Below are 143197 nucleotides of genomic sequence, written 5' to 3'. Positions count from 1 at the left end.
TGCAAGAATTACAATCAGAGTCAGCACACAATAAACAGCGCCCTATAGATGTATTAACAGCCAGGGAAAAGACGTTCACGAAAGCCTGTGAATTAGTAGTTGTAATTTGGATTTGGTAAGTTCAGCTCTCCACTTTGTAGCAATTCTTTAACAACCAGCTTTTGGGACTCTAATGCTCTACCTGTAGATACGGGCAAATTTAGGTTAATGGCTGTTTTCTTCTCTCCATGTTCTCATTTGTAAAGAAAGTAAAACAGGGTGTTTTTATTTTTTGTCTTTTTAAGTTTGACGACTGGCTGGAGGAATTATTAGCCTGCACTTCGTGGCATATTTATAGCTCAAGAAAACAAAAAGTCATGGCTTATTCAATTATCTTTAAAGAACCTTCAGTTTAATATGTTTTTTGAAACATTATGATGCCAATAGTGCAGCATAACTTGTTTTATAAAAACTGTGATTTTTTTTCTAAACTTGGATGAATGTATGCAAATTAAAACACTGATTTAAGCTTTTTTCTTCACCAGAAGTACTAAGAAAATGACTATCAGATACAAAAATTGAACACACAAACCTTTTTTTCTTTCAGGTAATAACCAATTGCATAGTTTCTATCTCCAGTCTCTCTCTCTGACTGGAAACTGTAAGAATACAAAGGTATGAAAAACTGCATTTGATTAAAAACATCAGAACAACCAGTTTTTTTTTTTTTTTTTTCCTTACGTAGCATTGCTGAATCCCACATACTCTGTACCAGCCATACTTTTCAAGAACTGCATCACCTGTGGAAACACATTTAGAACGCGCTCAGTCGGAAACCCAATTCAGAAAGATGAGTTTGAAAGAGCTGAAGCTGAAAAGCATTTACTCACATAGTCAAACCTCTCCGCTTTATTTGAATGCGTCTAAAAAAAAAAGAGAGAGAGAAGAAAGAAAATATTTCACTAGGAACATGTTTACAGCGCTTCACCAGGATCCTACAGATGGCAGTGTTTCAGTGCTGCAGCTCATTTTGCACAGCATGCCTGGTTGGATGTTGTGCAACGGGTAAATGTCGCTGGTGAGTGTGTCACTCCATGTGGCAACGTGCTCAGTTTGGCCTGGCGGCTGTTTTATGGCTGTTCTTGAATTTCACACACCACTAAAGGATCAGTAGCAGGTGAAGGAGTTGTCAAGAAGGAGCAGCAGTCATATATACTCATATTTAGAGACTCAAATAATCATAAAGGAGTTAAAAAAAAGGGAGCATTTATCAGTTTTGTCCTTTGACCCCATTAGTTTTTGTGGTTGTAGGTATAGAGGCACTTGACCCAGTAAAGACTCAAAAAACACAGATAAAACCATGTTTGCTTAAACAGTTTTACGCACATGGTAACGCACCCTCTGCCTCGGCAGCTGTGATTGGTCAAAGGCACGCACTCCCCTGTTGTTAGACGTAAACCAGGTTTCTCCCTCAAAATGACCTTCGCATAAGTCAGCTGGAAAACTTTGAAACATCTCCAGAGAAGAAACGGGACCACATGTGGCTAAAATACCCCAACGCATGTTCACATCGGGTGCCATGACCATCATGCAGCTGCCACGGAGACGGCTTAGGTTTCAGTCTCTGAACGGACACAAAGTGATTTTGATTCTTAAGCCACACTGAAATTTAATTTCAGTAAATAACAAAAGAAAAAAAAAAACTAACAAGGAAATTTTTATTAAATTTCTTAAAACAAATTGACACCTTTCAGAACAATGTGATTATATAGACCTGTAAGCACAAAGCTCTAGAAAGCTCATAAATATCAGCAGGAGTATAACTGTGTGAGAGAATAAGGTGTGCTGCTGCTAACAGCCTGAGGCCTGAGTTTAATCTCATGATGTCAGACATAACCAGCTGCTTCCTGCAAGTTCTCGCTTTGCTTCCCTCTGACATCCTCATTGCTGCTAGTCAATTGTTTCATATTATATTGTAAAGTGTCAGCATCTGCATACACACAATACCTATTAGATCAGAGCTGATTCTAAGAATATAGACGGCTCACTAATGGCTCTTGACTCTTGTTTATGTTTAAAATGAGAACAGCCTGATATTGTGAGCTTCAAACTGGTGTTATAAGGCATTTGATCAAGGCTTCAAGAGTCCAAATCTCCAAACTTTTCCTCACATATCTGAATCCAGTTTATTACTTTTAGCCTAATCCTCTCCCTTCTCTCTATTCTTGTTTTATATGCTATTATCTAGTTTTATTTATTTATTTCATTTATTCATTCAAAAAAAGAGTTATTTTCCTAAGCTTGCTATTAAGTTCTTGTGGCAAACAAAAGAAAAAAAGTAGACAATTTGATGCACTTTCACTGTATTAATACTGTATATCTTTGATAAATTTTTGAAAAAATAGAAATAGTAAGGTGTTACCTTGATCAAAGAACTAATGACGATAGCTCCAGCGTTCACCATGGGGTTGTGTGGTTTATCTGCAAAGAAGCAAAACAAAAGCACTCAGTGAAAACGATTAGGAGGTAAATTTTCTGCAGGGAACTTGCAGGTGCCATTAGGTTATAAACCAAATTTAAAAAAAAAAAGGTTATAAACCAAATTTAAAAAAAAAACTGATGGTTAAAAAAAATGTGATAAAATGGTAAATAATTAGAGTAGAATACCATTTTAACTCTTTTCTACTAATATATAATTTTTTATTTTTATTCCCAATTTGTGGCAGAAAAACATTTAGCTTCTGGCAGATCAGTTCTGGACCTACTTTATAACAAGCAGTTTAAGGATCTATCCAGTTGATCTCTTCTGCCAATCTTACCAATCAATGTCTGCTGTCAGAACTAGTTACTTAGTGTTTGTTTGGTCTCTGTTTGGGTTCATAACTCAGTTTTGTTTGATTTGTGTGACATTTCGGAAGGAGAAATTGTATTGAAAGAGGACTACATGATCACCGCAACAACCCAAACACATTAGAGCTGCTACTCCAGACACAAGGACAAATACAAACAACTGGCAGGACTTTTGTCTGTGGAGACAGACGTTCTGCTGAGTTAATGACAAAGTGGGTTTGAGCACATCCAAAGGCGATGCAACAGTCAGTAAAGATGGTATTGTTTTGCATTGACAAGGCGACTGGAGTTGATTACATAAATTGCTTGCCTTCCTCATTTAGCGACAGTTTGTTGAACTTGAAGCCACTGGGCTCCTTGCCCACAAAGCGGTGAACGTGTTCGGTGCCAAGCTCATGCACAGCGATGGCGTACTCGAGTGGCTTCACACATGACTGCAGGCAGAAGGGAACCTTGGTGTCGCCCACTGAGTATCTGCAAGCAGAAAGGTCACAATGGAGAAACAAAAGAAGTCTTATTAAGGCTGCACACAAAAAGAGCAGAGCACATCCGAGGCCGGTGCTATGTTACCTCTGTCCATCGATGGTGCAAATAGATACGCCCCAAAGATCCGGGCTGAACTTAGCCAACTGAGGAATGTAATCGGCTACCTGAGGAGATGAAACCCCTGAAATCACAGCGACCATCATGACTAAGCAAACGCTGAGCCTGAGCGACTCTTACTTACTTGCCCTCCTACTTGCTGCTGTGCATTCTCAAACATCCTGTTGATCTGGTGGGTGAAATCCTCAAAGTCAGGGATGATGAAGTTTTTTCTGAAAGCCTTCGTCAGCAACATGATGTTGTTGCCGATACACCTGCAGACAGAAGGTGGAGAATTTTAAAAATTTTGAAAAAAAATTAAACCGGATTCTCTTTTTGACTCAATATATAGAAAATGAGGCCGGTGGTTTCTTAGAAATGTGTGAAAAAGTAATGAGATTTTACAAACTTTTTAAATCAACTCATGTAATTTTTAATTTAATAATGAAATATATAAAAAAACAAGACAAATTGTCAAATAAGTTTTGTTTTCCAGTATATATTATCAGATTTTAATTGCTATAATTTCATTACTCCATTTTTTAAAAATTTTTTTTAGTTTGAACAACATTCCCTGTCAAAGGGTGGAGAACGTCATTGGTTCAAGTATAAAAACATACCTATTTAATTATTGGAGGTTGCAACACTATATGTTGCCTAAACTGTAATACCTCTCAAATATGTTTGAAAAGCTTAAAAATAAAAAATAAAATTTATTGAAGCAACTGTATTCAACATCATTGAAAAATATAGCTTTTAATTTAACAATTTCAGTTCATTGGTGGAAGATTATGGACATTTTTTTTTTATTTACTAAAATCGACCAACTTTAGGTAACGGGACAAATGTAAGTCTTCTCTTAAGAAGAGAAAGCGACCCACAGCATCACAGATTCTAGAATGGATGGAAGGACATGAGGGCATAAGGTCAAAAGGAAAAACATAGCATGTCATGCCATATTAACCCAGGAAAACAGGAAGAACCTAGCAAGTATAAATTATATTACTGTCAGTGTCAGACAATACGTTTGGCAGTTGCATGTTCCCCCACTGAGTTTCCAAAATTGTTCAGTGTGAGTTTGTGCTTCTGCAACAAAAGATGAATTCACCTTAGCCTAGTTTCACCAGGAGTAAATCCCTTACTGTTCCAATTGTTTATCTTCATTCATAGGAAACACTTTTACATTAAGTCATACTTAGACATTACCTTAAGTCCCCCTAGTTGGCATTGTATGGAACATGGTGGAGTCTCGAGTCAGAACCGTTGTTATAACTGGTGAGCATCGCGGCATGCTTTCAAGGAATGTTAAGGGTATATTCTCCCTCAGCTGGTATAAACTAAAATATGCAGCCAGGAGCCCTAGGTGATGTTAGCATGAGGCTTTCAAAGTGAAAAGAGAGTGGGCTGCATTTTGCATTATTTATGCCGGCCATTTCCAAAAACCAACAGATGATTTCTCTCTTTATTCCAGCAGAATATTTGTGCTAAAGCTCCCACAGTCTCTTCATTTTAGAAAACAAGCAGAAACATCACGGCTGACTCGTTTAGCCAGACGCAGCAATGTGCCACTGCAGAACAGAAGATGAGAATTATACCTCAGTTAGGGAATTACAGAATTAGGAAAGGAGGGAGTGTGGTGCCTTTGAGCCTGCTAATGTAGCTGGCAGTCTGGAGCTCGACCAGAATGATGCCCTTTCATTAGCAGACTCAGAGACCTCACTACTTCCCTCCGAGCTCCACTGCTTCGGCTGCCATGCATGCATGCACATGAATTTGCTTCATAGCAGCTGTCAGCTATAAAACACCAGTGTCTGTCAGTCTCCAGGACTCAAATAGAGCTGGCCACAAATCACCTTTTTTATGTAACAAAACCACATTAGAGTCCCTCAGTTTAATCTGACCCAACACCTTGTACTCATTTATTATTTTTTCCATGCATTAAGGAGCAGGTGTGTCTGTTTTAACTATTAATTGTGCAGCATTTAATAGTTAAATTCTGTAAATGCATTCTGTGTCCTCTCTGCTTAAAGTCTTGTGAAAGTATTCACACTCCTGGGTTGTTTTTTTTTTTTTGGTCATGTTCCAACTATATTTTTTGAGATGATACATGATACATCATTTGTGAATTGGGAGAAAATTATTCATGTTTTTCTTTTTTTTCCCCACACATAAAGCCCAGAAAATGAGACATGCATCAGTATTCACGCCCCCACTGGGTCAATATTTTGTAAAAATATCATTTGGGAAATACAGCTGCATGTCTAGATGCTGCATCTAAAGACTAAATTTCTTCCCAGTCTGTAAAAAACATAGTGCAAACCCAGTCAGACTGGATGTAGAGCAGCTGTGAACTGCAGTTTTCAAGTGCTGCCAGAGACTCTTAATTTTAATTAAATGTGGACTTTTACTGGGCCATTCTAATACATAAATGTGCTTTGACATAAAACATAAATTATGTGTCCAGCTGTGCGATTAGGATAGTTGTTCTGTTGGACGGATAAAACTTGTTTGTAGCCTTTAATATGTTTTTTTTTTTTTGCAGGATTGACATGTTTTTAGCTCATTCTTTGCATCAACTCTGACTAGCTTCTATGTCCATGTTGAAGAGAAACCACATAGTTTTACTTTTAGGGATTGGATTTTCAAAGCATTGTGCAGTGTTAATTTCCGCCACACATATGCATTTTGATAACAGAGCAACAAGTTCATTTTTCTGCCTCATCTTACCAGAGCATCACCTTCCGTATGTTTGATGTGACCCCTCTATAGCTTGTGGCAAACTGCAAATGGGTTTTCTTCTTGCATCTTTTCCATAAAGGGCAGATTTATTGAGCGCACAGCTAATAGCTTTTCTTGTTGACAGAAATTTCCACCTGATCTCCACTGGGTCTTTTGGCTTATTCTTTAATTAATCCTCTCCTCACTCAGCCAGTCAGAACAGATGGATGGCCTATGGCTTAACACATGCTAAAACTTTTAGATATTGTTTTATAACCTTCAACTTCTCCACAAATTTCTCCCCGACTTTCTTCTAGCTGTGTTTGTTGATGCTTACTAACAAACCTCCAAGACTTTAACAGAACAGCTGGGTTCATACTGAGATCAAATTACTTTAAGCTAATTAGGAGACGACGAGGGGATGGTGGTTTTACTTAGAGGCATCAGAATGAAGGGGGATGAACAGAAATTATGCACTACATTGGGTCGTGCTATCAGATAAAATTATAATAAATACATGGAAGCTTTTGAAAAACACTGTAACTGTCCAGACGTTTTCTCACCTTCTGAAAAGTTTTTTGTCCATCATGACCGGTCCCATGGAGTCAAGCGTAGACTGTCTCATCTGACGGACACAGTCCCGCAGCCGAGGGTCAGACGTTAACAAACCCGTTTTTCTCAAAGCCTGGAGACAATGGAGAGAGGAGTTTGAACTAATTTTTTTCAGAAAGGATAGTAGAAACGCTGATTAATGGTGGCTATTACTGTACGGACTCCGGTGTATTAAGTCGAAAGTCACGGGATTCTCCTGTCAGCTGCAGGAATCTTTGAAATACAGGGTCAGGGGTTTTCAAAGGCACAGGTGTGCCTGCAAGGAAATGAGGAGGGCAGCAGAGCAGATAGCAGCTATCTCACTCCTGCTGCTGGTGTCACTGACAGACACTGCACAAAGCACGTGGGTCTATTTTGGAGATACCATGTGTTTGACCCTCCTGACCAGAGAAGCTTGGCTGTTTTTTTTTTTTTTTTTTTTTTTTTATTTACTCATCACAGTTGACAAGCTCTTCAAAGTGTAAGTAGACCTGACAAATGGCTGTTGCAGTTGCTTGATTTCTGTGAAATTCTTAGCCTCAACGCAGAAATAGTGAAGTTAGAGCTCCGTGCAGGCTGTTCTTATTTTGGAGTTCATTAGCTTGAGCTATCAACTTGAAACAAGATTGAATTGTTCCTATTAGGAGTGGGCAACTTTTTGTAAGACTATTACAAAAAGTAATAGTCATGTGAGACTATTGTGATAACAATAAAAATCTATTTATTACTTCCTTTTTGGTAACTGTATGGCACAATGTGTATTGAAAAGCTTGTCTATTAGAAATAAGCTTCTTCAGAACGCCACTTGCTTAAAGAATTGTGATTTGGGTTTTTTTTTTTTTATTCTCTCGTGTAAAAAACGGGGTTGAAAATAGCAAATATAACATTTTAATTTGTTTTTATTTTTTTTTTACAATACCTAAAGTTTATTGTGGAAACAATAAATCAAAATTCTTAACATGGCAAGAAATTTTTCACGGTGAATGACAAACGATACAATAAATGCCCACCCTTAGTTTCTATCACATACCAATGTGAAAATTCTGGATGATAATGATGTCCAATATTAATATTGCTGTTTTGGCTGATAACCAATATATATCTATATTGTATATATTTCCCGACTTGACACCATGAAAAAACGACCACTGACATTGCCGTGCTGCTTCAGTCAAAAACCCAAAATATTACTCTGCATCACTGTCACTATAAGGTGCCCAAACAAATATCACATGACTAACGCCTCCCTTTACCAAAACACAGAAGGGACAGTAGTTCTTATGCATTTCTAATATTTAAGCAACAGTGTATAATCTGCAAAAAAAATTATTATTTGCTTGAAAAAAAATAACTTAAAAATCTGACAGAGTTGTTAAGCCACATATGTCCAAAGTAATATTTTATAGAAGTCACGAGATTGGCTTTTTGTCCTCTTTTTTCCATTGTTATTGTTAATCCAAAGAGTCTGAGCAGCTCGTTCACCATCCATCTTCTGCCTGAGTCGCCTCTACAAACACCTCCAGTCATCTGTGGCATAACAAGCTGCCACCTGTGTTGACACATGGCTCCTAAACGCATGGCTGTTTTGACAATGACTCAGTTGCCATAGATATCGAGTTCACCAGATGTCTATTTTTTTTATAACATTATTATTATTATTATTATATCGAGTTCACCAGATGTCTATTTTTTTTATAACATTATTATTATTATTATCATCATAGATTCTTATAGAAACTTGTCCATTTCCATCAGTGTAGTTGTTCATCATTTAAATATTTGCTTGGTATTTTGCCTTATGTGCCTTGATTAAAGCCTAGTGGGCTACTTGGATATGGATACAGCATTTTAATTTGTTTGTTATACAGAAAGAATGACTTGAAAAATGTAACAGATAATAGAATTAAAGCCCAGAGATTAAACATTCAGATGTGAAAAGCAGTTAGTTGCTTATGTTAATTCCCTGAATCTGCAGCATCACACCAGGTATATTTAGACCGACTCTGTAAGTTGGTCATAAACACCCTTTAAACCATTCCTTCCAGCCAGCAGGAGACACTTTGGATTCTTCTGGTGGGGTGTAATGTTTCTCACCAAGGTTAATCTAATAAAAGTCAAAGGTGTTCCCAGGAAACATAACAAGTCTGTGGCAGATTGCCTGTATGGACATGCTCACATGCGCGCTTCGGAAATTCAAATCAGCACTTGTTGATGCACTAACTCACAGAGATGAACTGAGAGATGGGGATCATCTCTTTCCCATCGGTGATGGTGTAAAAAAGCAGGTCCTCTATGCTGGACATGAGCCGGCTTCTGTCAAAAAACCCAAAGCACAACAAACACAGTAAGTTGTGATCTTGAAGCTGGATGGATTCCAATGTATTAAGTCAAAACTGTGAGCAGAAGCTCAAAGTTTATGTCAACATCTACACTGGCAGTGAAGGTAATGGCACCTGGCCAGATATTGACTTCACTCCAGGGCTGTGAAAGTGTGTTTATTAATAAAACATAAATGCAATATAGGAAGGAATATAAATCCTATGTCAATGAACTACCATTAAATCACCGATTAATCACAAAATATATGAATGAAGTGAAACATCAGACTTATGTAGCACCTTTCAAGCCTCTAAGGGTTGTCAAAGACATTGAAATATTCCAAATAAGAAGTTTAATGTGTAAACTGCTGTTTTTACCATTTAATATTTGAGCATAAATTTATTTGTTACATTATATCCACTCATTACCCACTGTGCTGAGTATGCTGTCTTTTGTTTATGAAATAAAAAAAACTATTTGAGACTTTTCTAGGGAGACTTAGATTTAAAATTATTATGAACAATAACCATTACCGAACAACAATGAAAGAGAACTTATTGTTTTAAATCAGAAAAAGCCATAAGTGGTTAATCAATCATTGTTATGACTTGTTATTAAAGCATTGGGAAAATAAGTTGTGTTGTTTTACTTCCCTTGAAATTTGTTAGCAGCTTTTAATTAAGAACACTTGCACATTAAGACTTTATTTTCCTTATTACTTGGCCCAACAATTAATAGCCAAATTAATTATCTTTTAATATTATTCACAGTTTCAGTGACTCCCTTTTTAATAGTGAAAGTTTATCGCCATAATTTACTGTTTTTAACAGTTTGATTAACTTCTTTCCACAATGTGCTACTTGTTTTTTGTGGTTCAGAAGTCAGTCTCTGTTCTCTGACTGAACATCCTAACGTGTGTATATCTAGTTGCTCGTCACGATGGCGTACACCGCTCGATGTACGCCTTGGTGACGTGTACCTTGCACCAATCATCTTTCCTGCCCTTAAATCATTTTTTTCACCAAGCCATCCTATCGTTTAGTAAAGATGGTGTTCATTTAATATTCACAAAGTTCTATTTGACAACCTCTTACTGAAATATGCAAGACATTATTTGAAAAAGTAATAACACTGATAGCAACATTGGCAGTTTTAATATCTGTTTATATCATTTGACTTGCACGGTGAATTAAATTATTCACAACATGTTCATGGCAGCAGACCCTTATCCAAATGGATTCTGGCATTTGAGCCCAGTGCTGATAAGCAGAATGAGCCCTCTTCTATTTAGGCTGGAGGACTTGGAGGTAGTGATTAAAATGGATTTTCAAATTTTCACGTGTCAGGCCAGAGGATAATTTTCCTCTTTGCCTTGAATATCTTAAGTGGACTTGGGTTAAGTTGAAGTGGTTGTTTTTCAAGAAGTTCTCCTTGTTCTCATTTCCGTTCCCTTTAGAGTTTTTTGAGTATATTGCGTCTTTTTTCCCTGGATGTTCAGTCTCTTTAACTGAAATTATTCTTTTCAATTTTAATCAATTATTTTTTCTTAAACTATAAAAATAATTATCTGGTTCAATGTTTCACGGAGAGGGAAATCTGCTCTGGTCCATTACTTGGAAAGCTTTAATCATCCAAGGATCATTTTTTTGTTGCTTAAATTCCTGTTATTGACTTGCTCCTCGCGCCACTAAATCTAGGAAAAAAAGAGAACATTACTCCAGTCTTAATGTCCTTACTGGGTCATTGTAGCTCAGAGAATACAATTCAAGAAACTGTCTGGAAATTAATCATAGACTGGCTTAGTACCAAAATACATTTTTAGTAACTTTAAGTCTACTTTGGATCCCCCATGTCAGAACCAAACATGGGGAAGCAGCATTTAGCTTTTGTGCCCCACTAAAATGGAATATCTTCCATAAAACTGTAAAACACAGAGTTCCTTAAATTCAGTGCTAAAATTCCATTTCTTTAGATTTACTTTTTATTAATAATAACTGGAGCACTGATTTTCATTAGCTTTTCAATACTTCTCTTCATTTCATCACTGTAGCCTGTCGTCAAGGTGACGACTAGTAAACATGGCGGACGAAGTCTTCCCTTAAATATAACTATATGCCGCAAGCCAAAATGAACAAAAACCCGGTTGATAAAACATTTTTTATCTACTTGTGTTTTTTATATAAATTTGTGTATCAATTGTCCTTACAACTGATACACAAATTGTGACGTACTGTGTCAGAACAGCCTACTTTTTATACGTTTTAAATAAGTTAGCGCAGGTGCTCATCTTTCACCTCAAACGTGAGCTACACCTTTACAGCTACAGTGTGTAATCTTTATATTACGTAAAAAAATAAATAAATAAATAAATATATATATATATATATATTAAATGTTTGTCTCTTGTATAATATTAAATAGATAATCTGTGAAAGAAATGCAACTCATCAGAGCCAGAAGGAGCTGTTCAATGTGCTAATGGCGGAGAAACAATTTTCCGTTGGAGAGTTGCCTGGCAACCTCTAATCGACGACCGTTAGGTTCTGTCGTGCAAAACAGTTGCGTATTGGTATTTGGCACTTTATTAAATATAATAACTGGCATAAAGTACCAATACTGTTTAAATAAATAAGAGATAAAGTTGCTGCTATCACTACTGCTACAATAATATTAATAATTGAGAGATCCAGTTGAGCTCCAACAGCCTAATTTAAAATGGTACTTTCCGGAAGCAGAACATCAAATTTTGAAACTGATAAATGTAAAGTTTATTGAACGACTGCTGTTGAATACAATAGCTTCAAACTTTTGTGACCTACTTGCTGCGTCCTTGGTCCTCATCAGGGCCTTTTTGATGAGGATGAAAGGCTCTGTGGGAGTGAATTGTTGCTGCCCTGAGAGGAACAGGTTGCTGACTCCTGGAGATGTCAGCTCCAAGTCTGGCGGAGATAACTGCATTTTTAAACAGCTGCAAGATTCCCGCGTTGGTCGTCCGCAGACTTTTCAGGCAATGCATTGTGATAGGTAGGGCTTCAGTTCCTCAACCCGCCTGCTGGTCTTGGTGGATAAATGTGAACGTTGGCCTTTTGGTCCTCGGAGCTTTAATAGCAGCTGCTGTCTCCCTGCGTGGCTCATGTACTGTACAGGCTGTTACTAGGGGCGGGGCCGTGACTCGGGCAGGACTGAGCGGTTCATTAAACTGCACCGAAGTGAAGTTTGATAGGCTTCCAGGTACCGCTGCCACCTGCTTAGCTCAAGTTCCTGATTAGAAAACGGAAAAACAGGCCAACCACATCCTTTATTGTCCTGTCTTAAGTGTCAGTCTTAAAGCTGCAGAAGCGAACTTTAACAAAAAGATATGTTCTTTACATATTTGTTATGTCGTATAATATAAGGCAGATACTATTCCAGGGCTGTCAAACTCAGTTTGTATCAAAAATGTTTTTAAAGGTTGTGCTAGAATGTAGTGATAAAATCAATTAAACTTCTAAAATATCAATAAATAGTTGTTCCTCCAAGGTTTTGTGATTATTTTTTGTGTTTTTTTTTTTTGTTTTTTGTTTTTGCTATCAAAATGACAGATTTTGTGGTGATAATTGGGAAATATTTGTAAGTAATTTTTAAGGTATTTGCGCGAATCTTTGATGTTAAATTATTACTTCAGTTACGGACTATATCTTGACATCAAGTAAGGTTGAGGCAGCAGTCACTTAAACTCAATGTCTTTGACCAATTTTGAAAAAAATTGCAGTAAAATCAGAATTTTTTTTTTGAAGTTTTGTTGATTTTATGTGAATCTTGCAAGATTTGTGGAAAACTGGAAGGACTTATTGATGTAATTTGGAGTCTAGAGGGCCACATATAAAGCTACGGTGGGTCAGATTTGGTGGGCCTAACCAATGACAGCAGCTAAATGGTTTTTGTGTAACAGTAAGTAATTTTCACTTTTATCACATTGAGCAGCATACAGGAGGTTGATTGACAGAGCTTAAAGACCTTTCTCCTGTCACCTATTTGTTGTTTTTGACCATTTTTGTAGACCCCAATAGTAGCACTGTGAGAGGTGGTGTGAGGAGGTGGAGGAGCTTGATTTTTTACAATTATTTGTCTCATAAATATGGGGGGGAAAAAGTCATGTACTGCTGTTTTAACAATCTTCAGTAGGATAAGCCACAAAAGGTCATTAAAGCAGCTGGCTGTTTGCAACTAATTGAAACTAAGTAGAAGGAAGAATTATATATATATATATATATATATATATATATATATATATATATATATATATATATATATATATAAAGGTGTGCAAGCAATAGGAAAAACCTCCACCTTAAGAACTGGAATATTGAACAACACCCATTCAAGAATTAAGAGGACATTCACAAGATGTTGAGTTAGTGCTTTGAGAGCCATGAATTGCAAATGTATACAGAAAATGAGTTACAGTTGTTGCATGAGCATCAACATCAGATGTGTCTTAGCTTTACTGATGGAAGACAAAGGATTGGGCTATTTTTAGATTAATGCAAAATTAAAATTTCATGTCGATATCGTGGAGCCTAGAGGAAGCGTGGGGAAGCACAGAATCCAGGGTGTGTGGGTCCAGTTAACACGGTGATGGGGCTTAGAGAGCCATGTCATCAGCTGATGCTGTTTCACTGTGGTTTGTCAACTCCACACTGAGGACTGGGCACAGGCCCACACTGTCAAAGCCACCACTACCTGCTTTAATTACCACAACCAACAAACCCACAGCACTCAAACCCTGTTGAGAATAGAAGAGGCATAATGAAGAGGAACTTGAAAAATACCAAACACAATAATGAAAATATTCAAACAAGTTGGGCTTTCTTAGCATCTTAGCAGTGTCAAAGATTATGATCCATAACCATCTAAATTAACAGAAATAAACTTTATTAACTAAGATAAACTATATGTAAGAGCTTTGCTTTTATAATTAAATTATTTGCTTCTCAATGATATTCTACTTTACTTAGATGCACATGTATATTAATCATTGGCATACTCAGTCGTTCACACATATCTTTCATAAAAATGTTTGCTAGTTTTCTGAAACTACTCAATTATTCACAACTTTTTCACAACCGTTTTGTGGAGTACATAATAAATGCCATTCACATGTCCACTACAACAATCTTAGCCTGCTTATTGTAATAATAATATCCATGTATATCATAGTTAGAACTAAAACATATCTTTATTTTTGTTTTACACAGAAATAACATTAAGAAGAATGAACACTTTAATATTTAATGTGATTTATTTGGATGTATTTGATCAGTTGTCTTTGAATATAATGATAAAACATAAAATAACGCCAGAAAAGTTTAATCAAGCTTGTGTTTAAGTGAGCAGTCAAGCGCAACCTGTGAAATATTCCTACTGCTTTAAAATGGCGCCACCCCATGGCGGGTTTCTCTCAATGATTTACTGATATCTTTCTGTTTTGTCCTCTAGGTGGCGCACTCTCTCTAGTGTGTGGTCAGTCTCTCTTTCCTAACTTTTCTAGCTTTTCTAAGGACACAAGGATTTATTTAAGAGTCTTCCTCTCTGCTACTTACACAGTGGCTTAACAAATGCATGTTTTTTTTTCCCCTATGGAGTCTATAAAAAATACATCTTAAATAATAAAAGAAGCTATGCTAGTACTTCAGGCATATAAATGAAAGAACAAGAAACTAAGATTTGAAATGTTATATTGTGTCCGTTTCACGCCGAGATATTTGCTTTGTTTTTATTTTCTGTTTTGTCCTTGTGTTCACTGTAATGATGTATTTTTACAATTTGCCGTATTTTCTAAAATGTTCTTGCTGTTTAATCTTCTGAAAATACTGCTTTCTTTTGTTCATTTTGTTTTTGTGTTGCATTTTTGTTCTTTGAGACGTTATTTCTCTCCTTTTTGTTTTCTTTCCAGCAACTTTAGGTTCTTACAAGAGTGACCCACGATAACTTCCAATCTACTCAGTTTCAGAGCATAAACATGCATGCTTTCAAGTCTCGTAGACTTTCCAGTGTTGCATTCCAGACGGACCTTTTAAGGTGACATGATAAATAAACAAGGGTTCTGATTGCCTTGTCTGCTTTGCCACGCATGTGACTTCTCCTATGGGGTGAATGCTAACCCATGGCCTCTCTGCGCTACCGCTGCCGGTTGTAGCTTCTCTGTTTTCAGGAGAAAATGTTTTCCATTCCTTCGCCAATGAATGCCACCTTTGTCCCTTCAGCCTCCATCTTGTGTGAGAAAGCCCCCCCTTGCTGCACTCACCAAGCCTGCACAAACTTAACCTCTTCCCCTGCCACCTAACACAGGAAAGGAAGCATGCTGGTGCTTTCATTCAGACTCCGTAATCTGGAGGTCTGGATAAAACCTTGGCTAAGAAGGCCTGTCCTGAGGTTGTTTAGGACACAATTAGGTCAATCATTCCTGAAATGAATAAAAGAAACCCTTTGGATCATAAACAATGCATAAGTTTCATTACTGTAGTGAGTCAGGCAGGTAGACAATGTGATGCAGTGAACATGGTAGGAAATATCTGTTAGCACTGAGGCATTTAAAGCAATAGCAAACACTTTCATTGTTCTGCGCACAACACTAATTATATTTAAATTTCAAAACGACTTAAGCGTGCTCACTTATTCATATCTCCCATCGCCAAGGGAGCATTCTGTATGGTATGTGGCACCTGGCTGCTTAAAACATCCTAATTTAATCCAATTCTAGCTTCATTTAAACCCCAAACCTTCAACAAACTTGTGTGTCAAAGTCTTACATAATAATAAGAATCCATATAGTGTTTCTTAACAGAGTGACAGAGTTTGACTAGAAACAGATTAAATTGGATAAAAGACTTATCACAAAGAGCAGAGATAGACAAATCAGAGTCAAGCTAAGTAAGAACTCTGCCAAATCTTTTGGAACAAAAGTGTAAACGATCAGTTTATTCTGCGTTTAAACAGCCTTGAACCAATCAGAAGTCGTCCCTCGAATGTTGCTCTGAACGCAAACATCCCACCTCTACTTGTATCTGTTTTTGTAGTAGTTTATGGTTCATGGGAAAAATGAGTCCTGATTTTAAAAGTGCTTACTGAATTCCTTCCTCCAGTTGCCTCAACGACCTCTGACCCTTAAATAAATAATGAACTCTGGACCAAAGCTGCACAGGTGTCACCTGTCAGTGTTACATGCCCTGCATGTTGCACTGCTTACTGAGTATGCTGAGTGCTAACACCAAGCAGTTTCATTTAAGTGCAACCACCTTTCTTATCAGCTGTGAAAAATAAATGTTTGTGTTTCTTATCCAGGTGAAACAACAACAACAAAAAAGCCTCAAGTCTTACACGTTCACCGCTGCACTCCTGCAGGTGAGTGCTCTTGTCACCTGAACACGGTGACTGTGTCCAAACCTGGACACCCTGTAGACCCCTGGAGCCTCTCTGAACCCGTATAGTACAGACATCACACACACACACACACACACACACCTCCTTCCAATCCTAGCCGTCCCTTCATTTCCCCCTTCCTCCCCGCCTCCTCTTTTTCATCCTCCTAGCTTCCACACCCTTCCTCGCCCACCAACCCCCATCCTCACCGTGCAGCTACCCCACTGCCCTGCCATCTCGCAGCATTCCGAGGGCCGTGCACACAGAGGCCTATTGTGTGCACAGCGAGACGGCAGAAGGCGGCATACAGTCAGAGCAACAGGGAAAGCCGATGTGCGGAGATGGAATGGACTCAGTATAACTGACACGGATCTGCAGAGAAGTTGTGCTGAAAGTTACTGGATGCTGTTAATGTGGCACAACTGAGCACTGGTGGAGAAAGTAGTCAAACACTGCACTGACGTAAAAGTACAAATAAATAGACAACAAATATAGTACATTTTTACTTGAGTAAAAGTTCTTAAATTTTGAAAGTAACAGTACTTGTCGAATGTATTTCCTAATGTAATCGTCACTACGCGTGCCTACTATGCATGTTTTCTTTAATACATTAATATTTTTGTGCCATTTTAATCAACAATACTGCAGATTATGTATGTTTTTATTATGGTTACTGTTAAACCGTGCATAAATCCAGAGACAGCATGCAGAGTTAAATGCTGTTAAGCAAAATAAGAAACAGTAGTGATTATACATTTGAATGTTTTTATTTAACACAAAGCAAAACTAATGTGTCATTTGTATTTTAACTGCTGTAAATGTATTCAAATAAAAGTTATCTGCCTGAAAAAAGGGTCATTAGACATTTTAGCTCTAGTTTTTCATCACCTCCACTGTTTAAAAATACTTAAAAGTTTAAAAGTGTTGAACCACATGGAGTCATTTATTGAACCAGATAACGCGAATAAGTCATTGGTTACTTTCAAACTAATAAATAAAAATAACATAATGTTGCATGAATGTAACATGTAACATAGCACATTATAGAAAAGCATTGTTGTAGAAAGTACAGATACTTTATGTAAAATGTAGTGGAGTAAAAAGTCAAGTACAGATACACAAAAAAATGTACTTAAGTACAGAAACAAAGTACTTGTACTTTGCCACTGCTGCACTTGAGTTTGTTGTTCAGGTTGTTACAACCCGTTTCTCACGTAAAAACACGTGTCAGTAACTCTTTAACACATTTATTACATCAGATTTGACACCTGTAAACTAACTCAACCAGATTATGTTGTTGTTCTGATTTTTTATGCAGACCCACGGCAGGTTTTGCTCCAGTCTGATTCCAGTCAGACTTGAATTATTCCTGGTTACCTCCTGAATTAAAAGAGATTCTCACTTAACCACATTTTCCATCACATGACACAACAGCTGTGACCTAAACTTGCAGCTCTGTATGCAAAGTTTGAGCAAGGTGTAACAGTGTGTGTCTGTGCCTGCTTAGCAGCTATTAATCTAGTTGGTTTATTTATTTATTAGTACAATCCTCAAATTTGTTATTCCCTAAATTCATCAGTAAGGTAAGGATTTATTCAAATCAAATTCAAAGAAATATGCAGTGTTTTCCTCAAGCAGCTGCTTTACCTGCTGCATGACAATCTGACGTCTTTATTGCTTGGTAAATTAAAACATGGCCTAAATAGAATCGAAACAATTTGCTTTTTGTTGTTGACAGCGGTGGATATCAAATCACTTTTCTTCTAAGTCTTGTCCCACATGTAATTCCAATCTGTCAGCTTTATCGACTTGCTGGAGGTAAATTCCTAAACTATTCTGTCCCGTGTAAGGAATGAAGATGGCTTACTGGAAGGTCATAACCCAAAAATCGTAGTGCCTCTCATTGGAACAAAGAAGCTCATTCATCTGGGCTTATCTGGTGTAGACGCATTTAATAAAGATCACTCATGTGTTTCATCACACCTCTGGTTCTGCTGCACAATAGAGTTTCCTGGCCTGTGAGAGCAAAATCTAGTGTCGTTAAAGTAAGAAAGTGTTTCAGAGCCACCAAAATGTAACGTCTGAAGGTTTTTTTTGCAGATCACCTGTCTTTGCTTGGTGGCCAAATTTAATTTTACACCGATCGTCGTAAGGTTGTTCTTCAGGTTGGATCTCACAGTTTTGTGTCTTGATTCCAAACAAACTGACCTTTTGGTAGGCTTAACATTACTAAGAATGCAACAAAACAGCCACTTTAATAAGATACCTCAACTTCAAATGTTATGTTACGGCACAATAGAGATAAGATTAAACGAAACAAGCTAACTAAATATAAATTCAAAAATTCTTCACATAAAATAATGCCAAAGGTACATTTGATATGCAATTTTATCAGAACTTTATCTGTTTTCATAAGCAACAGTGTTTTGCACATTTGATTAAAAAAAAACCCACAATAGGAGTTTCATCAAATCTCAGATGTCCAAGCTGTATGCATCCGAATCCGTTTTCTGATGCTGATGGTTGATTGTCTTCTTAATCTGAAAGTGGAGGTGCATCTATTGGCCAGCAGGTCAAGTCATGAAGGAGGGATTTGGTTTAAAAAATAAAAAAACCCTGAGAGCTTAGCTGCTCCCAGATTAAGAGGGGAGGGAAAGGAGGTTCAGGTTACGGCCTGACGGGGGGTCTGGGGGAAGGACTGGCATTTTGGAATATACGAAGATCCATACAAGGCACGGTGGACATAAAACCGCGGTGCTTGCCCTGACGAGCTGGGTGCAGAGTGCCAGCTGGGGCCCCGCTTTGGATTCCACTTACTTTCTGGAAGGTTTGCCTGCATGGTGCCATAAGTCTCTGGGAACCCCTACCTAACACACCACCTGACTGAAAAGCCCGGTCTCCGCCTTCCCTCTCACTTCTCACCCGAGCTCCTGCATGTCTAATATTTAGACATGTTCAGCTTTGTGGACTCAAGGACTGTTCTGCTACTTGTAGCATCTCAAGTTGTTTTACTATCCGTGGTCAGATGTCAGCAAGAAGACGACCGTAAGTCACGTTAAAAAAAAGAAAAGTACTTCTTTTCGCAGAATTTTTACTTTATGAACTGAGGAGAATTTTAATTTTGCATTGGTGTTTTGTTAGGTTATTGCTAAGACAGGCTGTTCATCTGTTTAGATAAAGGTGTCAAGCTTCATCTGTGTCAGATGGAGAAACTGATTTGTTCTCATCTGTCACACCTTCCTGCTGTGCGTGATGCTCTGAGACTCTATAAAAAGTATTTAAATGCTTTTGTAACATTAAATAGAGCTGCAAACATGAAGAGATGAAGTCAGACACAGCTTGACCTCAGACGTCAAGGCTTAAAGTGTTGCAGAAACTGAAGAACGGTGTTTGCAACAAGGGGTCAAAGGCAATAATACGGGATATTCTAGCAAATTAGAGGTGTACTGTGTTTCCTTGCTGTGTAACTGCATTTATTTAAAAGTGTGTCTGTTGCTCAGTTCTGGGTTTTCTTGGCATGTCGTTAAATGTTGTAGATTATACACTCATTCCTGTGGCGCATGCATAAAACAAATCACCTATTCTTACTTTACCGTGTGTGTTTACACTGGCGCTTTACACGGCAACGATACCCAGACGGAGAAATGTAGAAGGAGCCTCTGTTTATTCACAGCACCAGCCTGTCAATTGGGCCCAGTATCCCCATAAGAGAGGTTCATTCATACAGGCAGCGGAGCAGGTTAAATACACTCAGCCTGCTCTGTGAAATACCTCAGCTCACTCTGCAGACACAACCGTTTGCTGTAGTTTGTGTTGACATTCTGTGTTTTGCAGCTGTAAAATTTCTCCTGAGGCGATAACGTGTTGCATATTTCTATCCAATCATCTAAATGAACGTTTGTGACTCTCAGCTAGTTGGAGAATCATCATTTAAAAACGTTCTTCCTCTGTATTTATGCAAATGAACGAATCATGTTTGGTTATGAATGTCTTGTAAAAGTGCTGAGATTTTTATGTTGTGTATTGTTTTGATGCAAAATGACTTCTTTATGCCCCTCCTTTGTGCTCATTAACCCCTCCCACTTCCTCACTTTCCCCCTTTGACCCTTCATCCTCACTTTCTTCTCCTAATCCAACATGATCTTTCTCTACCAACTCATCCCACCGTGTACATCTCTTCTCCTCTCCGTGTGTAACCTTTCGCTGCCGTCCCTCCCCTGACATCCGCCCCCTGCTGGCCACCACAGAGGAGGCAGGCGGCTGCATCCAGGACGCCCGGCTGTATAATGATAAGGATGTGTGGAAGCCAGAGCCGTGCCGCATCTGTGTGTGCGACAGCGGAGCGGTTCTGTGCGATGAGATAATCTGCGAGGAGATCAAAGAGTGTGCCAACCCCATCATCCCATCTGGAGAATGCTGCCCCATCTGCCCCGCTGATGCCACTGCCCCCATTGGTTGTAATTTATTTATTCACACACCTATAAATAAATTACTCTCCTTGCTTGCATTTAAAGCCATCCCAAGCTGAGACTTTTGAATCGGGAGCACACTTTGGAGCCGTTTTCTGATGAGGTCAGAGGAAGTCACTGATTACAGATTTATTTATATTTTTTTGTCACTTTAGCTCCGGCTGCTCCATGTTTTGCTCCCTATTCCAAAGTCAATCTCTGCATGTGATTTATGGAGACAAGATGAGCAACATTGATTTAATCATGTCCTTTAAATAGTGTGATTTAGATTGGAGGATGTGCTGCCTGTTGTCTCCACCTGAATTCTCTCTATTGCTCAGTTTTCCACAAAGCAAAACTCATTTATCTGAAGCAATAATTACTCATTTTACTCCATCAAAGCATTTCCAAAGCTCTGTTCAAAACCAAATTATACATGGAGTTTAGAAATCTCATGATAGATTGTTTCCTTATAAATGCTTTGGCACCACTGAAAATCGACTGATATGTAGCCAAACATGCTTTAAGTTGTTTAAGTTGAAACTGCATTCAGAACTTGCCTCAAAATATATTTAGTAACATGTTCGCAACCGGTTGTGTAAACTTTGTAAAAGCAAGAAACACATTTGGGTTTTGCTCAATTTTCAAAATGTTAGCAATGCCAAATGCACAGGTACACAAAACATGCATTTGCAGTTGTAAACACTTTATTTAGTATCAATTAAACATTACTTATGCTTACAGTTTGCATTAATAGTTAGAATTAACGCTGTGCTTTTCGCTCACTCCTGCTTCTGCTGCTTCCTTCGCCTCTTTGATACGATCTAGAATGGGTTTGGTGAGCGGTATTTGATCTCTGCAGCATGCAGGTCTCCATTTCTCGGGAGTCATAGGCTGGATTCCAAATAAATCCTGTGTCTGAAATGTTTTTGCTTCAAGATGTCACTTTTAATGGTGTTTTTCTTCCTTTTCTGTCATCAATCCACCTGCAGAGGCGTTTGGTGCCAAGGTGAGACAGCGAGCAAAACTAAAATACCGACATTTGAGTAGAAAAAGTTACGACCGGCCTCAGGATTGCTTTTTTTATTTTTTTATTGTGTGTGAGAACTTTGTGCTTTTTGTCCATCAGGGCCAGAAGGGAGAACCAGGAGAGATTGCAGATGTAAGTGAAGCTCCTCATTTTAAACATTACATGATTTTGCCATTGCAGTTACTCTTATTTAACAAATTTATTTAAAGAGTTTTAAGACATTCTCTTGAATTTGTGAACACCTTTTAACATCTAGTGCTCCTTGCTTTCTTTAAATGCTGATTCCTCCTCTGTAATGTCTCCTGCCGTATAAAATAAGGAAAAGCCCAGCATTCCAGCAGCATAATGAACCCTGCAAAATCCTTTTAGTTCTTCCCGGCAGCTTTTCTTCAAGTTCACGTCAGGTGACAAAATTCAGCCCAATTAGAGGTCAAAGAAGGTGATGGTGTAGAGGGGGGAAAATGATCTTGTCAAATAAAATCATTGTCAGATTATGTTTTGGGTCTGGGTTTGTCCACCTCCTGCTAAGCTGGAATGCTCTGTGGTGCAGAGAAATGTCTCTGGATCTGACAGAAGGAAAACATTCACTGAAACCTGACAAAAGATGTTTGTATGTTTGTCCAGGTCGTAGGACCTAGAGGACCACCAGGCCCCATGGTAATTACTTATCCTTCTTTTCACATCATAATGACCATGCAGTACAAGATGATTCATTTTTCTTTGAATTGGAGATTTAGAAATATTAAACATGCTCTTGGTTGTTTTGCAGGGCCCCTCAGGTGAGCAGGGGATGCGTGGAGAAGCTGGCGCAAAGGGTGACAAGGTAAACAAACAAAGATTTATTTAATTTGACCACAAAACAAAGTTATTCTGACTGCAGCAGACTGGCAGCTTTAAGATTTATTTGACTTTTAACCTGGCCATAAATGGGCTGTTGAATACTGACACGTGATTGAAATTAATACATAATCTTAAACTAATTGAACTGAAGCTATTTGGGTTGTAACCAAAATCGCAGTGTAAAGAAAGAAATGAGATATTATAGAAACGATTCCTCGTAAGCTCCTCCAATGAAGTTTACCAAAAGCCTTGGTTAGTCAACAGAAACTTGATGAAAAACATATTTATTTTTCCTCAGGGAAATCCTGGACCAAGAGGAAGAGATGGCGAACCCGGCACACCTGGAAACCCCGGACCACCTGGACCACCCGGCCCACCAGGGCTGGGAGGGGTAAGTATGAGGAAACGAAGCGCCTCATGTCAGATTTCAGCTCAGATAACACAACGCCGCCTCTCCGTCGCACAATTTGGACAACAGACAAACTTTAGTGCTACACTGAGAAACGTCACAGAAGGAACAGAGAGCAAACGAGTAAATAAGTGATTCTTAGCCGTGTTTATTCTTCATCATCTCTCATTTATAGTGAGGCCAGTATGCAGGAAAAACAAAGCATGGAGATTTCTTAAAGTGTTTTCAGGAATGTAGTTGGCTTGACACAGCAGCACAAACTCTAAAACAGCAAAAAGGAAGAACACAGCAGATAAAACAATAGTTTACGTGAAGGTTTTATCAAGCACATCTAAGGTCATTATAATAGACAGACCAGTGAAGTTAAATACATTGTTTTCCATCTTTGTGTTTTCTGTGCTTTTGCAGAACTTTGCTGCTCAGATGTCTCAAGGCTTTGATGAAAAGGCTGGAACTGCTTCAATGGGTGTGATGCAAGGACCAATGGTAAGCAGGAACCGTCATGCAGTTTTAATTTGATCTACATATAAAAAGAAAAACGCAGTAAAAACCAATTGAAGCTCTTCAAAGATGGAGGCAGCACTGCCACCTGGTGGGCAGTTAATTTATCTCCACCGCAGGGAGTCTGTGTTCAACATCTTCACCTTCCTTTAATAGATTAAAGGTTAAAGATTAAATTAATGGACTAAGTCCTCTTTAGCCAGTTTTCTCTCTTTTTTTTTTTTTTTTTTTTGCTTAAATCACATATTTTTGTTGTTGTTGCCAAAATCCCTTTTGACTAAATATAACTGAGGCCATTAGTTTAGGAAGGTGAAGATATAATTTTAGAAATACATTTGTACATGAATTGTGCATAAATACACACTGATAGCCATATCAAGCTTAAAATGAAAAACTCCACATAACTGGATTTTTACAAAAGGCTTTTTAACCTGGAGAGTATTTATTTAAATTTTCTCCATCATATAAAATACTTTATTTTATGCCTTGAATTATCATAAGTTGAATTAGCATTTAAATTAGATGTCAAAATATTTTCATAAAATGCAATGTAGCTTTGATTGTGGCTTCACAGCGTTTGTGTGTTGTGTGTCCACACAGGGCCCCATGGGTCCCCGTGGCCCCCCTGGACCTAGCGGAGCTCCTGTAAGTTTATTCATTCTTTAATCTACTTTATTTTTTTTAACATTAAATGCCATATATGTGGTTGGTAAACACATATGCTGTTTGTTTTGTGTTTACACCAACAGGGGCCTCAGGGTTTCCAAGGAGCACCTGGAGAGACTGGAGAGCCCGGTCCAGCTGTAAGCTCACATTGCTCCCAAAATATAATCTGGATGCCGGAAAAATTGATTTCAGTGATTTGAGGATGAAGATAAACAATTTTCATAAACACATTATAGCTTTAATGTGTTTATGAAATAAAATCCATCTCAAAAGTGTTTTTATTCTCAATCTAAGAATATCTTTTCTTGCTTATTGGGATTTATAAGCCAGAGTTATGTCACAAAATTATGAAATAATGTTAATTTCATTATGTGACACACATACAACATGACAGTAAGTCATCTTAAGTCTTCATTTGTTTTATGACAGGGACCGATTGGACCTCGTGGGCCACCCGGGCCATCTGGAAAACCAGGAAGTGACGTAAGTCTCAACATGTCCTCTATACCTGAAATATGTTGTTCACTGAACTTCTCTCACAAAATCAGGTTAGGCCTATGAGTTATGTAGCCAAATTAAATGCTTACAAAGTTAAACCTTGCTCTTATTTAAAATGCAAACAAAAATTATAACTATCACAGTCCCGTTTCTGACCTAAATGACCTAAAGTGATGTAGAAATTTAGACAGACCTTGTGAATAAACCCTCTCTACCAGCAGAGGGCAGTGTTTCTTTCTGAACAGTACCAGTACAGAGATCGTTAATCACACAACAACCTCCCACTTTGGGGAAATACTGAATGTTACAGCTTTTTCTTGTGCAGCTGCATTTATTTTAGAAAATAATTAACTTATTTCTGCTTTGTTAGGGTGATCCTGGAAAACCTGGCAAACCCGGTGAGCGCGGACCTGCAGGGCCTCAGGTGAGTGAATATCATTCCTAAATGAATGTTTCATTTGTCCCAAAACTAAATTCATCACTAACAAAGAAGAAGAAATTCATGGATAAAATTATTCTTATTTTTTAGGGAGCTCGTGGATTCCCTGGGACACCTGGACTTCCTGGAATCAAAGGACACAGAGTGAGAATTAAAAACCTTCACTGAGTGGTAGAAATGGGTCAGTTCGGCCAGGTTTAGCTCCTGATGCTGTCACGTCCTGCTTCCCTGTAGGGTCACCCAGGTCTGGATGGAGCAAAGGGAGAGACTGGTGCTGCTGGAGCCAAGGTATAATCAATCAAAAAGAAAATACTTTCATTTTTCTTTTTTTTGTTTTTGCCTCTTTTAAATTTTTTTCATCCATATTTTCAGGGTGAGACTGGTGCAGCTGGAGAAAGCGGCAGTAATGGGCCTATGGTGAGCCTTTATAAATCACAGATTTAAATTGTAGTTATGTGAGAAGTAAGAGTTTTAAATAAAATGTCCTGGTCACTTGTCTCGTCTCTTCTGCTTTAGGGCCCTCGGGGTCTACCTGGTGAGAGGGGACGTCCTGGAGCTTCTGGAGCTGCAGTGAGTAACTCACTCTTATTTAAACTGGGCAAAAATCTGACATTTTTTAATCATTTCTAAGAAGAAACCCTTAATTTTGATATTCGACAATGACTCTCCCAACTTTGCTCTCTTCAGGGAGCCCGTGGAAACGATGGCTTGCCTGGTCCAGCTGGTCCCCCGGTGCGTATCGTCTCGTATCTGAATCATCCACTATGTTATCTTAATTACAACAACAAGAAAGTCGAAATATGAAATCTAACGTAAAGATTTTTGTGACTCTGTAGGGCCCAGTTGGTCCTGCTGGAGCTCCAGGTTTCCCAGGATCCCCAGGCTCCAAGGTTTGTCTTGATGACCAGTATTTACCATTTATGAACCAATTTAATTGTTATAAAATGCTGTTTTGTGAAGAACACAGCAGGTTTTGTGTCCAATAGTGTCAGTGGGTGGAGCAAATTTTGCATTAAGTTAAAAAAAGGAGTGAAGAGTGAGTTAGTTTTTCCAATAAAAGTCACAAATCTGTTGTTTCCTGTCAGGGTGAAGCGGGTCCTACAGGCGCCCGTGGAGCTGAAGGAGCACAGGGACCCCGCGGAGAGGCCGGCACGCCAGGATCACCTGGACCAGCTGGGGCGGGGGTTAGTTTGTCAGGACTCTATCATTTCATGGTTCCTTTTTTCAACACCCCATCAGTAGTCATCAGTTGTTGATATGTTATAATTTATTGCTTCTTGTTGGTGTCTGCAGGGTAACCCCGGCACTGATGGTATTCCTGGGGCTAAAGGTTCTGCTGTAAGTCCATTTTCTTACTCAGATATTTAGTAATTACTCCCTAGTAATCGGTTTCAATAATATTTTTTACATTTTGATATCTTACTAAAGGGGGCTCCTGGAATTGCTGGCGCACCTGGCTTCCCCGGCCCCCGAGGCCCACCTGGACCTCAGGGAGCAACTGGACCTCTTGGGCCCAAAGGACAATCTGTAAGCCGCCTACAGAAGACCAGAAACCAAAGGGATATTTTCTGTGGTTTAATTTTTTGTTTCTGTTTGTTTTTTCTATTTAGGGAGATCCGGGTCTTCCAGGACTGAAGGGTGAATCTGGACCAAAAGGAGAGCTGGTAAGTTGCTCCATTTAGACCGTCAAGAGATTCCAGGTGATGTGAGTTGATGAAGGGTGAACTAAACATCCTGGTACTTTAGGGCCCGGCTGGGCCTCAAGGGGCTCCTGGCCCTGCTGGAGAAGAAGGGAAGCGGGGTGCGAGGGGAGAGCCGGGAACTGCTGGACCAAACGGACCTCCAGGAGAAAGAGTAAGAAGCCAATAAGAGGATGTTACTATGAATAGATTACTAGATCATTTTAATACCAATATACCAAGATGCACACAAGCTAATCTAATTTGTGATTCCTTGCAGGGAGCTCCTGGTAACCGTGGTTTCCCAGGTCAGGATGGTCTTGCTGGTGCTAAGGTTGGTCCTACCTAAACAAATTTCAATCAGAATGAATTTAGCCTCTTTGACTGTCAAACCTTGGTATTTCCTCTGCATGATGACTGCAGTAAAGCTGACTGGTGTTAAACTGATTGCTCCGCCTTCAGGGAGCCCCTGGTGACCGTGGCGTCCCTGGTGCTGCTGGGCCTAAAGGTGCCACTGGAGACCCCGGACGTACAGGCGAGGCTGGCCTCCCAGGAGCCAGAGTGAGTTTTACATTGTTAAACATTACCTAACCAGTTAACTTTAATAATAGTTTCATTTGGTTCAATGTTTAACTAGTTTCTTACAGTCTTGAACATTAATGTACTTCTCTTAGGGTCTTACTGGTCGTCCTGGAGATACTGGGCCGCAGGGCAAAGTTGGAGCTTCTGTGAGTAAAATATTTAAAGCATTTTCAAAGATACTCCCTGAGATACAATCTATTTGAGAATGAGCAAATACTAAAAACCCAACATAAAAATCAAAGCCTTTTTGTTTTAAATTTCACAAAGTACAATAACCACAGCAGGTTTGCTGACAAAGAATCTTAATGCGACTTTAAATCAGAATAATGATTTTAAAATAACCTTCACCAAACAATAATAATGTAATATTCCTGCAACAGTCCACTTGTATTCAGACAATGGAATAATGTTTGAGCTGGACAATAAATCAATAACAACAAATATCGCAATTGACATGTGATCGACATATCAATACATTCTATTCAACATGTAGTATATTCACTGACCTCCTATCCAGTACCACACAGCATTCTGGGAAATGTAGGCAGAGGAAAGGCTTTAGCCGTTCTACCTCTCACAGCTAGCTTAGTAATGCTGGTGGAATCTACTCACTCACTCACTCACTCACTCACTTCTGGTTGCCGAGCAACAATCTGTTGGGTAGCAGGCAGTTTCAAGTTCCACCCCCAACTTTGGTTGCCTAGCAACAAGCTGCTGAGTAACTGGTGCAGCAGCAGATTCAGGTTTTGCCTCATAACGGCTTAAAAATAAAAAACGGCGAGGAATGAAAACTGTGGATAAAACAGAAAAGTTCACGCCACTAGTTTGGTAACATTTCAGGTGTTTAAAACAAAAAATTAATCAATAATTATCAGTATTTACCGATATGATATGCGCATATAGCGGTAAGTTTTACAGCCATATTGTAATGTGCAATGTGATGTTGGAGTTGCTGTTCATCTGACCTGTTTCCTGTTGCCGTCAACAGGGCGCTCCAGGTGAGGACGGGCGTCCCGGTCCACCTGGTCCCCTGGGCGCACGCGGACAGCCAGGAGTCATGGGATTCCCCGGACCAAAAGGAGCAAATGTTAAGATCTGATTACAGCACACACAAAGATTTAAATAAGTACAGATGGTGAAACTCTTCCACGTTTGTGTACCATGTAATTAAAGTAATTTTCTCTTTACCAGGGTGAACCTGGAAAACCAGGAGAGAAGGGACTCGTTGGTCGACCTGGTCTGAGAGTGAGTAGTAACCTAAACTACGTTACCCTTTTTACCCAAAATTATAAATAATAAAATTAATCTCTCTGAACAGGGACTACCTGGAAAAGATGGTGAGACTGGTCCTTCTGGACCTCCTGGACCTGCTGTGAGTGTTTCAGTATTTTAACATCATTTTAACATGGACTCTGACATTCAGATTGACTGATTATTATCTTTGAATATATAAATTTAGGGGCCTGCTGGAGAGAGAGGAGAGCAAGGACAGCCTGGACCTCCTGGCTTCCAGGTGGGTTCATATTTCCATAAGCCTGCTTCATCACTACATCTACTGCAAAACATTACCATATAAAAGCCTAATTTTTCTCAATGTAATATAATTTCACTCAATTCTTCTCTTCTTTCGGACAGGGTCTGCCTGGTCCAACTGGTTCCCCAGGAGAGGGTGGAAAACCTGGAGATCAGGTGAGATATAATAATTACATATAATAATTACAGACTGATTTGTTTTGCATCTGTTGGTTTATCTTTTTTCAGTTTTGCCAGCGTTTATCAGAAACGCTGGCAAAAAAGCTTAAAATATAGATGACAAACTAAGCTTTACCTGATTGTAATTACTTTCTACTTTTTTTAAATCATAAAGACATCTATCCTTGATGATACTAAACATAATATTTTGTAGAAATTGCAGATATTTTCCATCACTGATCCAAAATGATAATCATAAAACATTGAAATCACATATTTTCAATCAAATCTTATGATATTGGTCCGTCTATACCAGCAAAAAGAACAGAATAGAATAGAATAGTCCTTTATTAATCCTACAGTAACAAAAATAAATATTTTATTTACTCTGTATAGGGTGAGGATGCTGTTATAATGGTGTAGATAAATCATGAAATCTGAAAAGTTTATGTTTGTAATTCACAGGGTGTTCCTGGAGAGGGTGGAGCTCCTGGCGCTGTTGGACCCAGAGTGAGTGACGAGTTTCTAATCGTCAGGATTGTCAGAGAAAAGCTGCTTTCATACCTGAAGGCGTTTACTTTGTTTAAAATTAGCAGTTTTTGTTTAACTGGTCTTATTGTCCATCTTTAAAAGGGTGAGCGTGGTTTCCCTGGTGAGCGCGGTAGCGCTGGGCCTCAGGGTCTTCAAGGACCGCGCGGACTTCCTGGGACACCAGGAAGTGACGGACCCAAGGTCAGCAGCTGATTCCTACGCGAGCTTAAATATTTGTTTAGTTAAATCTCATACTGGCTGATTCACTAACTGTGGCAATGAAAAGGTGACATCTGAAGTTGTTTAAAATCAAATTTCTTCTAAGCTGCTGCTTCAGTGTGTGCGAACATTTCAGAAAAGATTTCTATTTCTGACCAGAATGTCATAAATCGTCATGTGTTTCTGATCTCTTCTTTTATTTGGGCTGGGGGCAAACACAATCCTGACTGTAGCTCACAAACTAACAGCTCTCTTAAGATAAGTGAATAATTACAAATCTCCAAAAAATATAGTCTACCAATTCAGATTTATAATAAATAAAACCTGTTTGTGGTCGTATCAGTTGAGAAACATTCATTTAGCTTTGGCAGAGCTAAATTAGCATAGCCATGTAGCGACAGTTTGAGTTAATCCAAGCTAACTCACTCATAAATGGCAAATAAAGAGTCCTTTTCCCCCATACAGATCTTAAGCAACACATCATGACTGAGTCTTAAAAAAATGAGAATTTCTATTAGTTGCAAAGGTTACAAAGCAACTTCTAAGACTTTATGAGTCCAGAAAACAACACAAACACTACAGCCCATCACACGTTTGCAAGGTTTGTGTCCATTCCTCCACACGCATGTAAGAGACTGACTGTCAACGTACTTTTTGCCCCCTAATGAATGAAAATGTTCAATCACCTTATCTTTGACATTTAATTGGATGAAAATACTGTCAGTTGTATTAACTCTGAGACAATAGTTCAAGTAAATTTGCCTTCAAAAATTAAGTAACTTCTAGTGTAAAAAAAAATCTAGAGTCAAAAATATTGAAAATTCACAAAATAATCATGAACACAAAAATGATCTCTGGTCAGTCACATAGCCCAATTAGTTGATGTAAAGGCAGTAAGAAGACTGCAGGAGCAACACAACATCTGAGGTGTTGGTGAATTAGGCTAATTTTAAAGAAAGCTAACGTTTTAGCTTAGCTAGTTAGCTTAGCTTTGTTGCAACTTTTTGAGTTAAGCTAAAGGACTCATACTGTTGAAGTGTGGCTGAAGATGACTGAGTTATCCTATTTAATCAAAGAATTGAATTAAACATAAACTTTTGTTCATGTTTATAGTATAAATCTATAAGGACAAGTTTAGTGTCAACAAATATGGTGCACTTCAATATTAAGCGCTTAGGGAAATAATAGTGTAATTAATGCCTGTTCTTGAATGTTTGTAATGGATAAAATGTACGCATAATGTTTTCATCTTAATTGCTGAATTAAAGCAACATCTAAGTTATTGTAAGCTGGAGGGGGAACAGGATCAACTATTTTGAGAATAATTACACCGTATGGTTTATTTCATATTCACCTTGTTTTATCAGGGAGCAATTGGACCAGCTGGAGCTCTTGGAGCTCAAGGGCCCCCGGGCCTGCAGGGTATGCCTGGAGAGAGAGGAGCTGGAGGCATCCCAGGAGCCAAGGGAGACAGAGTAAGAAACAGAAAAAAATGGTGTTTCAAACTTAAACTCAACACATTATTTAACCAGTAAAGGCATAGCATGTGTTTATAATACAATGCAGAAAAGAATAATTTCAGTTTCTGTGTATTTTTTGACAGGGTGATAATGGACAGAAGGGGCCTGAAGGCGCTCCTGGAAAAGACGGTGGTAGAGTGAGTTCTAAATTTATGCTTAAATTCACGATAGTGTTTAAAACCGGCTTTATAGATCGATTTAGCATCTCTTCTTACATCTTCACCCATGGTCTTCTCTGGTGTAGGGTTTGACTGGTCCCATTGGTCCCCCTGGCCCATCTGGACCCAACGGTGCCAAGGTAAGAATTGCAGTAGAATTTAAATGGAAATCAAAATCATATTTAGTTCGTGTTTATTTTTGACTTTACCCATGTTTCCTTCTCGTTTTAGGGTGAGACTGGACCAACTGGTCCTTCTGGTGCTCCTGGGGTTCGTGGTGCTCCTGTAAGTACTTTCATGATAAACAGAAACATAACATGTGGTTCCTCTTTTGCCAGTTGATTGTTGTGTTGTTGGTCAATGTCATCCTGAAATACCCATCCATGACCTATTGTTACTGTTTTAATTAAAACAGTAATAATAGGTTATTGTCCAAGATGTTATGGTCATGCTCACAAAATAGTACCAGAGTGCCATGTTTTCACCTCATTGTTTGATAATCTGGATGATCTTCTCCAGCTCTTACTAAATATTCCCTTCCTGCAAACACTGAAGGTCAAACCGATACCAAAGTCCTCCATTTTGGTCTGATCTGACTACAGCGGGGAAGTCAAACTCATTTTCAATTAAGGCCACATCATCATGGCAGCAGAATCAATTAATAAAAGCAACTAATAACTAAAATATTCCAATTTTCTCTGCATTCAATTTGTCTTTCTAAAAATTAAATAATATCTTATATTGAAGTAATTTGGTAGAAAACAAATAAAAAATAGATTTTATCAGGAAATTCAATCTGGACTGTCATAAAGTCTACAGGGCCACAGAAATAGTCACAGCGGGCCGGATTTGGCCCGCGGGCCTTTAGTTTAACTCATGTAGACTACAGTATCCTCCCCTAAAAGCTTCCTGTAAAGCAGTTTGATGTTCACTGGGAAACTTTAGGTGAGCCATTGATAGCAGAGGGTTGGAAGATTTCAGTCTGTTGCAGCCTAATGCTATGCTAGCCGTTAGCATAGCAGTTTATTACAGCTTAATGCTATGCTAGCAGCTAGTGCTAATGGCGCTCTTGGTGACTGTCATCCCAACTGTACTCTGATTGATTGAATGATTCATTGATTGATTAATTTATTCATTGATTGATCTAAAGGCACATTAATAAACGGTGGGAGATGTATTTCTTGCTTTTTTGTAGAGCAGGGATGTCAAACTCATTTTCATTTTGGGCAAAATCAAAAATCTGAATGTTTTTAAAGGGCCGGTTGTGCAGTTAAACTATCATTAAATAGCTGTTTGTGTCAGCATTCATTAAGTGTTTCTGAAAATTAAATAATATTGATAATCTTTTCAGACTGATCAGTCCATCCTGGATTTCTTGATTGTTTTTGTGTTTTATTTGGTATCAAAATCACAGATTTTGTGGCACTTATGTAGAAATATTTGTAAGGAACTCGTACCATATTCGCGCTGATGTATGACGTCAGATGTGACTTTTTATTAATAGCCGTATCGATCACAGACTATAATTTGACATCAAATAAGGCTGAGGCAGATTCATTTAAACCCAAAGTTTCTGGGTTATTATGAGAGAAATTTGCAGTAAAAATCTGAAAAAAAAATGTTGGAATCTGTCGATTTTGCGGATTTGTGAAAAACCGGAGAGACTTACTGATGTAATGTGGAGTCTAGAGGGCCACATTAAAAGCTACAGTGGGCCAGATTTGGCCCCTGGTCCTTGAGTTTGACACAGGATGAAATATTTCACTCAAAGATATACATATACATTTTTAACTTTTCTGGATTTTTGTTTGTTATTCTGTCCACACTGCATCCAAATATATCAATAAAAACAGAGGCAGTTTGTTTCTTTTTAAGGGTAGAAACTTATGACCTCACCAGGGGAACAAATACTTATTTCCTTCACTGGTCTAAAAAACATAACTTAAAGTTAAATAATACACAGTATATTGTCTTTTTCTGATCTTTTTATGAGTGTTTTCCTCACTGAGAACACCAAGCTTTGTTATTTAATCGCAGGGAAATCCTGATTGACTCGTGTCAGTCTTCCTCTCTGTTTGAACAGTCGGTATCGACAACCTATTGGTTCTCCATTTCTGCAGGGTGACCGCGGTGAGCTTGGTCCTCCTGGGCCTGCGGGCTTCGCTGGACCTCCTGTGAGTAAATAAAAGACGATTGTTTCTGCTAATTAAAATCGTAGCAATGACATTGTGCTAATGGGGCTGCTCTAAATGACATTCAGGGTGCAGATGGTCAGCCAGGTGCTAAGGGAGAGTTAGGTGAGCCCGGACTGAAGGGAGAAGCTGGTGCTTCTGGACCTCAGGGGCCCTCCGGAGCTCCTGGACCTGTGGTGAGTATTTGGCCAAAAATAAAGTCCTGGAACAAGACGCTCTGTATCTTGTACCCGTTTTAAGTCAGGAATGTAAACACAGCAGAATATAGAACAGGTATTTCTGTTTCACAGTCACCAACAACATGAGTGATTGTTGCTGCTGTTTTTTAGGGACCTACTGGCGTATCTGGACCTAAGGGAGCACGCGGTGCCCAGGGAGCGCCTGTGAGTAACTTCTCTTCATGTTATAACTCTGAATCGTCTGATTTTGTCACTTTAGTCTTAGTTTCATAACATCTGATCAGATTGGTAATCTGACTCAGCTCCTATCTTGATCACGTTGTAGGAAACTCCTTCAAGTAACCTTGATGCAGTCAGACTTAGAGATGTTTATGTCAATGCATCTTTAACTTATGCTACAATTCTGAAATTAAAATAAAACATTTAAGGTTAAGGCTGAAAAGTTAGATATATTTTAACTCAATATTTAATGATGGAAATGAACAGCTTTTAAAACCACTTAGGAAGCATTAGGATAATCTGATTATAATTAATACAGATATATATGTGTGCATTTTAGGAACTGTACAAAGATGTCAGAAGATTATAAAGTATGTGTATTCGATATAGATTGTCCTAGAACATTTTGGGAAAGCAACTAAAGCAATAAATCATGCTAGCAACTCAGTTGGCTAACAAATTACCAACAATATTGAGGTTTTTATGGATTATTTTACTGGTTCAGATGTACCGGCTGAGGGAATTAGCAGAAATATAACATTAATCAAATGACAGCGTTGCATAACATTAAATGTCTCACATTGCTTTTGATGCTCACATCAGGCGATGTCGTCTACAGATGGTACATTTGTCTATAAATGGATTCCAGCCTTCATTAATTATAGAAGCAGAACTACGATCAGCTCTGGCAGCATGAAAAGCCTTTTTCACTGTGGACACTTTAACTATTAAAAGAAGAAGAAGAAAAAGCAGTGAAGTCAGCCTTAATAATGCTGCACCAAATGCAGAGCTCTGAATTTCCTAAACTTTGACGTGATCCCACCATTGTTTGGTTTATTTTTCAATTCATTCAGAAAACGGTCAATGTTTTCAGATGTAATCAGGAAGAAAATGTCTATTCTTTTAAATTCTAACATGGTTTGATTGTGTCGGGGTAGTTGTCTGAAAATTACGTAATCAAAACACCAGAAGAAAAGGATTTATAACTGTAGTGACGATTCAACAAATTTAAGTAGTGTCAGTGTGGAAATGTCCTGCACAGTCTGTGTTTGTATTGATGTTTATTGATTGGCTAATCTTATCGGTTTTGGATTTTGGTAATCTAAAGATAATTTACAGGTTTGTCAGTAGGGTAAGGCAAACAAAAGAACATTGGTAAGGAAGCTAGATGATCATAGGGCGCCTTTTACAAGGATATCAAGAAAAGTTGAGTGGAAGGAAAAAGTGTGGCATTAAAACTGTGAAAAACCAACAGGGGTACCAGCCTACTTCTGAGGATTGTGAAACACAGCCAGTTTAAGAGTTTGTGGGACATTCAGACAGAGTTTACTGGTGGTGGAGTCAGACACAGATGTCGGCTGCAACCACTGCTGAACGAGAGATTATCTTACCTGCTCTGAGAAACTGGACTGTCGCTCAGCGGCTCAATGTCTGGAGGAAGAGTGGAGAGAGGAACAGAATCCAAGTTACTTTGTGATGATTTATAGATCTTATAGATGTTATCTGTTGTTGTTGGTCCACTGTGTTTTATCCAAAATCAGTTCAAATGTCAAAAACATGATTTTAGGGCATTTCATCCTTCCTCTTGTCATTCGTTCACCAACCAAGTTTTCAGTGGGTTGAATATTCTGTGTTCAAATATTTATTTTAATTGAGATTATGTAATATTCTAGTTTACAGAGAAACAGAATGTTGAGTTTTCATGACAAGTTTATTAAAGTAAAATGTCATTTTGATAATACTAATAATAGCAAAATGGCTTCTGATCCAGTTTCACACCTTAACCATGTGCTTGTCATTTCTTTAAAATATTTCTGACTTTGTACCTGTAGGTAAAACGTAAAAAGAAAGCAACAAAAGCCTCTTAACCACAAAGTTTTCTTCTCTCTGACAGGGAGCAACAGGTTTCCCTGGTGCTGCTGGCAGAGTTGGACCTCCTGGTCCCAATGTGAGTATTTTAACTTTAGCAAAGAAGAATTAAACAGAAGTTTTAAATATATTTTTAGTAACTTTAGTAAATTTTCTGCCCGTCCATCACAGGGTAACCCTGGCGCTGCCGGTCCTGCTGGTCCCGCTGGTAAGGACGGTCCGAAAGGTGTTCGCGGTGACGCCGGTCCTCCAGGACGGCCAGGAGACGCTGGGCTTCGTGGACCAGCTGGACCTCCAGGAGAGAAGGGAGAGCAAGGACCGACGGGAGAGCCTGTGAGTTAGAGACTTTGGCCCCATCATAACCCAGCATTATCTGTGACTGAGCTCCTGTGAGAGAACAGTCTGTATCAATCACCAGCTGATTTAGTGGCATATTTACCGACTGATTTATCCAGATGTGGCTTGACAAGACCGTTTGATGACAAAGTGGTCTCCGTTTCCTCTGTAGGGAGCTGATGGCCCTTCAGGGCCGCAGGGTTTGGCTGGAGGTCGTGGTATTGTTGGGCTGCCCGGTCAGCGCGGTGAGAGAGGTTTCCCTGGGCTCCCCGGACCTTCTGTAAGTGTTTCTGGGTTTAGAGTTTCAGCCAAATTATTTTTGTTTCCTATCTGTCGATAGGCGATGAAAACTACCGCCTTTGTTTTGGGAGCATGTTCAAGACATGAACAAATTAAACTTGGTCTGATTAGTAGAGAACAGCCACGAACAGCACAACAGTTACCGGAGCTCCGAAAGGGCAGACACTTTCCAGTGGCAAGTTGCTCTCTTTGACAGGTTAATGTGTGATTCGGTTCGGGTTCAGTGGGGAGGTTCTCCATATTACGGTCTGGAGCCTAGCAGCTGCGGTCATTTCTCCGCTGATTTGCAGCGACACACGAGATCCTGGTTGTGTTGGACTAAATGAAGCCAGATATTTTATTTTATCTTATAAAAAATGTGTTCCTGGCCCAAACATAATGATAAAGACTCAGATCATGAACTTTATTTATTTATTTTTTAATACAAACGAAAAATAAAATTCACATCTCACCCAGCCAATATTATGTAGTTCTGGTGTTTTACACTGTCGGCATAGATCTCTGACCAGCTTCTCTGCTTTTCTCGTCTTTGTTTCTGTCAGTTCTTCAGAGAAACGAGCTGCTAGCAGCGCTGCTAACTCGCGGTCATTCCGTCGCTCCCCGTGATTAAACTCACAATTACGATCCTCTGTCTAGCAGACAGTGTGTCCGTGAACAAGTTTAAGTAAATATTGTATTATAACCGAAAAGAGAGATGTCTATCTTGAATGTAGATTAGCAAAAAACCCCTACAAATTACAGTTAAATACTGCTATTTCCGGTGTGCGCCGGAAGTAAGTCCCATAATCGTTTCCCCAGTAAGTCTCTCAGAAATAAGGTGGATGAAGTTTACACAAATAAACCTTTGGTAGTTTAAAACTGGGGTTCTCAAACTTTCCCATAACATGGAAGAACATCAACCTCTGGCATGAAACCCACAGAAAATGCTACAAAATATTGATTTTTATGCACTATTCCATAATTATCACATTCATTTATCATAAAGCTCATGTGTTCTGATTTTACAAGGCCATGAATTCTGTGATGGAAAATTTTTATCAGATGCTATATTATCACTTTATTACCAGATAATACACATTTTCAACACATTCCCCAATTTTGATAAAAATAAAAAAAATATATTTCATATTAATCACATCAGATGTTATTTTATTCCTACAGTTTTTATGCTGTTTTGCCACAGAGTCCTCCACAGCGTTGTTGAACGCTTACTTTAGTCTTTTTCTTGTCAGAAACATTTCCAATCAGAGTAATCATCAGAAGAAAAAAATCATCAGAAAGAACACTTAAATAAATGACCTTAGCTTATATATTAATAAAAATGATTGAAGATCAGAAAACAAAAACTGTAATGAAAAAATAAAAATAAAATATTCATAGGATTCAATTAAATTTTTATTTTTTGTATGTTTCTTCTAATCTTCTCTCTCCCACAGCGCCCCCTAGTGGCCCCCACTTTGAAAAACTGGTCTTAAACATGCTTCTGAACAATTCACTGGAATTCAAATTATTTTTTAAAAGGAGTTGTATTGTATTTCTTAATGAGTGTGTCCTCTGTGTTTAGGGAGAGCCTGGTAAACAGGGAGCATCCGGTGGTGCTGGTGACCGAGGACCGCCTGGACCCGTTGGGCCTCCTGGACTCACTGGACCTGCTGGAGAGCCAGGCAGAGAGGTCAGACCTAAACAACAACAACCAAACAATTATACTTGCAGCTCTGCCACCTATTATTACGGGATTTTCCGTAGCATGAAAAAGATGTCGTTGTTTTCCAGGGCACATCTGGGTCAGATGGACCTCCTGGTAGAGATGGAGCTGCTGGAGTCAAGGTGAGGACCTTTGGCTGCAGGTAGAGTGGGAAAAGAAAGCATTGAATATGTGAACGTGACAGTAAATTCACACCAGGTATTAGTGGAGGCCCATGTAATCCACAACTGGTGGTCTGGTGACCTGTCCAAGATGGAACCCATATCTCACCAGGGTTGAGATAAACACCAGCGTATCTAACTGGGATTTTGTCCTAGTCTTCCTCACAAACTCTTCGGAACTTAAAGTTTCAGTGGATCTCTTCTATGCAATCTGTTGTTCGGTTCTTTCCACAGATTTTGGATTCAGCATAAATAATTGGTTGAAGCATTCAGAAGTCCTTCATGCCTTCGTGTTTGGAACTATTGTCTTGCTGGAAAAAAAAGTCTTATAAAAATGTTTCCATTCATCTTTCCCTCAGTGATAACCAGTACCATTTGATGAAAGAATCCCTTAAATAATAAAGTGTACCTCTCCAAACTTCACCGTTAAGGAGTTATTGAGATGATGTCATTTTTCAGAGCTCATAACGGTCTGACCAGACTGTCGTCTTCAATTGTTTGTTTTGGGCCGTCTAAATGTTCAAGCTTCACCAGGCTTTTTCTTCTGAAGTGGAGTCTTGTGGAGTGAGGATGCATAGAAATAATGGTGGTTGAGTGGATTACTTAATGTTTTCATGAAAAAAAAAAAAACTGTACCTAATAATCCCAGTTTTTTTGTTTGAAACCTCTTGTGAGGATTATCTGGTTTATGGTGAAAGTCCCATTTTCAAGCAACAGTTCTAATAGTGCTTATACTCAATGAAGCATTCAGAAATTTAGAAAAAATGTGAGTAACCAATACCAAGAGAATATTTTGCAGCAATAATTGCATTTTCTTTGTGTGCTACCTTGATAATGAGGTTCTAAAAACTGACAGGTTTCAATGATTATCTTGGCTTTTTTAAACCTTTTAGCTGCTTATATTGTTCAAGTTATCAATACTTATTTCCTCTGACATCCTACTTTATTTTACATATGAACAAATTTCTTTTGGCTTTTTTTCTATTTTTGTTGTTACTGATATCTGGTGAGAATTTCACATCATTATCCATCCATTTGCTGTGAAAACAATTGCTGTGTTCAGTTCTTATTTTCGCTGCTTACAACCTTAAAACTAGCCTGCTAATTTATATTTGACTTATTAGATGTGCAATGTGTTGCATAACTTTTATTCAGCTGCATCATAACCTCGTATCCTCCTCTAGGGAGAGCGAGGTAACACCGGTCCTGCAGGCGCTCCCGGAGCTCCAGGCGCCCCTGGGGCTCCCGGGCCGGTTGGGCCCCTCGGCAAACAGGGAGACAGAGGAGAAGCTGTAAGTAAGGCTGCACTGTTAATGCCACAGAAATATAACCTAGAATAAAATAATATTTAACATGAACATGAGGAAGTATCTTGAATCATTATTTCTAGGGCGCTCAAGGACCTGCAGGACCACCAGGACTGGCTGGCGCTAGAGGAATTGCTGTAAGTATCGCTAACTCTAACTGAGATATCAGTGTTGGTATCATCTTTTATTCATTTTAAAAGGCTGCATGTATAGATTTAAATTTCACCAGTTGGTAAAACTTTACTCCAGGGACCCCAAGGACCACGTGGAGATAAGGGGGAGGCGGGTGAGTCTGGAGAGAGAGGTCAGAAGGGTCACCGCGGCTTCACCGGTCTGCAGGGTCTTCCTGGACCTCCAGTAAGAAATCTAAAAGATTTTCCTTCTAGTGCTAATTTTCATCTGTAATCTCACTTCCTTTGTTAAACTGCGGCTGTCCTCATTCTGACAGGGTCCTGCTGGAGATGCCGGACCTGCTGGACCTGCTGGATCAAGTGGCGCTAAGGTGAGGACACGGAAAATAAGGGTGGAAAAATCAATTAAAACCGTTCTGGGCCGCAGATGTGCAATGGTAGTAAAGTGCGCAGCAGGTCAGTCTTTTTGTAAGTCTCCAATCAAAAGATGAAGACGAAGAGTGGAAAGGCTCCGTTTTTTTAATTACCCATCGCTGCGATAAGATTTGTAGCCGAGACTTTTTATAATTACTGCGTGTAAGAAACGTGGATGACAGGCAGCGAGGATCTTGATTTGTGAAAAAAACTCATTCCAAGATTGGAAAATGGATTTTAATGTCTAACACAGATTAGCTAAGAAGTGCACAATAACGACACACAAATAATCTTGACTGATTTTAGGGAAAGCATGTTAAAGTTAAAAACTATTCTTTTGAAGTTCTTTATCAGATTCAGACTGCAAGGTGGAGCTAAGACACTAAATGAAGTTTAACTCTTTGAAATGAGCCAGTTCCAAGCTAACTTTCACTTTGATTGACACTTGGTCCTGTAGGGACCCCCTGGTCCACTTGGACCTGCTGGCAAAGACGGATCTAATGGACAGCCTGGTCCCATTGGACCCCCCGGACCTCGAGGACGCTCTGGAGAAACTGGTCCTGCTGTATGTAGAAGCAACATTTACAATCCTCATATCTGTGTGTACTGTTCTCTTTCCATAAGGTCACATTTCCTGTTTCTGCCATCTTTCAGGGTCCTCCTGGGAACCCCGGCCCCCCTGGTCCTCCTGGCCCACCAGGTCCAGGCATTGACATCTCCGCCTTCGCTGGCCTGGGCCAGACTGAGAAGTCTCCTGATCCTCTCAGGTACATGAGGGCTGACGAGGCCTCCAGCTCCCTGAGGCAGCATGACATAGAGGTCGATTCCACAATCAAGTCCCTCAACACCCAGATTGAGAACTTGCGCAGCCCTGACGGTACCCAGAAGAACCCGGCTCGCTCTTGCAGTGACCTAAAGCTGTGCCACCCCGAGTGGAAGAGCGGTAAGTGGATCAAACATCAATATCTGACCTGCTGCTGCTTATGAATAACAAATATTTTAGGACGATAAACAGTAAAATTGATATATTTTTACAAAACCTGCACAAAAATAAATTATTACCGTATTTTCCACACTATAAGGCGCACCTAAAAACCTTCAATTTCCTCAAAAGCCAACAGTGGGCCTTATAATTCGGTGTGCCTTATATATGGACCAATATTGAGCCACAACAGGTCTAGCAACTACGGTAAGCAGCCGCTGACTTCATTTTTGCCCATAGAAGAAGAAGCGGGCTCTCCTCACCAGAAGTCGGACTGTTTTGTTGACATTCTCCTTAGTGCAGCTCCATTTAGTGGATGCATAACATAACTCCAGTCTCTACTGTAGCGTCTATTCTATGCGCCTTATAATGCGGTGCGCCTTATATATGAAAAAAGTTTTAAAATGGCCCATTCATTGAAGGTGCGCCTTATAATCCGGTGTGCCATATAGTGCGGAAAATACGGTATACACAATTCTTTCCAAAAGCATTAGTAATCCATGATCTTTTACAACAAGCTGCCATGTATTTTGTGACTTAGAAAGTAAATAACTGGTTTATAAGTATTTTTCTCAGAAATGTGTAGCATTCATTTGTATTAACTTCCTACATGCAGGGCAGTGGTCCCTGAGAACCAGGGTTAATAAACACTTGTGTAGATCAAAGTTCACTCAAGGATTAGTGTGGTCCAGTCAAAGTGGTGTGAATACTTTACCAGTGCCCACACCTAGCCTGGGATACAGGCTAATGCTAAAGGCAGGATTCCCATTGAAAACATTTAACCAAATCTTTCATTTAAACACCAAGCTTTTCCTCCTCTTAAACACACAACTTTATTTTCATCTCCTTAGGTGACTATTGGGTGGATCCTAACCTCGGAAGCACAGCCGACGCAATCAAGGTCTTCTGCAACATGGAGACAGGAGAGACCTGCGTCTACCCAAGCATCGCCAAAGTACCAAAGAAGAACTGGTGGACCAGCAAGAGCAAGGACCGCAAACACATCTGGTTCGGAGAGACAATGAATGGCGGATTCCACGTAAGAACACAAAAGCTGCAATGTTGTCTTCCCCCAGCAGATTCAGAAGATATTGCTAACCTGCTACCTGGTTTTGGTCCACAGTTCAGCTATGCTCAGGAAGGTCCTGCTGCCAGCGCTGCCAACGTCCAGCTGACCTTCTTGAGGCTTCTGTCCACTGAAGCGTCCCAGAACTTCACTTATCACTGCAAGAACAGCATTGCCTACATGGATCAGGCCTCAGGAAACCTGAAGAAGGCGTTGCTACTGCAGGGCTCCAACGACGTGGAGATCCGCGCAGAGGGCAACAGTCGCTTCACGTACAGCGTGTTGGAGGATAGCTGCAAGGTGAGTGCACAACTAAATTTGAGTGAATGGTATTTCTGATGGTACTTTAATTCTAAAGTTGCAAATGTCTCGTTTCTCACTGAACAGAGTCACACAGGCCGGTGGGGCAAGACTGTCTTTGAGTACAAAACACAGAAAACCTCCCGTCTGCCAATCGTAGACATTGCTCCAATGGACATCGGAGGAGCAGATCAAGAATTCGGAGTGGATATAGGCGCCGTCTGCTTCTTGTAAACTGGAGTATCACAATGCCCCCAACCCCAAAAAAATAATTAAAAAAAACCTGACCATGAAAACATTCCACACACTTCCACAATAAAGGAGACTGGAAAATAACAAAAAAAGAAAGAAATGTTATACTTTTTTTTTTCCTCACAACAAAGTGCTCTCCTAGCTGTACTTCCTGGATGTGAGGACTGAAGGGCACCGGCAATATCTGTACAACACAGCAGCATTTTCTGTCAGCCCCACTTCCTGAGATCCAGTCATGTTTCCCATGCCAAGCCGTTGACTGAAATGAGTCTGAGCCAGGAAGAAGTGGGACCAAGAAACCAAAGTATGGAGAACAGAAACATGACTCGATGTCACTTATTTATTGTCTAATCCAAGTGGGCAGAGTTGGGATAGGACGGGACGGGCTCACTTTTGTAAGTAGCAGAAGCCTCCCCGATTTCCACTACAGAACAGCTGCACAACCTCTGTCCCAGTCCTACGCCGCCTCCCTCCTCGTTTCCCTCCCGACACATAAATACGGCATTTTAAATCTATGTAGACCAAGTGCAAATTCGCTTTATTAAATTTTATTCTCAGCAAGTAAAATGTACCCTGCCACTCCAGAGCAGTCCATCGTGAGCAGAAAACTTTACTGTGTATAATAAATATTTGGTTCTAATGTTGTAAAAGTCTGTGTTTATAAACAACCAGATGGTTTTTATAGATATATATATTTCCACGTAACGTGTACATGTGTCTATATGCACACCAACACTTTTTTGGAAAATAAGGTGCCATTCTGGTTGTATGTTTTCATGTCCTGCACCCCTTACCTTCCGGTCAGAAGAAGGTCCCGCTCTCGTCCCAAAAAACAAAAAAGAAAAAGAAAAGATTGGCTTTATAGAACTACAAAGGAAAATACTTCTCAAATTTCTCATGTAGTCGCCCAGATTCTTAAAAGCTACCTCACGGTTTTAAAAAGAAAACAAAATGAAAATGTTGAGTTGCGATCTGAGCTGACCAAAACGGTTAGCTTTCATTTGCGTCCCGACGGCCATCTTTGTTTTGGGTTGCTCTTTTCGCTGAAGGTGCTACGAGTTCCCCGCCGCTCCCTCCAGCCTCTCCCGCCCCCATCCCGTCCACAGACCCGTGTTATTGATTCCCACTAGCCTCACAGCACACACTCACACTCCACCCTGGCTCGGAGGCCTCCCCGTGGGCTCCCACAGGCTAACCTGGGACTCTGAGGACAGTCGCTCACAAACAACCAGGGTGGGTTGTCTCTATGTGTGTGAGGGCATGTACATTTTTTTTCTCTTGAATAAATTTTATTGTCTTTGTTTTGTTAAACCGCTAATTAATGTAAATTGGAAAATAAAAGGAAAACCAAATTCAGAATAAATGTGATTTTTTTTTTTACTTGAGTTTTGAATAAAAAGAGAAATGGTGAGGCGATGTTTCTTCTAAGAGAATCCTTCATGTGTGCTTATTTGCCCTGGGTAACTCCACATCGGATACTCTGTGAGAATGTGTGAGACTGTCAAGTGTGTGTTTACTTGAATAATCTAACAAGAAGGAATCAAAGTGCTGTAATCATTGTTTGGATTCAGGGCCAGACAGAACAGCTCCTGAATCAGGGACTTAGTTTTCACTGAAGAACAGCTGTGCAACACAAAACTACATTACTACTTCTGATTGTGGCCAACTTTGTCCTTATTGCAAGTTGAAAATAGATTATCAAGACAATATAGTTTAATATTCAAACTTGCTGAACTGAAAACACATTTCTGGTAGAGCTGGACAACATACCCTGAAAATATCGTTATCGCAACATGTATGTTGCAAAGGACAGTTTGGAGTGCAATTTTGGCTAATATATTTGTCAGAGTTCTGAAGTTGTACTTTTTGAGCTAATGCAATTTTTAGTTGCCCAGATTCTTAAAGAGTCTCACAGCAGCAAAAACTCAAACCAGACACACATAATGACATTGCCAAAAATGCTAAAGGTTACACAGAAGAAGCACAAATTAGAAAGAAGCTAAAGAAAACCGAGACATATAAAACTGATGTCATCACAATATTTGCAAATATCACAAAATTTTCTAACATCATGCATAGTGAATATCCAGATTTGTAGAGTGATATTCACTCCAGATTTAAAAAGTGTTAAAAGAAGTTAAAAAAAAAAGTAATTTTTTTGATTGAGGCATTGCATATTTGGACATTTACTTCCGCTGGTCTTGCAGCAGCAGGAAAGTTTTTTGCTCCTACTTTTGGATAGTTGTTATGATCCGCAGTCATGGCAACAAGGTAGTGTTTTTACAACTGGGAACAGCTGATCTCAAAAAATACCTCAACTAAGACCCCAAATCCAAAAGATGAAAAGGAGGATTTTTGGTTGCAGGGCAGAACCAAACAGCAGAAAGACAGCATCTCTTCCATCAACCATAATGAGCAGAGATCAAGTCAAACCAAAAAGCCTAACAGATTTAAGGTGAGCAGCAAAAGCAAATGAGGTGGATCAGCAGGGCCTGCTAATAACTAATAGTGTCATCCAGGACTGTCTTCAGTCAGAGGCATCTTCAGAGCTGTAGCAAGACTGACTGCTACCAGGCATCCTTTCTGCCCAAAGCATCACCAACAATTACTTTTTGAATATACTTGGATGATATGAGTTATGACATTTAATTTCCTATTGGGATAGTTTTTAATAGAACTGATTTTTTATATTCATAATTGTATTCATATATTTACATTAATAATTAAAAATAACTTAATTCTTTTTTTAATCACCAGCAGCACACTTACTGGAACCCCTAAAAACTCTTTAGGCTGAATTTTCTGAAGAACTTTCAGTTTTTCAAATTGAAAGATTTTTCTCTGAGCTCAGAGAAAAGCTTGATGTTTATCTTCTCCAACATTCTGGAAAAAATAAATGAACACATAAAACAAATATCAAAAGTTTCCTATAGAAAACTTCAGATTATTTTTTATAAGATTTTATCCAAAAATGCCTTTTTTTTATTCCCCTTTTGTCAGGATTGACAAGACGTTTAAATTGTGAGTAAATGAGTAAATCTGGTAAATAACGAATCATGCACCACTTGACTTTTAATCTATTTTCAAACAAGTGTTTTGGAAATGCCTTAATTTATATTAAACACATTTGTCTGAAAATTACTTACTCAACCAGATTACTTTACATTTTACCAACTGACTGCAAGATATGTCAAATAGCAGAAATTTTACTCTATTAAATCATCAAACAGGAATTGGTTTCATATTATTGCTTGAATGCAGAAGTGTGGCTGATTGTTGATATTTTCTGGTCCAACAACTTGTCCCTGAAATCCAATTCATTTTGTGCATCACGTCTTTCAATAAGCACGTTTAATTTGAGCATTTTAAAATTTGCTCATAAAGAAAATCAGTTCCAAACAGCAAATTTTACTTTCTATAGTCTAATGTACTCAATTAAATTGAACAAACACTTCAAAATGTCTTAATTTGCTTTAAATGTTTCACACAGAAGGAAGCAGAAGATGTTTTCACACAATTTTATTAACAACCTGTAAAGACGAAGAGAGGTTTTGGCAGCTCTGTCAGGAGATGAGCTCCGTGAAGAGCGACTGATTAGAAAAGTCTGCAGGTCTTTCCTGTAGGTGAGGCAGCGGCAGACTCCCGCTGAGGCCAACCTGGGAGATGCCGGAGGTCAGGAAGTAGAAAGGGATGTGTGTAATTTTTCCACTCGACCAACACTGGATAAAAACAACAACAAAAAAACCCAGAAACATTATTTTGGAGCAGGTGGAGGATCCAGCATACTCATTAAATTGAGCAAGCGGGAGAGAGGTGTGCGGATGGATATTTTTTATCTGGCAAACTGATCCAGTTTGTAGCTTCGCATCTTGGAAAAATTAGCTTGCGGTTATTTCACGACGACGACGTCAGGATTCATCAAGCCCAAACTATCCGAGAGAAGAACCGATCTGTAAATGGACCAGGCCTTTTCCTGGTCACAAATCCACAGCTTTCCATTCCTAATGTATGGATACCAAGGATCAGGCAGGTATTTCTACAAAAGTCCCACTTTAAATAGGAAACCAAAACAAGAGAGAGAAAAAAAAAAAACTAAGAAAGACGGGATGGATAAATGAACTGATGTAAAAACGATTGATAAATGGAAGATGAAATGGAGTGGGAAACAGACTGATGGACGGATGGACAAAAAAATGAAACAACTGATGGAGAAACAGATGAACAGAAACAGATGGACAGACAGGCGTTTAAACAAATTGATGGATTGATATTGGAACGGATAAATGAATCAATAGATATCAAAACAGACAGATGAATAAATGGATGGATAGATAAATAAACCAGTGAATCTATGGATAAAACAGATGGATAATGATAGATGATAGATAAATGAATCAATGGATAGAAAACAGATGAACAGCTTAATGGTTAAAACTTGTGGACAACAGAATAAAGTCTGTAAAATAAAAACATTTTTTCTATTATTTATTACTGTTTATCTGTACTCAACATATAAAATAACTACTGGCACTTTAACAACAACATAAAAATCAATAATAATAGTAATTTGTATTGTATAACTGACCACAGTGAGCAGAGCCCCATGCTGGAAATTTGGGTGAAACTGCAGCAGCCTCGGTTCTGCACCCGGTTCTCCCTGAATGAACCCACTTAATAAGAATAAAGAGCCTTATCAGTACAAGAAAAACCACCACTTATGAAAAAACCCCCCACTAATATCTCAATAGTCATACCAAGGCAGAAGCTCAAAGACGGGGTTGGATCTTGTTTTGAAGACGGCGATGATCGCAGGCCGGTTCGCTGCTCCAGGATCGCCTGAGAAAACGGATGAGGCTTAGATGAGTCACTGAACGTAACCAGCCGTGAGCTTCAGGAGCGAAAACTGAAGAAACGTCGAACCTTTAAGAAGAACTGCGAGCCGCTCTCCCCTCGGATCCCACGACAGAGACTGAATCTCTCCACCAACGCTGGAAAAAACGAAGACGGAGGACCAACCACATGATCTATAAAAGTCTTCATAAAAGTCGCTTTAATTTTATTCATATTGTGTAAAATAACACGAAGTTGAAGAAAATGGTATATTTATTCTTTTTTACAAATAAAAATCTGAAAAGTGTGGTGTGCATTTTAATTCAGTCGAGTCAAAATACATTGAACCATCTTTTCCAACAATTATACCTGGAAATCTTTTTGAGCTCATCTGGAGAGACGTTTTTTTTTGTTTTTTTTTTTACTTTTAAAAGTTGCATTAAAACTCCAATAAAAATGTAAACATTGCATTATTTGGCCAAGAATGAATCTTTTAATGCAAAGTTTTATTAAAATTTGCATTAAAAGTCCTTTAAAAGTGTCACATTTGCATTAAAAGTTGCCACTTTTACTCCCTTTTGAATAAAGTGTTACCAAATTTTATTATAATGACAAGAATTTTGGTTTGTGTCAAAAAATTTAAATGAATAATTATAAATAAAAAAACAAAACTGACAGTATTACCGCAAATTATATACATATATATATTTTTTTTACCATTTTCTACACTTAATGAGAGCGTCAATAAATACAATAAAGTCAAAATTATAATTAAATGCAGTTGCTGTGTGAAGTGTAGTAATATAAATCTCACTTATTAAAGAAGCCTATTTTAAATGGGAATGTTTTTCTAAAAAAAAAACACAAACTCAATAAACAGCTTTTTTATTATAATTTCCTTCGCTTTTATAATAGTGCCACAAAATATTATGATCAAATTTTAACTACATCCATCTTTCTGCCAGAGATTACAATTTTCCTGGAGGTCAGAAAGTGACATTTGATTGAGAATTTGATTAATTTGTACCAGTTCTACAATAAAAAAAAACAAAAACATGTCGCAGTAAAAGATCTGGGTTGCTTTAAGCTCTCTTACATGATGTTTCCGTCTGGGCTGTTAAAGGTCGTCTCTGATAGGTCAGCAACAACAACGGCTACCTGTGGCCCTTTGACCAAACCTGGAGGGACACCTGCAAAACACAAACACATCATCTGTTGGTTGCTGCTTATCCCAAACCACAACAGATTAACTTAGAAGCCACTAAGCTACCTTTATGAAGTAGATTAACACTGTCTAGTTTATTCTGAGCAGACTTGGAGGGCTAACCTGGTGATCCAGAGAAGGTCAGAGCGTAGATGACCATTTCTCCTTGAACTGTGAAGAGAAGCCGACTCCCATCTGGACTCCAACAGCCAGACTAACGAGTGGAAAGTGAAACACGTGACTTTCTGCCCTGAATGAACCATTTCATACAGAGTAATGAGCTTTTACCTGGCAGCACCCCTTTATACACGGCCAGCGCTCACAGGTCCACATCCTGGTCTCCCAAACCCTGAAGAAAAAATGTTATTTTCTAATTCGCAGTAAATCTTAGATGCAAACGCCACCTAAAGAACATATTTTCTGTCCCAATTTAGTTCTGGACTTTGGTCATTCCAAAATGTTTTTCTTTTCTATTAAACTTATCTTTATTGGATCTGCATGCATGGAATAAAGTAAAATAAAATCTCCCTTCCTTTTCAGATTTTTAGCACAAAATCAGCTGGTAAATCAAACTCAAACTATCTTGACAAACCATAGCATGATGCTGCCACCACCATGTTTCACTGATTGTGTGTATGGTGGTCATTTTGCGATGCGAGCTGCTGCTTTTGCGCCAAACATAACTTTTGGACTTGCAGCTAAAACGTTTAGGCTAAGATTTCACAGATCATGACATGTTCTTGAAGGTTTTGGGAGATTTTAGCAAGAATTTGATGTTTTCTTTGGAAGAAAAGTTGTCTAAACTTTAAAAATATATTTGACTATGTAGCACAACTGAAACAATTAAATAAAACAGCATTAAAAGTTAGCAAACAATGCAAAACATTAACAAATGTTCAAATTTAATATGGATAATCTGAGTGAATTCAGGATTTTTAAGGCTTAAAATTATTAACACAACTTCTACGACTTAGTATGAGCTTGAAGAAATGCTGACATGTCAAATTTAAGAAAAGTAAATTCTGAAATAAAGTAAAAAGGCCCAAAAACTAAATACAAATTATGTAAGATACCATAAGTACCATATAATATAGTCATATCAATTTTTCATGTGTGTCCACTTTTAAGTGCCACTATCTGACTAAGCTGCTTTCTGACTGCTGACTCTCATAAGATGGAGAGAGATTAATATCTACACTTGTGTTTCAGCCAGTCCAGGACAGAGAAGGTTTATTGTCTTTGTTGTTTTTCCAACCTGAACAGGGCAGACGGTGTGGATGCCAGGATGTGGCTGCCGTCTGGGGACCAGGACAGGAAGGTGACGCCGCCTCCTCCGACACGTTGCAGAGGTACGCAGCTCTCTGCAGCGACATCCCAAACCTGAAACATGCATCCATATCAGAGGAACAGCTGTGGAAACAGGAAGCAGCACGGTCAGAGCGAGGATTAAAGGAGAAGCAGCCGCCTCAGACCATCATGGAGGTGTCCAGTGGGGAGGCAGACACGAGGAGGGATCCGCTCGGAGACCAGGCGATGGACGTGACCGGGGAGTGGCCAGGGTGGGACAGAACCTGAGCACAGCCAGAAGAAGGTCTGCAAAGAGGGATGAACAGTTGTGTCAAAAACTTTAATTAGGAAACCAAGCATTGATGTCATTTAATGAGCATCATGTCTGAGGTGCTTCCTTTAAAAACACCCATGAAATTTCCTCTGGCTAACTCAAAGTTTATAAACTAACCTGTGAGAACGTCATATAATCTGTGCAAATCTTTAAAGTTAAAGAAATTAACAAAAATTCTCCAAAAAAAAGTATTTTATTATGCTGGTTTTTGTTTTGGGAATAGAAATAATATCAATACTCCTGACATAAAACAGCAAAAGTTTAGATTTATTTAAAGGTTGTATCTTTTAATGCCACCTGTGAACGTGTTGGAACATACAATTGTACAAACATTTGGCAAAACTTTCCTTGGGAAGCCACATAAACTTTTTTATCTTCTGATATAACTCTTGCTGAATATCTGAACACTCTTCCTGGCAGACTCTACTTACACTGTTCAGTATCTTTTAACGGACCAGGATTTTAAGAAACATCATATTTTCTCAACAGCACTGAAGCTGGTTTATTGGAAGGGCCATTCTGGAAGCTTAGCTTTCCCTCCTTATCCCAGCCCTGAACAAACTTTTATGTGCATTTGGGATCACAGTCCTGTTGGAACAACCAGGATCAACAGTGATTTCACAACCACATGGACTGAGACGTTACCGACTAATAAAAAACCCCTCAAAAATAAACACCTTTGAATTCAGATTAAAGCTGCAGCTGCCAACATGGAGAAGCATTTATAAAACCGCTTGACAGCAAAGCTTTACATCTGGCATAAAACATTTCAGTTGGATTAATAAACGCTGTGTGGATTCTACCTTGACCTGCAGATGTTCTTGGTGTGTCGTACCTTGTAGACAGAGAGCAGGGGTCGACGTTCCACACCAGCAAGCAGTTCTGACACGCCACCGCCAGCACAGACGCACACAGAGGTTTCCACTGCACGGCTGCAACATTCCTCTGCAGACGATGCTTCAGAGTGGGAGTGATGGCACTGAGGAAGATTTGTTCATTTCTTTTAATGACAGAAGTGTTGACGAAAATGTGTCAGATTTACTCAGAAACAACATTTTCACTTTTTTTGCAAAATTCGCCAACTTCACAATTTTTAAGTATTAAGTAGTTTTTCAAAATTTTAGTTTTACCACAATTTCCTGTTTCTTTCTATCTATCTATTTATCTATCTACAGATCCTATTTTCTTTGTTCTATCTATCTAGAAATCTTATGTTCTTTGAATAACAATCTGTTGCTAAGAGATGTGCACTTATTCTGGTAAAGATCTGCCACAAAGTAAACATCAGATTCTTACTTTTGTGTTGAATGTCTGTTTTATAATACATTTCCCACCAATTTCAAAAATAACATTTTAACTTTTTTTGCAAAGTTCCCCAACTGCACAATTTGTAGTATTAAGTAGTTTTCAAAAGAGCAGTAAAACTGCTATTTTCTTCAAACAATAATCTGTTGCTAAGAGATGAGCACATTTTCTGGTAACGAACTGCCACAAAGTAAACATCAGATTTGTACTTTTGTGTTTAATGTCTGATTTATAAGATATTTCCCACCAATGACAAAAAAAAAAACATTTTCACTTTTCTGTAAAATTCACCAACTGCACAATTTTTAAGTATTGAGTAGTTTTCCAAAAGAGCAGGAGTAATACTTTGAACAATAACAATCTGTTGCTAAGAGATGAGTGTTTATTCTGGTAACCAAGTGCCACGAAGTAAACATCTGATTTTTACTTTGGTAAAATTTACCAACTGTAAATTTCTTGTGTCTAAGCAAATACGTATTATTTCAAAACAGTGTATGTTTTATAAACAATAATATTACTTTTTATTCATCTGGTGTTAAATAATAAGCGTTTTGTTCTGGTAACGAACTGCCACGATTTGGACTTTAGTGTTGAATGTCTGTTTATACTGTATTTCCCACTAATGACAAAAAAAAGAACAACATTTTCACTTTTCTGCAAAATTCAGTAACTCCACTATTTTTGTTTGGTAGAAAGTAGTATTTCAAAACAGCAGAAGAAATCTTATGTTCTTTGAACAATAACAATCTGTTGCTAAGAGATGAGTGTTTATTCTGGTAACCAAGTGCCACAAAGTAAACATCTGGTTTTTACTTTGCAAAATGTAACAACTGTAAATTTCTTGTGTACATAAGCAGTATTTGAAAAGCGTATGTTTTATACAATGTACAGCTTATATTACAATAATAATAATTGTAATGAAATTGGTGTTGAAATAAGCGTTTTGTTCTCGTAACGAACTGCCATGAAGTAAACATCTGATTTTAACTTTTGTGTTGAATGTCTGTTTTATAATATATTTCCCAATAATGACAAAAAAAATAAACATTTTTACTTTTCTGAAAAATTCAACAACTATACAATTCTTGTTAAGTTGTAAGTAGTTTTTCAGAAGAGCAGAAGAAATCTTATGTTCTTTGAACAACAATACTCCATTGCTAACAATCTGTTGCTAAGAGATGTGCGCGTATTCAAGTGCTACGAAGTAAACATCTGATTTTTACTTTGGTAAAATTTACCAAGTGAAAATTTCTCGTGTCGGAGCACATGAGCAATATTTCAAAGGAGCTTATGTTTTATAAACAATAATATTACTTGCTATTAAATTGTGGTGAAGAGATGAGTGTTTTTGTTTTGGTAACGAACTGCCACGAAGTAAACATCTGATTTTTCCTTTTGTGTTGAATGTCTGTCTTATATTTCTCACCAATGACAAAAAAAAAAAAAAAATACTACAAAATTCGCCAACTGCACTGTTTTTGTTAGGTAAGTAAGTAGTATTAAAGAGAGCAGAAAGCCTATGTTATTTGAACAATAACTATTTGTTGCTAAGAGATTAGCATGTTTTCTGGTAACTAACTGCCACAAAGTAAACATCAGATTTGTACTTTTGTGTTTAATGTCTGATTTATAATATATTTCCCGCCAATGACAAAAAAAAAAAAAAAAAAAAAACATTTTCACTTTTCTGTAAAATTCACCAACTGCACATTTTTTAAGAATTAAGTAGTTTTTCAAAAGAGCAGAAGAAATCCTATGTTATTTGAACAATAACAATTTGTTGCTAAGAGATGTGTGTTTATTCTGGTAGCCAAGTGCCACGAAGTAAACATCTGATTTTTACTTTGTTAAAATTCACAAACTGTAAATTTCTTGTGTCTAAGCAGATACGTATTATTTCAAAAGAGCGTATGTTTTATAAACAATATAAACTTGTCATTAATTTGGTGTTAAGTGATAACATACTTTATCTGGTAATGATAATATATGTCCCACCACTGACAAACTGTTTCAATCTGTTGGTTGAAAGCAGTGAAAACCTGAAAAGCTGCCCTTTAACATAAAATGCCTGCATAAAAATCATAAACAGTATGTATGCCGTTTTGGTAATGAGAGCCGAAATCAGTTTTAAAGGTTTCAAAACTAAAACTGCGCTGGTTAGAAATCTGACTGACTGGATCTTTTGCTGCCATTTTGGCACCGCCGAGTCCGTAGTTCTGGTACCTTTTGGGATTGTAGATCTTGATGGAGTCGTCCAACAAAGCAACAGCAAACTTATCAGTGTGGGGATGCCAGGCGAAGGCTCGCACCACACAATCAGACCTGGCAACACACAAAGGGTATGACTTCAGTAAATACAACAAAACAGAAAGATTACAGTCTCACATTGTTCTCCTTTAAAAACATAAAAATATAGAACATTTAAACCGCTCAAGTAAGTAGTACAACAAAACAAAAAGACTACAGTCTCACATTGTTCTCCTTTAAAAACATAAAAATATAGAACATAAAAACCGCTCTTACCAGTTTAGCAACTGGGAAAACTCAGCGATCATGTCCTCACTGCTCAGCTAAAATAAAATAAAAAACTTCAGAATCTCTCCACATGCTTTGTATTTCAAATGAGCCAAACAGAGGCAGCTTACCGTGACATGAGGATACAGGGAGCCGTGAAAGGAGGAGACCCATCGGAGCAACGCCAGGATACATCCAGACGTCACCGACAGCCACTTTGGCACTGTTGAAGAGGAGAGTTGGCGCCTCGCAACGGGACTTAAGGCTCAATAAAACACATGAGATGTTGGCGCTTTCCATACCTTCTGCATGTGAGGTGGTAATTTCATTCAGCAGCCCAGTGAACCCACCGTCCCGCCTGGAACACACAGAACTAATTAGCGATCTTTGACAGTCCAATAAAGGCTGTAAAACACTGACATAAGCTGCTGCATCAGAGGTAGGAAATATGCTAAAAGTTGCTTAGCACGTCGAGCTGATTTGCATGACTATGAGAGGCAGCTGTATCCTTTCATTTAGCTGTCGAGATTTAATGGAAGTTTGAGCCCCTTTCACCCATTTATGGCTCTTTCGGAGCTTTTACTGGCAGCATGAGCTCACATGATGATGTCAGGTTTGAAAGAGGGAAAAGGATCTGCAAGTTTTCAATATGTGTAAGAAGAAAAACTTAATCTAAAATGTCAGAAAATGATAAAAACATATTTAACTGTGAATTTCTGTGCATAACAGATATTTTTTAGACCTCAAAGATATTTCATAACAACTTGGATTTACAGAACCCCCAAAGGGGATGAGGGATCAATGAGTAAAGCACTTATGCTTATTAAAATATGCAAACATGCCGAGACGTTTCTGCCTCAAAAAAGGTTTAACAAACCTTTGGCTTAACTAATAACTTGAATCTCTTAGCACGTAAATTAAGAATAGTTTTTTATGTCTTCTTATTTAAAAAAAGAAGATAAATAAATTATGTAAGTTTCTCCAATCTGGAAGTCAAACCAAGGACAGATCACAACTTGGGTAAATTTTAGAGCAGTTCATGCTTCCTTCTACTGACAAACTTTATGGATATGCCGATTTCATTTTCCAGCAGGACTTAACACCAGCTCACACTGCAGAAGAAACCAAAAGTTGATTTAGTGACTGTGGTGTCGGTGTGTTTGGCTAACCAGTTAACCTTCCAGATATAAAACTCCATAGACAATTGATGCTTGTTGAGAGACATCGGATTCAACAATGCCGATGACATGAATGCAGCTATAAAAGCAACTTAGACGTCTATTACACTTCAGCAGAACCACATCCATGCCGCACCACGCTGATGCAGTAATTCATAGAAAAGGAAAACCAGCCAAGTATTGAGGGCGTTGAAACCAACATACTTTTCAGAGCCTTAAAAATATCCTTTGTATTGATCTGTAATATTTAACTTTTTAAAACACAGTTTTGGTTTTAAGCATCCGTAAGTCATAAGTAGCAAAACTGCAATAAGAAAAAGAGGCTTGAAATACTTCTGTGTGTTGTGAAATAAATGTATACAAGCTTTATATTCAGATAGATAGACAGATGCAAGTAATCCTGGTCATTTGAGAGAGTTGCTGAGGCAGCAGAAAGAAAGTGCAAAGTTTGTCATTCTTTGTCATGAGTGAGATGTTTAAAAATGAGGTTGAAGAGGGAAAAAACTTGTAAAGCCTTTAAAACAAAACCTTTTTTTTTTCTTCAGGGGAATGTAGGCTGCTCTCATATATACCTAAAGAGAGCAGAGACTTCAGTAAATACCTGGAAAGCTGATCTATTACATAAAATCCTCTCAGTTTTATTCTTCTGACCTCTTTTTCTCAAGGAAAATGCTGGATTTGGACATTTTGGAAATGTTTAGGGACTATCAGTCAGGCGCTAGGGTCTAAATCCTCCAACGATTGCACACATCGAGCTGTTATATCACAGATGTCGTGGATAAAATAACAACATGTCCGTGGTTTCCTACCAAGCAGCAGCGCTCCTCATCCACAGAGTTTCCGAGTGGTCCAGGAAAGCTGCTTTGCTGCTGCTTTCTGTGCGGCTGTGGAGCTTCAGGGACTCTCTGGGGAAATGGAGACTCAGCGCACTGGAGTCCTGCAGGAAAACATGCACCGTGAGCTGTCTGAACAACTATGGACACAACTGCAATGACAGCCAAAATCACTCGAACCTGTCTCGCCTCGGAGTTGTTGGTTCCACAAAGAAGCTCGTTGTTGGATTCGCACAGAGTGGTTTGTCCGGGGGGCAGCGGAGGGGGAAACAGAGCCAGAGAGCACATCTTCACCGCGGTCAAATCTTACTTCTAGACCCCGGAGAAACACCATGGATCACCAAACACTGATAGTTTAATCTTAAACCTTAGACAGACTTAGTATTTTACAGCTGACACGCTTAGCTAGCTAGCTAGCTAAATAAGTTCCCAAATTAACACTTAATTTAACAATGCTCGTTTTAGAAATGATAGGTTATGAGCTGTAAAAGTTGTCTTGTGCTGTCAGCTCTCCCAACCGTTTAGTTAAATATTATTTAGTGGATCTTAAACACAGTTTGGTAGCACATGCTAAGTTGTTATCCATTCAGTTGATCCCGCCGTGTTGAGCTACGGCAACTCTAAAGGGGAAAAAAGCGCGCAGGTTTTCTAAATGACACAGAAGCGGAATAAACATGCTGCCCCCCTCTGGACACAGTGTGGTATTGCAGGCAAACTTTCGCAAAACAGGAGCAACGAATAACTGTTGGAGAGATTTGATGAATGAAACAATGGGATCACTGTATTCAACACCCAACTTAAACATCAAAACAGAGTGTTTTACAAAATAGCGTCAAAAAATTGTACTGTATGCGCTACCACAAAAAAAGCCTTATATCAGCGGCCAGAAATGTCACTGGTTGATGATTTATTGATTTTTAAATCGAATTTGAAGTAATGAGTAACAACAGTTAAACTGTAAGCAAAATGCTGTCAAAATACCAAGTTGCAATGAAAGGATTTTGATTTCTAAAATACTGTAACATGCTATATTCTACAAACGTCACATCTTCTTTCTTATTTTTGTCCCTGTTTAGCTGTTTTCTGTTGTGGGTAGTGAATTTATTTTTTGTTTCTTTGTAGGGTCAATAACCTAATATAATCATATATTAAAAATCTAATCAATTTTTTTACTTTTTGATTTTTCTAATTATATTTTGCTGGGTGCGTGTAGTTTTGTTTTTAGCTTTCTTTCTTTTATTTTTGTTTTTGTTGAATTCTTCATGTAGAATGTTTTTTGAGCTGAGTAGAATCACTGTCTTCTTTTGTAGATTTTTATAATTTTGCTGTTGTGGCATTGTTAAAAGTTGTCTTCATCTCAAGTATTTGTCCATCTTATTTACATGGAGATAATGATGCAGTTTTCCTCCTCATCGATGGAGGCAGAAATTATAATTGGTGGAGCACCAGCATCTCTGTGGCCGGCAGGGAGTTTAAAGTGTGTCTTGCTGGAGGGCACATCAGCAGCTACAAAAGCGGCAGCAGCTTCAGTGCGCATGTTCCTAACCTCGAACCATCAGCTGAAGCTCAAGGATAAAAAAAATCAATGGAGGGAATGATGACTATTTGTCACATTTTGCGGGTGAAATAAAAGAAAAATAAATCCCTGTACGGACTCTTTTGTGTTTTGGCTCCCGACGCCCCCTTGCGGCCCAGGTCTAACTTCCGTGACGTCAATTCAGCACTGGGAAGGAGACAGCTCCCTCCCCACCCCCTTCCTCCCCCCTAAAAAACCCAGCGCGCCTCACGTTGCATGGGTCCCCGGTTATTGATAACACCGTTTACCCGCTGGGATCCGTCCCAGTAACGTGGAACAACTCGTGGAAAATAGTCGCTGGGAACCGGAGAGGCTTGCCCGGAACGGAGGAAAACAACAACCAGCTCACTGAGGCGGACAAATACAAAGCCGAGCCCACCCTCTCACTTGACAACGCGACATCAACCAAGGCAAGAAAGGTATGGGAATGTCATGCCATCCGGTTAAATGCCGATTGAATGAGTAATCGGCATCACGGGGACGGTTTAGGCAGGTTTTTAACGGTGCGGTGGCTTCACGCCGCTCACACTGCACCAACAGAACTGATGCCTCCAAGAAGCGACTGATGGTCGATGAGGGCTACAAACATCATACTTGTGCACACAGAAAGCGCACATTGCGAAATATATGGAGAGTGTTGGTGCCAACGCTGGGTCCGCGTATACAGTCGCTGCGGCAGTCTCACTTGGCATGGACCATAGTAGGCTCGCAATTCATGCACGTCGGCTATGATGCTGTTGAGTGTCATCATCACATCCTCGGTTATTTAAAGATTGATCTTCCTGCGTGAGTGCGTGCGTGTGCGTGTGTGCGCGCGTGTACTCCCGCCTCGCACAGGCCCGTTGGATGTTTATTACCCGACACATTTGTTTTCGCGCTCTCATTTCACTCTCATGCAAGTGGTGCAGTAGAAGGCGCCGAGCTGTTGGACGGTATGTGCTTTCTGCTACATGTGCTTTCGCTCTCACACATGCCTTTCCCCGCCAATGCGCGGCTCATACATACGCACTGTGGTGGTTATGCAATTCTCCAGCGCACACAATGGGTCTTCACTGGGGTGCATTACTCTTGGTCAGGGCTGTCACACACTGATGCAGTTTGAAAGGGCAGGTGACCAGCAGGTGTGTTGAAGAGTGTAAGAACCTCCACGTCCACTGGTGGGTTCATTCATAAAGCCCATTTCCTCTGGCGATGACTCCTCTGGGCCGTCCTGGTTTCCCATTCACAGACAGACATGAGGATTCGCTACATTGCCTTGAAAAAGTGACTATGCCCCTTAAACATTTCACGTATTTTTCATGCTACAAACAAACACTTCAGTGGTTTTATGTAGATTTGATGCAATGGACCTTTTTTTTTTTTGCCACAGCTTCCAAACTGAATTTAAGTCTGGACTTGACTTCTAACACATCTGAACCGTTCAGTTTCAGCTCCAGCTGTATGAACTGGGTCATTGTTTGTTGCAGCACACAGCATGATGCTACCAACACCTTGTTTCCACAAAGTAATGGTGTTTTCAGACTTATTATTTTCAGTAACACACACACACACTGCATTTGTATGTTTGCCAAAAAGTTACATTAGGTCTCATGGAACCAGAGTCACTTCTTCCACGTTGGCTGTGTTTCTTACAGGGCTAATGGCAAGCACAACTTCTAATGGCATTTTTAAAAGCAACCTGCCACTCTTTCATACAGACACAATCAAAAGGTATTCAGTAGATTCTCCACCCTGAGCTGTGGATCTCTCCAGCTCCTCCAGAGTTACCATGAGCCCCATAGGAGCTTGTTTTATTGGATGGTCATGTCTGGGTTGGCTTGCAGTTGCCAACCCAAGCTCCATTTTCGGATGGTGGATTTTACACACCACGTGTTTTTATTTGTTTTAAAAATCCAAACCGTGTCTCCCTTTTTTTCCCTTCACAGTTACACACTTTATTTTGTTGTAAAAATGCCAGAAAATACACGGAACATTGAGGTTATAATCTGACAAAATGTGAAAAAGTTAAATAGTTGTGAATACTTTTTTTTATGTTGAATGATTTAGGGAAGTAAAGTCAGTGAAAATTTTACAAGACACTCATAGTGAGGATGCCAGTTTTTTTCCAGCTCTGGACACTTCAACATTTCAGTAACTCACTTTAAATATAGTTTGTTACCTTTAGATTATCATTTCATAGATGTTTTGTATATCTGTAACTATATGTTTTGTAATTAAATTTAAAACAAACCATTCTAAAAAAAACAAATTTCAAACATTTAGTTTTGTTGTTTTCCCACATTTTAGTGAAATTCCTCATTCTGAAATTTTACTGCTAAATATTAACAATTCAGATGTGTTTCATTCATAATCTTGGCCTCATGTTTTGTTTATTCTGCCAAAATTTGGTTGTGCTCAGGCCAATAATTTAATATTTTCAGGAAGAAAAGTTAGTGTCAGCTTCAACAGATATGTGTAAAGGCAGTCAATTCAGCACCGGACAGCTCCAAAAATGTAAAGCCGCTGGACTGTTCTGTAAGTTACTTTATATGTAGTTTCTCATTTGTATAACATGATGGGATGCTCAGATTAATTTTAATTTTTTTTTTAGTTTAGTTGTAAATACTTATTTTGTCAAAATTTTATTTATCTTTCCACTAACAAGCTTCTACGTTACATCACAAGACGCAATGCAATGGATATTTTTTTTTATTTTATTTGTAATTTATGTTTTTTTGTTGGGGAAAAAATTGGAAATGGTGAAATATGTGTAAGTGTTTGCAGAGAGAATCCGACAGGACTAGAACAGAAATCATTGTCAGTGGAGTTCTGGGAGTCGTTTCATTCCAGATTGTTAAAAAAAAAAAAACATGCTTTATCTGGTTAACTGAGACGCTTTTCAGGTCCAAGCAGTATTTTCTTGAGAACTGCTTCAGTGAAAATGACAGACTTTTCACTGAATGTTAGTTTAAGTCTGTTTTATTGCTAGTTAAAGTTAACCAATCATCTTTAAATTAGCAAAGAAAAACATGTTGGCCTATAGGACCTGTACTGAAATTATTCTAAATAAATACACTGGCTGTAGAGGTTTTGCTTTCCTTTTCAATCATATTTCATGTTTTGGCCACATTTCAACATATACTGCGTAATATTTTATATGTTTATTGATCAAAAATGTGTATGAGGGGATCATGTTGAGGGGTTAGTACCAAACAGATAAGCTAAACAACAGATTTGCACCAGTTAGTCTTGAAGACAGTGTACTTTATTGGGAGTCATTAGTGTCAAATTCTGCCACAAACATATAAGGTTGAACCTCTTGCAACTGAAGCAGAACTTAAATACTGGAGAATCTGTTTCAGAATCTGTGAAAAGTTGTTTGTCTGCCAAAATGTTTACCATGCCAGCTGAAAAGCTCAGATCTTGTGCTTCTTGTGATGTCAGCAACACAAATACACACCAAGCAAAAGGAGTTGTTTTTCTTTCAATGCACATTTTAAGAAAAAGTATATTCTTTGTGAAATCCTGCAGTGGAAATCTATACTTCATTATCCAGTAGTGTTATTTATTAGTGGGTAAAAAACAACAACAAATCTCTAGTGGATAGATATTTTTGTGATCTTGAACAGCAATTTTCTGGAGAGAACAACTAGATAAGCCAAAAAGCACATTCTGATGTGTTTGTTTTTCCCCTCTAGGCTTTTTTCTCACCTCTTCCTCCTCCATCCTCCCTAACCTGCAGTGTTGGGGAAACCCCTGATGAGTGGGACCTGTATCCATGAGCCCCGCGCCCCTTCCCCTTCCCTGTCAGGCTTCAGCACCCCCATCTCAGAACCCCCCTATCGGAGACTCGATGGAGACACCCCTGCCTGCACCCCCGAGACGGACCTGACCCCCACACAGTGTGTGCTTCGTAACGTACTGTCCATTGAACCCACCGTGCACGGGGCGCCAGGCGGCAGCAGCCCGAGCCCCAGCGATGGATGCACAGCCCACTTCGACAACAGCGTGCTAAAACTCCATGAACATGAGGCCTGTCAGTGTGGCGGCAGCGGCGGGGCCGAGGCGGGCCACAGTCCGGAGGCCGGAGCCGTCCGGAGCCAGTCGGAGAACAATAGGCTCCAGTCAGGCAGTGGAGGATTTTTGGAGGGACTATTTGGCTGCCTGAAACCAGTCTGGACCATGATTGGAAAAGCCTACTCCACTGAACACAAACATAACCAGGAAGGTACGACTCGCTTGTTCTCTGTCAGCCTCTGTGTTTGTTATTAGACGTTATTTTGTTGTGCTGTGCATTAAATTCAGCTGCAGGATGAAGAAACTACAACAAACTACATCAATAACTATCAGAATCAGCCTCGTTATCCAAAGATCAATCCGAAGTCTGAATAATTTTCTTGCCTTTGGACATGTCTAATATGTATATACTGTATATTTATCAGGAGTAGACATATTTACCATCATATCTAGAATGATTACATTTCAACCAAAGTGGAAGGACTAATAGATAAATCATTTGGCACTGAAAATTTGGGTAATCAAACAAAATTTATTGTTAATACATATGAGATTTATTTAGCTAAGTAAAAACAAACAAAAACAAAGAAATCTAAGGGTGAATTCACACCAGCTGGTTTTACATTCTTTTATGAACGCATAATAATTCAAATGAATGAAAAGGCAGGTCAAGGTTAAACACATTAGCCAATACCTAAAGTACTGACTGATTCTGGATTACTTTAGAGATTAATTACGTTTCAAATTAGCAAAAAAAAGTTTCTGTTCAATCCTAACTCTTGTTGAGATCCTACAAACAATCAAAAAGTGCCACGAAATTTTTCCTGTTTTCATGAATTAACTTTGATTGTTCTAATTCTTCACTTCAATTTCGCTCTCTACACACAAACCTGATAGCTGGCAGATCTAAAAATGTAAGAAATCCTTAAAATAGGACAAATCCGTCACAATCAAGCAGCTCTACCTTAAATAATTCAACAACAAACTGATATCTATCAGTCAAAATAGTTGTACAGAGACATTTCTAAGGCTTTATCCAAACATGGAGAAAATATGGACCGGCGGTGAACCTTCCCAGGTGTGGCCGACCTACCAAAATAACTCATGAATGACTCATCCAGGAGATCAGAAAGAACCCAGACAACATCTAAAACACTGCAGGTGTTTTTTCAGTCAAGGGCAGAGTTCATGCTAACATCTAGAAAGAAAAGGGGAAAAAATATCCTCCACAGGAGAGATCCAAACTGGTTACATTTACAACAAATCCTCCTGATTGAGCTGGCTGAATTAGAAAAAGTGAAAATTGTTCCCAAACTTAACAAAGCATTTCAGACAAAGTTCATTATGCTGACAGTCAAACATAGCAGTGGGAGTGTGATGCTCTGGGTCTGCTGTACTGTTCCAGGACCTGGACAACTCACTATGAAACGATGAATTTTACTCTTTAGCTGTATGAAGTCTGTCCATCAGTTTGTGACTTTATAATTATAGGTTCTGCAACAGTACGATGATCCAAAGCAAGTCCACCACCCTTTGGCTCAAAAATGTACGGCCTAGTCAAAGTCTGGACCCATTACTTTAAGCAACCATTCGTGCATAAAACCCATCAATAGAGCTAAGTCAAACAGCGACTTTTAGAAGTTTTGGAGCGGAGGCCAGAGTTCCTCGCCAGCGACGTAAACGACTCCCTGATGGTTATGAGAAACTGATTCATTAAGTTTAGGGGGCAACTACTGCTCTATACCGACTTATTTTCCTCTTTAACAAATTAAACCATGATTTGAAAAGGGCTTAATTAAGTCATATTTGTCTGGTATTAAAACTTATTTGATTATATGAGATATTAAATTATGACCTAAAGTAAAAACAGAAGAAATCTCTGAGGTAGCAAATATCTTTTCAAAGCTCTTAGAGATTTTTTAAGCCTACCCACATTGTTAGACCTCAAAGATGTCTCAGTAAAGTCCAAATTTGATGTATTTGTGTGCACTACCACTCTGAAATTGAACATGTAATGTGTAGACGGAATAAATAAAGTACGCAATTTAAATCTCCACCTCTGTAGACGAACATAAAGATTGTTAGCAGTTGTCATTTAAATGAGCTGGAGCTCACACAATTAAATTAAGCAGCAAGAAGACTAGTTACTGTTTTATACATTCAACTATTTTATATATTTTTAAAAATGTACCACTGCTGTTACGTCTGAAGCCCTGAAATGTAGTGGAGATAAAGCAAAACGTGGCAGAAGAAGATAAATCCAAGCCACTGAATCTGAAGCTATAATTAGAACACCACTTTATTATATTTATTCTATTAGAAAACTAACATTACTCATTACTTTCGGTGCTTACTGAGTGTTACCTCGTCCATCTGGCAGCGTGTCTGTGTTTTCAGTACCGTCAGCCCAGTTCAGTGAACGTCACAGCTGGTCAGGTGGGGAGAGGGAAACGGGTGGGGGTGGGGGGAGGGCATCCTGTGCATCATCATCCTCCGCAGCTGCTGCTCCCAAGAGATCTCAACCCTTCAGTGGACATCATGAAGAATTGATTTGTGTGTCTCTTTTACTCTCCCAGGCTTGTCTGTCTTTAGCGACCAAGCCTTCACAGCCATTTAAGCAATGTCAGTTTGACAGACGACAGACAGATTAAACTATGAGTGGATTGGTGGGTTTCTTTCCTCTGTGTTTTTCTTATCTATGGACGCGAATGCAATGGTTTGCTTGATAAAGTGCTGATGAGCCTCTTGTTAGACCATTGAAGTTGTTGGTGATTGTCCTTCTGATACAAACACAGGCCTGGTATTTGCTAACGCTCTCCAACTCCTACATGCTCGCAAGTTCACCTTATCTATCAGTGCCTTGCAAAAGGGTTCAGACCCCTTTTTACATTTTGTCATTTTGCTTCCATTTTGCTTCACTGTAGTTTACTGGGATTGCATCAGACAGGAAGTGCATTATTGTAAAGTGAAAGGAAGATGACTCGCGGTTTTCACGATTTTCTAAAAAAAAAGAAAAACTCCCCAAAAGTGAGGTGCTGCACATATAGAGCCAGCCTGAGCCATTACCTTTCATAAGCACCTTTCACTACAGTCACAGCTGCAGCCTTTTAGGGTTTGGCTCCACCAGATTTGCACATCTGGTGGAGCCAAAAGTACAAATGTACTTTGCAAAGCACAAATTCTCAATTGAATTTCAATCTGGACACTGACTAAGTCATTCTGACACGTGAATATGTCTTGATATAAACCACTTCTCTGTAGCTCTTGCTGTATGTTTGATGTGATCCAGTATGATCACACCGTGTGTCACCATGGGGATGGTGTGTTAAGTGCGATCTCCTGTGTTAATTTCATATAGTTAAGTGTTTTGCATGTAAACCAGACACCTCAATTTAGGTATTATTTGATCTTTTCCCACATGGGACTTCTTGTAAGTGGAGGATTTTATGTTTTTTCTTTTCAAAATGACTTTATTTTAACCACTCTCTGATAAAGCCCATATTTTTTGAGTGGATAAATAATCCTTGTCCTGTCAACAGATTATCTGCATCTCTTCCAGAGTCACTATGGGTTCTGCTTGCCATACTTTTTAAATTTGTGGATCACTTATCCAGTGGTTTCATTGATCTTCAGGATATTATTTGTTTACTAATGCTCTCTAACAAACTACTGATAGAATAGGTGCATTTATACTGAGATTTAATATAATTAAAATAACCTTTAAGATGCACAGCAATTAATTTAGGGATAACAAAAAAAAGGAGGTTAAAGACACATTATTTTTAAAATAATGTTACACCTTGACTCTTGTAAGTCTTGGCAACTTTGCTGTGATCTATTACATGAAACACCAATAAAACGCGATTAAATTTGAGGTTGTATAGTGATAAAATCTGAAAAAGCTCCCGTTTTATGACTTCTTTTCTAACGAACTACTAATTACCACAAAATACTGATATTCTGTAGATCATTATACAGTTTCATGTTTAATTCTGAGTTTGCGTTTTCGCTGGTTGGTGTTTAGAGTCCTGGGAGGTTCCTTTTGAGGAAATTTCTGACCTGCAGTGGGTGGGCAGCGGGGCACAGGGGGCCGTCTTCCTCGGGAAGCTGCACGGAGAAGAAGTGGCTGTAAAGAAAGTGCGGGACATAAAAGAGACCGAGATCAAACACCTGCGCAAACTCAAGCACCCAAATATCATCACTTTCAAGTGAGGAAGCCGTCGCTGTGACAACCTTTCAGTCATCTCCCCCTGATTGTTCTTCCCTTTTCTTTACTATCTGAATGACCTTCTTCCTTCCAGAGGTGTGTGCACCCAGGCTCCGTGTTATTGTATCCTGATGGAGTACTGTGCTCAAGGCCAGCTGTATGAGGTGCTGAGAGCGGGCCGTAAAATCACCCCCTCCCTCCTGGTTGACTGGTCCATGGGCATCGCAGGCGGCATGAACTACTTACACCTCCACAAAATCATCCACCGAGACCTCAAATCTCCGAAGTAAGACTGGGATCCATCAGCCTGAAGAAAATGTCTTTTTGGGAGAACGTCTCACAGCTGATTGTTTCCGTGTCGTTTTTAGCATGCTGATCACACATGATGACATGGTGAAGATTTCTGACTTTGGCACCTCGAAGGAGCTCAGTGACAAGAGCACCAAGATGTCATTCGCCGGCACTGTAGCCTGGATGGCTCCTGAAGTCATTCGGAACGAACCAGTGTCAGAAAAAGTGGATATTTGGTACGAATGGTGAACTTTTTACTTGTTCTTTTTTTATTATTAATTATTGCAGCAGTGTAACGCTGTAGTTAGGGCTGGACAACAAATCAATAACAATATCCTGATACACATAATCAGTATCAATGGATAATATGTCTGATATTCAACATATAGAAAATTTACTGAACTCTGATCCAGAACCGCACAGCATCATGGGGGATGTAGGCAGAGGAAAGGCTTTAGCCGCTCAACCTCTCACAGCTAGCTTAGCAAGGTTGGTGGAATCAACTACATAACTCACTCTGTGGTTACCTAGCAACTCACTTATTCCTTAGTTACCTAGCAACAAGGTGTTGAGTAACATGCCGCAGCAGCGGTTTCAAGTTTTGCCACCGTGCCTCATAACTGCTTAAAAAAAAAAAAACACAACAACATTGTGGAATGAAAACTGTGGATAAATCAGGAAAGGTCACTCCACCAGTTGGAGTATTTCAGATATTTAAAACAAAAAAACTAATCATTATTTATATCAACAATTATCAATACTGACTGATATTAAATGCTTATATCATAATAGGTTTTTAAGGCATATCCCCTAGCCACAGCGATAACTTTTACAAAAATATGCTTTTGACATATTTGTTAAAATTAGCATTTTGTCATTAATATGAGACCGATCATTTCTGAAAAGTGTGAGCTTCTTCACCTCCTCCCAGGGCTACTATTGCCCTCTGAAGAAATGTCAAAAACAACCAATCAGAGCCAGGAGGAGGGTCTTAGCGATGTCAGTAAAGCTTGTGTACATGCTGCTCAATGTTTATCTGCTAATGGTAGAGAAACAACAGGAAAATTGTTTATATGGCATCTTCTGTGGCCATGCTAACTAGCCTGAGCAGCTGTGGCAGCCTCTGCTGTAGCATAGCAGAGAGCAAGACGGAGGGTGCGAGCAGCATGTACATGAGCATTGATTGGTTGGTTCTGATGGAGCAGAGTATTAGCGTAGATGACACCAAGTCCACAGGGAGAAGGCAGACAAGCTTGATTATTTTTTAACTCTCACTACCTAAACTGTCTTGTGCTTTCTGTAAAAACACTTATGTCTCGGTTCAACTTAAAGGTCCTTCGGAGTGGTGCTGTGGGAGATGCTAACTGGGGAGATTCCCTACAAAGATGTTGACTCTTCTGCCATCATCTGGGGCGTGGGAAACAACAGCCTGCAGCTGCCTGTCCCTGAGAGCTGCCCTGACGGCTTCAAGATCCTCCTCAGACAGTGCTGGTGAGCACAGCCTGGATATGAATAGCAGTGCAGATGATTTTAATGATGAGGGCTGTGGAGCCAGGCTCTGAGAGTGGCTGTACAGGGAGGTGTTAGTGTGCAGTTTTAAGGACTTTATTGATTTTACTGTGCATGGGCCGTGTACACAGCTGTGTTTCCTGTTTTGGGTGTGCAGGAACTGTAAGCCCAGAAATAGGCCCTCTTTCCGACAGATCCTCCTTCATCTGGATATAGCCTCAGCTGATGTTCTCTCCACCCCACAGGAAACGTACTTTAGGTCTCAGGTATGGCTGCTTTCATTTTTATTATCTGCTTTTTATTGATTTTAGTGTGCATTCATGTACTTCTCCAGGCAAAAGTTTACACAGACTGATTACAAGGATGTATGTAGTATCAATTTTGGACTTTTAATGTTTCAAATGAACAGTTTATTGTTTTGGTTGACTGCAAAATACTCGATAATTTGTACATACCACTGCATGTTGATGTACACAAGCAGACACACACACACACACACACTCACAAAGTAATCAGTTAAATGAAATGCCACACAAGAGAGGCAGTGTGAGCGGTGCAGAGTTGGTGAACAGAAATGTGCTCTCATCAGGCTGAATGGAGAGAGGAGGTGAAACAGCANAACTGTAAATTTCTTGTGTACATAAGCAGTATTTGAAAAGCGTATGTTTTATACAATGTACAGCTTATATTACAATAATAATAATTGTAATGAAATTGGTGTTGAAATAAGCGTTTTGTTCTCGTAACGAACTGCCATGAAGTAAACATCTGATTTTAACTTTTGTGTTGAATGTCTGTTTTATAATATATTTCCCAATAATGACAAAAAAAATAAACATTTTTACTTTTCTGAAAAATTCAACAACTATACAATTCTTGTTAAGTTGTAAGTAGTTTTTCAGAAGAGCAGAAGAAATCTTATGTTCTTTGAACAACAATACTCCATTGCTAACAATCTGTTGCTAAGAGATGTGCGCGTATTCAAGTGCTACGAAGTAAACATCTGATTTTTACTTTGGTAAAATTTACCAAGTGAAAATTTCTCGTGTCGGAGCACATGAGCAATATTTCAAAGGAGCTTATATTTTATAAACAATAATATTACTTGCTATTAAATTGTGGTGAAGAGATGAGTGTTTTTGTTTTGGTAACGAACTGCCACGAAGTAAACATCTGATTTTTCCTTTTGTGTTGAATGTCTGTCTTATATTTCTCACCAATGACAAAAAAAAAAAAAAAATACTACAAAATTCGCCAACTGCACTGTTTTTGTTAGGTAAGTAAGTAGTATTAAAGAGAGCAGAAAGCCTATGTTATTTGAACAATAACTATTTGTTGCTAAGAGATTAGCATGTTTTCTGGTAACTAACTGCCACAAAGTAAACATCAGATTTGTACTTTTGTGTTTAATGTCTGATTTATAATATATTTCCCGCCAATGACAAAAAAAAAAAAAAAAAAAAAACATTTTCACTTTTCTGTAAAATTCACCAACTGCACATTTTTTAAGAATTAAGTAGTTTTTCAAAAGAGCAGAAGAAATCCTATGTTATTTGAACAATAACAATTTGTTGCTAAGAGATGTGTGTTTATTCTGGTAGCCAAGTGCCACGAAGTAAACATCTGATTTTTACTTTGTTAAAATTCACAAACTGTAAATTTCTTGTGTCTAAGCAGATACGTATTATTTCAAAAGAGCGTATGTTTTATAAACAATATAAACTTGTCATTAATTTGGTGTTAAGTGATAACATACTTTATCTGGTAATGATAATATATGTCCCACCACTGACAAACTGTTTCAATCTGTTGGTTGAAAGCAGTGAAAACCTGAAAAGTTGCCCTTTAACATAAAATGCCTGCATAAAAATCATAAACAGTATGTATGCCGTTTTGGTAATGAGAGCCGAAATCAGTTTTAAAGGTTTTAACACTAAAACTGCGCTGGTTAGAAATCTGACTGACTGGATCTTTTGCTGCCATTTTGGCATCGCCGAGTCCGTAGTTCTGGTACCTTTTGGGGTTGTAGATCTTGATGGAGTCGTCCAACAAAGCAACAGCAAACTTATCAGTGTGGGGATGCCAGGCGAAGGCTCGCACCACACAATCAGACCTGGCAACACACAAAGGGTATGACTTCAGTAAATACAACAAAACAGAAAGATTACAGTCTCACATTGTTCTCCTTTAAAAACATAAAAATATAGAACATTTAAACCGCTCAAGTAAGTAGTACAACAAAACAAAAAGACTACAGTCTCACATTGTTCTCCTTTAAAAACATAAAAATATAGAACATAAAAACCGCTCTTACCAGTTTAGCAACTGGGAAAACTCAGCGATCATGTCCTCACTGCTCAGCTAAAATAAAATAAAAAACTTCAGAATCTCTCCACATGCTTTGTATTTCAAATGAGCCAAACAGAGGCAGCTTACCGTGACATGAGGATACAGGGAGCCGTGAAAGGAGGAGACCCATCGGAGCAACGCCAGGATACATCCAGACGTCACCGACAGCCACTTTGGCACTGTTGAAGAGGAGAGTTGGCGCCTCGCAACGGGACTTAAGGCTCAATAAAACACATGAGATGTTGGCGCTTTCCATACCTTCTGCATGTGAGGTGGTAATTTCATTCAGCAGCCCAGTGAACCCACCGTCCCGCCTGGAACACACAGAACTAATTAGCGATCTTTGACAGTCCAATAAAGGCTGTAAAACACTGACATAAGCTGCTGCATCAGAGGTAGGAAATATGCTAAAAGTTGCTTAGCACGTCGAGCTGATTTGCATGACTATGAGAGGCAGCTGTATCCTTTCATTTAGCTGTCGAGATTTAATGGAAGTTTGAGCCCCTTTCACCCATTTATGGCTCTTTCGGAGCTTTTACTGGCAGCATGAGCTCACATGATGATGTCAGGTTTGAAAGAGGGAAAAGGATCTGCAAGTTTTCAATATGTGTAAGAAGAAAAACTTAATCTAAAATGTCAGAAAATGATAAAAACATATTTAACTGTGAATTTCTGTGCATAACAGATATTTTTTAGACCTCAAAGATATTTCATAACAACTTGGATTTACAGAACCCCCAAAGGGGATGAGGGATCAATGAGTAAAGCACTTATGCTTATTAAAATATGCAAACATGCCGAGACGTTTCTGCCTCAAAAAAGGTTTAACAAACCTTTGGCTTAACTAATAACTTGAATCTCTTAGCACGTAAATTAAGAATAGTTTTTTATGTCTTCTTATTTAAAAAAAGAAGATAAATAAATTATGTAAGTTTCTCCAATCTGGAAGTCAAACCAAGGACAGATCACAACTTGGGTAAATTTTAGAGCAGTTCATGCTTCCTTCTACTGACAAACTTTATGGATATGCCGATTTCATTTTCCAGCAGGACTTAACACCAGCTCACACTGCAGAAGAAACCAAAAGTTGATTTAGTGACTGTGGTGTCGGTGTGTTTGGCTAACCAGTTAACCTTCCAGATATAAAACTCCATAGACAATTGATGCTTGTTGAGAGACATCGGATTCAACAATGCCGATGACATGAATGCAGCTATAAAAGCAACTTAGACGTCTATTACACTTCAGCAGAACCACATCCATGCCGCACCACGCTGATGCAGTAATTCATAGAAAAGGAAAACCAGCCAAGTATTGAGGGCGTTGAAACCAACATACTTTTCAGAGCCTTAAAAATATCCTTTGTATTGATCTGTAATATTTAACTTTTTAAAACACAGTTTTGGTTTTAAGCATCCGTAAGTCATAAGTAGCAAAACTGCAATAAGAAAAAGAGGCTTGAAATACTTCTGTGTGTTGTGAAATAAATGTATACAAGCTTTATATTCAGATAGATAGACAGATGCAAGTAATCCTGGTCATTTGAGAGAGTTGCTGAGGCAGCAGAAAGAAAGTGCAAAGTTTGTCATTCTTTGTCATGAGTGAGATGTTTAAAAATGAGGTTGAAGAGGGAAAAAACTTGTAAAGCCTTTAAAACAAAACCTTTTTTTTTTCTTCAGGGGAATGTAGGCTGCTCTCATATATACCTAAAGAGAGCAGAGACTTCAGTAAATACCTGGAAAGCTGATCTATTACATAAAATCCTCTCAGTTTTATTCTTCTGACCTCTTTTTCTCAAGGAAAATGCTGGATTTGGACATTTTGGAAATGTTTAGGGACTATCAGTCAGGCGCTAGGGTCTAAATCCTCCAACGATTGCACACATCGAGCTGTTATATCACAGATGTCGTGGATAAAATAACAACATGTCCGTGGTTTCCTACCAAGCAGCAGCGCTCCTCATCCACAGAGTTTCCGAGTGGTCCAGGAAAGCTGCTTTGCTGCTGCTTTCTGTGCGGCTGTGGAGCTTCAGGGACTCTCTGGGGAAATGGAGACTCAGCGCACTGGAGTCCTGCAGGAAAACATGCACCGTGAGCTGTCTGAACAACTATGGACACAACTGCAATGACAGCCAAAATCACTCGAACCTGTCTCGCCTCGGAGTTGTTGGTTCCACAAAGAAGCTCGTTGTTGGATTCGCACAGAGTGGTTTGTCCGGGGGGCAGCGGAGGGGGAAACAGAGCCAGAGAGCACATCTTCACCGCGGTCAAATCTTACTTCTAGACCCCGGAGAAACACCATGGATCACCAAACACTGATAGTTTAATCTTAAACCTTAGACAGACTTAGTATTTTACAGCTGACACGCTTAGCTAGCTAGCTAGCTAAATAAGTTCCCAAATTAACACTTAATTTAACAATGCTCGTTTTAGAAATGATAGGTTATGAGCTGTAAAAGTTGTCTTGTGCTGTCAGCTCTCCCAACCGTTTAGTTAAATATTATTTAGTGGATCTTAAACACAGTTTGGTAGCACATGCTAAGTTGTTATCCATTCAGTTGATCCCGCCGTGTTGAGCTACGGCAACTCTAAAGGGGAAAAAAGCGCGCAGGTTTTCTAAATGACACAGAAGCGGAATAAACATGCTGCCCCCCTCTGGACACAGTGTGGTATTGCAGGCAAACTTTCGCAAAACAGGAGCAACGAATAACTGTTGGAGAGATTTGATGAATGAAACAATGGGATCACTGTATTCAACACCCAACTTAAACATCAAAACAGAGTGTTTTACAAAATAGCGTCAAAAAATTGTACTGTATGCGCTACCACAAAAAAAGCCTTATATCAGCGGCCAGAAATGTCACTGGTTGATGATTTATTGATTTTTAAATCGAATTTGAAGTAATGAGTAACAACAGTTAAACTGTAAGCAAAATGCTGTCAAAATACCAAGTTGCAATGAAAGGATTTTGATTTCTAAAATACTGTAACATGCTATATTCTACAAACGTCACATCTTCTTTCTTATTTTTGTCCCTGTTTAGCTGTTTTCTGTTGTGGGTAGTGAATTTATTTTTTGTTTCTTTGTAGGGTCAATAACCTAATATAATCATATATTAAAAATCTAATCAATTTTTTTACTTTTTGATTTTTCTAATTATATTTTGCTGGGTGCGTGTAGTTTTGTTTTTAGCTTTCTTTCTTTTATTTTTGTTTTTGTTGAATTCTTCATGTAGAATGTTTTTTGAGCTGAGTAGAATCACTGTCTTCTTTTGTAGATTTTTATAATTTTGCTGTTGTGGCATTGTTAAAAGTTGTCTTCATCTCAAGTATTTGTCCATCTTATTTACATGGAGATAATGATGCAGTTTTCCTCCTCATCGATGGAGGCAGAAATTATAATTGGTGGAGCACCAGCATCTCTGTGGCCGGCAGGGAGTTTAAAGTGTGTCTTGCTGGAGGGCACATCAGCAGCTACAAAAGCGGCAGCAGCTTCAGTGCGCATGTTCCTAACCTCGAACCATCAGCTGAAGCTCAAGGATAAAAAAAATCAATGGAGGGAATGATGACTATTTGTCACATTTTGCGGGTGAAATAAAAGAAAAATAAATCCCTGTACGGACTCTTTTGTGTTTTGGCTCCCGACGCCCCCTTGCGGCCCAGGTCTAACTTCCGTGACGTCAATTCAGCACTGGGAAGGAGACAGCTCCCTCCCCACCCCCTTCCTCCCCCCTAAAAAACCCAGCGCGCCTCACGTTGCATGGGTCCCCGGTTATTGATAACACCGTTTACCCGCTGGGATCCGTCCCAGTAACGTGGAACAACTCGTGGAAAATAGTCGCTGGGAACCGGAGAGGCTTGCCCGGAACGGAGGAAAACAACAACCAGCTCACTGAGGCGGACAAATACAAAGCCGAGCCCACCCTCTCACTTGACAACGCGACATCAACCAAGGCAAGAAAGGTATGGGAATGTCATGCCATCCGGTTAAATGCCGATTGAATGAGTAATCGGCATCACGGGGACGGTTTAGGCAGGTTTTTAACGGTGCGGTGGCTTCACGCCGCTCACACTGCACCAACAGAACTGATGCCTCCAAGAAGCGACTGATGGTCGATGAGGGCTACAAACATCATACTTGTGCACACAGAAAGCGCACATTGCGAAATATATGGAGAGTGTTGGTGCCAACGCTGGGTCCGCGTATACAGTCGCTGCGGCAGTCTCACTTGGCATGGACCATAGTAGGCTCGCAATTCATGCACGTCGGCTATGATGCTGTTGAGTGTCATCATCACATCCTCGGTTATTTAAAGATTGATCTTCCTGCGTGAGTGCGTGCGTGTGCGTGTGTGCGCGCGTGTACTCCCGCCTCGCACAGGCCCGTTGGATGTTTATTACCCGACACATTTGTTTTCGCGCTCTCATTTCACTCTCATGCAAGTGGTGCAGTAGAAGGCGCCGAGCTGTTGGACGGTATGTGCTTTCTGCTACATGTGCTTTCGCTCTCACACATGCCTTTCCCCGCCAATGCGCGGCTCATACATACGCACTGTGGTGGTTATGCAATTCTCCAGCGCACACAATGGGTCTTCACTGGGGTGCATTACTCTTGGTCAGGGCTGTCACACACTGATGCAGTTTGAAAGGGCAGGTGACCAGCAGGTGTGTTGAAGAGTGTAAGAACCTCCACGTCCACTGGTGGGTTCATTCATAAAGCCCATTTCCTCTGGCGATGACTCCTCTGGGCCGTCCTGGTTTCCCATTCACAGACAGACATGAGGATTCGCTACATTGCCTTGAAAAAGTGACTATGCCCCTTAAACATTTCACGTATTTTTCATGCTACAAACAAACACTTCAGTGGTTTTATGTAGATTTGATGCAATGGACCTTTTTTTTTTTTGCCACAGCTTCCAAACTGAATTTAAGTCTGGACTTGACTTCTAACACATCTGAACCGTTCAGTTTCAGCTCCAGCTGTATGAACTGGGTCATTGTTTGTTGCAGCACACAGCATGATGCTACCAACACCTTGTTTCCACAAAGTAATGGTGTTTTCAGACTTATTATTTTCAGTAACACACACACACACTGCATTTGTATGTTTGCCAAAAAGTTACATTAGGTCTCATGGAACCAGAGTCACTTCTTCCACGTTGGCTGTGTTTCTTACAGGGCTAATGGCAAGCACAACTTCTAATGGCATTTTTAAAAGCAACCTGCCACTCTTTCATACAGACACAATCAAAAGGTATTCAGTAGATTCTCCACCCTGAGCTGTGGATCTCTCCAGCTCCTCCAGAGTTACCATGAGCCCCATAGGAGCTTGTTTTATTGGATGGTCATGTCTGGGTTGGCTTGCAGTTGCCAACCCAAGCTCCATTTTCGGATGGTGGATTTTACACACCACGTGTTTTTATTTGTTTTAAAAATCCAAACCGTGTCTCCCTTTTTTTCCCTTCACAGTTACACACTTTATTTTGTTGTAAAAATGCCAGAAAATACACGGAACATTGAGGTTATAATCTGACAAAATGTGAAAAAGTTAAATAGTTGTGAATACTTTTTTTTATGTTGAATGATTTAGGGAAGTAAAGTCAGTGAAAATTTTACAAGACACTCATAGTGAGGATGCCAGTTTTTTTCCAGCTCTGGACACTTCAACATTTCAGTAACTCACTTTAAATATAGTTTGTTACCTTTAGATTATCATTTCATAGATGTTTTGTATATCTGTAACTATATGTTTTGTAATTAAATTTAAAACAAACCATTCTAAAAAAAACAAATTTCAAACATTTAGTTTTGTTGTTTTCCCACATTTTAGTGAAATTCCTCATTCTGAAATTTTACTGCTAAATATTAACAATTCAGATGTGTTTCATTCATAATCTTGGCCTCATGTTTTGTTTATTCTGCCAAAATTTGGTTGTGCTCAGGCCAATAATTTAATATTTTCAGGAAGAAAAGTTAGTGTCAGCTTCAACAGATATGTGTAAAGGCAGTCAATTCAGCACCGGACAGCTCCAAAAATGTAAAGCCGCTGGACTGTTCTGTAAGTTACTTTATATGTAGTTTCTCATTTGTATAACATGATGGGATGCTCAGATTAATTTTAATTTTTTTTTTAGTTTAGTTGTAAATACTTATTTTGTCAAAATTTTATTTATCTTTCCACTAACAAGCTTCTACGTTACATCACAAGACGCAATGCAATGGATATTTTTTTTTATTTTATTTGTAATTTATGTTTTTTTGTTGGGGAAAAAATTGGAAATGGTGAAATATGTGTAAGTGTTTGCAGAGAGAATCCGACAGGACTAGAACAGAAATCATTGTCAGTGGAGTTCTGGGAGTCGTTTCATTCCAGATTGTTAAAAAAAAAAAAACATGCTTTATCTGGTTAACTGAGACGCTTTTCAGGTCCAAGCAGTATTTTCTTGAGAACTGCTTCAGTGAAAATGACAGACTTTTCACTGAATGTTAGTTTAAGTCTGTTTTATTGCTAGTTAAAGTTAACCAATCATCTTTAAATTAGCAAAGAAAAACATGTTGGCCTATAGGACCTGTACTGAAATTATTCTAAATAAATACACTGGCTGTAGAGGTTTTGCTTTCCTTTTCAATCATATTTCATGTTTTGGCCACATTTCAACATATACTGCGTAATATTTTATATGTTTATTGATCAAAAATGTGTATGAGGGGATCATGTTGAGGGGTTAGTACCAAACAGATAAGCTAAACAACAGATTTGCACCAGTTAGTCTTGAAGACAGTGTACTTTATTGGGAGTCATTAGTGTCAAATTCTGCCACAAACATATAAGGTTGAACCTCTTGCAACTGAAGCAGAACTTAAATACTGGAGAATCTGTTTCAGAATCTGTGAAAAGTTGTTTGTCTGCCAAAATGTTTACCATGCCAGCTGAAAAGCTCAGATCTTGTGCTTCTTGTGATGTCAGCAACACAAATACACACCAAGCAAAAGGAGTTGTTTTTCTTTCAATGCACATTTTAAGAAAAAGTATATTCTTTGTGAAATCCTGCAGTGGAAATCTATACTTCATTATCCAGTAGTGTTATTTATTAGTGGGTAAAAAACAACAACAAATCTCTAGTGGATAGATATTTTTGTGATCTTGAACAGCAATTTTCTGGAGAGAACAACTAGATAAGCCAAAAAGCACATTCTGATGTGTTTGTTTTTCCCCTCTAGGCTTTTTTCTCACCTCTTCCTCCTCCATCCTCCCTAACCTGCAGTGTTGGGGAAACCCCTGATGAGTGGGACCTGTATCCATGAGCCCCGCGCCCCTTCCCCTTCCCTGTCAGGCTTCAGCACCCCCATCTCAGAACCCCCCTATCGGAGACTCGATGGAGACACCCCTGCCTGCACCCCCGAGACGGACCTGACCCCCACACAGTGTGTGCTTCGTAACGTACTGTCCATTGAACCCACCGTGCACGGGGCGCCAGGCGGCAGCAGCCCGAGCCCCAGCGATGGATGCACAGCCCACTTCGACAACAGCGTGCTAAAACTCCATGAACATGAGGCCTGTCAGTGTGGCGGCAGCGGCGGGGCCGAGGCGGGCCACAGTCCGGAGGCCGGAGCCGTCCGGAGCCAGTCGGAGAACAATAGGCTCCAGTCAGGCAGTGGAGGATTTTTGGAGGGACTATTTGGCTGCCTGAAACCAGTCTGGACCATGATTGGAAAAGCCTACTCCACTGAACACAAACATAACCAGGAAGGTACGACTCGCTTGTTCTCTGTCAGCCTCTGTGTTTGTTATTAGACGTTATTTTGTTGTGCTGTGCATTAAATTCAGCTGCAGGATGAAGAAACTACAACAAACTACATCAATAACTATCAGAATCAGCCTCGTTATCCAAAGATCAATCCGAAGTCTGAATAATTTTCTTGCCTTTGGACATGTCTAATATGTATATACTGTATATTTATCAGGAGTAGACATATTTACCATCATATCTAGAATGATTACATTTCAACCAAAGTGGAAGGACTAATAGATAAATCATTTGGCACTGAAAATTTGGGTAATCAAACAAAATTTATTGTTAATACATATGAGATTTATTTAGCTAAGTAAAAACAAACAAAAACAAAGAAATCTAAGGGTGAATTCACACCAGCTGGTTTTACATTCTTTTATGAACGCATAATAATTCAAATGAATGAAAAGGCAGGTCAAGGTTAAACACATTAGCCAATACCTAAAGTACTGACTGATTCTGGATTACTTTAGAGATTAATTACGTTTCAAATTAGCAAAAAAAAGTTTCTGTTCAATCCTAACTCTTGTTGAGATCCTACAAACAATCAAAAAGTGCCACGAAATTTTTCCTGTTTTCATGAATTAACTTTGATTGTTCTAATTCTTCACTTCAATTTCGCTCTCTACACACAAACCTGATAGCTGGCAGATCTAAAAATGTAAGAAATCCTTAAAATAGGACAAATCCGTCACAATCAAGCAGCTCTACCTTAAATAATTCAACAACAAACTGATATCTATCAGTCAAAATAGTTGTACAGAGACATTTCTAAGGCTTTATCCAAACATGGAGAAAATATGGACCGGCGGTGAACCTTCCCAGGTGTGGCCGACCTACCAAAATAACTCATGAATGACTCATCCAGGAGATCAGAAAGAACCCAGACAACATCTAAAACACTGCAGGTGTTTTTTCAGTCAAGGGCAGAGTTCATGCTAACATCTAGAAAGAAAAGGGGAAAAAATATCCTCCACAGGAGAGATCCAAACTGGTTACATTTACAACAAATCCTCCTGATTGAGCTGGCTGAATTAGAAAAAGTGAAAATTGTTCCCAAACTTAACAAAGCATTTCAGACAAAGTTCATTATGCTGACAGTCAAACATAGCAGTGGGAGTGTGATGCTCTGGGTCTGCTGTACTGTTCCAGGACCTGGACAACTCACTATGAAACGATGAATTTTACTCTTTAGCTGTATGAAGTCTGTCCATCAGTTTGTGACTTTATAATTATAGGTTCTGCAACAGTACGATGATCCAAAGCAAGTCCACCACCCTTTGGCTCAAAAATGTACGGCCTAGTCAAAGTCTGGACCCATTACTTTAAGCAACCATTCGTGCATAAAACCCATCAATAGAGCTAAGTCAAACAGCGACTTTTAGAAGTTTTGGAGCGGAGGCCAGAGTTCCTCGCCAGCGACGTAAACGACTCCCTGATGGTTATGAGAAACTGATTCATTAAGTTTAGGGGGCAACTACTGCTCTATACCGACTTATTTTCCTCTTTAACAAATTAAACCATGATTTGAAAAGGGCTTAATTAAGTCATATTTGTCTGGTATTAAAACTTATTTGATTATATGAGATATTAAATTATGACCTAAAGTAAAAACAGAAGAAATCTCTGAGGTAGCAAATATCTTTTCAAAGCTCTTAGAGATTTTTTAAGCCTACCCACATTGTTAGACCTCAAAGATGTCTCAGTAAAGTCCAAATTTGATGTATTTGTGTGCACTACCACTCTGAAATTGAACATGTAATGTGTAGACGGAATAAATAAAGTACGCAATTTAAATCTCCACCTCTGTAGACGAACATAAAGATTGTTAGCAGTTGTCATTTAAATGAGCTGGAGCTCACACAATTAAATTAAGCAGCAAGAAGACTAGTTACTGTTTTATACATTCAACTATTTTATATATTTTTAAAAATGTACCACTGCTGTTACGTCTGAAGCCCTGAAATGTAGTGGAGATAAAGCAAAACGTGGCAGAAGAAGATAAATCCAAGCCACTGAATCTGAAGCTATAATTAGAACACCACTTTATTATATTTATTCTATTAGAAAACTAACATTACTCATTACTTTCGGTGCTTACTGAGTGTTACCTCGTCCATCTGGCAGCGTGTCTGTGTTTTCAGTACCGTCAGCCCAGTTCAGTGAACGTCACAGCTGGTCAGGTGGGGAGAGGGAAACGGGTGGGGGTGGGGGGAGGGCATCCTGTGCATCATCATCCTCCGCAGCTGCTGCTCCCAAGAGATCTCAACCCTTCAGTGGACATCATGAAGAATTGATTTGTGTGTCTCTTTTACTCTCCCAGGCTTGTCTGTCTTTAGCGACCAAGCCTTCACAGCCATTTAAGCAATGTCAGTTTGACAGACGACAGACAGATTAAACTATGAGTGGATTGGTGGGTTTCTTTCCTCTGTGTTTTTCTTATCTATGGACGCGAATGCAATGGTTTGCTTGATAAAGTGCTGATGAGCCTCTTGTTAGACCATTGAAGTTGTTGGTGATTGTCCTTCTGATACAAACACAGGCCTGGTATTTGCTAACGCTCTCCAACTCCTACATGCTCGCAAGTTCACCTTATCTATCAGTGCCTTGCAAAAGGGTTCAGACCCCTTTTTACATTTTGTCATTTTGCTTCCATTTTGCTTCACTGTAGTTTACTGGGATTGCATCAGACAGGAAGTGCATTATTGTAAAGTGAAAGGAAGATGACTCGCGGTTTTCACGATTTTCTAAAAAAAAAGAAAAACTCCCCAAAAGTGAGGTGCTGCACATATAGAGCCAGCCTGAGCCATTACCTTTCATAAGCACCTTTCACTACAGTCACAGCTGCAGCCTTTTAGGGTTTGGCTCCACCAGATTTGCACATCTGGTGGAGCCAAAAGTACAAATGTACTTTGCAAAGCACAAATTCTCAATTGAATTTCAATCTGGACACTGACTAAGTCATTCTGACACGTGAATATGTCTTGATATAAACCACTTCTCTGTAGCTCTTGCTGTATGTTTGATGTGATCCAGTATGATCACACCGTGTGTCACCATGGGGATGGTGTGTTAAGTGCGATCTCCTGTGTTAATTTCATATAGTTAAGTGTTTTGCATGTAAACCAGACACCTCAATTTAGGTATTATTTGATCTTTTCCCACATGGGACTTCTTGTAAGTGGAGGATTTTATGTTTTTTCTTTTCAAAATGACTTTATTTTAACCACTCTCTGATAAAGCCCATATTTTTTGAGTGGATAAATAATCCTTGTCCTGTCAACAGATTATCTGCATCTCTTCCAGAGTCACTATGGGTTCTGCTTGCCATACTTTTTAAATTTGTGGATCACTTATCCAGTGGTTTCATTGATCTTCAGGATATTATTTGTTTACTAATGCTCTCTAACAAACTACTGATAGAATAGGTGCATTTATACTGAGATTTAATATAATTAAAATAACCTTTAAGATGCACAGCAATTAATTTAGGGATAACAAAAAAAAGGAGGTTAAAGACACATTATTTTTAAAATAATGTTACACCTTGACTCTTGTAAGTCTTGGCAACTTTGCTGTGATCTATTACATGAAACACCAATAAAACGCGATTAAATTTGAGGTTGTATAGTGATAAAATCTGAAAAAGCTCCCGTTTTATGACTTCTTTTCTAACGAACTACTAATTACCACAAAATACTGATATTCTGTAGATCATTATACAGTTTCATGTTTAATTCTGAGTTTGCGTTTTCGCTGGTTGGTGTTTAGAGTCCTGGGAGGTTCCTTTTGAGGAAATTTCTGACCTGCAGTGGGTGGGCAGCGGGGCACAGGGGGCCGTCTTCCTCGGGAAGCTGCACGGAGAAGAAGTGGCTGTAAAGAAAGTGCGGGACATAAAAGAGACCGAGATCAAACACCTGCGCAAACTCAAGCACCCAAATATCATCACTTTCAAGTGAGGAAGCCGTCGCTGTGACAACCTTTCAGTCATCTCCCCCTGATTGTTCTTCCCTTTTCTTTACTATCTGAATGACCTTCTTCCTTCCAGAGGTGTGTGCACCCAGGCTCCGTGTTATTGTATCCTGATGGAGTACTGTGCTCAAGGCCAGCTGTATGAGGTGCTGAGAGCGGGCCGTAAAATCACCCCCTCCCTCCTGGTTGACTGGTCCATGGGCATCGCAGGCGGCATGAACTACTTACACCTCCACAAAATCATCCACCGAGACCTCAAATCTCCGAAGTAAGACTGGGATCCATCAGCCTGAAGAAAATGTCTTTTTGGGAGAACGTCTCACAGCTGATTGTTTCCGTGTCGTTTTTAGCATGCTGATCACACATGATGACATGGTGAAGATTTCTGACTTTGGCACCTCGAAGGAGCTCAGTGACAAGAGCACCAAGATGTCATTCGCCGGCACTGTAGCCTGGATGGCTCCTGAAGTCATTCGGAACGAACCAGTGTCAGAAAAAGTGGATATTTGGTACGAATGGTGAACTTTTTACTTGTTCTTTTTTTATTATTAATTATTGCAGCAGTGTAACGCTGTAGTTAGGGCTGGACAACAAATCAATAACAATATCCTGATACACATAATCAGTATCAATGGATAATATGTCTGATATTCAACATATAGAAAATTTACTGAACTCTGATCCAGAACCGCACAGCATCATGGGGGATGTAGGCAGAGGAAAGGCTTTAGCCGCTCAACCTCTCACAGCTAGCTTAGCAAGGTTGGTGGAATCAACTACATAACTCACTCTGTGGTTACCTAGCAACTCACTTATTCCTTAGTTACCTAGCAACAAGGTGTTGAGTAACATGCCGCAGCAGCGGTTTCAAGTTTTGCCACCGTGCCTCATAACTGCTTAAAAAAAAAAAAACACAACAACATTGTGGAATGAAAACTGTGGATAAATCAGGAAAGGTCACTCCACCAGTTGGAGTATTTCAGATATTTAAAACAAAAAAACTAATCATTATTTATATCAACAATTATCAATACTGACTGATATTAAATGCTTATATCATAATAGGTTTTTAAGGCATATCCCCTAGCCACAGCGATAACTTTTACAAAAATATGCTTTTGACATATTTGTTAAAATTAGCATTTTGTCATTAATATGAGACCGATCATTTCTGAAAAGTGTGAGCTTCTTCACCTCCTCCCAGGGCTACTATTGCCCTCTGAAGAAATGTCAAAAACAACCAATCAGAGCCAGGAGGAGGGTCTTAGCGATGTCAGTAAAGCTTGTGTACATGCTGCTCAATGTTTATCTGCTAATGGTAGAGAAACAACAGGAAAATTGTTTATATGGCATCTTCTGTGGCCATGCTAACTAGCCTGAGCAGCTGTGGCAGCCTCTGCTGTAGCATAGCAGAGAGCAAGACGGAGGGTGCGAGCAGCATGTACATGAGCATTGATTGGTTGGTTCTGATGGAGCAGAGTATTAGCGTAGATGACACCAAGTCCACAGGGAGAAGGCAGACAAGCTTGATTATTTTTTAACTCTCACTACCTAAACTGTCTTGTGCTTTCTGTAAAAACACTTATGTCTCGGTTCAACTTAAAGGTCCTTCGGAGTGGTGCTGTGGGAGATGCTAACTGGGGAGATTCCCTACAAAGATGTTGACTCTTCTGCCATCATCTGGGGCGTGGGAAACAACAGCCTGCAGCTGCCTGTCCCTGAGAGCTGCCCTGACGGCTTCAAGATCCTCCTCAGACAGTGCTGGTGAGCACAGCCTGGATATGAATAGCAGTGCAGATGATTTTAATGATGAGGGCTGTGGAGCCAGGCTCTGAGAGTGGCTGTACAGGGAGGTGTTAGTGTGCAGTTTTAAGGACTTTATTGATTTTACTGTGCATGGGCCGTGTACACAGCTGTGTTTCCTGTTTTGGGTGTGCAGGAACTGTAAGCCCAGAAATAGGCCCTCTTTCCGACAGATCCTCCTTCATCTGGATATAGCCTCAGCTGATGTTCTCTCCACCCCACAGGAAACGTACTTTAGGTCTCAGGTATGGCTGCTTTCATTTTTATTATCTGCTTTTTATTGATTTTAGTGTGCATTCATGTACTTCTCCAGGCAAAAGTTTACACAGACTGATTACAAGGATGTATGTAGTATCAATTTTGGACTTTTAATGTTTCAAATGAACAGTTTATTGTTTTGGTTGACTGCAAAATACTCGATAATTTGTACATACCACTGCATGTTGATGTACACAAGCAGACACACACACACACACACACTCACAAAGTAATCAGTTAAATGAAATGCCACACAAGAGAGGCAGTGTGAGCGGTGCAGAGTTGGTGAACAGAAATGTGCTCTCATCAGGCTGAATGGAGAGAGGAGGTGAAACAGCACTTTGAGAAGATTAAATCCGAGGGCACTTGTCTTCATCGGCTCGACGAGGAACTGATTAACCGCCGCAGGGAGGAGCTCAGGTTTGTTTGTCTCATGTATATTCATAGATTTTATCTTAAGAGCTCATACTCCGCCAAAATATATATGTAAATGTACAGTCCTGTGAACTTTTGCACCCTTTGTTACGTTACGCCTGCAAACTTCAGACTTACATGATAGACAACCTGAAGGTAGTGCATGGTTACAAAGTAGACCTGCAATGAATTATTATTTTAGTAATTCGATTATTCTGACAATTAATCAGATGAAAAAGAAATAATTTAACCACTTAAACCTTTTTATGAAGTGTTAGAATAAATCAAATTTCTAATCAATTCCTTTATTAAATAAGAAAGTATACACTTTATTGCTTAAAATGCAATAAGTATAATAATAAAATAAAATAATAAAATGCATCTGCAGCTAAAAATGCATCAAACATCAACATGTGAAAAGCTCAGTCCTTTCTGCTTGACTAAACATCAATGCGGTGTAGGACTAATCTCTTAATTATTTTTTGGATTAACTGATTAATAACACAGAAGGTGTTTAATAGGAGATTTTATTTGATTTTTTTTAAAGAATTTGAATCAGGTAAAGCTAAAGGAGTTCTGGATAGAACATTTTTACAGACAAAGTTTTTTTTTAAAATCTTAACTCCAAAATGTGTAATATTTGTAAACCTTCGGCTTAATTACTGCTCTGAGTATGTTATTTTTTTTTCAGCAAATTACCCTTTTTTTAGTCTACATACTCCAGTTAATGATTCATTGATTACTAAATTAGTTGATGATTATTTCAATAATTGATTCATGACAATCCGATTAATTCTTTCAGACCTAAAGTGAAAGAAAAACGGAAATATGTCTATATTTCCTTTTTTAAACAATCAAAAAAGTGAATCATGCATTTGTATATCCATCCCTCTTTCTAATTGTACCTTTGAGGTATAAAATCAAGAGCAATCAGACATCTGAGCAAGTCACTCACTTAATAAATAGCATCCACCTGTGTGCATTTTAATCTCAGTATCAATCCAGCTGTTTTGTGAAAGTCTCAGATGTTTGTTAGACAATATTAGCGAACAAAGTTGTGAAGAAGAAGAAGAAGAAGAAGAAGAAGAAGAAGAAGAAGAAGAAGAGCTTTTCTTGTAGAAAGCTTTGTTGTTCTAATGTTATTTTCTATCTGCTGAGCTCACTCAGCCTTTTGGAGGTAGTGACTTTACTGTCAACACAAATTAATAATGAAAGTGCCGTTCCAACATACAGTTTGTATTACATTACCTAATGTAAGTATTAATTTAATGTTTTCTTGAAAAAATAGTCTAGAAAAGCACGTTACTCTTTTCAGATTTTTATTTGTAAAATAATAAAATGCATTTTTGGATAGTAATTTGACAAGTTGTCAAAAAATAAATAAATCAAGGAAGTGGATATTTTTTGCATGAAGCCATTTTTCTCCGTTCACCACTTTTTGATGCCCTTCCTTTGTCTGTCCCTGCAGATGGTATAAGTGCCTTGAGTGCACGTCTGTTGAAGAGGGTCTGGATTCTCTCATGTAGATTCACAATGACAAGAACCACTTCTTCCTTTTTTTCAGGCATGCTTTGGACATTCGTGAACACTATGAGAGGAAACTGGAGAGGGCCAATAACCTTTACATGGAGCTCAGTGCTGTGATGCTGCAGCTGGAGCTTAAAGAGAAAGAATTGCAGAAGTACAAATACATTTATTGAAGCATGTTTAAATACCATTGATGTTAAAAAATAATATGCCTCGGGTATTTTGGTTTGAATTGATCATTTCCTTTCAGGAGAGAGCAGTCTTTGGATAAAAAGTATCCGGGTTTGTTCAAGCACCACAGCTCGCGACAGAGCAGCTCTTCCAACTCCATGGACAAGCTCATCAAAAAAAGAAATGTCCCACAGAAACTGCCCTCCGGAAAGAGGTGCGACGTTTCTCTGCTTCTGCCTGCATTTGACAACAGAGTAGTTCTGAAATAGGGCTGGACAATAAGTCAATAACAATATATATCACAATGGACACATGATCATTATCAATAGATGATACGACTGATGAAAGTTTCAGTAATTCATATTCAGATCCAGAACTGCACTGCATTCTGGGGGATGTAGGCAGAACCAGGAATGATGTGATGATTCGAAGGAGTTTCTTCGAGCTATTTTTTTTTTTAACTTTTGTTAGAAAAGTTCTGGTGTTAATCTCAAAATTTTCCAGTTTTATTCTAGCAAATTTTTGACTTTTCAAACTCAGTTTTTTTTTTAAGAAAATCTATGAGATTCATCTAAAAAATTCTGAGTTTTTTCTAGCCAATATTTGACTTTTCAAGCCCTAAAATTTCCTTGTTTTTTGTCAGAAATGTTCTCCTTTTTTCCTATCTAAAATAGCCCTAACACACCAGCTTATAAATCAGGTAAGGTTACGTCACTATTTGTCAATATTTCACTTATTTAAATACAAAACTAATCAATAATAATTGATACTGACTGATACGAAATGCTGATATAATGATACTTTTCAGCCATATTGTCCAGCCCTATTTTGAAAAGAATAAATATTCATGTGGCTGACAGAGGGAAACTGCTGACGATTCTCTTTCCCCTTTTTAGACCAGACATCCTGAAGTCTGAGGTAATCCTTCCCAAAATGGATTCCTCTGTGATGCAAGTCACGATCCCCGCCTGCCCCAACAGGAGCTCCACTTCTCCCAGCCGGTGTCGGAGAGTAAAAACCCGCCATCGCAAGTCCGGTAAGGGCAGCAGCGGGGATCTAGCTGGTCTCAAAGCAAACCAGTCCTCCTCCAACAGGGAGACGTCAGCGCAGGCTAACAACGCCGCCACCACCAACAACCCCAAGCAGCTCCTGGAGCCGGCGGCGGCCCTGCGAGGTCTCAGCCACGAGCAGCAGCAGAGGCAGCTGTCCTCCTCCAGCCCAGACCTCATCTGCACCACACTGGAGGCGGAGGGCCAGAGGAAAAGGGAGCCCACGGCCAGCGGACTGGAGAGAGGGGGCAGCCTCAGCGCCTCAGCTGGGTTAGGGGGGTCAGAGGGCGGGGTTGGGGGCCTGGATGACCTCACAGAAACGCCTCCACGCAGCGACACTCCCAGCGAGGACGCCGCGTCGTTCCCGTTCTCCAGCAGCCCAGATTCGCCATGTGGGAGAGGGGCAGCTGGAAGAGGATCGCTGGGATCTCCTCGTCTTCCTCATGACGGCGACGACAAGGATGAAGGAGCCAGCGCCGTGAGGATACCTCGGGGGGCTTCCGGGGGGATCGGGACTCAGCACCTGACACCTTCAGCCATTTTGTACAGGGCAGCTATCACACGCAAGCAGGTAGAGGTCTGACTAAATGTTCAGGTTCCTCAGCAGGCCTATTATGGGACGCTGTTTGTAAAGTAAAAATAAACAACAATCATTTCTAGGCCAGTCTCAATACACAATAAATAAATTAATCCCTTGATAGATTAAGATAAGATTTGCAAGATTTATCATTTTTCTCTTTCTACCAAAAGTTGGATGAAAAAAGACTTCAGTCCTTTCTTTGACAGACTATTTTGACTTCATAATTCATTTTATTTGTTATTTCTGTTGTTTTGTGTATTTATTTTGGATATTTAAAATCTCTTCCAGTTCCAAAGCATTGAGCTTTGAGAATGTGTTCTTGCATTATTACTACATCATCACCATTATGTCATTTGAAAATGGTCTCAAAACAACAATATTATCATTTATCGCAATAATTTCTGGGACAATTTATCCTCAAGAAACATTTGTTGTTGTCACAGTCCTAATAATTTCATTACAAAAAATTCTGTGTTCAAATTTCAAAGTCATGTTTTCATCATATTATTTACACATTCATAAATGTCAGCGTTCCAATATTTAATTTGGAGCTAAATATTTAGTTTGCAAACTGAATATTTAGTTATCAAATAAATACGTAATTTGGAGCTGTTAGTTACTAGGTAAATATTTAGCTAGCAACTTAAACATTTAGTTTGAAAATGAAATGTTTAATTTGGAAATAAAATTGGAAGATAAATATTTAGTTAGTTCTCTATAATTAAACCAAATCATTGCTGTTCATTTTTTACTGTGTCACTTTACAAACGGCACCGAATGCCTTCTGAGCGTTTTCTGATTTGCACATTTTTCTGGTTTTTCCTACAGAGGCGTGGGGTGTCATCCGAAGAGGAGGAGGGTGAAGTTGACAGTGAGGTTGAGTTGCCACGGAGACGGTGAGTAACTTGCTGTCCTTCGTCACTGGAAAATTCCCTCAAGCCACACTCCATCTCTGACAAGTCACGGATTTATTAATAGAAATACGAATAATTTTCCCAGGTTTTAATTAATTTATTTGTTTATTTCATTCATTTGCAGCACATGTGTCAAACTCAAGGCCCGTGGGCCAAATCAGACCTGCCGTAGCTTCTTATGAGGCCTTCTAGACTGTAGAGGGCCACAAAAAAAGAAATAGTTGTGTGCCTGGATATTATTTAATCAATAAAATCAAAGAAGCTTTTATCTGTATACTGCTTTCAGGAAGTACTCATTTTATCCAGAGACAACAATTTAGTAGTATTTCAACAGTTTGTTTATAGGTTTTATCAATACATCTTACCACACAGAGCCCTTTGAGGACATTCAGGATCTTTATATGACCCAAAATGAAAGTGAGTTTGACACTCTCAAATTACAGTTTAACATTACCATGTTACATATAAGCAAAAGTTTTGAGTGAAAAGTTGTAAGTGGAAGAAAAAAAAAGTATTTTATAATCTACCCTTTGTCTCAAACGTCAATTTGCTATATCATAAACAGCTAAGCGTGCATATAGATACATCTCTAAACACAGAACATGCAGTGTATATGTAACAGGGTTTTATTTTATGAACGTTACAGATGTGAAGTTTGTCGAAATCGGTTTATTTATTCTTTGAGTTAGTTTTGTTTTGTCAAAAACTCGTTTTCCCCTGACATTTATTGCTACGTAAGTTCGTTGGTGGTTACCGTAGCAACCAGTAACTGACAGCTCTTTCTGTCGCCATTTGTAATTTTGGGCAGAAGCAGCTGGATGGATTTTAATCACCAACTTGATTTTCTCTATTGTTACAATAAATACAGTAAATCTGCCACACTACTAAATAATACTGAGTCAATATACTTTGATAGAATATTACATTTTATTAAATATAAAATAAATAAGTAAATATTGATCTAATCTCAGTGTTGTGCTTTAGACAGATTGTCATATTTTTAGGTTTTCAGAAACAAGAATCTATTAAATCTTAGGATTTAAAAAAAAAAAATTATTTATTTGTCTCTCTAGCCGTCCGACCAGCATCACCAAGTGCCAGTCGGTTTCCACCTTCAGCTCAGAAAACCTCTCGGTGTCAGACGGCGAGGAGGGCCACACCACTGACCACTCTCACAGTGGCACGCCCGACGTCGTCAGCACGAACACGGACGACAGGTTGGATGACCGCAGCGATGACCTCCTCTCCCAGGGGTCAGAGATCCCGGCAGACAACACCGATCCTGCACAGGCGTCTGACGGCCTGTCGGAAAGGGATGGCGCTCCGGGCCAGAGCAAAGCTCAGCTGGACACCGGGCAGAATCCTAATGAGGTAAAGGAAACTCCACAGAGGTTTGCATGTGTCAGTTAGTGTTGTGCTTTCAGGAAAGAGAAAAGAGCAACACGACTAACTCAAAAAAACCCCCAAAAAAACAAAACAAAACAAAGAAAAAAACTATATGTTGCTAAAATTAGATGTAAGAATCTCATTGGCACCTGTTATTTTATGTTACAAAAAAAAACAAAAAAAAAACAAAGAAAAAAACTATATGTTGCTAAAATTAGATGTAAGAATCTCATTGGCACCTGTTATTTTATGTTACAGCAAAACAACCCAAAAATTTAATTTTGTTTTATACGACAGATCAACAGAAAAGTCACAAATAATTTAAAGACTTTGAAAGGAGTAAATTATATATATATGTGTTCTTCACAAAAAAATCCACTGCAACCAACTGCCAAAACTAAAAAAAAATAACATATTTTAAATCCATATTTTCTGAGGAGGTCCACTTGGTTTTTAGAGAACATTAGTGAACAGACAGGTTATGGTGAAGGTTTTGGAGAAGTTTAAAACAAGATTAAGTTATAAAACAGTCCCATGATTTAAAGATCTTATAAGAAAGAATGCCAAATCAAAACTCCCGTCTACATTCATGAACCTATGAACAGAGCTACACTGGGTTGGCTCAGGAGAAAGAATATTATTTACTGGACCAAATAAAACTCCTGAGGTGGTCATAATGCAGCAAAATGTACGTCTGTTTCTTTTGCACATTAAGTTGACTTAGTCTGATTCTAATGTTGAAATAACTTAAACTGGAAACTTTACTGTAGCACAGATGTACTTGAAAATAGCGGTACGTACTTAAAATTTAAATTACTGCATCGTCATATTTTTGGCAGAAGAGAACAGCAATGATTTGACTTGATTAATTTTAAAAAAAAAAATGTAGATTTAACTGGGATTATATTAAGATAAAATTAGTGACTACTTGATTTGCTCTAATTGCTAGTTCTTTTTATAAACGTAAGTATATAATTGAGTTTTTTAAAATTATTATTATTTTCAGCATACAAACAACAATATCTACTCCACCAAGCTAGAGAGTTTTTGCAACTACTCTCAGGAGAATATTTTAACATAGTGGATGAGTCTGTTACCTTTAAAATCTTGATTCAGAAGTCAGTAATTCAGCATGAGGTGATACTATTTTCTTCAGGTTGCGTTCAGATCAAACTTGTTTCCACTTATTACACAGAGTATTTTACAGAAAAAGGATAAAGTTGTTCACTTAACCCTTTCATGCATAGTGGTCACTACAATGGACAGTATCTAAAAGCCATTTTCTTGCTCTTCTTGTGGATTTTTATGTTATAAATGCGCACAGACCACTGAAGTGGACACTAATGCATCATAAAATATACCATCAACTACTGGCCATCAGATGCAAGTGCAAGAAATTAATATTGTTAAATCCAATATGGCCGACAGACAAAAAAAAAAGCATGCCAACCGACCCGGTCTCTCCTTCTACTGTAGACGACTCTGGCAGGTAAAAAAATATTGTGACAACAGATAACCCCTAAAGAACAACACTACTGATGTGTTTTTCAAATAACAGCGTTGTATTTGGAGAAAATTACAATTGATCACCTAAAAAAAAAATTATATATAAAAAAATGTTTTTTGTTTGTTTTTTTTTACAAAAATTTTTTTTGCCTTAAGAAAACAAAAAAAACATTTGGAAAAAATCCTGACATAAAGGATCATAATTCATGCATGAAAGGGTTAAATTAGCATTTGTTGTTCCCTCCCAACAACAAATTTGCTAAATTAATCCATATAAACCGATTGTGTGTAATCCAGACAAAATAGCATATAATTTGGGAAGATTTGAATGAGAAAAATAGTTTTCAAGCCAAAAAGTGTACACACCACTGTAAAAAATAACTCAAATAACTGAATATCATTTTCCACGTATATCCTGGATGTGACTGTTTTTCTTTTCATTTTTTCTTCAGAACCGGGCCTTGTGTGATGATTCTGACTGCGACAGCGCCGAGCTGGACCAGTCAGGCAGCGGAGAGCCCAGTCGGCCTCCCAGTGCCGGAGCGTGGGTGTCGCCATCCCAACCCTATCAAGGGTCTCCACAGACGCCCCACACAGGACATCCTCCATAGATCACCATGCGCAAAACAAAGACCTCCGGCCACCCTACTATGAGCAACCATCACAGGCGCACACCAACCTCTCAGTGCAGTACATTACTGTTGCCATGAAGAACCACACCTACAACGACACTCAGACAATGACAAGCAGCTTATGGTGTCTCATAAGTTTGTTGGCGGGTAAACCTGTATCAGATGACATAGGTCGTTTGGCGTAAACACGACAAATATAATCAGATACTGTATTTTGGCAGCTTGTGACATCAGTTAAATGTCATTTACGTTGAGTAGGGTTGTTTTTAGGAAACATAGTTACCACGTTAACCTTAGGCACTACGCCAGTTCAGCAAAAACCCATTATTAGATGTGCACGCATGCACAAGAAGATACTACACTCTTTAAAGTAGTCCTTAAAACACTTTAACCCTCACTCTGGGAGCATTATCCATGACTCTCCACACTCTAATGCATCAAATACTAATGAGAAATAATGTAAATATACAGTAAGAACCACAAGAAATGTCTAACTTTATTTTATATGTAAGATAAAATGTAAGATTAAACTGTATGCAGCCCTGTGAACAAATGCATGACTACATTTATGGTTTATGGTTATGGTTTATTTATGGTTTGAATGTGTCTGTTTTCTATTTTGTGAAAGTTTACACTTTTTTAATCCTGAAAGTCTTACTTTAGTTATCTACTTTTTGTTTAATAAATGTCGGCATCACAAAAGAAAAAAAAAAAAACCCAAAACGACAAATGAAACCATCATAAAAACACTTTAACAGGGAATTCAGTAGGTGATACATTATTTCTGAACTCTTACTGAGTTTTAAACTAACGACATGCGTATGGTTTTTATTGGGTTTAGTAAATCAGCAACAAAAAGAAAGATTTTAGGGATCACTCAAAATGCACCTCTACCATTTTCAACTTGACGTTGTTATAGAAACATAAAATGTCTGCACAGAATCTTGTGTTTTTGATTTCCCCAAGTCTGATTCAAAGTGTGCTAAATTACAAAAAAAATGACGGTATATTATTGCTTTAAAACATTTTAGGAAGGGCAGACATATCTTCCTTTTTCCACCAATTTTTCAAAGTTATTAATCCCAATGCACCTGTGCTAGCTGCTAATGCTGACTTAGGTTTATTGGTCCTGCTGATCTGAGGAACCAGGCCTAAACCGTCTTACGACTACACTTTGTCCTTGGTGACCATCATCACATTTATAAAGATAAAATGATTATTTTTTATTTCAACTTCACCAACTTTTCTCACTTGTAAAATCTGGCACTGATTTTGCAAAACGCTTGGTGCTAGCTGCTAATGCTAAGTGATTTTTCTTATTTTTTTAACTAAAGACCATAAACGTTTTAATTTTGCGCTTTGTCCTTGCCGATAACATTCTCAAGCGAAAGCGGATTTGTTGAAGCAGGAACATATATTTTTAAGTTTTGCCAATTTTTACTTGTAAACATTTGGCTCTAAAGTTTATTTCAATGCAAACTGAACCATTTCTTAACGCTAACTGTTTGTTCTAATGAACTAACAATTTAAACCTTTTATTACAGCGCCTTGTCCTTACTTATATCACAACTGACAACTTAATTTGTTTAGGCAAGGCCATTTTTTTTTTCTTTTTCATTTTTACCAATTCTTATCTCCTGTAAAACTTTGCCGCTAATATGTATTACAATGCACACTATGCTAGCTGCTAATGATAACTAAAGTCTTTTGGGCCTGCTGACCCAAAAGTCTGAAACAAACTAAAGAACTTAAACCTTTTCCACACTGCACTTTGTCCTTGTTGACCAATATCACAAAAGAATCGATTTTGATCAAGCAAGATTTTTTTTTTAATCAATTTTACCTCATTTGTAAAAATTCACCATTAATAACATTAATAACTGCTAATGCTAACTGAAGTTGTTTAGTGTTGAACAGCCTTAGTTAGTCTTAAGCAGCTGCAAAGTTGTAACATAGTTAAACACACACTGCTTCTAATGCCATATGTTCTCCACTTTTGACCTCCTGCAGACTTATTCACAAGAGGCAAAGTTTAGTTTTAACCTTACTAGATCATGTTGCTAAAATTAAATCCTGTGCAGTCAGTTCTTAAGATATGAAGAACCCAGTGAACTGTTACTGAAGCTACACAAAGCTCAATAGAACATTTTGGCTTTTTTTTATTTCATGCAACTACAGGGTTAGCAAAGGGCTTATCACCTTGGTAGGGTGCACAAACACTTCCAAGTTTGAAAGTTTCCCTTTATGTTGACGTTCCATGAAAGAAGCATTGAAAGAAGTCACAGTTGTTGAATCTTAATATTAATCAACGTGTAATTTAGGAGGTGATCTTTGTTTTTTGTAATGAACCAAAAGGCCTCCTTGGACTTCATGATGTTTGCAGGCCTCTTAGAAACCTCAACCTTTCCTTTGACCCTTTAAGGCGACTGCAGGAGTAGCTGAATAAATAATAGAGCACTTCTCCATGGTGGTTTCTAGAAAACTAAGTATCCGTTGGGTTTAAGTATCTATTTTGTTTTTATACAGCATTGCACATTGTACCAGTACCATAGAAATTATATCAAAAGCAGAATATAATGAGCAAGAGTAAATAACGTATTGGTTAAAAACAAATGTGTGAACTTTAAAAATAAGGGGCCATGTTATAGCTGCAGTTTATTCTGTTGCTGTGTCACGTGAGACAGCTGAATGAGAAATAAATTATTTTCAATGACTTTAAGCATGTCCAAAATGTTGCAATGTCTTTTCTTTACACTTCAGAAAAACATACATGAGAATTGTCAAAAACTGCATTTATTTCAGGAATTGGTCTAAAAAAAATGCAACTTTTGACAAATTCTAGTTCCTTCATGTAAATAATTTTATTCACATTCCAGGGTTATATATAGCGCCACAGGGTTCAGTGCTCAGGCCAATTCTCTTTAGCTTACTGTAGGCCTAAATCCCCAGACAGCATGGAATAAATTACTGCTATGATGTTGATATTAAACTATATTTATTCACAAAGTCTTGGAGTGAAAAACATGCACTGTAAATTGACTTTGTTTTAAAAAAAAGTATGCAAACTCATTTCACTGCCTCAAAAAAAAAAAAATCAAGTTTTCAAAAATAATAAATGTTACCATGTATAAGCTGCACACAACTTGATAATTTTGAGTAAATTGCATTATATAATGGTACACAACTACTGTAAAACCTAATTAGTTCTTCCTTAAATACATACAGACTCAATGCATGTTTACTAATAAAATCTACAAATGTTTGAATTGAAAATGAAATCAAAATGTTTCAATTTATTAATGCACCTGAATAAGAATGACAAAGGACTGTTTAAGCATTTCACATCTTTTATTTTTGCATCTCAATTCTTCGACAATTTAATTGCACCCAGATCTACAATAGTTTGAAAACGTGCACAAAAAACGTGAGTTTCTTCATCCTGCAAAGAATAAAAAAAATAAAATCTGACCCAGGCAAAAAAGGATAGCAGGAAACTAGTGTTAATTCTATAGTTCTCCTTCTAGTTAATCATAATTTAATACTTCAGCTTAATATACTTATAAAGACCATTATGTCTTAGTTTTGCCCCTTGCAGCATTCCCCAGCCCTGCAGTTAAAAAAAATATTTTCTCTATTTAAAACAAATATTTCAATGTTATCATCAACACCACCACTATGGTCTTGGTTATTTCTGAGAAAAAGAAAAACATTTTCCTCACGTCCAGGCTCACTCCTGGCGATCCAAGGTCCACCAACCTTTATCAGATCAACACAAAGCTCCAAAAGTCCAGATTAACAAAATAAACGGATGGAAACACAGGAATGACACAAAACGATTACTGAGCAAGTTAGAGGTGAGACATGATATAGCTTAAAAGGTTCCTTCAACCCGCACTAAACAAGAGAAATCACCTTCAGACTTCTAAAGTGTTTTTTTTTTCCTGCATACATATTCAGCTCCTTATCGCACACTAAAACCCGTTAGACCCACAATGCCTCATTCAGGAAGTACAGCTTCAAACAGCAAATGCCAAATCTTAATGAATTCTACTTGTACAAGGAACTGTATATTAAATAAAAATAAATAGATATTTAAAAAGAGGGGAAAGAACAGTCCATCTATTATGTTATTGAGTTTTTTTTTCTTCCTTTTTTTTCAATTTTTCTAAGAAAAATCTGACGTAAGAAAAACATTATTTATGCCTTTTCAGATTTTTCTAAAACATTATACTTACAGTTTATCAAGAAGATCTTACAGATATACAGTAAAATAAGAGGAAAAATACAACAGAAGAAGATCTTTGAAAACTATTTGCCAACAGAATTTAAAAACATAATAAATAAATAAAATATCAATAGCATGATGGTGTAATTACAACTGAAGTAGATATCTAAACCAATGCAGGAGAAAGCTGTGAATTTATAGTACTTGGTTTTTGCATTAAGTTCAACAAGGGACCTCTTGGTAAAAAGTTGGGGCAGGGGTTAAAGTAGATGCTGATGAAGATCCTCCATGTCAGTTGGCTGCGAGGCCAGTAGCTTCAGAAGAAAGCCTGAGACGAGAAAAGACATTTTCAGTCCAGTAGATTATTAGACACGCAAAACGTGCCACATATTTACTGACAAAGAAGGTTTTTCCTCTGAACAGTAACGGTGGGTTCACAAACGCGTTTTCAGCGTCGGGTGTGTCTGGTTTGCATTCAAAGTCCATGTGGAGGCGCGCCGAGGGCTCGTCAGAATCGCTCTGCCCGCTGTTTTCCGTTGCTGGCCTATTTGTCGGACGTGTCGGACGCTCAAAACGTTCCAAATGGTTTAAATTGCGCCGGGCTAGATGCAATTTAGCGCCGTAATGGGCCCTCGCCTCGCCTCCACATAGACGCTCCTGACACTCAAAACGCGTTTGATGTGAACGCACCTTTACTCTTCAGATGAAAAACCTTCTTTGTAAGAATGTGGCATTTTTAGCTTCACCTGGTTCAAATTCTGGAAGCAAAAACTCATATTCAGCACCTTTTGCTATTCATTTATTAATCCAATAATAATTAACAGATCAGTGCTTGACTGAGTGTTAAGTTGAACAGAAAGGTTGATGTTAGAAGTATTTTTTTTAGCTCCTCTGATGCAAATGATCAAATGTACACGAAAGCAGTGCTATATCAGGATTGATTTGTTTATTTGCATCTTTTAATGAATCTCTAACACTGTATAAATTTGCATTTTTTAAAATCTGATAAGCAGTCACAAGAATGATAGAATAATCAATTACTAAAATAATCGTCAGCTGCAGCCCTAACTTTGCTGATAGATTAGTGAAGTTCCAGTGAATTGTTTCAGTTTTGCATCATTTATCTGAAGACTTCACATTATCTTTTCCCCGCCAGCCTTAATAAATCACCAGAGTTGCCTCTCTAGTTAAGCTGTATAAATTTAAATAAAGGCTCTCCGGTCTTCATTTACATCACAGGAGAACACAAAAGTCTGCAGCAATGAACTCATTAAAGGGAAGAGAGTGTGCAGGCAGTAGCTGCATTACAACGGGAAGGTTAGAGGGGTGTGTTCACACACTCCGATGCAAAGAAACAGTTCAGCAATATCCACAACGCAGCTGGGCTAAGGCCAGAGCCACCTTCCATAAAACCTTCTGTTTTTCTTAGCTGGTGTCAGATGTTCGACGGTTAAACACACACAAGAAAACTAAAGCCTAGTAAAGTCGGGTTAAAAAGGCAATAAGCCGTAAAAATAAAACAATAAAATCCCTTCCTGCTGCAGTAAAGTTCATGCTGCGGTCTTACCGAGCGTTGATCAGATACTCGGCCAGGCTGATGCTAGCGTGGGAGCCGGTGATGGTGACCTGCCTGTCAGTCGAGCCCTCCACCGGGTTGGCAATTTTTATCTGGGCCCCTGACATCTGACGAATCTCGTTGATCTTTGCACCCTGACGGCCTATGATGCAGCCGATGAGCTAGGGAAGGAGAAGAGGTAAGACAAAAAAAACAAAAAACGATCACATTAAAAAGCAATGTTTACTGCGGCAGAAAATACTTACATCATTTGGAATGGTCAGCTCATGAGAGCCAGTTTGTGCAGAGGCATCCATCCCAGCTTCAAGAAGAAAAAGGAAGCCCAATGAGAAGAAATACAACACATGCAAGTGGAAAACACTCTGCAGCAGGAGATCCACCTACCTTGGAAGCCCTGGTTGCCGTGTGCAATGGGGAAGGGGCTTTGCTGCATGGCCAGCTGGTGAAGTTTAGTGAGCTGTTATTGAGGGGGGGGAGCAAAACAGAGAAAAAGAAAATACAGTTAGAAAAAAAAACCTATAATCCGAGTCTGAAATGTTGCAATTCCCCTTTTGTATGTACTTAAAAATGACAATGAGCAGAAATTGTGAAATGAATCCATGATTTGGCTAACGCTATTAAAGAAAAACTGAAGCATTTAATATCATCTTAGAACTTGCAGCATCTTGCAAAAGTAATCATAACCCTTAAACTTTCCCTTTTTGTCACATTTCAATCCCAGTGTGTTCTAATGGGATTCTCTGAGAGCCAAACAAAGTCAGGGATGGTTTTCTAAACTGGAAGTGTGTGCAGTGGATGGTCATTTAGATTACATTCACATCAGCCCTGTTAAATCTGTTTTAATCAAACTAGTTCATACGTAAACAAACTCTGATGCGAAGCAAAACAATCTAACTGGTCCGCATAAAAACCTAGGTCTCTGTTCGGCTGACATGAACTCTGGCACAGATCAAAGTGCTATGTGTGAATGCCAAGCAGACTGAAGAGCGCTCCAAAAGCACGAAACGAACTATAGAGCAGGGCACTCTCTATAAGTCGCTGCTCTACACAGGATATTCTGGGTTAATACAACCAAAACAAATAGGCAAGTTTAGGAGAAATGACTCGCTGTCTTTTACTCAAAACAAAACAAAACAAAAAAGAAATCCTACAAACGCTAAACGGAGGAAGGAAGTTGCACTCATCTCCTCTTCAGTTATTTCTTTGAAAGCGAACCGCACCAGATGAGAATGTAACGAATGTCGCAATTCTGTTCTCAATCAAACCAAATCTACCTAATAGAAAGCCTGAGATGTTTTAATAAACCAAACATGAACGAGGAAAACACCAGACACAGCTGGATTATCACCCACAGCACTACTCAGTGGCGCAACCACAAATCTACCAAAACGTAGCTGTTCAACTAAACCAACAGGCAAAGAGAGGAAAGTATTAATCAGGGTATCAAAGGGCCACTGGCCTCAACTATTGAGGAGCTGCAGAGATCCGCAGTTCAAATCCATCAATACGACAACTTGCAGTTTTGAATTCAAAAAGTGAAAAAAAAAAAAAAAATCAAAACAACACAAAATATAAAACAATAGTCAAGAAAAGACCAAAGTTTTACTTTTTGGTCTGCAAGCTAAGCACTGCATATCATCCTGAACACACCATCCACACTTCGAAGCATGGTGGAGGCAGCATTATGTTGTGGTTTCATCTTGAGCTGGTCAAAGTTCATTTGGAGTGTAAGGGAGCTAAAGACAGACCAATGCTAGAAGAAAACCTTGTGGAGTGTGCAAAAAAACCCAAAACAACTTGAATCTGGGGTTTGACTTTCAGGGCAACGAAATGAAACATACAGCCAGAGGTAGAATGACCTAGTCAAAGTCCAGACCTAAAACCAATCAGGAACCCGCGGTAAGGCTTGTACAATGATGTTCAGACGTTTTCATCCAGTCATTTTGCATTTTGAATGACAAAAAGAAAAAGGATTGAACTTTGCGGTTTTCACATTACGTCGTGTGGAAAAGTTCGAGGGTATGCAGACTTTTGCAGGGGATATGGAGGTGCAGATCCAGAATGGGTGGCAACAAAGAAATGGAATAAGAGGGTGGCATGGCTTCCCAGGACCAAAGTTTTTAAATACACTGGATCACTTACAGAGGGCCCTTCACTTACATCAGGCTGTGGAATGGCGTGCTGCCCTTGGACAGCGTAAGCCTGCAAGGAGAGAACAGCAGTTAGGAGGGAGTGGCATTGTGACACAGATCCATCTGTACTCCGTCCTTGACGCGCTACGAGAACAAAGCCGTATCGGCCACGCCCAGCAGAGTCGTTACTAAACGGGGAGACGTTGTGTAACGTTTCTAACCACTAAATACGAAGAAACCATCAGTAAAAAACAATGTCGCCTACCTGACCACCTGCAAAGATGACAGGAGAGCCTGAGGGTTTGGGTCTGTACGGGATGGTCACTCCTTTTGGTGGAGACTAAGAGAGAAAGAACATAATGACTGACTTAGAAAGATGGTTACACGTTTAAGAGCATCAGTTTCCATTAGAAATGCGCAAAAAACACTGTCAAAATTCAGCTGATGTCAAAAAACCCCCCACAATTTCCAGGTGTTTTTCTCAGCTGAGAAATAATTAAAATCACATGTCATTAAAAAAAAACAACTACTTCCTGTCTTCTTCTTCTTCGTGGTTTCCACTATCGGCAAAATCTGGTTGTTGATTATACAACGTGTGTGATGCGACAAAAGGGTTTTTACTGCAGTTTTACAAAATAAACCAATTTCAATATGACCAAAACAAAAAAAAAACCCACCCTCACACAAAAACATTTCCTTGAAAAACAAGATTTTTTGAGTTTTTTTTTAATCGCCGTGTTTCCATTAATTTTCTCATTTAGATGGTCAAAGGAAACGCAACTAATCAGACAATCACAATTTATACCTCCAGCATGACAACGCAGATCTGCTTGACGCACTCGATGATGGACTGGGGGGTCCCTGCAATGGTGATGGCACGTTCTGTTGAGTTGGGCAGCATGTCCCCTGCTACTTGTACCTGAGCTCCTGCCGACTGCGGGGAAAAACGAGAAGTCGGGGGACGTCCCGCATGAGACGCGTGTCAAACGTTTAACACGAGCACGGAAGGAGGAAAACAAACCTCTCGGATTTCTTTGATCTTACAGCCACCCTTGCCGATGAGCGAGCCGCACTGGCTGGCAGGCACAACGAGGCGCATGGTGACAGGCGGTTTGCTGGTGGCCGTGCTGTTCGTCATGGAGGTGCTGATGTCCTGCAAGAGATTTGGAGAATATCAGACGTATTCCACGCTAAAAATCATTCGATTACAAAGGCCTTATCTTTACTTTTCTTTGGCCTCGGCTTCTGCAAACTTTATGGAAGCTCGTGACATCAAACAAAAAGAAAAGTCAATGATCCAAATGGAATATTTTTGATGCGTAATATGTAGAAGAGCATTTCTCATGTCAATGGGACACAGGTGGAGCACATAAGGGAACCCACGATAACACCTCAGGGTCTTTGAAGACCAACTGCTGACAATTTTCAGCAAGAAAACACTATTTCAAGCTGTTAACCGGTCACAATATGTTTTTTTTTTTGGTCAACTGTTTATCATACATTTTACCAGCCTAACATTTTAGGCTTATTTAAGATTTAAGTCAAATACGGCTTTTTACTAACAAAACGTGGCAACATCAATCACTCTGCTGCTCTGCAATTCACAAACACCGTCCTCTCACCTTCACATCTTTAATCACTTCCACTTAAACACCAAAATGAGAAAATTCATTTTATGTCAAACTGACAATTTCAATATTTTTCCTAGGATTTCTATTTCACATAATCTTTCGCTTCAGCTCAGCCTTCCAGGTTACAACTTTGACACAGAAATTAGTAAGAAAAGGCAAATGTTACAGTTTCAGTAAAGATGTGGTGAGAAAGCCTAACCTCCTCCAGTTTCTCAATGATCATAGAGAAGGCTTTAAAAATGGAGGTGGTGGGTCCTGCGAGGGTTATGATCCTCTCTGGACAGTTCCCCTCTGAGATGTTGATGCGAGCGCCGCTCTGCAGACACAGAAATGTAAACAACACAGAAATCAGCTGGCTTCATCATACGATGCCAAAGAGAACCGCAAAGTGCAGCTGTGAACAGGTTTGTTCTTGCTTGGGAGAAGTAAAGTTTTTTTTTTACCTCCTCTCTCATCTTCTTCACTGACTCTCCTTTCTGTGGAGAAACAGCAGATATGCAATATTTACAAAACACACAGAGACCAGCAGCAGATTGCATCTGTCCAACAGTTAAAAAAAAAAAAAACAAATCCCACCTTGCCAATTATGCTTCCAACCTCCTGCAGAAATGAACAAAACAAAAAGAAAAAGTTAGCAGCTCTGTGTTTTTCATGCGTTTTAGTGAAGCAAAGTTTCTTACAACCCAAAACAACTTGCTTCACATGCGATGCAAAGAGTAGCAAGTACATTTTAAAGCTTCAACGCAAAGAAAACTTTGTAAAGTTTTGACTTTCTAAATATATTAAAAACAGATAAAATATTGCTAATAATCTTAACCACACTAAGATTTAAAAGATATTTAAAACATTAGCTGCTCTAAAGTGACATGAAGGATGTGGACATAAGCTGCAAGAATCTTAAGATTTCTTTTTTTTTTTTGCAGAATGAAACAGACTGGAGATTAAGTCAATTTATTCCTTCAAATAAAGCGAAGCTTCTCGTTCGCTCAGACTCTCGAATCGAGAGTAGCGCCTGACTACTCGTGTAGGAGTCCTCGCGGCCCTTCTGTCAGGCCCACCTGTTCCTTCCCTCCCACAGCACGAGGGAAAGGGCATTTAGGTCTGCACTTCCTCTGAGCGCAAGGGATCAATATGTAGGGCGGGAGCCCTGCCGCAGCCTTTTCTTGCACGCGTTATGGCACAAGTAGAAGGACGACTGTTAAAATGGCAACTTTAACTGCAAACAGTTTGGCAAAATAAACATTTTCTGAACGTTCGATTATTTTAGACATCGAGAGCATTTTGTTCTAGGACTGCAAAACGTTTTTCGCATGAAAAATGAACGTTCTTACAGATTTAAAAACTCTTGAGTTCACAGTTTTCTTGAAGTATTAGTACAAAATTAGCACTTATAATTTTACATAGGGTGGGCACTAAATACAAAATCTGCAAAGACCAATGAGGCACATGTAATAAAATTAAAAAAAATAGAACTTATTCATACTGAATACTGGTTTTAATGAGCAAGTTTGTACAACAGGAATCTCTTCATTTTGTCTCGCTGCCCTGTTTTTCCTGTCCAGCTGCGAATGAAAAAAGGACAGTAGTTCCACAAGAACATAAAAAAAAAAACTCAGAAATGGCCAGTTTTAATTTTGTTGTTGCACAATCATCTTCCCTTGAAGTCAGCGTTGAAGAAGCAAAGCTTGCAGTTCTTATTTAAAAATTTGCACCTGCTGTAACTGAATAAGATTTATAATGAAGGAAACCAGAGGAAGGATTTCAACTTTATCCACTCAGACTCTGGGTATATGAGTTTTCTCGCCAATTCATAAACACCTTGTGTACTTTAAAAACTACATATCTGGATATTTTTGTTTATAAATTATTGAAAACCAAAACACTCAGTGGAGGGAATTATAATTTACAATCATAACATCACATCCATTACATCAGACTGAGTGAAATATAGGAACTTATTTTTATTTGTAATTATTTTAGTGGTTGTCAAAGTGAGTACAATACTTTTCTCTAGGCAGGTGTTAATTGATGTACTGACAAACTAAAGGTTCTCAGGTTATCTGCAAATTTCAGCAAGTCAAATTTAGGACTTTTTAATGCTACTTTCAATGAAATACAAGACAGAAAAAAAACTGTAAAGATATAGGATGGTTAGGGAGATCCTGCTGCATTATAATCAGGAGTAGGATAAACTGTGAAAACTTCATGCATATGATGGAAGCAAAAACATGTTAGTTAGAAAGGGTATATTAGCAGCTAGTTGCCAGTAGCCTCAACTGCTTCAAGTCACAGAACGCTATGAAGACGTCTCATCCTTTCGTCTGACAGCAAATCCCACAAGAAAATTAAAATACATTAAATAATCCTGCCACGAGAAAATTTGAGACCTACTTACATTTTCATAATGAATTCAAGACATTTTCAAGCCTTAATTTTACACACAAAAGCAAGACTTTAAGGATGTGCAGACACACTGGTTCTGCAGAAGACGCTTCAGCTTCATACTCAAAGTTTGGTGCAAAGAGTTCAAACATGCAGAAAGCCATGAGGGTAAAATAGAAAACAAAGAGCAACTGATAGCAGCCCTGTTAAAGAGCGTGAGCAGTCGCTACGAGTCTCGAAAGTCCATACTGTTTCTGACATCAATGTTATACATGTCCGTTTCCTTCCTCTCTCTCACTTTTATCTGCTTGCACGCACACTGCTGCAAACTACAGAACCATAACATACAAGACTGGCGACATAAACAAAAACTGATTAAAACAGGCCAGCATCCTCGACTCCATATCTGTTCCATTTATTTGACTTGCAACACTTGATTGTTTTCAGCTTTAAAGCCTGCTTTGTACTTAACCAAGTCTAATTATTTCTCAAGGTAGTAACTCTGAGGGATTTAATGGTTGGGTCCTGGAACCTGGGTGTTGCATGGAAGGGAAAAAGGGTGCAGCACAATGTCAATTTCCAATTTTCAGCACAAGACTGAAACGTGGATTGATCTTTGGGCGATGAATGGATAGACGAATGGAAGAAGTAATTGTTGAACAAGTGCAAGAAGGCGAAGACAGAGGGAAAGATGGAGGACTTGTTGGGTGCATGGATATAGAGGAGCTGAACAAACTCGCGCAAAGAAGGAGGAATTGCAGGATAGTTAGATTAATGAATGGATGGATGAACACAACACTTTTATATGTAAGTTTTATTTATAAAACAGAAAAGGCACATTGGCAGAGCCAATTTCAAGTCAATTCACACACCTAAGTGGATTTGGAAAACAGAATATATTCTATTCTTATACTAAATTAATTGTTTTTCTGTCTATGTATGACTGCAGGAATCCTGTCTCACTCACCTTCCCATGCATGAGTAACCTGATGGTTAAGGTGACATTAAGTCCTCCTTCAACTAGACTGGAGTCCATTGCTGCTCTTCAGTCCACACACTAAACTGGCCAACAAAGTAGGTTTTTTTGGTGACTGGCTGAACGTCTGCAGAGGGGGATAAAAAATGAGCAGGTTAGGGAGAAATGTGGCTACAGGAACAACATCTCAGAGAGAAGCCTTGGCGGCTAGTAAAAACGCTGTTACAGCAGATCAATGGAGTGATGCAGGCAGTTCACTTTTTTTTGCAGGCGAGTGTGTCACTTCGGAAGAATGAGACGTTTCAGTGCAGTAATTCATGTTGGACTGGCCCGAGTCCACTCATTCTCACTGACACAATGACCCACTGTGTCCCTGGGGCCGTGTCTATTTCCTGACACTGAGCAGCTGTGGCGAACTAACTTTTTAATTTTCTCCCATCTATCTATCTGCGGTCTAAACGGTTCAACACTTCGTAGCATCTAACTGTGGAGATGAAAAACAGACAGTTGAATGAAGAAGGTAAGTGTAGCAAATGATATTTCGCGAAAAGGCATCACGCACAATTTGGGAAAGCTGATTTAGCGCCGAAGCGGATCTGTCCCAACTTCCCAAATATTTTCCCCACTCGCAACAAAATTAAGCTGAACGGATAAATTAATTCAATCCCTACGTGTTTAACACACTCTGAAAGGGCAGCGGGTCGCCACTAACTCACAGGCAGCCACCAAGTTAAACACAGTTCGGTAATTTTCCATTCACAGCACGCTAGCATTAGCATCCTCCGATCCAGGAAATAGCCGCATCCCGCGGCCTACGGATCGCGTTGAGTTATCCCCGTCCTTCACTCTGAGAGGAAAGAAAAGAAAACACGCTCACAAAGACGGGTTTCTGGAAGTCTTACCCGAACCGTCCCTTGAAGTGTGTCCAGGGGGTGGATAGGGTGGCAAGGGTGGAAGGGGAGAGGTTCGGGAGGGAGTTTTAAGAGGACCCGGGGAAGAGGGAAGAGACGCCGCTGTTTGATCGGACTCCACTCTTCTCTTCTGCTTTGCACAAAAGACAAAACAACTTTGACCCCGTCACCGTCCCGCCCCTCCGCCGGGTCACCCCCGCCCACCGGGGGGTCCACGCCCATTATCCACGGAAGAGCAAATGGAGCAAGTATTCACATATTATCAGATTATGTTGATTGGTATAAAGGGGTTGATTTTATTAACGCCACAACGTTAATGAATCAGTGGGCCAGAGATGCTGTTTACATGTCTTAAAAATCACTAGAATAATTTATGTGTCGTTAAAAAAGGTGTGAAAAGCGCCTCAAAAATTCTCAAGTAAGAGCAGCACTTGTTTACCATATTTTTAATTAAGTGAAAGAAGTTGCCGTCAAAGTATTTCATAAAAAGGCTACTCATGTCAGAGTAAATGATCATAACATTTGATTTACTGACTTAGCGTGATGTCATCAGACAAATTCTGGTATTTTAAAAACTAAAATAAACAAATTAATATAAATAAATGGCATTATTACAAAATAACATATTGAGCAGAATAAATACTGCTTCATATAATATTCTATAAACTTAAATGAGAAATATTAATACAAGTAAAGGTCCATAACACATTTAAAACTTCTCTCTCATAGATGGTTGTGGTGGTGTAATGATTCTGGGCTACTTTTCACTTCAGGCCCTGCATAACCTTCCCTGAAACACTCTTTGAATAATTTCATTTTATTTATTTATTAATGTATGTCAATAAACAACATAGCATATATTATTTTCCTCATGCACACCTTTTATGTATCAATTCTTAACCCAATAGGGACACAGCATACTCAGTATAGTCCTTAACTGGTAACTGCCTTGTGGAAACATTAAGCATTCATTTGGCCATGGCTGGGAACCCGTATTGCCCACATTGTGTGTGTTTTAAACGACAACAGACCTGGAAGTTATGCTGCTCCCCCCCCCCACCCAAATGCATTTGAAAATGAATCCAGCAGATGGCTCAGTAACACTGTGTGAGGATGTGCCAAGAATCTGCAGTGGTAGTCCTTCCCCAACGTGACGTCCTTCCTATAGGTGCTCTGAATAATAATAATAATAATAATAATAATAATAATAATAATAATAATAATAATGATAATAATGACATACATAAAAAATGAAATGCATCAGGAGAGAGAGAGATATTTTGTCAATTTACTAATGTCACAAATTTTGCATTTCGCGATATGAGGAAACTATAATTCAATATTTTAGTCATAAAACAAATCTTTTCTTTTGTTTTAGCCTATATTTTTTCACCAATAATCTCCCATAACCACATAATGGATGGGCAATATGAACTTAAAATATTTTTTGCAATATTTTGTTTATCAACTGTCTTAAATAAGTTATCAAATTTCTATGTGATTGTTTTGATGAATAACTTTGCAGCATCATCATAAATTGACTTCCTAGCTTAGAAAAAAACATTCTTTACTTTTAAACAGATCAGGACTGATTATTGTGTTTCTTTCAATAAGATAGTCTCCCATGCCTTCTGCAATTTTATTGTTTGATATTCAAATTTTTATCTATCTGCATTTCTTTATTTTAAATCTGAAATAATAAAAGAAAACATATCGTGAAATATTAAATTTAAGAAATACTTATGGTGTTTTGACAGCTTGAGAGTTGCTCCATAGCCGAGCATCGTGACGTTAAAACTGCAGCCTGCTTGAACTTGTGCCCATGTGCATTAATCTGATGTACACCAGGGCGGCCCCATTTTAAAGTGCAAGTGCAGAATGGCCTTCTGCTGTCAGCAACCAATCCTTTATAGTCCTCTGAATATTCTATAAACCAAATCTGTAACAGAAATGATGTCCTTGACATTGGGGTTTATATGCTGTTATTTATCCAGTACGCATGGCTCATAAATCTTTTGTGGCTCATTTTCATAGATTGGAAATTACTGTGCTCTCCGTAGATTGGTTTCTCACTGGCAGAAACTCAAGCTCAGCTACTCTGACAGCAATTTCTTTTACCACTTCCTGTTTCTTTCTTTTCACGTGTGAAACATGAATTCAGGCAGCAGATATGGGAGCTTGCTTTCTGAGCCATCTGCAGTGTAGCTGTGCGCATGTTTACAGATGCACAAAGCATACATTGTGTCTTATTTATAATTTTCTCAAAAGAGTGACAGCTGAGCAAGTTTACTGGAGGGCTTGCCATACTCTACCTCTGCGTTGTTGTTGGGAAATGTTACTTTTAGTTTTTGTAAATATGAATTTGTATGTGAAGTGAAAAACAAGTGCCATTTGTGTTTCTGTCCCGAACAAAAGAAGTTTAATTAGTGTAAGTCTTTGATGTGAGAAGAGGTGCAAGCTCTTCAGCATAATCTGCATGCTCACCCATATCTGTTAAGCAGCTACTTATGTAACCACATCCTACTTTCCATCTCATGATCCATTCCTCTAATTTTCCCCACTTTCCCGTCACATACTACTGTCTACGTCTTCCTAAATGTTTAATTTTCCCAGTTTCTCTTTCACATATTCATCAAACTCCCCACTGGTCCTCTTATTGTTTTTCTCTCTCGTTGCTCTTTCCTCCACCCATGAGTGGTCATTGATTACCATTCGGCAACTCTTTGACAAAATGTCAATCGCCCACCTAACGTGCCCCTGTCAGCTGCCTCTCATCTCCTTACTGTGTAATGCAGATGATATTTAACACATCTTCAGTTTTCTGTTTTAAAAAAATAAAAATAAATAAATAAATAATTGAATTAGTAAGTATAAAAGTTAGAAGGTAACAGTTTATTTGAAGGGGTGTGCATAAGACTGACATAGCGATGTTATGAACATGAAGGAGTTGTCATGAATGTTTATAACTGTTGTCATAAAGAGTCACTAGGTAAATAATGATATTTTTAATGCATTAAAACATGCATTAAATGTGTCAACTTTGCATTAAAAGTGTCGTTATTTTTTTACCTAATGACACTTCATGGCGACAGTCATAAATATTCATGAAGACTCTTTCATGTTTAAGACAATGTCATGTCAGTCTTATGCACACCCATTCAAATATAGTGTTACTAATTAAAAATATGGAATAAAAATATAATATACAAAAGAAACAGAAAAGATTAGATGCCTACATCTAGTGAGAAAGGGAATGATTTTAAATATTCTACTTTTGATTTCCACCGAACAAATCCAGCAGTTCAGAAACATCTGGATTTATTTATTCAAATTTTATTTGCCCCACTTCTTCTTAAAACACACTAGCATCACTGCTGTTTCTGGACAGAGTTTAATATGTTCAAATCATAAATCGCCTCCACACTTCTGAAAGCCACCCACTCTTACTTGTATTAGCCGGTTTCCTCAGACCAGAAATGTCCACAAAACAGTTTTTCATGCAGCTGTTTTGATCTTTTAAAGGAACACAGCACTCAAAGTGAATATGTTGTACTTTTCACCGGTAAGGCTGGATTTCCAGCCACAATTTCTAGTTGAAAATAGCAAATCTTTGGAGTTACAAACATGGTTGACTGTGAAATATTTAAAATACATTCAAATGATCTAATATTACAAACTTCCAGAAAACTGAAAAACATCTGAAACCCTGAGTGCCTTTAAATCTAGAATTGAAATTGAAATTGAAATTTATTTCGAACATGATACAAATATAAAAAGTAATATAGTACACAATAAGAAAAGTGAATAGAAAAGAAGAAAAGAAAAAAAAAGAAAAAAATAAACACCCACCTGTATAGAGTTGGTTGTGAAACATAATCAATGAAACATTAATTAAGTTTCTGATTTGTAACGACGGCAGAATGAAATGTTTCAATTGTTGACTGTGTTACATGACTTTATATTTTTGTGTTTTTATGATGTAAAGCACTTTGAAATGCCTTGTTGGTGAAAGGTGCTATGCAAATAAATTTTGATTGATTGACTGATTGATTGATATTACAGCAATAAATTCGATGATACTCTCAATTTCATGGAGGCGACCACTGAGTCATCACTTAGGAAAAAATAGTTATTCTAAAAATGACTTGCAAAGAGATGGAAGACAAAGACAAGCCCTCATCACAATAACATCTTCTACATTGTGTAAAGCAATTTGACAAGCATATCTTTCCTCGTAATTTCAATCTGGATAAAAATGAAACCGTGCATGCGCTTATTGTGCCATCCCCGGAGGAGAAAGGTTGGCATTTATCTCGTCAGAGCTTTGGGCAAGATGTACAGATCTGTAAACTCTCAAAAATAGAGATACAGGGTTGCACAGCGGGACTGAGCTGTCCCAACAGGGGTGTGAACAGATCCAAACGCCTGCGCTTGTGTGGCGACTGCAACGTCACTATCTTGCCACAGCCACAGTTAGATAGCCCTGCGGGGTAACAGCGAGCGGTGACACGTGTCTGCGTAAACTGTCCACTCAGGAAGCAGAAATATGTGGAGAGGCTGTGACTCCCCTCTCTTATTTTCAGAGGATCTTCCACAAATAGGTTTCCCCCACAGAGACGAATAATTGGCGTGATATCTCGGGGGCAGGAGCAGTTTTCAGTTGCATGCCAGTCCTCCACAGGAAGAGCCCAGTCACGCATGGTGCTGGGCATGATCTCCTTGAAATCAGGTTACACGTAACTTGTGAATTGACAAGAACAGACAAGTGAAATTTATTTTCAAAGAAATCATCGTCCTTCAGTAGATGTGGGCATGTGTCAAGAATTTTAACACGTAATTTACTACCTAGTGGGTAACTGGTAATATTTCTGCCACAAGTTCAGACAGGGTCAGTCGGGACACCTCAACATGGATGAATAGATATTAAAATAGTTATATAAATGCTGAGGGCCAGACATGGAAGTGACATTTTGTTTCATAATTGAATGTGAATCGATCAGAGACTCTCAAGTTACATTATGACTCCGTAATCCAACCGCATTTAATTATTTCACCATCTAGAACATGATCAATAGCCATGTTTAATGACAGCTCTGTTCCAAACACTTACTCGGCCATGATGATATTCTCATTACAGACTAGAGAGTACTTACAGTACTTACAGAAAGGTTGGATTATTATCAGCGAGTCATTTTGCTTGCTGCAGAGCATTTTCTTTAGCCACAGCCGTACCATTTGAAGAGCTCCTGAAACGTTTTGCTAAAAGGTCTGCATGTGATTTTAGCTGCGACTAAAGCTGCTCAGAGCAAAGTGAGAAGGGAGCAGGCCTGCTAAATAAGTCATAACCTAATTTTGTGTTTAATAGGCTGTAATTACTGGTCCATCTTACTCTATTTACCCACTCTCCAGAAGACATGTGCATAAAGGCGGCCGTGCCTTGTCCTAACTGTGGACCTGGCATGACGACGGAAAGTAGCCCACATAAATTAAGTTCATCTCTACTTATCGCCTGTTGCTTTACTAAATGAAGATAAGATTTAGTAAAGCAATGTAAGGTAAGGTAATTTTATTTATATAGCACATTTTCAGTAACAAGGCAATTCAAAGTGCTTTACATGAATTAGAAGGAAATGCAACAAAACAATAAACCAAAGGACAGAGCAGAAGAAGAAGAAAAAATAAAACAAAAACTTATAACCTCATGTTTAAGAAGTAGTCTGTGATTTATAGACTAGTAGGGGTTTCTCTGGATTCTTGTTCTGTTAATGTTGATCTACTGAGTGGTTTCTCTAGATAAGCTAATAAGAGTTTCTCTGGTTTCTAAGTTTGTTCTCATTCCTAAATATATAAGCTAGATGCCCTTGTTATAAGTACTCCATAATTTATAACCTATAAGGAGTTTCTCTGGATAATAATAAGCTAAATATTGGTATAAAGTAATAAGTACTCCACAGTTTATAAAGTATATAAACTTGATACTCCTGTTCTGGGTTGCTAGGTAAGTATACATACTCCATAATTTATGAAACCTAAAACTAAGTGTTGGTTCTCCATGTTTGATTCTATAAAGTACAAAGTCTATCTGGATTCTAAGTTTCTTCTAATTCCTGAAGTATACAAATTAAATGTACATTTTATTTAATTTGTACATGTTAGCAACAACACTTACACCAGCATTTATTCATTCTAGCAACGAATTAAAAATAAAAGATAAGGGGAAAAAACTCATTATCAATTTAGTGACCAAATAACAGACTGACCCAGTCTATTCAGCTGCTCCAGGTAGGAGGTAACATGCTAATATTGTATTAAATATCGTAGTAATGATGACCTAGAGCCTGGATCAAGTGCAGGCTGCAGGCTGCATCAGGAACACCCTGTTCCTCATTTTATCAGCAAATATGTTTAGTGCAACTAAAAGCATTTGCCAGAAGCATGTGCATCCAAAAAGCAGCAGAAGGAAAATGGACATAGACAAATCTGACAAAAAATCTAAATAAATAACCATGTTTAAATTCCAGCTCAACTACAAACATTCTCATTAAGAGCACGTCGTGAAAGCCTTTCGGCAGAATTCACTCCCTTGTCATTTGACATCGTTTCACTAACCGTCTCACAGTCCGACATGCAGTTTATTATGTAAAATACGTTTCCAGCTTTGAAAAACTGCAAGCATCAATACTTTATCGGTACTCCGTTTGCCTGGGCTGTATGTGGAAATTGTTACATAAAGGAGATTGTCACTGACTGACTGGACTGATCTGATTGAACTCACAGCAAAGGTCCTCATTTAACGGTCGCTGTGCGAACAAAAAGGGAAAGAAGAGGCAAAGGCAAAAAATGTTCTCTCTGTTGATGACACTGATGCTATGATTTCTTCCTTTGGTTCAGGCTACGTTGCATGACATCAGTATCATATTTTTGCATATTTTGTTACATTACAACCATAAACATCATTTGGATTTCAATTAGTAGATTGAACACAAATAATTAAATAGTTAGCCGTCTTACCAAGTCACCAAATCAATCAATTGAATCTGTGTGTAGAACTTAATCTTAGTAAACATACAGTTGTTCTCAGAAGGCTTCGGAAATGCTACAGATAAACCTATGGAGAATTTAAAAGTGGGTTGTAGGTATGAACACAAAATTTCAAGCTTTAGCCGTCTACTAGACCACGTTTTAAGTTGTAAGCTTAAACAGGCAATGAAATAAATTTACAAAGCAAATGGGAAAATTTAGGAAAAAAGACCCCAAAAAACCCGAGTTTCTTTCCATCAAACGAAACACGGTGTGTGGAAATAAGCTAACATCCTCAATGTTAAGTTTTACAAAGTTTTAGTTGCAGTATTTCACACAATTTTAGCATTACTGTCCATTATTGTGAGATTCATTATTATAGCAAACATTTTTAGCATAATAAAGAATTTTTTTAAAAACAAGAGTGAACAAATAAATGTCTTTTTTGTTTTTTTTTTGCGTTTGTCAAAACTTATAAAAAAAATCATATCATAAGCACAGCTGAAGCTGTGAAACGTTACAGCTGGAACCAGACAATCTTACTGGCAGACTGAATGCTATAAAAGAGGAGCAGATGTGCTTGTGGAAAGTTTTAGTTTCTCATTAACTTTTTTTTATTATTTGATATATACAATTCAATTCAAGCTTTATCAAAGACACAAAATTCTGGTCCAACAAAATTATTATTTTGAGAAAAACATGAGGCACCTCTGAAAATTGTTTTGTCATCCAGGACAAACTGCCTTTAGTAAAAATGTCAGCATGATTCAACTATAGTTTGGTTGATAATTTGTGTCTTATGACCCAGTGAGATCTTGTGGTCAAACTTTCAAAAACCAGGAAGATAAACAGAATCCAACAAATTTTGATCAATTCTAAGCATTAAAAATGATTAAAGGCGTCACCGTCAGTCAGGATTCAGACTAAAAGTTTATATTTTCGTTGCATTTTGTCCATAAGAGATACAGACTGGCCTTCCCTTGCGAACTCTTCAGCCCGTTTAGAAAATGGATGACGTGATATCCAACAAGCAGGAGTGAAGCTATGAAAGCAGAGCTACAGAAATCATCCATCTTATTCAGAGACAACTTGCCAGATAACTTTCCTCTGCTCTTTGAAAAAGGTGCAGCTGAATGACTCATTTTAAAACTGTACAACTGGCTGCCTCTGTCCCTCCTTTGCATATTGAACCTCAGATCAGATGATGAGATTCGTCATGGTCTTATCCAGTCAGCCATCCTTAATGCTCGTGCTCGTGGGCATTACTCTGGGGAGTAAGGATTGTGTTTTATTGTCAGCTTGATTTCATCCTGGGGATTAGTCATATTCATTCAGCTGCTGGAGGCAGAGACCTCGCGGTTGCGTAAAAGAGACTTTTTCATTTTTAAGTGGCTTTTATTTGAAGGAAAGGTGGGTAGAAATATTCTTTTAACCGGGGGGTCTGTTCAAGCACTTAAGCTGCAGAGGGGTCACCGACCAGTGATGGATACGTTTAGGCATTAAAACACGTGATTGGCTGGTTTCCTTTTCTTCTTCTTCTTCTTCTTCTTCTTCTTCTTCTTCTTCTTCTTCTTCTTCTTCTTTTTTTTCGTTTTGCTCGAACAGACAGTACTATTTATAGCTTCTCGTACCTCTTTTTTATCTGTTTAAAGAACATCAGCAGATGAACAGACTTTCTTCGATGATAACAAAAAGAGGTAAAAACCCTTTGCGGTTCCCAAACTGGGAGTTTGCCTGGAATCTGAAGAGACTGCGTATTGCAAGGATGATTTATGTTTTATCCATATGTTTAACTCAATTCCTATACAAAAAATGTTCCAACCACTTCAACCTTTCCGCGTTTTATCACATTACCCCCTCAGACTTTTGAAGAAGAACATATAGTTTTCACAATGTTGTACAAATAATATCTGAAAAGTGTGGCTTTAACGGTCCTAAATGAAATCTCATTTCTTCATGAACTGTAGGTGGAACGAACAGATATAAAGGCTCGAAAACATTATTTTATATGTAAATAATCTACAAAATGTGCTTCACTTAGTTAAATAAATTCACTTTCAATAATATTTTATTGAATATGTCTGCATGTTTACAATCAAATATATTTAATTTAACAACTTATAGAACAATAAAAAAGTTGTAAGTTTGATTTTTAGATATTGCTGGCTTTCTTTCCTTTTATTTAGACTAGTCAGAGAAAACCAGAAACAAAAAGAGACCTGAAACATGCAGAACCTCTAACAAGCACAAAGTTATCAGTTCTGCAGCAATTTTCTGAAGAATATTATGATGAGGGCATAAAATAATGCTTTTTACTATTTCATTCAAAGTTTTGTATATTCTGTTAAAACTTGACAGGTTATTTTGTGAAATATTAAAGACAAAACAAAAAAAGAAGTTAAAAAGCTTCATTTTAGTCATACTATCCTTCCCAACCATTTAAAACTGGGATGCAGTGTTTCTATTTTTCCCAGTTGCAGATATATTTCCATGTTACAGAACAAATAAAGTCATTCGGTCATTTAAACATAAACAAATACAGGAAGTGCCTGTTCAACAAAGCTTCACTAGCTATAATTCTGAAATTTAACATTTCGAAAATAAATTTGCTTAATGGGAACACACCAATTTAGAAAAAAAAAATCAACTAAAAGGTTTTGGCGGATAATGAAATGTTTATTTCACAAAACTGCAAGGGAAACACTTTTTTCCCCATCACGAGTCACATGATCAACAACCGGACGTTACCACCGGCGGAAATCACGAAGTGCGAGACAGTAGGAAGTAGTTGGAAGATGAAGGCACAGCAAGTTTTTAATGACTTACCGCATGAGCAAACTTATTCAGGTGTGTTTTTAATTGCGTTTCTTATTTAATGGAAACACCACAATTACAAAATTGTGTTTTTACACTAATTTTGCACACATTTGAAATGGAAATATAAATACTGACTGTACAATACAGTCAGTATCACTGTTGGTGACATATAATCACCAACAGTCATTGCGATTATATATCCTCCTTCTGATGCCACCCTGGGCAACTGCCCCTCATCAAAACATGCTTCTCCATTCGTCTCCTTTCTTTTACTTTGCTAAGTAAACATGAATGTTGTGACGGAAATGATTGATGATTTTGTGTGCCTTTTTTATGGGACGTTATCACAGATGAGAGTTTCGTAGGGATTGAAATTTTATTACATTTAGCCACTTTTTGCTAGAATATTTTGAAAATCAGTGAGTTTTGGTTGCTTGCATGAATGACGCAACAGATTTTAACGAGCCAAGTCGCAGGATAACAAACTGATCAACCGATGATCTCGCTCAAAACTTGTGTCTCTTTTCTCAAAGACGAATTCCTGGTTAAAGCCGTTTTCCTCTTTCTCTCTCTTCTTGAATCGACAATGAGCAGCATCACTCTTGACACACGGAAAGAATAAATAACACGCTCACGCACCCGTGCTGCCTCCCTCTCTGATGATGCTCACTCATAATGATTCATCAGCCGAGATCTGGGCTCCGATGAGTTCATTTTCGGAGCCGAGTGCTCAGTCGTGGGCCCTCGGATGCCCCCACCCCCACCTCCCTCATCCCGCGTCTCGACGGACCTGAACGCTGCCGCAGCCGCAGCAGCATCATCGGCGGCAGCATCCAAACTGCGTTTCCCCCCTCCGCGATGGATCCCCGTGGAAACCGGTGAAACTGCTGAAGCACGACCGCTGGACCGCGGAAAGCACACCGGCTCGCAATAACAGAGGAACAAGAAGAGGACTATCGTTACGTTGTGAAAATTCATCAGGCTGGTAGATGTACACAGCTGGCTTGACGGCATGTAGGAGCTGGATAACTATTCTTGTGTGACCGACACCCATCTGCAGTTGATTACAACACAATGAAAGAGGTAAGACCGCTGATAAATTGTGTGTTATCAACGGGACGTTGCGGTTTTTATGTCATAAATAGACTGACGTCTCGGATGGTGCTCATCAGGATGCATTGTTGCATCGTCAGTCCCCCTCCTGAGTTGAAATTTATTATTTTGCCTGTTTCACCTGTCGACTCGTGAGTGTGGCTGCTGGATGCCGATATGTAACTTGATATGTCATGTCAAGATCCTGTTTTTATTGGGAATTTTTGCCTTTAGCAGGACCCTTGCTGAGAGAATGGCACCTGGAATATTTCATTCATTTTTCATGAAGTAACGACTTGTGGATGTTAAATTACTCAAATCGGCTCTGTTGTTTTTGGTAAAACAGAATTTTAGTGTGGAGAGGGAAAATCTGTATTTTTATTAAGTTTTTTTTAATAATCATTTGCTTGTTTTGGATTACACAATCCCACCTTCTTTTTATGAATGAGCAAAACCTTTGATTTATAAGATCAAGAACTATTACCTATTTGAAGTGTTATCCTTCTTACTCAAATAAATGTTATAGTTTTTGTTGTTCAAAAGAAAAACAAGATCTTCCTTCTGGTTCTCCATAATCAGCAGTGAATCTTGAAAAAAGTCTGCTTCACAGATTCAACATTACTGGTCGATACCACTTCCAGTTTCCCTTGAGATTTAATCTGAATTTTTATTCCAAGAACTGTAACTCAACAAAGAGAAAAAACTAGACTGCAAGTTCTTAGTTTGATGTCATAGATTTGAAATTAACAGAAAATTAAAGAAATACAAGATTATCACTATTTACAGCTGGGTGAAAATGAGTATCAAAACAGAAATATGGGGCTATTTGCATGAAATTCATACCAGATACTGGTATTGCACAAATTAAAACAAATTAGTTCATAAATGAAGTTATTTGTTAAAAATTACGTTCCTACAAATGGAATGACAAAGGGATAAAGTCTTGCCTTAAGGAAGTGTCAAAAGACATAAAATGCTTATGAGATTGATGAAATATGTTAAAATTTTAAAATAAGCTGGTCCAACGTTTTATAAAAACATTTGCGTTTGCCAAGGTGTTGCTTTTACGAATCTACCAGTAGATTCGTAAAAGCAAAGATCTCTCTTAGCACCTTCTCGTCCTTCCTTATTGGTGCAAAATGTTCACATTGGTTAAAGGTTGGTTTCTACATTTTATAAATGTTCTAACGACCTCTGTTGGGGGCATAGTTGAGGAGTGGAAAAAAACAAAAAACTATTTCAGTGAAAACCAGAGGCTCTACAAATGATTTGTGGACAACAAAGGGCAAAAAATGACCACAAGAGTTTTCAGAGAGCTAACAACTGCATAGAGCTTTAGAAAGATCTGGAGTCACTGCAATAGATTCGACTGAGGAAGAACAAGCTTATTGAATCTTGATCAAAGTTTGTTGCAAAACATCTGGGCAAGCCTATGAAAAACCGGAAGACAAAAATTAAACTATTTTGCACTTTAGTTGGACAGTGAATGGCAATTCATCCCAAAAATACCACAAACAATGAAGTTTGGTGGTGGGATCATAATAGCATTGGTCTATCTTTTAGCATACTGGTAAAATTCATATAACTGAAGGACATAAGGAATTTAAAAAAATGTGTATACTCACTAAAAACCTGAAGTTTAAACACTCTGGTCTTAAATATACATTGGTTTTGAAGAAAAAAAAAACAAAAAATGCTGCTTGAATAATCCAATCAGTGACCAGATTGGAAACATTTAATAATCGGACAAACATTTTGATCAGATTGCATGAAAGAGAAATTCTCCTTCATAGTTTAAAAATTGTTTTTTGTAAAAAGAAAAAAAAAATCAGTCAAAATCACAGCTGAGCAACTTTTGCAGCTAGTTTCTCCATACAAGAAACATTTTGAATCTGTCAGTAACATCAATGCTTTTCTAGTAAATACATTTCAGTAAACGTTTGTTCCCTGTGTCATTCAGTTAGATTATCCCAAATAAAGTACGGACTAATTTATATCTGTGTCTTTGTACATGTGGATTACTTTGACAGCTACCAACATAATGTGTAAATTTCAAGTCAATATCCCAGATAAAAATATGTCTACTTAAAAATATATATATGTGTTCAGTATTTATTTCTCTAAATACTTTTGTTATTCTTAAGAAATGACATGTTTTTAGTAATTGCATTTATAGGCTGCAAATGTTGGGAGTTTTAAGTTCTGGCGTATTAAATTAACTAACAAACAAACAAAAAAAAGCTAACCTTTTCAGTATTTGACTTGTTGATCACTGAGGTAAAATTGGCCGAATCCGATCTCTGCTGGATTGATAGTTCCATCCCCAGTCGGCATCCAAGGATTGCGATTGATTTGTATCCAGGGCCATGATTCAGCTGTCCTTCTTTAGCACCACTTGCTCCAATTAAAAGCTAATTTTGTTTGCAGAAGGCTGGTTAATATTTCATCCGCTGCTCAATGCGACCACAAATCTGCGGATGGCGTGCTGGAGCATGTCAGCGTAGCAGCGCTGTGGCACACACATTACAATGCCTGTTGGATAATGGAGGTTTTGATTCCAGACTGCCCTTTTTAATGAGTGCAGGGTTGTAAGCGGAAGATCACACAGACTCAGTGTGTTGTACAAACGCAGCGCAGGAAGAGCCCTGCTGGTGGTGGACCATGGAGCATCTCACTGTGGTGTCAGTGTCACATCTGTTGCCCATGTTGAGGCTCTACCACCGAGTCAGAAGGAAACCCAGCTGGCTCTGCTCCAGTGTGGTGGGTGTGTTAAAAACTGGCTTAGTCAGGACTATACTGCAGCAAGAGATTGGACAAGATAGAGAAGAGGAGCACTCACATACTGATAATGCCGAAATGCTGCAAAGTATTTAAAGTATTTTCACCTCTGGACCTCAGGGAATATTGCATCAATCTAGGAAGAACTGCATAACAGTCACATTACTTAAGTTAACATTTAGACAGCTTTTATGGATATTCTGCTAAGTAGTTTTGCCCAAAGTAATTGTTTTTACTGGCAAAAAAAAAGACTTAGGTCATTATTTTAGGAAGGTGACGACATCCTTCGTCCTATAAATCTTCTATCTTGTTTATTTAAGGGACTTGACTTTTGTCTCTGAATTGTCTTTTCAGTTTTCACTATAAGAGGTAACACACTTCTATCTGCCCAGGAATTGCTAAGATCTCTTACTGAGAATAAAAGGGTAATACTGTTTCTTATTTCTGGGAAAGTCCTAAGAGTTTTACCATTAAAAATTAATACCTGAAATAATAAAAAAAGGAATTTCACAGACTGGCTGTTTTAAATGAAATATGAATTAAATTTGAATACTGAGCTGCTAATAGATTAAAAGAAAGGACTTTAACATAATAGCCGGAGCTGGAGGTTGGAGATTTATTTGTGGGTCAAGGTTTTCTATGATAATAATGAAAAAGAAACGTGGATATTGAAACATCAGTCAAAAACTGTTGGATTATAATGGTGCAATACTAATTTGGTATTTCACTAATGCTTGCATTATAGACAGAGAAGATAAAATGTGTTTCCAGTATTAAAGTATGTTAAAGTTTGAGTGAATTACTGTCCCAAAACTGTAATTTATTTTCCATCTTATCATCCCTATCATTTAAAATCCTTTTTAATTAAATATTATAAAGTTTCCAGAATGACAGAAGCATAGCCTAGTACAGCTCTGCCATTCCCCCATGTATTGCTGTGCACTGCCAGTCAGCTAGCTTAGAAAAAGAATTTAGAAAGTCCCTCACATAAAAAAATGACTAACCTAAATCAGCCCTGCCCATCATTCTTATGAAGAACAGTCTGTCTTTATCTGAAGCACTCTTTGGTTATGCAACATGCCAAAACCTCCGAGCACAGAAGCAAACAAACCCACTGAATGTCAGAAACCCCCAAAACAAAATAGAAGCTTTAGAATGACCTAATCAAAGTCCAATCTTAAATCTGATTGAGACGCTGTGTTATGACTTTCATCAGGTCATTCATGGCTAAAATCCTAAAATCCTGGTGCATTCACACCAGTTCGCTTATTTGGTCCGGACTTTATTTTTTGTTTTAATTTGCTGAGGTTTGCTGTCATGCTGTGCTGTTTTGCAAGCGACCCTCATGACGATCGATGCTCCCGTTGGACAAAAATGACAGAGGGTGCGACCGATCACAGACCCAGACAAACAAACGTTGGAGGTCCTGCTTTTTGCATTTCTGTTTTGCATATTTGTGCTGTGATTGAAACTGTGGTACCATTTTGAATGTCGAGAGCAGCTCATGCAATGCCTGTTTTGCTATGTGATATTTCTAATTTTGGAACGGCGTCAGCAATGTATGCTGCAAGCTGAATGAGACGAGGTGCTCTGGAGCCCTCGACCCTCAACATGCTGCCAGCAGCTAAGCGGAAAACGGCGGGTCAGGTATGACTTCAGTACGTGCAGTAGTAGCGTTAGCAACAATTTTGCCATGATGCTCATTAACAGTGGCTCATGAAGCTGGTCTGTGTTCACCAGAAGCAAACCACACCAGAGTTCAGTTGTAACCAGACTGAGGCCACCTCAAAGGATTTACTTGATTGTATTCACACCTGTACAAAATATCCAGACCAACAGGGGAAACAAACTGTGGTCCAGTTAAGGTGGACCAAATGTGTCAGGTGTGAATGCACCCTTGGTTTAAAGCGGCAATTATGTTTCCACATTGATCCGGGTTGGTTTGGGCAGCTTTTATCATTAGTAAATTAAATCAAGATTAAAAGATTAAGCTGCATATTTTATTTATCCCGTTACTCTTTACCAGTGAAATATACGTCATCTAAAACGTTTAAGAGTGGCAAAGAAAAATTAAATCTGTAAGCGGTCAAATACTTTTTCACCAAATCCGTCATGCTGTCAGATGTTTCTTTTGAAGGAAGTTAACATAAAGTAGTGTTGTTGATAGAGAACAGATGATCGTTTTAAGCAGTATTTTTTGATTAATGCATGCAACATAAGTAGAACGAGATGTGACTGTGAGGAAAAAATAAAAACTTTTTATGTATACAGTAATCCATTGTGATTTTTTTTGGCAAATGTCAACTGTGTCTTTGGTACATCTATATATAATATATTTCAGCACCGCAGCATTTCATTGGATTTCTGCAGCATTTCATTGGATTTCTTTTCTTTGATGAAAACTGCTACCTGCCAGGGATTCGGAGTAAACGAATGTGAAGCGAAACATTTTGGGAGCGACAGCTAAAATAGCGCATGTCAACTAAAAATCTCCCCATTTCTGAATCTCAATCTTCTTCTACAATATAACACTTTCAACCTCATTATCAAGAGCCCAACCACAAAATGTGTTATATTTTTATGATCTAACAGTATTGTAATAACGATATCTTAACACTTCCAGTGTTGGTAGAAAAATGTGACGTAGGAAACATTTCATTTCATTTTAAGAAAGCCTGGAACATGGACGCTAATGGAGGGTAGCATTCGTTTTGTCATGGGAGGAGAAAGAGCAGAAATGTCACAAGTTATTGTCCTAATTGGCATTTGAATAAAAGTGGACAGCAGTAAGCCTCTTTCCTTTTCTTCCTCTGTTTTATAAACTTGCTGCGTTCCCGAGCCAACCTCTCCAAACATCAGCCTTTTACTGCGTGTGAGATTAGATGAACAGAAGGTAATTTCCATCCTGCAGTAGTTTCACACACCGTTCAAGTCGGCTGTTATTCCGAACTGTATTGAATGATGCAGAGTTACAACCAAAATCAATATGGATTACAACATTTTCTTTGCTATGGAGGCTTTGCTTATCCTCCCACTGCAACTTATCCATGGAGTCGGTTACAACCTGACAGTAGAAATACCAGAAAAAGCTTCTTTTTTTTTCTTCAGACTTCATGCTCCAAGCTTGTAGTGCGAAAATATAATTAACTGACCTGGAATTTTGCTGTGCGTAGAAATAAAGTTTTTAATATTTTAAATGTAGATTTTAAGTAAAAACATCATGGCGACTGTTATATTTGCTGATTTTTTTTGAAATGATCGAGTTGAGGAACAGGCAGCTCTTCTTTAACAAGGAATTTTGTTATTATTTTACAAATATATCATAAATGCATTTTTTGTTTGCCCAATATTAGTATCACAAAAGAGCAGTTTGTAATGCACAAATAGATAAGTGGGTTAACATATTCTAATATAACTTTCCAGTTTGTTGGATGGAGTCTCACTGCAGTGCATATAATGGTATCATGTTCAAAATACTTGCATGTAATATCACCATTGCAACATTTTCTAATATTGTTGGGCTACAGCTGTCTCTGGAATGTGTTTATTTATCCTTTTTTGATTCATTTTTAAGTGTTTCCAGAAGGTAAACATATTTGTTTTCAGTTTAAGTCATGCAATTTGTTCACATCAGTATGTTCTACAAATTGTGTTGAAATTCAGTTTTTCCTGGTCGTACATCCGACTGATCCAAGGGACTTCAGTTTATTAAAAATATTTTTCTCTACTCCTGTGATGCCAGAAACAGAATTTCATGTTTAAAATATCAGAGCGTCCTAAAAGTTAGAAGAACTTTGATTTCAACAGGCCTTCTGGTGCTGAGGCCCAAATTTAGCTTCATGTGACACTTTGAGCTTTTTGGAAGTCAAACAATCTCAGTTTCATTGAACACATCAGTTTTTGTTGGACAAGTAAACCGTTTTTGGATTTTGATTAACGTATTTTCCGGACTATACAGCGCACCTCACTACAAGGCGCATCTACAAAGTTTTTTTTTTTTTTTTTTTAAACTGGAAAGTACATATAAGTGGACCGGCGGTTTTTCATAAATCTGCAGGATGGATCAAGGACGCAGCCCTGCGTCTCCAACCCCGAACCACGTTCACGTTGAGTTTACGTGCAGCGGCTCTATTTCCCTCCTGTACTGCTATGAACTTCTTCGTGTTGTTTCCAAAATGAGGGGGTGTGAGTTTGAAGAAATTTCTCTGTCGTGCCTGCTGCTAGCATGTGTTTGTTCTAAATGAAAATTAGCACTTTCTTATTTGATTTCCAGTTTTGACTTCTAATGATTCACTTCCTGCTAAAGCGCCCCCTGGTGGTTGGAGAAAAATCCACAGACAAACCGCACCGGGTTTAAAGTGTGGGGGAAAAAGTAGCGGCTCTAAAAATACGGTGTTGTTTTTTTCTACTACTACTTTTTATGGCAATTTAAGTAAAATTGCAGTTATAATTTTATCAACTTGATCATTAAAACAGATGATTGTATCAACCCTAACCACATCTGGAGCAGAATATGTGGCTTTCTGGAAATGTCAGTGCCTCAGTTTTTCTAAAGATGCTACAGATGGAGGAAAACCACAAGGCCAAGTCTGATTTAAAATATTTCTCATAGAAGTTACCCAGGTTTCAAGACAGGCATATGAGAGTGCTCTTTTATGAATCACACCATACTCACTGCCAGGGAAACTGGTTTATATAGACTATTTCACTATATTTACCATAGCAACAAGGCACCAGTGTAGCTCCAGTTCACGCAGGAGAATGAGCTCGCTTACGCTTCCTCGCTATCACTGGTGAAATGTCTTAGTGCTCCATCTGCTCATCCATTGTCTCATCATCACCCTTTTAAATTTGTGGAGGCAGAAAACTCAGATGAAGAGAGGGAATGGCGTGATTTCATTTCTGAAGAGAGCGGCTCCTCCAATCCCATATCGTCTCCGCTGAGAGTGATTTTATGACCTGGGTAATGCTGTTCTGAGTCCATCTCATACGGGAGCTGATGAAGGTGGCTGTAGGTCATGAAAGTCGACCAGCGTTGATGCCTCTCAGTGCTGCTGAGTCAGTGACCTTTCCTGGCTTTAGGTCGCTGTGTTCAACAAGAGTTTTTTTTTTTTTTGTCCTCTCTTCCGGATCCCTCTTCCTTCCCTGCTCCCGCTTTTACGCTCCACAGCAAAAAGAAGCAAATAAAAATAAAAGGAGGACAAAACGTCATAAAGATCATAAATATTTTACGTTTCTGTGATACCTCCCTATTTTCTTTAAAGCATCTCCGTCAAATTTATGTCCTGCTTCAGAGTTCAAAATAGCAGCAAGAGGTTTTACAGTAAGCCTCCTGACGAGAGTCTTGTTATCGCCCCGTGTGTGTTGTTTTACAAATACGTCCCAGCCTGGGCTGGATCCTCTGATACATATTTGCATGTTAAGCTGAGAGCTCTACAGGGACAATTAATCAGCACGCAGCCATTAATGAGTCTGAGTCCCATGGTGATTAATTATGTCTCATGTGTCCAAAGCAACCTGGGAACAGCTATTTGTTTATGTCACTGTTTTCATCTTTTCACACATCCTTCAGAACCCCCACCCCAAAAAAACAACAAAGATAAATTTGTCTGGATATTTAGTTTAGTTAAATTGAGTTTGCACAAACTGAATTGCTTGTTTTTGCTGCTTAACTCAGGCAAGAATCATTATGACTGAATATTTGCTGCATAGAGGAAGACACACGAAACTGTGCAGAGAAACAAAGTGGTACTTAAAGCTTTAGGATGTTTTATGTCGTAACTGAGAATTTCCTCAACCTCTGCCTGGATTTCTGTGGCAGGTCATTGGTGTCTGTGGGTGGCGGTGTGCATGTAAAAATATTTCTTGGATGGAACCACAGCTCTCAGGGTTTCACTGTAATATGCACTGGCCTTGAATCATAAGTTTGCTTTAATTATTTCTGTGTAGACCTAAAGAGAGAGAAAGAGAGAGAAAGAGAGAGAGAGAGAAAGAGAGAAAAAACCAGGTGATAAAATAAATTGCATTTCAGAAATCTGTTTCTCTGCAGCAGGTCTCAACCAGTTCACATGCATATTTTGGAGGCCAGCGGGATAAAAGAGAAATGCTCTAATATTCACTGTGATGTTGTTTTGAACAAGCATGTGGGCACACTGTAAACAAATACTTGTAATGCAGAATACAGTGGCCTGCTAGAGTATGCCTACCTCTTGATTTATATAAAAAACAAAAGAAAAATCATGTAGCAACTGTAAATTTTGATTTAGTTTATGGAGATTTTCTGTGGATCAAATCAAAATAGCTGATTATTATGAAGTAAAGATGAAAACCAATCATCCTTTATACATTTTTTAAAATAAAAATCTGAAAAGTGTGGTGTGTATTTGTATTTGGCACCCCGTGAGTCAATATAAAGCTTCACCCATTCAGCTTTACAGAACAGCTCAGACTCAGTCAGGTTGAAAAGAGAGTCGCTGTCAACAGCAGTTTTCAAATCTTTTCAAAGATTTTTAATCAGTCTGTACTTTGACTGGGCCATTCCAGCACATAAATATGCTTTAACTAAAATTCCTACGTCATTGGAGCTCTGGCTATTTGTTTTGTCCTGCTGGATTTGAGCTACATTCGTCTGCGCATCAACTCTGAACAGATTTCCCGACCCTGACAAAGGAAGGCATCCCCACAGCATGATACTGCCACCAGTTTTCATGGTTTTCATTGTTGGGATTGATAGCTTTCTGCCAAATTGTTCAATTTTAGGCTCATCTGACCAGATCTCTGTTGCATATGATGTTGCATCTGAAGGCTTTTTGTTGCTTTGGGTTTTATTTAAGGGTTTCAGAGTGAAGATATACCACAGAGGTTTTATTTGTTAATACATTTTGAACCCATGTATTTTCTTTCCTCACAATAATGCACTACTTTTGGTTTTATCATATCGAAGCCTCTGGCTCAAGGTTTCTGACAAAACAAAGAAAATATTAAGGGATGTGAATACTTTTGTAAGGTACTGTATGCTTTTGCATTTTGCTGAATAAAAGATTTATTCATTAATCCAGGTATCTAAACACCCCATAGTTCGATTTACAAATTGTCTTCCTCTTATCGGATTCATCTTTTGCTCAACAGTGAGAGTCATTATGCAGAGATATTGGGTTTTATTAAAGGGTCAGAGAGCAGATCTGAGCTCTCTAAAGATTAACACCGCTGACTGCCTGCCTTCTGCCTCATGTCATCAATTACACTCACTCAAACTAAGACTTGACCCTGGGGGTGCGGTGTGTCTGCATCTCAGCCCTGAGCACCATATGGACCCAGGATTTCATGTTATCACGCCTGATGCATCACCATTTTGCAACAGAGCAAAGGATTATCTGCAGCCTTGGAAATGCATTGCTGTGGTTAATGCATGGAAGCCATTAATGGCAAGATTCAATGGAAAAAAAAAAACAAATCCAAAGAATGTGGATTGTTCAGAATAAATAGACTTACATTTATTCTGGAAGATATGCGAGGAGCAAAAAAAAAAAAAAAAAAAAAAAAAAAAAAAAATCTGTTTGCTGTAAATATCGGAAATTAAAAGATTTTTTATATTTTTTGTTGTTAGTATCTTTTTTAGGTTAGGATGTCTTTATTGGGATGTGGCAACCGATTGGCTAAACATAAAAAGAAGGAGAAAAAGGACAAATATTTTAAAAGAACTTAAAACAATCCGGCAACACTTTATTTGAAGGGGTGTGCAGTGCATCAAAACCAACATAATACTGTCATAAACGTAACATAACACCGGTTATGAACATGAAGTTCATGAATGGTTATGGCTGTTGTCATGAATTATCATTTGGTAAATAACGACACTTTTAATGCAAAGTTGACACTTTTAATGGACGTTTAATGGACGTTTTAGTGCAACTTTGCATTAAAAGTGTTATTATTTACCAAATGACACTTCATGACAACAGTCGTAAACATTTTTTATATTTATTTTTCTTTATTTTTGGAAGGGACAATGCAGAAAAAAAATACATGTATGATATAGTCTATTATGGAAATGTCCTAGATTAATTTAAACAAGGTAATTTTCATTAGCAGTTTCTGGTATAAAATACAAAGTAAGAATACAAATGAAAAGGAATCACACAAGAGAAAAGTTAAAGCTTGACATTTTCTTGTTTGAAAAGCACATAAATCACTTTCTGTTCTGGTGTGAGTTCCCCAAACTAAAGGTAAACTGAATGCAAACAACAACCTCAAAAAACCCAACTACACTTTAAAATTTGAATAATCCTTTCTGGTTTCCTTTCTCCTTTTCTTCACACTGTTTTCCTGATCAGGAGTTTTTTTGTCTGATGCATTTTGGAAAATTTTCTGATACTGAGTCCCAATCTGTATCTGATAAAATATCTTGATTCCTCTGTGTTGTCTTATTTGTTTCTAAAAATATCTTGGGTCCTTCACCAGGAGTTCCCATGTTTTCAGCTTCACTCTGTGTCCATCAGGTCATCTGACGTCCAGTGCAGTCTCTCTTCTACTGCAAATGTTATTGTAAAGGATTATTGTGACAGAAAATCAAGATTTATGTTATTTAAAATAAAAATAAAAAATATATGTACTTTGCAAGCTGTGTGTACAAGAACAGGAAAATAACATCCTTGCGCAGCAAGCAGCAAGATAAATGTAGTTTAAATCCAGCTGACTTAAAGTCAGAGAAGGTAAAAAAATAATAATAAGAAGAACAGGGTTAACTTTAGTAAACCCTGTTTGAGACTTCACCCTAAGCCTGTGTTTTCCCCCTGGACGCTTTCAGACGTGCAGGAATTCAATCGTCTATTTTTTTTGTTTAACTTACAGATATAGCAGGAAGCAAGGAGGCTTTTGTGTTGGATTGCAGTCGGGCGCTGTTTACTTCTGGATCCCTCACGCCATCTGGTCCATGTGTGGGGACTGTCATTGCCACCGCGACTTACCATACAAAGAAATAGTTGCAACGTGTTCAAACTCTTTCGTTTTGTTTAGAAAAATATCAATTAATTTCAAGGTAACTTAAGCCGAAACTAAATATGTTTCGTATTCAATCGAGCGTCAAATCATCTAGCGATATCATCTAGAAAAGTAGATGGCTTTTTAAGCAGTCTTTTGCAGAGGTGAGGATCTTTTTTTATTTCTATTTCAATTATAAATCTGAGTAAACATTTGTCCCTTTAATCGGCACAACATCTGGACCACAAGATTTCTTCGTGCTTGGAAAGAAATCGCAAATTATGACTTGTAATTTCCTTCCAATTTTGTTTTAAAAATGTCTAGTTCTTCTAGCCTGAGGATGAGGACACAGATCCTTCATTTAGGAATATGGTTCCTCTGAAAGAGCAGTAACCCAACAGTCGGCATCGAAGCAGCATTAAATTATTTACCAAAAAAAAAACCAAAAAAAAAAAACCCGCTGTCTGGTTGTGATATACATGGATGCTGAACACAGTGTTCATCTGTCATGTCCTGATGCTGCTGCAGCAGCAGCAGCAGCAGCATCAAGCTAGCAAGACGACAGAATAACTTGCAACACTGCAAGTAGCATTTAGTGTCCACATTACCAGGTTAATGCGAGCACTTTCCAGTCCAAAAAAACAACAACAAAAAAGCCTATTTCAGTGAAGCATTTTAAGAAGGAATACTTTGGCATTTTGCAGATTAAAGTGAGCTCAAGCCAGAGACTGGGAAATCACATCGGAGGTTGCTTTGACTTAATCCCGTCTTTGTACACAGTCAGATTCTTGCACAGTAAGTCAGAGCAAAAACTAAAATAAAGGTACTGGACTCTAATCAATACCTTGATTGCAAATCTTAGTAATCCCAAGTATGATGCCGTACAGGTGTGATCAACAAGTCAAAATATTAAAAATGTGTAGATTTAGTTTTTCTTTCAATCTGCACTGATCTCATCTTCAACAAAATGAGACATGCTATTGTGGTCAAACTCCAATCTCCTGTTTTTATTTACTTATTTATAGTTATTTATTGTTCATGTTAAGAAAAGAGGCTCTGTAGAGAGCAGTTGTTAAACAAACTATTATAAAGAATGACAAATATTACACAGTTGACATTTTAAGCTATCTTTAGCAGCTCATCAATATTAAAATAGCAATTTCTGTGTGTATTTTGCTTAAGAATGTATCTCCTCATCCTGTCTCTAAGATATTTAAACATTGGTAAAGATTTGCACATCAGGCTTGTTCTCTCTCTCTGTGTTTCACTCCAATACGTCCTAATTTCAGAGCAGATATGTCATAAAAGATTCATATTCTTGGCAAATAGTTATATTCATGTGTGAAAGGACTGAGTCCTCTTTCTTCAGCAACAGCTTCCACACCAAAGAGCATGGTTCGTTGATTAAAATTAGATTTTGACTTTCTGGCCAGCTGGTCACTATTCAGGGTCATTTAAGGTAAAAAATAATTTAATTTAATCAATTTCTGATCACTAGATGATTTTTCTGTGCACCTCTAAGCAAACGTTTGTTTTTTGTGGTATGTGTTTGGTTTGTAGACTTTGCAGACACAGAGATGACCCAATACTTTGACTTCCCATCTTTCTGCTCCTATCCACTGTTTTTACTTTGATTTTGACCTGCATTTTAGTTTAATGAGACAGAAAAAGTGTTTTGATTATGGTTTAGAAAAACATAGATTGGGAATCCCGAATTTTCTGTGAAAAAGGCATTAATTTATCACTTCCCTGAATAGCCCTTTTCGCAGAAGCGTTGGTGTTGTCACCACAGTAACCAGGTCAGTGAAATGGAAGCTTGCTGCTTCCTGTGGGGTTGTCATGTAATTTTAACACATTAGAGGCCTTCTCCTAAACCAGAGATCTGGTGTTTATTTTGCATATTTCTGTAAAGCCGGGCTGCAGCTTGAATCAAATTGTAAATTGGGTCATTTGCTTGGGAGAAAATTAGATATTAGAGTTCAATTTTTGTTTGTGTATTACGATAAAGTGTCGTTTAACTTTGACATTTGACTCTCTCAGTACATTTTCTCTGTCTTAATCTGTATTTGCATATGTTTTCCTGCAATAAAAGGTTATGTAGCTGCCATTAAAGAGATACAAAACTCAACACTCAAGATAAAAAGGTCAGGAATGCATATTGCTGAATATAAAAGTGTAGCAAAAAATGAGTTGCCACCTTATGGACTGCTTTGCTTTTTACTTAACTGTTTCATCAAACTAATTTTAAAACCCTGCATTTTGTGTTATTTATTTTAAGTGAAACATTTATTGCTACTAATCTGGCCCAAGATGATGAATACTGTCTCGTGAACTTAAAAACCCAGCAGTGTTTACACATTGAGCCGAAAATGGCAGCTCCGCTCTTTGCAGTGCATTGACCTACATTCACTGTGTGATGGACACAGAGTCGGGATGCATGGAGTTTGTGTTTTCACAGAGCCAAAACAACTGCTTTGTCATGCTGAAGCCTTGAGTTTCTACTGAAATGTCTTTGAATTTGATGAACTGAAGTTTCAGCGTGGTATCCACAGCATTTCTAGCGACTGCTGGTTTCCGCAAGCCGTCCTCCATAACATGAGTTTTATTCTGAAAGGTTAGATGATTTGTTGGTGAATCTGGAAACAGAACAAGCTGATTCTACGAAAGCAGTGGCATCAGTTTGGCATTGAAACCATTTTGGTAGAAAACCTTTAGATCTCGGGTCTGCGACTCCAGAACCTGAATAAAATGAATGACTGACCAGCCTTTGAAATGTTACTGCCATAAAAAGAGCTAGTTACTTTCACTTGAGTAACTCTTTGGAAAAAAAAACAACAAACTTTTAGAAGTAGTTTATTTGTTTTACTTGAGTAATATTATATCTGACAAACCTTTTGAGATGTTCAGAGCTTTAAAGAATAATACAATAAACTCATATATTGACATCAGACATTACCCTTATACCATATTGTATAGATATTACCCAATAACTAATAGTTTCATGAGATTGATATTGAACTAATTGGATTTGGAAAAGTATTTCTTTTACCTGGGATTTGTTGTTTTTTAAATATAATGTGATGTCACATTATTTATTTGCAATACTTGTTTTCAGTTTAGTCTTAGAAATACTGGAATTTGCAAATAGTTTCATAGTTTTATCTGGTCGATGACATCATTTCTAAGGATTAAATAATTTCTTTAGTGGTTGCTTTTTTACTTTTACTTGAGTAAAAAAATGTTGAAATACTGCTTCTCTGTGATGAGTATAACTTTTGGTTATTTTACCCACCTCCCAATCACTTCCTGATTGGAGGAAGTGACTATATAATACAAACTGCAGAGCCCTTTCTCTTTTTAGCTTTAAAAATTGATCAGAATATCACATATTTGCACAGACTGTGTGCAAAATCTTTGCAATAAACCAGCTAAGGAGATAAAATCAAGTTTTCTGATTTCCAGCAGTGCATTTAAAACCTATCTTTAATTCAGAAACGCTGTTTTTCCATTTGTTTCTACGACTTTGATCAATTCTGCACCTCATGTGTGCATCTTTACAGCTGAAACTGCGGCCTGATGACAAAATAGGTGCAAGTTGCCTGCATCTGTTGGGTTTAATAGGTGCTCATGTATTTAGCAAGCAGCATGTGCAAAATGTTGCAAGAAAAATAGAGGAGGTTGCCCACAAGTAGGCTCTTCATGGTGCAGGATACAAGCGCAAAGAGGTGTTGGTGTAAAAACTTTCTGTTCCAAGTTATGACTTTGGCAATATCATATACAGGAACGTTTATTTTCAGAAATGTACATTTTCACAGTCAGGAGGTGTTTCGGTGTCCTTTGTTAATCTCAGAAGTGTAAATCCTCCCAAACTAAGAAGATTCAGTATCTGGTGCCCTCGCACTGAAAGAGATTTGCATAACAATGCGATCACATGCTCACTCCGTTAAAATGTATCGAGGGAATTAACGCTTATCACAGCTGTCCTCGTTTTTATACTTCAGTTAGCTGTCTATATATTATTCATTGTGGGTTTGTGAGCATCCAGCAGTCGTTGTGTAAAGTGGAGCTTGAATTTAAGTATCACTCAAAGTAGCACGGACATCGGAGAAAACACTCTGAGAGCAGAGTTTACCACAACACCGGATAAATCTCCTCACATCAGATTTAAGGGAAATAAAATGTGTCAAAGACAAAAGCAGAAAAAAACTAATTGATTATTGAAAAACAGAGAAACAGTAGTGATGAGTTTGTTTTTTTTTTGCTGAATGTTTGATGGAAAATGAGTTGCTCTGCAGCAGGATTAGCAACACCCGCACAGAACTGACTTTAAAAGATGTTTCATCTGCAGCGGCTTTGCGGCGGCGTAGAGGTTACCACTTCTGCACAATTTCTTCGACAACTCAGCGCGTCACTCAGCGGGCAGGTCACCCTGAGCTGTCTTGTTGCAAATTTCAGCTCTACAAGCCGTGAAACAACAAGACCCGACTATTGTGGCCTCCAACCACGTCCTACTGAGGTTAAAAATCCTTGCTTGTGTTCCCACAGTCAGGGTGCCTTCATTGTGAGCTCCAGTGTTGCATAATTCACAGCAGGGTGGGAGAGCCAGGCAGTTCTTGAAGACTTCTATGCAAAGCGACAGAAACGTGCTCCTGAGGCTTAAGGAAGGCTAGAAGGCAACACCTTCAGGAAGATTTGAGTCTCAGCTCTTTCCGAAGTGACAGATCGACTGCACTGCATGCAGGCCCTAAAGGAAGAAATCTACATTAACTTTGAATATTTCCATAGTTTACTTTGCTTTCTGATGCATGGCTAAGGAAGCTCGCTAATGACTGAGCTAATATTAGCCTGAGATTCACCACCTGCGTGGAGAACATCTGCCCGTCATCAGAAGGCAATCACTCTATTCATTTGTCGGGTGCAAATTAATTTCCTGTGGAATATTATCAGGTTATCCAAAGGTCGCACAGGCCTCTGCATAGCACAGGAACTAAACAAAAAAAAATGTTTTTTTTTTTTTTTTTTTTTTGCTCTTATTTTTGACCTTAGAGGTCTTGGTACTTAAGGGATTACTTTAGTTGGTGCTACAATCTTTGAATTTGTTCTGACCCACAAGATGCCTGAAGCAACCCCCGCTGTCTCCAGGCATCAGGTGTGTTACTTCTTGCAGCACGAAGTTTTAGACTTTAGACTTTTTCCAGATCAAATAGTGAAACACAAATCCCTTCTTTTAAATCTGCTTGCAACTTACAAGCAAAGCAAATGGCATTTTATACCTTCAACTTTTTGTTATACTTTATAAAATCTTCTTTTTAAAATGTAGCTTAAACTTGAATGATGGTTCTCATGGAGCTGTTGGTTCCTTTAAACTGAGACTGAAAACATTTTTGTTCACTACAGCTTTTGATCAAAGTGTCTTTAAGATTAAATTCACATTTTTGCTTTTGATTATTTTTATGCGGTTCCTTTTCTGTCATATCCCTTGTCTGGACTTTTAGGTTTCTGATTATTTCCTTGTATTGATGCCTTAATATCTTATCCTAGTTTATTCCTTTTGTTGGCTCAGTTATTTCTTCTTGTGTTTGTGTTGTTTGGGGCTCCATCTTTGCTTTCTTATCTTAGTTTGCCATTTACTCCTCTTCTCCCCAGCTGGTTGTCATCTCCTCGTTAGTCTCTCTTCCCCAGCTGCAATCAGTTACTTGTAATTAGTTCCTTTGTCATATCCACTCCCTCCTCTGTATATTTACCTCCCAGACTCATTACTCTGTGCGTTCCTAGTACCCTGCCTGTTTTTCTAAGTTTTCCTTCTGTTTCTTTACCTAAGTAACTCATAAATAGTCAAAGTATTATAATTTTTTGTCTCTGATTTTCTGGACTATCTTCTCTTGTTCTGCTTGGTCATGGCTTTAATATTTTAACACTTGAGCTAAAACTTGCATAACTTTCTTTTTCTTCTAAAGGAATTCCTGACTCTGCAAAAAGCCTTCAGCAAGCGAGCATTTTGCTTTCCCGAAAGTGTTAATCATCGTAAATTAGCCTTCGGTGCGACCGCAAATGAACAAAAATTAAAATCTTTGCAGACGTACTGCGTGTGCTCAAACAAATGTTTCGTACTTCTTATCCACTTTGTGTCCTTGGCCTGCTGCATATTTTTATACTTCCTGTCCTTCAGTGGTTGCCACTATTATAGCACCAATTATGATGGGTTTTCTTTCTCGAAGATGCTTTATTGTTTGCCTCGGTGTCCCAAAGGTGGGATAGAAAGAGATGCTGAGGGGAGAGCTGGGAGGCTTTCAGCCGCATGCACAGTGGAAGCTGGATGATTGTTTCCGCCTGCATACGCTTGGTCACTGCGCTGTGGAGAGTCTCATTAGTATGGATGTCGGCGCCTCTCCTTCAGCTGAACCTGCCATACCACTGTAGTAGTAAAGCTGCCTGCCTGCCGCATTGTCCCTGTACAGATGATTTGAGCTCCTCTTCGTCCAACCTCATCATTACATCACAGGAGATGTTTGCTATGCATGTGCAGCAGGTAAAAGTCACGCTTCGTGATGCACTTTCATGTGTCTGTAAGTGAAAAGACAGATTAAAAGGCTCTGCTTCAAAGTGTTTGGTCTCAGCTTTTATGTAGATGTTACTTTGGAGCCAGTGTTTTCTACGTTACTGCAGCTCGAGCATTACTCCAAGGCTGTGGGCCGCTCTGAAAGGAGCTGCTTTCACTAACAAGCTGGTTCTTCCCAGCAGAATGGAAACTAGCCAAGCATGGCTCAGCTAACATGAAAAGAAATTTCCTTGCACAGCGTCCTGCAAGATTACTCAGACGGCTCGAAAGTTTGCACATAATGTCATGCTAAAGCCTTAAAAAGTTCCTTTATTGCGGTCCATGTGTTAGAACAGCACAAAGAGAAATGGAAAGGCTTTATAAATGGAGAATTTATAGGCATGTGTAATTCTCCCATTTGAGTCAATTCTTCATAGAGCCACATTTCAGTGCACTTGCAGCTGCACATATTTTGAAGTTTACCCTGCCAGGCTAGCATACATATACAGAGATTTTTGCTATTATTATTTACGGTTTACACTTGATCGGGTTAGAGGGATGTTTTATTTTATTTTTTTTTGTGAAAATCAATTTTTTAACTGTTGCCACATATTAAAAATTTGATCCATTCTAGAACATTCTTCAGGATTTGAGGTCTAAGCCGTTCCTCTAGAGCTCTGGCTGGATATGTTCAGTGTTGTTGCTCATCTGCAAGGTGAAGCTTTCATGATTCATTTGAGTTCTTCTTTCCATGTTCAGTTCATTCTCTGTTGTTCATTATTGTCTTTAGGGTCTTTCTGTATAAGTTAATTTCTTACTTAATTCTTATGTTTTGTTCTCAGTGTATTTTATTTTTTTCTCTGTGTTAATTATTCACTTTCTGTTTTGATCTCCTCCACATCTGTTTCATATTCCCCTGATTTCACTCACTGGTGCTCATAACTGTTTCATTTCTTTATGCTACATTTGCTCCATGTCCTGTTACTCTTATGCACAGTTTGTAAGACTACTGACCCTTTCATTTAACTCTCTGTTATGCTGATCCGGCGCTCTTGCTTCTCCAGGTTCGGTCCAACTTCAAACTTGCATTTAACAAGTTTTCACAGCTTTGACCTGCTTCTCTTATCATTTTTCACAATGGTAGTTTTTGCATGAAGGCCAAAACATTGTTTTTGTGTCCGATCTGACTGGACAAAGTCTTTTCAACAGTTGTTCTCTTCTTGCCACTCTTCCATTACGGTCCCATTAGTGCTGTTTATAGACAATAGTTGTCATCGCTGCAGCTCCTCCAGAGCTAACATGTCTGCCTTCCTGATCATACTCTTCTCTGATGTCTTAATGTGTCTGCCTCACTGCAAACACATTAAACTTCTCCACAACTTGATTTCCAATCTGTCTGCTGGATTTCTTGGTCTTCGTGATGTTTGTTTGTTCTCTGACAAACCGCTGAGGCCTTAACAGAAAAGCTGGATCTGTATGCGCATTAGTTTGGTGATTTAGAAACACAAGGGGTGGTCACAAATTTTACTGAGTGGTGTCAGAGTAAAGGGGGCTGAATGCAAATGCTTCAGAGCTTATTTGCTTCTTATTTGCAAAACCGTCAGAAAATTGTGTCCTTTTTTTCTTCCACTCAGACAAGTTCACGCATGAAGTTTGTTGGAACAAGTCTCCAGCCAGCATCTCCAAAATGCAAATGATCCCTCGCTGTTGTTTCAATGCTAGACTCGGCGAAAGACTTGCTGCTGGTGGCTCGCTGCCTGGATGAGCCAGATCAATCTACTTCATGACGGAAAGAGGGTAGAATGTTCTTGCTGGTTGCCCATTATCATTTCTGCAATAATATGTTTTACAGTAACTAAATGCAAGCAAGCGGCTATCAAAAAATTTCACATTGATGCCTGAGAGTGCTGTTGAGTCAAACTAATATACTATTCAAGACTTGATGTGTTTTTGGAGTCAAACAACCAAGTGACTCTGATGTTTTGGGTGATCTAAAGTGAACAGAACCCGGTTTATGCGTAAAAATGTCTGTTTTGTTGGATTTTAATTGGAACTGGTTCAGCTGGTTTGCTCGCAGTATTTGTTTGTTTACTCTGATAGTCTCAGGAGCTTCACAGGTTCGTGTCCAAGTGCGGTAAGGACATTGAGGGAAAACGTCGTCACGTGCGAGGAGGAGGCAGATGTTTGGGAGCCAAGCTAAGCAGTTGAAAAAGGGAAAAAGTGTGAAAATTAAATCCCAGGAGCACAGATAGTAGGAGCAAATCAAAGATCATTGCAGAAGAGATTTATGTGGAAGCAGGGGAAGCAACGAAATAAAGAGATATGGAAAAATGTGCAAATGTGGTATTTCTGGGGAACAGCCACTTAAAATTTCATGTTCCATTTATTTTAAGAAATGCAATGAAGTTTAAATACAACTTTTTCTCGTTTATTTTAAGGTGGTGTTATAGAGACAGAAATGTTTTTTTCTTCAGAGCTGGTAGTTATTAACCGTGCAGAGCATTCTCACATGACATTTGAAACACAGTAGTAGAGTCAGAAAAAAACATGTTCACAGAAAATGTATTATTTTGCATAGTGCGTAGTCAATACCACACGTATTGGTAAAAATGTGTTAAAATTCTATAAATACTTTTTTTTGCAGTAGCAAAGTCTCGCATATGATTTTTTTTTTTTTTACTTTTACTAGGCATGAAAAATGCACTCCACTTTAAGAAGTTACTCCTTTTAAATGAATCCAGGGAAGTTTCCTGAAATGTTTCTAAACCAGAAGGGGGGCACATAAACCAGAAAACCTTATCAGAAATTTATCGTGCTATTACCACATCAAGGGCTTCGTCCAGGAGTGTGTTGAAAATATTTAAAAGTGGAGAGCCATGAAGGACAAAAAATAAATAAATAAAAAAAAATCTGCATGAATAAATAAGTTAATGATGCAACTCATTGTTTGTCCTCTCCTCTCTTTAACTCGTATTCATAAAATACATTATGCATTTATATTAATAATCCTTTCCTCCATGCTTACCTGGGGTATAAGTGTGGAAAACAGAGGCCCATTTCTTTTAGCAGCTCTTCAAAATGGGAAAGACTAGAAAACATGCCCTTCAGAAAAGGCTACTTGTGTAAACTGTCTTCCTGCTACTAAACACCACAGTATAGCTTCAGGTCTATTAAGATAGCAAAACAAGCATGTGGTCATAATGTTATGCCTGATTAGTGTCTGTTACTCCATGTGAAGTTTAGTAAAGTTATGTAAACGACTCATATTTTGTTCATTAGGGCTATTGCGTGATATTGCTTTACATTCAAGACTGTCTTGTAAAATGTCAATGGGTTTTAGTTTAATTCTTTCTGCTCTGTCTGTTTAGACACCAAAGCTACTTGCTTGGTTTAAAAAAAGTATTTTAAAAGAACATAATTTGACTTAAGAGGGTTTGAAATTGATGCGAAGAGAGTGAGGCAGCCTATTTTGGCTCACAGCTGTTTACATGCAGAAAACTAACATGCAAACACTGTTTGTCATCTGGGCTGCTTTGACTTTAGGGTAAGTCTGTCAACAAACACATGAATCACAATTTAAATTAATGTGTCCCATTTAACTGATCCACTTTCTGGAGAGTTACTGTTCAGCTGAGGAAAACAAGCCTTTTCTGGCCCTGTCGTCCCTTTTTTCCTTCCAATTTTTAAAGCATCAAAGCAAAGTGAGGTTTATTCTGTCCATGATTGACAGGAATGGATGACAGTACGAGTATGTAAAGGACCTGAGCGAATATTTTCTCCCTCTGAGCTCCATTGTCCTTCGCCCCACCTCGAGGCCAGAGGATAAACTCTCTTCTCTCTCTGCGCCGCTCCACTCTGTCATCTCTCCTGGGTTTCATTCAGCCAGTGTGACAATAAGTATATGGCTGCGCTCAGCTTTGCAAAGTCACCTGATTATGCAATATTCTGTTTTTAGCCCTCACAAGCATCGGCTGATCTGTTAATTTTGCAACATAAAAACAAACAAAAACAAATAATCAGAGATAAAACTCGCTGTTATTAGAGCTCTGCCTTGACGTTAGGTGAAATAAATTGGACGACAATGCGTAGCCGCAGTAGGCCGTGGTACCACACAGACCCCCTGCTGTGTGCTGTTTGCGACTTTCCACTAAATTTTAAGACGATGCATTTCAGTCATAGTTGTTCTGTAGGCTCTGCTTCGCACCTGCTGCAAAGTAATGCTTGCAGCAGGGGGGAGTTTTTCCAGGCGTGACCCAGAAATGCTGATACCCAACACTTTTGCACCTTGTGCTCTCCCAGTGAGACATATTGACATTTTCTCTCACCGTTTTTGATGGTGCATTTGGTCCTGCTAGATGAGAGTCCCATACATCAAGCCGTGACAGGTCTGTTGAGCAGCAGTCTCATCTCACCATTTACGTTTTTTCATTTACTCTCTACTCTTTGTCTACTGTTCTGCCTCACGTCTCTGTCCGGTCGACTTTCATGTCTCGGTTTCTCTGGAAGCCTTCATCTTCTGATTAGAAAGTTTTGTTAAACATTTTTTTTTTCCATGTCAAATTCCAGGTTGTTTAAGCCTTCGTCTTTTCCTCCCTCCTCATTTGTTTGAACTTTCATTAATGGTGTTTTGATTAGCATAAATGAGTAATGCTTTCTTTTTCTTGTCATTAAAACTGAAATAACAGGAAAGCAAACTGCTGGAATAAATTAAATTGGCAGCTTTAGATACATCTCACCAGTATCTGGTTGGTAAGGGTGTGACAACTTTTCTGCAGAAATGTTAACCGTTCCGTTAAAAAAAACGGAGCAGCACTTGTCCTTTGACCCGCACCACGTCATAAACCCCATTGAGAAGCTTCCTCTGAGATTTTGCTCCATTTTTGGCAAGATTTCATCATGAAGTTGCCGCAGATTTACGATGTAAATCTCCCATTCCACCCACCAGACGTGCTCGAAGTTCACCCAACAAGTGGTTGTGACTTTTACAGAATGGAGTATAAATTAATTCCTATATTTTCATTCTGAGCACGCCGTTTTGTGCCCCCATCCCTCTTCAGTATATTATGAAAGAGACAAGAGGCACTCTAATCAGGGTTGGAATATTTCATCATGCAGTATTTCTCTTTGTTGTCAGGATTTGTTTCTTTTTTATTTGGTCTTTCGTTGTGGAGGAGGCATGTTTCTCCTTGCTTGGCCTCTCAGAGATTATTTCCACTATCATAAATCATTGCTGTTAGATAATTTTGGCTCAGACTGCCGACTTTTCCATTGCTGTACAAAAAGCTCCCTGAACCTTGCAGAAATGAGACATGACTTAAACGCAAATGGATGGATGAATTAGCACAAAAAAATGTGCAAAATACTGCAAAATAGCAGTTTATTTCGGGAAACTTGACTTGTGATATTTTGTGTTTGAGATTTTTATTTATTTGCCATTATTTTGAAAGAAAGAAAAATAAAAAATAAAATTTCAAAATATGTTGCTTATGATTGATTTGTTAAGGCAATAAAAAGGGTAAAACATCCTAAGGGTGAATACTTTAAGTCTTGTTGCTTTATTATTTTTAATCCTGTTTTTTTTAATTATTATTATTTGGTTTTTTGAAGGCTGGATATTGAAAAATGCAAATACATATACAGCTCTGGAAAAAAATAAGACTGCCAAATGATCAATTCACTGATTTTACTCTTATAGGTTTATGTTTGAGTAAAATTAACATTGCTCTTTTATTCTATGACCTACAGACAACATGTCTCCGAAATTACAAGCAAAAATGTTGTATTTATTTGCACAAAATCAGAAATGATCAGAATAATGAAAAGACACAGTGACTTCAGACCTAAAATAATGCAAAGAAAATAAGTTAATATTCATTTAGAAACAACAAGACTAATGTTTTAACTCAGGAAGAGTTCAGAAATCAGTATTTGGTGGAATAACCAGGAGGTTTTCACTGCAGTGGTCTCTTAAGTTTTATAGGAACTTTACGCACCAGCTGTCTAAAACAGGCCTTCGTCACTCCTGTACTGTTTTCATGGGACTCCTCTTCTTCTATCGATTGAATCAACTTTGTTCTGAGATCAAGGCATTCCCCTCTGCTCAACATGTGGTCAGGTTTCAGCATTTCATTATCAAAGACCTCTCCGAGTATCTGGCACCCAAAGTGCTGATCCCTGACTCTGAGCGACGTATCCTTGGATAAAGAAACTGTAACTCTTGCATTATTTATGTGCCTGCTGTTTGGTATGGAAATATTGAACACTGTTATTTCTTTTCCATGACATGCTCTCCTACTGGCGTAATATACTCCCAGATGACTTAGACCGTCAGCTGATCCAGAAAGTCTCTGAAACAGAACTTTTCCCTTGTATTTAAATACAATTAAAAAGTTACAAATTGAGAATGTTTTCAGACTAAAAGTGATGCTTTCTTCTACTTTTTTATTTATCTCTCAGATCCATATAAGTTATCCTCCCGTTAGCTTCACATTGCTTTGTTTCACAGTTCAAGCGAATCCCCTCTTTGTCAGAAACCTTAAGGGAATATATGTTAATTTGAAGCTCTCAGAAGGTTTTGACTCATTTTTTCTCGAGCAAACTAGCAATCCATCCTGCTGACTCACAGCATGTTTCAGATGCCGATGTTGGGTTCTGGTCCTTCCAGTCGAACTGAATCATAAACTCAAAAAAAAAAAGGACAATTGCTTCAATTATATGTAATTACATTCACACTAGCTTGCAAAGTGGTCTTTAGACTTTGAAACCTGACTTAATTTCCCTATAAACATCCTGACCTTGAGCAAACTGAAACCTTAAAAATGGTTTATTTTTACCTCTGGGGTCAGAAACTTCAAGTGTCAGGAAAAAAACATGTGATCAAATTATTTAAACTCACATATTAATAATATATTATTTGAATAAAGTTAGAAATTGTGATGTTTAAAAATCCCCTCAGTGCACAAGATTGACCCTTTGTTCAAAAAACCTTTAAAGTTTATTTTATATTTTTGGGTGTAAAAGATATTTGTTCTCTTTGAACTTAATTTCATGATTATATGATAGTATCTTATTTTTTTATTTTTTTTTTATTCTTCAATATCTCTTTAGGGGCTAAGTACATACTGGTGAAAGAACAAACTAATGTTTTTAAAAATATAGCTATAATAACAAACCTTTTTTTTTTAGCATTTATTGCTATTTTTATGGTCAAACTAAACATTTCCTGTTGTAAATGTTTCAGATTATAAGCTATCTTTTTACAAAAGGTCATGTAATATTTGTGGCTCTAAAGGAGTTTAATTTAGTCAAACTGAGGGCAGAAATATTTCTTTGAATTGTAAAGGTTGCAGATCCCTAGTTTAGTTCAGACATATTCAAATCCCAAAATGTTTTGCAGCTGCAATTATAATGAGAGGTGATTTTATAAAGCATTAAATGCAAATGTACCAATCTGTTTTCTTTCATTTCACAGCTACATATATGGTGATGTCTATCATAAAATCCTAACACTCAAGGAAGGATACATATTAGACAAAGTGTGACATAAAATCTGCTAATCAAATACGGGATGACATTGCTGACAACTAAAGAACAGAAAAATACATGTTTAATATATGAGCCAGGAAGTAAAAACTGGATAATAATAGAGCGACCCAAGC

At 38.5% G+C, this 143197-nt stretch overlaps 7 protein-coding genes across 18 annotated transcripts in view; 4 read left to right on the top strand and 3 right to left on the bottom strand.

Annotated features, from left to right (window-relative positions):
- LOC103144049 (glutaminase kidney isoform, mitochondrial-like) overlaps positions 1–12185 on the bottom strand; it is an 18203-nt gene extending 6018 nt beyond the window's left edge. For 3 of the 4 annotated variants that reach the window (XR_001663177.1, XR_476869.2, XM_007560840.2), the window contains exons 1-10: positions 11859–12185; positions 8946–9033; positions 6693–6814; positions 3557–3686; positions 3400–3479; positions 3140–3303; positions 2402–2460; positions 870–902; positions 721–779; positions 572–638 (exon numbers count right to left, since the gene is read on the bottom strand). Coding sequence is in view for 2 of the 4 variants with exons in the window: in XM_007560840.2 (XP_007560902.1) it covers positions 572–638; positions 721–779; positions 870–902; positions 2402–2460; positions 3140–3303; positions 3400–3479; positions 3557–3686; positions 6693–6814; positions 8946–9033; positions 11859–12055 (999 nt within the window). In the remaining 2 variants the exon portion in view is untranslated. Of the gene's footprint in view, positions 1–571; positions 639–720; positions 780–869; positions 903–2401; positions 2461–3139; positions 3304–3399; positions 3480–3556; positions 3687–6692; positions 6815–8945; positions 9034–11858 lie in introns of those variants that run through there. The other variant, XM_016675742.1, reaches the window with a different exon arrangement.
- Positions 12186–19173: 6988 nt separating this feature from the next.
- Positions 19174–43654, top strand: LOC103144048 (collagen alpha-1(II) chain-like). Of its 2 annotated transcripts, XM_016675746.1 has the most exons (54): positions 19174–19485; positions 20688–20894; positions 21881–21897; positions 22018–22050; positions 22543–22575; positions 22688–22741; positions 23057–23149; positions 23576–23653; positions 24269–24313; positions 24418–24471; positions 24764–24817; positions 25203–25256; positions 25362–25415; positions 25506–25559; positions 25644–25688; positions 25788–25841; positions 25959–26003; positions 26108–26161; positions 26357–26455; positions 26565–26609; positions 26700–26798; positions 26882–26935; positions 27018–27125; positions 27231–27284; positions 27413–27511; positions 27625–27678; positions 28521–28619; positions 28724–28777; positions 28851–28904; positions 28992–29045; positions 29168–29221; positions 29690–29734; positions 29858–29956; positions 31342–31449; positions 31578–31631; positions 31739–31792; positions 31884–31937; positions 33773–33826; positions 33913–34020; positions 34174–34227; positions 36137–36190; positions 36283–36444; positions 36620–36727; positions 38312–38419; positions 38521–38574; positions 39798–39905; positions 40004–40057; positions 40170–40277; positions 40369–40422; positions 40923–41030; positions 41120–41408; positions 42299–42486; positions 42571–42813; positions 42901–43654. In XM_016675746.1, the coding sequence occupies exons 1-54, from the start codon at positions 19392–19394 to the stop codon at positions 43045–43047; spliced, it is 4464 nt and encodes a 1487-aa protein (XP_016531232.1). In that variant the 5' UTR covers positions 19174–19391; the 3' UTR covers positions 43048–43654. The 2 variants fall into 2 exon arrangements, with proteins under 2 accessions (XP_016531232.1, XP_007560901.1); XM_007560839.2 differs by lacking the exon at positions 20688–20894.
- Positions 43655–46569: 2915 nt separating this feature from the next.
- Positions 46570–73080, bottom strand: LOC103144047 (achalasia, adrenocortical insufficiency, alacrimia). 2 transcript variants are annotated; one of them, XM_007560837.2, is made up of 16 exons: positions 72626–73080; positions 72422–72549; positions 70737–70792; positions 70566–70657; positions 70444–70490; positions 70144–70242; positions 51556–51699; positions 50572–50692; positions 50355–50479; positions 49388–49448; positions 49223–49313; positions 48992–49085; positions 47986–48053; positions 47820–47901; positions 47651–47735; positions 46570–46784 (listed from the first exon to the last, which is right to left on the bottom strand). In XM_007560837.2, the coding sequence occupies exons 1-16, from the start codon at positions 72731–72733 to the stop codon at positions 46629–46631; spliced, it is 1557 nt and encodes a 518-aa protein (XP_007560899.1). In that variant the 5' UTR covers positions 72734–73080; the 3' UTR covers positions 46570–46628. The 2 variants fall into 2 exon arrangements, with proteins under 2 accessions (XP_007560899.1, XP_007560898.1); XM_007560836.2 differs by lacking the exons at positions 70144–70242; positions 70444–70490; positions 70566–70657; ... (1 more) ...; positions 72422–72549; positions 72626–73080 and adding exons at positions 54249–54347; positions 54549–54595; positions 54671–54762; ... (1 more) ...; positions 56527–56654; positions 56731–57185.
- On the top strand, positions 58259–68784 carry LOC103144052 (mitogen-activated protein kinase kinase kinase 12-like). The gene is made up of 8 exons (XM_007560843.2): positions 58259–58545; positions 61804–62333; positions 66147–66330; positions 66424–66615; positions 66698–66856; positions 67953–68111; positions 68287–68395; positions 68719–68784. Exons 2-8 carry the CDS (start codon positions 61865–61867, stop codon positions 68782–68784), a joined length of 1338 nt encoding a protein of 445 aa, XP_007560905.1. The 5' UTR covers positions 58259–58545; positions 61804–61864.
- A 1076-nt stretch (positions 73081–74156) lies between the features above and the next one.
- Positions 74157–95201, top strand: map3k12 (mitogen-activated protein kinase kinase kinase 12). Of its 2 annotated transcripts, none has more exons than XM_016675740.1 (14): positions 74157–74440; positions 77743–78228; positions 82042–82225; positions 82319–82510; positions 82593–82751; positions 83848–84006; positions 84182–84290; positions 84614–84723; positions 86282–86398; positions 86495–86629; positions 87312–88035; positions 88873–88940; positions 90032–90329; positions 92303–95201. In XM_016675740.1, the coding sequence occupies exons 2-14, from the start codon at positions 77760–77762 to the stop codon at positions 92459–92461; spliced, it is 2883 nt and encodes a 960-aa protein (XP_016531226.1). In that variant the 5' UTR covers positions 74157–74440; positions 77743–77759; the 3' UTR covers positions 92462–95201. The 2 variants fall into 2 exon arrangements, with proteins under 2 accessions (XP_016531226.1, XP_007560897.1); XM_007560835.2 differs by having other exon boundaries at positions 77699–78228.
- A 610-nt stretch (positions 95202–95811) lies between these two features.
- Positions 95812–106468, bottom strand: LOC103144045 (poly(rC)-binding protein 2-like). Of its 2 annotated transcripts, none has more exons than XM_007560833.2 (13): positions 106307–106468; positions 105396–105531; positions 102623–102646; positions 102490–102522; positions 102246–102362; positions 101437–101568; positions 101221–101349; positions 100681–100755; positions 100426–100485; positions 98668–98740; positions 98529–98584; positions 98275–98444; positions 95812–97035 (listed from the first exon to the last, which is right to left on the bottom strand). In XM_007560833.2, exons 2-13 carry the CDS (start codon positions 105462–105464, stop codon positions 96999–97001), a joined length of 975 nt encoding a protein of 324 aa, XP_007560895.1. In that variant the 5' UTR covers positions 105465–105531; positions 106307–106468; the 3' UTR covers positions 95812–96998. The 2 variants fall into 2 exon arrangements, with proteins under 2 accessions (XP_007560895.1, XP_007560896.1); XM_007560834.2 differs by having other exon boundaries at positions 100444–100485.
- Positions 106469–116771: 10303 nt separating this feature from the next.
- dlgap4a (discs, large (Drosophila) homolog-associated protein 4a) overlaps positions 116772–143197 on the top strand; it is a 97266-nt gene continuing 70840 nt past the window's right edge. For 2 of the 5 annotated variants that reach the window (XM_016675718.1, XM_016675719.1), the window contains exon 1: positions 116772–117235. The gene's annotated coding sequence lies outside the window, so the exon portion shown is untranslated. The remainder of the gene's footprint in view (positions 117236–143197) is intronic. The other 3 variants (XM_016675724.1, XM_016675723.1, XM_016675722.1) reach the window with 2 other exon arrangements.

The sequence above is a fragment of the Poecilia formosa genome, unplaced genomic scaffold, assembly GCF_000485575.1.
Source record: "Poecilia formosa unplaced genomic scaffold, Poecilia_formosa-5.1.2 Scaffold120, whole genome shotgun sequence".
Lineage (NCBI taxonomy): Eukaryota > Metazoa > Chordata > Actinopteri > Cyprinodontiformes > Poeciliidae > Poecilia > Poecilia formosa.
This window is presented reverse-complemented; position numbering and strand designations above follow the sequence as displayed.

What these genes read in the sequence shown, in the direction of transcription:
- LOC103144048 (XM_016675746.1), top strand. Translation starts at nt 19,392, where the DNA reads ATGTTCAGCTTTGTGGACTCAAGGACTGTTCTGCTACTTGTAGCATCT. An exon ending in CTGGCCTCCCAGGAGCCAGA is followed by an intron (nt 27,512 to 27,624) that starts GTGAGTTTTACA and finishes TACTTCTCTTAG; the next exon opens with GGTCTTACTGGTCGTCCTGG. An exon ending in CTGGGCTCCCCGGACCTTCT is followed by an intron (nt 36,728 to 38,311) that starts GTAAGTGTTTCT and finishes CTCTGTGTTTAG; the next exon opens with GGAGAGCCTGGTAAACAGGG.
- LOC103144047 (XM_007560837.2), bottom strand. Translation starts at nt 72,733, where the DNA reads ATGTGCTCTCTGGCTCTGTTTCCCCCTCCGCTGCCCCCCGGACAAACC. An exon ending in CCCTGTATCCTCATGTCACG is followed by an intron (nt 70,491 to 70,565) that starts GTAAGCTGCCTC and finishes ATTTTATTTTAG; the next exon opens with CTGAGCAGTGAGGACATGAT. An exon ending in ATGGGGCTCTGCTCACTGTG is followed by an intron (nt 46,785 to 47,650) that starts GTCAGTTATACA and finishes GTTTTTATCCAG; the next exon opens with TGTTGGTCGAGTGGAAAAAT.
- map3k12 (XM_016675740.1), top strand. Translation starts at nt 77,760, where the DNA reads ATGAGTGGGACCTGTATCCATGAGCCCCGCGCCCCTTCCCCTTCCCTG. An exon ending in ACACAAACATAACCAGGAAG is followed by an intron (nt 78,229 to 82,041) that starts GTACGACTCGCT and finishes GTTGGTGTTTAG; the next exon opens with AGTCCTGGGAGGTTCCTTTT. An exon ending in CCAAATATCATCACTTTCAA is followed by an intron (nt 82,226 to 82,318) that starts GTGAGGAAGCCG and finishes TCTTCCTTCCAG; the next exon opens with AGGTGTGTGCACCCAGGCTC.
- LOC103144045 (XM_007560833.2), bottom strand. Translation starts at nt 105,464, where the DNA reads ATGGACTCCAGTCTAGTTGAAGGAGGACTTAATGTCACCTTAACCATC. An exon ending in ATGTAAGTGAAGGGCCCTCT is followed by an intron (nt 98,741 to 100,425) that starts GTAAGTGATCCA and finishes CCTCAATAACAG; the next exon opens with CTCACTAAACTTCACCAGCT. An exon ending in GAGTATCTGATCAACGCTCG is followed by an intron (nt 97,036 to 98,274) that starts GTAAGACCGCAG and finishes TTCTCGTCTCAG; the next exon opens with GCTTTCTTCTGAAGCTACTG.